The sequence below is a fragment of the Ochotona princeps genome, chromosome X (assembly GCF_030435755.1).
Source record: "Ochotona princeps isolate mOchPri1 chromosome X, mOchPri1.hap1, whole genome shotgun sequence".
NCBI classification, from domain to species: domain Eukaryota; kingdom Metazoa; phylum Chordata; class Mammalia; order Lagomorpha; family Ochotonidae; genus Ochotona; species Ochotona princeps.
Window position 1 is genome coordinate 97,594,355 of NC_080865.1, and position 144,179 is coordinate 97,738,533.

Consider the following 144,179-nt stretch of genomic DNA (forward strand, 5'->3'; position numbering starts at 1 on the left):
GCAGCATGGCCTAGTGGCTAAGGTCCTCGCCTTGATCCCATATGGTCGCTGGTTCTAATCCCAGCAGCTCCACTTCCTCTCTATCTCTCCTCCTCTCAGTATATCTGACTTTGTAATAAAAATAAAAATAAATCTTTGAAAAAAAAAAAACAGTAAGAGTGTGCATTTGGCCTAGTGATTAAGCCGCTAGTGATACCTGCATCCCCTGTCAGAGTGCCTCAGTTGGAGTCTCAGCTCTGCTCCTAATCCTGGCTTGCTAACATGCACCCTGGGAGACAGCAGGCCACCGCTCAAGTAGTTGGGACCCTGCCTCCCAGGTGGGAGACCCATACTGAGTGCCCAGCCCTGGCTGTGGCCTTCTCCTGGCCATTACAGGCATTTGGGAGAGAACCAGCAAAAGGGAGATCTCCGTCTCTGTGCATTTTAAATATTTTTTTTTTAAGTAAGAATGATCCTCTTGTGGGGTGCAATAGAGACCAATCTAGAATGTATTAAGGAGTCATTAGTAACCAAGCTTGGTGATAACAGGGCCCACTAGAAATTAGCAATCCATAGCAATCCAGTCTGTATTGAAACCCTGAGAGGAACAAATGGTCATGACCCTGAAGTCCATCCGTTGAACTCAAGACCTATGTCCCAGCTTCTTCAGCAATATAAATTCTCCTAAAAGACATGCAATGAGCAACCTGGACACAGTTACAAAGCTGCAGACATTCACCTTTCCCTGGCTTCTCAGTCCACATGCCATCACTGCTAGGCCTCACCTCTCCTGGAACTCTTGAAAGTGCATAAATTGGAAATATAAAGTATCTTAGCATTAACAGCTTCAGTATCCCACCCAAGCAGTGAACAGAGGATGAGGAATACAGACACACAGGGGCATGCTCAGGGGCTACATGACCTCGGAGTCTGAGAGCAAGCAGGTACTGGGCAGGCCAAGAGTCGGGGTGCGAGAGCGACGGAAGTACAGGACCAAGAGAGAGCCCCTCCCTATCATGGATATTTATGGGGGATCGCAGGGGGAGTGGTTAAGCAACAATGCCCCCACTCAGGTTCCAGGTGATGAATGGTAAGCCTCACAGGTGGACAGGATTGATCGCACAGGTGATGGCGGGAATGGCGTCCAAGCTAGTGACCCTGAACTAGCTGCCTAAGACCACAACAATCCCAAATCAACAACCTAACATTATACCTCAAGGATGTAGGAGAAAAAAGAGCAAGCTAAACCAAAGTTGGCAAAAAGAAGAAACCAATAAAGATTACAATGTAGATAATGATAGAGAGTATGAGACAATAATGATGTGCTTTTCTATTCATTTTGTTACTGTATTGTATTGATTGACTTACGTAAAATGAGCTTCCTTGCACCCCTAGAACAAATTCCACTTGCTCATTGTATATGATCCTTTAAATGTACTATTAAATTTGCCTTACTACTATCTTATTAGACATTTTTGCTTGTATGTTTTTCAGAGATATTAGTCTGTATTTTGCTTTCATAGTTTCTTGACCTAGTTTTGGTATCAGGTTGATGTTAGCCTTAGAAAATGAGTTTGGAATGGTTTCTATATATTAAAAGAATTTAAAAATGATTACCACTAGTTCTTTTTTAAATATCTCTAGCTGGACTGGCCGGGGGTGGGTGGTGGAAGGAATAAGATTCAAACTAATAAAAGAAAAAATAAAAGTGACATTATTATTGCACATATTAAAAAATAACAATAATTTTAAAAGAATATTGTGCTGATTCTTAATAGGCACACAAACTACACCAGCCGACGTAAGATTCAGTAGTAACTGACATCAGCATTTGGTGTAGCGGTTAAGATGCCAGTTGAGAGGGGGCATCACCCATCAGAGAGCCTGCAGTGAATACTAGCATGAGTCCTGGGATGAGTTCTGGGGTGAGTCTCAGGAGCTTGAGTCTCTGCAGTTCCAGTGGGAGACCTGGATTGAGTTATAGATTCCTGGCTTTGGCCTGGTGCAGCCAGGGGAGTGAATCTGTGGTTGGAAGAACTCTGGCTCTCTGTTTCACAGTCACTCTGCCTTTCAATGATGTGAAAAAGGAAGAAAGGTAGGAACGGAAGGCGTGAGGTAGGGACAAGGAGAGAAGGGAAGGAATCTACGCATAAATGGCCAATAAGTTGGTAGTGTAAAAAGGTACAACCACTTGATAAAACATTGTGGCAATTCCCACAAAAAAGTAAGCTACACAGTCACTATATGACATAGCAAAGCTAAATTATATGTCCCAAAGAATTAAAATCAGCTATTTAAACAAATAAGTATATGTGAATATTCTTAGAAGCACTCTTCACTTAAGCAGTAAAGCATAAGAAAACCAAATATTCCTCAAGTGCTGAATAAACAATATAGAATAAAACAGTGTTGTGTTCGGCAGCAATGCAAAACAATATGTACTGATACATGTTGCGCCATGAATGAACATCACATTATGCTAGGAAAATGAAACCAGACATGAAAGGTCACATAGTGTGTGATTCTGTTTACATAAATTATCTAAAATAGGCAAATCCATAGAGAAAAAAAGCAGATTAGTGGTTTTAAGGAGTAGACAGGAAGGGAGAGGTAAGATGATTATTTAACATACATGACATTTTCTTTTGGATTAATGAAAACATTTTGAAATTAGATAGAAGTGATAGTTTTACAACATCAGGAGTGTACTAAATGCCTTTGAAATACACATTGAAAATGCTTACGTGATTTTTACATCAATTAATAAAGAAATCAATCTAGCTGCCATGAGAAGAATGAGTTTGAAAATAGCATAAATGGAAATGAGTTCAATTAGAAGGCTATTGCAGTGGTCCAGATGAGAGATAATGGTGACCTGAATTAACGGACCAGCAGTGCGGATGGAAAGAAGTAAATGAATTTGTCATTTAAGAGCCAGTTTGTTTAAGACTTGATAATCATTGAAAGGAAGAGTTGGTCGTAGTCACTGATAACATTTCCTGGGTTTTGAGACTGGAACATTTCCAAATTTGGGACCTGGGCAAAAGTACCCCAATTAGGATTCAAACCCATTTTATAGTTGCAGAAAAGTAACACAGAGATCCAGGAAGGGAAACATGCCCAGTACCACACTTCTGTTTCCCTGATTTCTGGTTCAGGAAGGAGACTTTGAAAATAATATCAAAAATGAGTAATGACTTTCAAAATCCACTTGAATATTTTCAAACAACTGCATAATCGGCATCTGATTTGCAATTACTTGAATTCCTGTGTTTGGAATCATGAAGTTTAATCATGATCAAATTGCAATAGAAGCACACCTTGTGTGAGACCACCATCTCCATTGAGTCTGCCCTCCCTTTAATACTTTCTGTCTAGTACTGACAACCCTGAAAGACCCTTGTCTTACTGATTTCCCAACACTGCCCAGTGAACACCCATAACCCCCCCTCCCCTCTGAAGTGATCCCATAAAGAATTGAATTTCTATAACCTTGAGCTTTCCTGTACTAGAATAAGGATGAGCTGCTTGGAGTACCCTCAAGTATAGGGATGAGTAGAAGAGGGGGCTGGGCAAGAGCAAAGGCACAAAGCATATGACATAGTATGGGGGGGCCTCAGTGGGGGTGGGGGCGTGGCAAAACCTCAGCTGCTGCAGAGGAAGAGCCAGGACCTTTTGTCACATAATGTATGGAAGAGTGTGTGCATGTATGTGATGATGATGATTAAATGATACATCGTATCAGCAAAAATTATCGCGACTGATGCTGATTAGGGATGCTGAAGAACTAATAGTAAGGAAGGAAACTAGAAAAATTGGTGTGAATGTGGAGAAGTAATACTAATTACAATCATTTATGCGAACTGCTCACCATTTATGACTAATTACCACCCAACACAATAACCATTAGGTATATCATTAAATGTGTGTCAGATTAACTTTGTTGTCAGTTTTATTTGTGATTATAACAGTAAACTCTGCATGTATGCTTGGGCCTAATAGTTTGTTGCTCATGCAAGCACAGTTGTCAGCTCACAATTTGGGGGGAAAAAGCACATTATGTCAGGACTGGAGCGTGGCAAGCTTTGAATTCCAGGCTAAGCAGCCTAAAGTTAATTTAGGAGGCGATGGGGAGCCCTTACAGAATAATCAACGGGGAGTTACGTGATCAGTGCTGTACTTTAGGAATCACAGATTGGCAGCGCTAAAAGATTCCTTAGAGATTACTCACCCAGTGGTCAGCAGCCAGGGAGCTGTGGTACTGGAAGGATTGGAAGGATTGCGGAAAGAGGAAAGGGAATCATGTATCTCTCCATAAAAACAGTGTACAGATCAACTACAATGTCAATATTATTTGCTTTAGGCTAGAGTTGATCAAACTGAGACACTGGTGAGATGATGTAGTAAGATGATTTACTATGATGAGAGCCTGATTATTTCTAACTAGGAAAATAAGTTTGTTGTTCCTTAACTAAGGAATATTTTAACATTTAAAATATATGAGGAGCAAAAAAGGTATCTTGGATGATTTTTTAAAAAGTTGGAGGCTATTGGAATACATTCCATCTTTTTGTTTATAGGAGAAACAGATGCTACAAGATGATCAAGTTTGCCTTACAGGAAGATGAATAAATGGTTGGGACAGTGAAAATGGAAGATAGATGTGACTAATGACCAGCATACAATCCACTGGCAAACTGCAGTGCCTAGATTAAAGTGAAAGAAGTTGATTTGAAAAAAAAAAAAAGTAGATGAGAAAGAACGTAAAGAAAATACCAGACAAATTCAGTGATTGGACATGCACAGAGGAAAAAAATTGTGATGTAACTTGAAATCCCCAGTATGACTTAATGGAACAATGATAACATCAAAAGCAGAAATATGGGAAGATAAAGGAATAACTACTTGAAGATAGAGAGGATTATAGTTTTAGACATATTGACTTTTTTTTTAAATTTTTATTACAAAGTCAGATATACAGACAGGAGGAGAGACAGAGAGGAAGATCTTCCATCCGATGATTCACTCCCCAAGTGAGCCGTAACGGCAGGTGCTGTGCCGATCCGAAGCCGGGAACCTGGAACTTCTTCCAGGTCTCCCACACGGGTGCGGGGTCCCAAGGCCTTGGGCCGTCCTCAACTGCTTTCCCAGGCCACAAGCAGGGAGATGGGTGAGAAGTGTGGATGCTGGGATTAGAACCAGTGTCCATATGGTATCCCGGCGCATGCAAGACGATGACTTTAGCCACTAGGCTACCATACTAGGCCCCGTCAATAAAATGTTTTTAAATAAAGCCAAGCATTTACAATTTTTTATTGTCATACTCTCTGAATACATACTACTTCTTAAAGTCAATATGTCTAGGGCGTGGCCTAGCGGCTAAAGTCCTCACCTTGAACGTGCTGGAATCCCATATGGGCGCCGGTTCTAATCCCGGCGGCCCCACTTCCCATCCAGCTCCCTGCTTGTGGCCTGGGAAAGCAGTTGAGGACGGCCCAAAACCTTGAGACCCTGCACCTGCATGGGAGACCCAGAAGAAGATCCTGGCTCCTGGCTTTGGATCGGCACAGCTCCAGTTGTGGTGGCTGCTTGAGGAGTGAATCCTCGGACATAACATCTTCCTCTCTGTCTCTCCTCCTTTCTGTATATCTGCCTTTCCAATAAGAAAAAAATAAATTAAATCTCAAAAAAAAAATAAGCTCAGGAATCTTTAAAAAATAATAAAAAAAAGATCTTTGTGACACTGATCAATAGTGTGAGGTTATACATTTCCTCTAAATTCCTCAAGTTACACACATTAAATAGGCAACATATTTTACATGTCAACAATATCTCAATAAAGTGTTTTTTAAAAAGATTTATTTATTTTTATTACAAAGTCAGATATACAGAGAGGAGGAGAGACAGAGAGGAAGATCTTCCATCCGATGATTCACTCCCCAAAGACCTGCAACGGGTGGTGCTGCGCAGATCCAAAGCCAGGAGCCTCCTCCAGGTTCCCCATGTGGATGCAGGGTCCCAAGCCCTTGGGCCGTCCTCTCCTGCTTTCCCAGGCCACAAGCAGAGAGCTGATGGGAAGTGGAGCTGCCAGGATTAGAACCAGCCCCCATATGGGATCCTGGCACATACAAGGAAAGAACTTTTAGCTGCTAGGCTACCATGCCAGGCCCGTCAGAAAGATCTTAATCACTTCTGAACGTCTCCTCTTACTCATTTTGTTTACTACCATTTTCATTTCCTTTTACGTGTTTGGCTGTGAATTATTACTTCTTTACATGGAATGGCTTTGGGTAAAGGATATTTTCTTCTTAAAAAATTGTATTTCATTGGAAAGGCAGATTTACTGAGAGAAGAGACAGTGAGAAAGAGCTTCTGTCCACTGGTTCACTCCCCAAGTGGCCACAATGGCCAGAGCTGAGCTGACCTGAAGCCAGGAGCCAAGAACTTCCTCAGGGTTTCCACGCAAGTGCAGGGTCCCAAGGCTTTGGGTCGTCCTCCGCTACTTTCCCAGGCCACAGCAGGAATTATTTGAAATACCCTTGAGTGCCATTCATTTCTTTCTAAAATATCCATTGTTCGCCATCCCTCCTCACAATGAATTCAAGTTCCATGAAGACAGGGATTTCTATGTGTTTGATTCATTACTATTTTGCAAGCAGCTAGATGAATCTGCCAAGTAGCAGGGCAGAATGAGCGCATCCATATCACTGTCCCAAAGCATGTTCTTCTTAAATGCGTTCTGATTCTGGTTTAGACAACAAACTCATCCCAGATATATGACAAAGAGTTTGATTTGGGGTTGGGGGAAAAGTCAAAGAGAGAAAATATCAGATTATTTTGTACATACAATGTGATAAGATTAGTTTCAGTCAATGCATTCACTTCAGTGAGATCATTAAATTTGCCACTGTTGCTTTTTGGAGTAGACAAAAGAGCAGATCTCCTTTTTCTGCCTCTTCCAAGAGGTCCAGCCATTTCCTAAGTGTTTACATCTGTAATTTAAATCTGTTGGGCTTAAATAGATTGGGGAAGAGATGTAAACACTAAAACTTAAGTTTAAGTCAAAGGTTTACGGAATCAAACAAGAGCTGAGTGAGGGCATGGGAATGTTGATGTTGCCACCATCAAAGGGACACTAAAATGCTGCTACCAGCAGAACTTACAAAAGATGAATTTAAATGACATAAATGAGGGAGATTATGACCCCCAAAATGCTAGAGATATTCTAGAGGCCGTGAAAAAAGCAAAAAGTTTGTATTGAAGTAACTCTTAGATATTTCACAATATTGAAAGCATAAAGGATAAAATGCAGAAAGCTGATCCAAACTTTAAAAGAAGTGTGACAATTCATCCAGGTGTAGAAAGGATGCTACCTGGGTGTTGCCAGAGTGTAGGAAAGGAAGGTGAGCACCGTTCAACTACCCCCATAAGCTTTTAACAAATGAATAAAACACTTTATTTTTTAAGGTTTATTTCTTTTTATTGCAAACAGATTTACAGAGAGAAGGAGAGACAGAGAAAGATCTCCTGTCCACGGGTTCATTCCCCAAGTGGCTGCAATAGCCAGAGCTGAGCCAATCAAAAGCCAGAAGCCAGGAGCTTCTTCCGGGTCTCCCATGCAGGTGCAGGGTCCCAAGGCTTTGGGCCATCCTTGACTGCTTTCCCAGGCCACAAGCAGGGAGCTGGATGGGAAGTGAGGCAGCTGGCAAAAGACCCAGCGCCCACATAGGATCCTGGTGCATGCAAGGTGAGGCTTTCGCCCTTAGGCTACCTCCCCAGGCCCGAATAAAACACTTTCACTCTCAGTGTTTCTAATGTTTCAATTGCAATGTTCTAAATAAATGTTAGTTTTGCTAATTTAGCTTTATTTCTTTGCATCTGTATAATGGAATGGTCAGTAAGAGTTTTTAAATGTTTTGATAAAAATTGAAAGTCAAAGTACAATTCATAATTTTTTTCCCACCAATTAAGATTGTTTGCACTGTTTCAGCTTGGCGTCATTTCTAACATCTACATTGCCATACACTGTGAGAACTGCCGGTGCAGTAATATTTACTAGGTCTGAGTTGACCTTGAAAGTGGATAGTTGCAGTAAAGGTGACTTGGTGGTGCCCTTTGGTGGTTTTTTTCAGTGCAATGTCTAGAATCCACAACAGGTGTGAGGATTCTATATGTACACATACACACACACACACACACACATTTAATCAATGAGTAATAGATGTAGCCAACTCAACAACCTGATACTTAGTGCTGCGAGGAATAGTGTCAGGAATGTCCCGTAGTCCCAACCCTTCTCTTCCTTGTCACTGTTGTACCTTCATATTCTCTCATAATTCGAGATTTAGTCCTTAGTGTTAAGCATGGCTTGCAAAGACTAACACAGCACATATGGCACTAGGAAGTTTCAGGAAAAAGCATGGTTGTCTTTGAGAGTGGGCATGTTTACAAAATGCATCATTTGAGAAAAAGAATCAAAATTTGACAATATGTGGCATGGCCTAAAATAATTTATTCCCCTTGACTCAAGAACTCTATTTCTAAGAACCTAGCTGAAGAGAAGCAAACTAAAAATTATGCACAAAAGTGTTTATTATGTTATTTATAATAGTTATATGTTAGAATTTAAAATGAGGGAATGTTTAAATGGATGATACGTGAAAAGTGAGACAACATTATATATCCTTTAAAATTACACTTATAGATACTGGGGATTATATATGGGATATCTTGAAATTATGTGGGAAGTATTTGTAGAATAATATGAACTCAAAAAATAATGCAAAATTGTATGTACTGTCTGATCTCGTTAAATGTATATAGGGGCATGCGTTTGGCTTAGCAGTTCTGATGTCATCACTTTGGACTTGCACATCCCATTTCAGAGTGCCTGGTTCAAGCCCCTGTTCTTCTGCTTCCCATCCAGCTTCCTGCTGATGTGTACCCTGGGAGGCCTCAGACGATGGCTCAAGTGATGGGGCTCCTTTCACCTACATAGGAGACCTGGCTTCGTTTCTTGGCTCAACGTTTGAACTGGCTTTAGCCTGGCCATTGTGGGTATTGAGGAATGACCAGCAGGGCATGAACCTGTCTCTGTCTATTGGCCTTTCACATAGAGGAAATCAGTTTTTTTCTTGAAAGAAGTATATAGAAAAAAATCTCAATATGCCAAAATGATATGGCTATTTTTGGTTATGGAAAGTGCATGAGCTTCATGTGTACATAAAAAGTACATGTAAATTGCTTTTTAGAAAGCCACACTAATACAGACTAGGAGCCAACACTAATGAGGACTACATTGACCTTGGGTAAGTTTCCTGCCTATCCCCACTGTATCCTTGTTACCTTACCTAAAAACAAACTAACAGTGATATTGAATGCCTAGGATTTTTATGGAAATCAAATGAGTCCATACTTTAAAATATTTGAAGAATATGTGGTATGTAATAAGTGATCAGTAAAGGTTAGCTATTACTGTAATTATTACTGACATATATATGGTTTTGAAATGAATATTTAGTTTTCATTCATTCTCTAGTACTACTCTCTAGGGATAGTCACTGCTTGTTGTTTGGTAGGTCCATCTAAGACTGCTTTATACAAACACACCAGAAAGTACATTAGCAGGAACCTAGAATTGGAAGTGGAACCAGGACTTAAACTTAGACACTCTAATTTGGGATGCAGGTCTCAAGTGCTGCACCGAATGTTCATACCCATGCCACTGTTTTTAATGGCAGTATTAGTGTTCCAGAGGATTTTGTTTTAGTGAGTCATTTCCTTACAAATACTTACAAACTTTGCCAACATTACAAATAATGCTACAATGATTCTGATCATATATATATACTTTTACACACTTATTTGAACATGCTTTAATCATATACTTTCCAAGAAGTAAAACTGTAGAGTCAAAGGATGTATACATTTGTAATATATGCAATATAACACATATGTGTTACATAATGTGATGCATTATGTAACACATATGTAATATATGTGAAATGTGTAAGATTGTGGAGTCAAAGGATATGTACATTCGTAATATATTACATATGTGTTTCATAATATTTATGTAATATATTGTGTGACACATATGTCATGTATGTAAAATATGTGTTATATGAAGTTTTCTCTTCAAAGAAGTAACACCAAGTTATCAATATGTAAGAGTGGTGGGTTTTTTTTTTTTCCAGAGCTTCATCCACTCTAGATATTATCAAGTTTCAAATTTTTCCTTAGCTGTCAGGCAGCACGTCTCCTCGGGATTATCATTTGCATCTCTCTGATCACTGTTGTGGTTGAGCATCTTTTTATATCTATATCAGTCATTTGCATTTCCTCTTCTGTGAAATGCTTGCTCACAGCCGTTTTCATGAACGTTTATTTTTTTACTTATACTTTGCTGTTGAAAAAAACAAGTGTTTCATATTTAACCTTGATTTATTCTTGATCAATTACATAAGTAAAGTATTTGTGCCATTCATAAGAGGAAAATGAAATATATATGCTTATAGAATTAAATGTTTCTGCTGTGAGTTAGGGGACAGGAAATAATTTTAATTGTTTAATTCTGCTTTTCTCAACTTAATATGAAAATAATCCTGCTTTTATTCTCCTGGCACTCCCAATTGGAAGCCACTGTTGGGTCATTTCAAATTTACCATCAACTTTTAACACAGTTATCTAAATTGCTCAAGTCTAAACCTAGGAAATTTAGCTCAGTAGTTCTGTAGCTTTTTTCACAAAGCCATCTCAGATCAAGCCAGAAGGAAGTGGAGGGCTGCAGTTATTTGTTATATCCAAGTCCGTTCTAACAACTTGTTCTAACCATTCAGACAGAGGCAGATGTATTTTTTTTTCTTTCAGAATTCTTTCAGAATGACCTCATAATTGGGCCGTTTCTGTAGGCTCAGTGTTGAAGAATAATGAGTTTCTGAACCATGAGGACATGTTTTGAAACAGAAGCAAATCGTGCCAATGATTTGGAACGCTGCTGTCAAGGGAATCTAAGGGCGGATGATGGGACCTGCTTCTGGGACGAGCCGGGTGTGGGCACGGCAGAGTCCGGAGTGGTCCTGGTTGGCTCTCCCTAGCCATCCCCTATCTCCACTTTCACTTAAGTAATGTGCTAATTGTCTAACAGCAGAGAAGCCAGCCCAAGCTGATTAGCAGTCTGGCTTAGTGACTGTGTAGCTCAACTCCATTTCTCCTGAATGATATTTCAGCTGTTCAAGGAAAGAAAGGCGCAGGCTGGAGGGATTATATGCCCTTAGTATCAAGGGTAACATAAGCTTAGGGGCACTTTGTAGCCGAGCACGGTAAGTAGGGTGCCTCTAAGGCTCTTTTCACTGATACATTACACAAAAAGATTTTCAGATTCAGGATCTTGACTGTTAAATTCAACTTGAGAATTGTGTGTGACCACAATCCGCCAGTCAGCCAATGTTTTACCTTGAGCGTTAGTGTCACTGGAAAAGTGTTAGTCTAGGGCACACATTAAGGTTATGAAGTTTTTGGGCCTTAAAGGGCTTCTACTCCAGTCTCACATCAGCCTTAAATATCCCTTGTGCATCTCTCCCAACCTCCACCTCCGACCAAGCTGGAAAGTGTCTTCTGCTCCCCTCTGATCTCCAGTGATGTGGGGGTTCAGGGGTTCGTTTAATGAATTGAAACTCTTTCTCCCTGCCAGTTGATCCCACCAGTAGGAGTTCAGTGGTTCCTCCCAGAAGTCTTCAGTGCCTTATACATCACAGTCTCTTCTTCCTCAGCTGTGGTAAGCTGCCGGGACATTTTTCATCAGGAAACTCTGGCACTTCTCTAACTTCCTCACTCCGCTGCCTGTGCTCCACACGCATGGCTTCCTCATGTGCCTCAAAAATGCAAAGCACATCCCTTTGCATTTTCTGTTCCCACTGCCAGAAATATTCTTGCCTCAATGAGTAGCAAAGTTCCTTTCCACACTTAGTGGACTCAAAGAATGCCTTTCCTGACCACTAGATCTAAACTAAGTCACTGTCTCCATCATGATCACTTCACCAAGCTAGATCTTTCTGCATAGTGCTTTTTACTCTCTGGAATGTAGTTAGCATCTGTTTACATGTTTGCCTGCAAACATGTTTACACGTTTCCTAGAGCTAAACATAACTGTCATGAGGACAAGTGCTGTGTCTGTCTCATCTAGCATGCAGTGGTGTTCAGTAAGCATTTGTTGAATGAATCCATACAAGATGGTTTTTATTGCCTTCAGCAACCTATTATGACTTTGTCAATGTCACTCTCAAACTATAGTGACCAAATTGGTAATAGAAATCTAGCTATCAATTGAGTAAAGCAAACTAATAAAGTAGAACAACTACATTATCCAACCACTGAATATATACCAGGCAGCAGGCATGATGCTAGATCAACGGATCAATGATCGCAAATAGCATCATATTGGTCCTGCCTCCGAAGAACTCACTGCCTAGTGTCTGTCCGACATTCAAGTAGGATGAAGTGTTGTGGTTGTAGTGACTCTTCTGAGGGCCACATCATGTGTCACATCGTATACTTTATAGACATTTAAGACTTGTAGTTATTTTTAGGAATCCATGCAAAAGCATATATTCTATTACATTTCATTGGGTTAAATTTTGTCCATCTTTTCAAATTCAAATTATTATGAGATCCAAGTTCAGTTCATCAAGATTATCTTCTCGTCTTTCCAGATTTGTTTTATATCTGAATTTAATAAATGGATCTTCTATATATTTGTTCTATATGTTCAAGTCATCAATGAAAACATTCACCAGGACCAGACTCCGGACAGACCCCTGTGGCATACTGCCAGAAGACTCAGACCCAAGAGACAGCTTTTACAAATATGTGACTGTTGTCCAGCATTTCTGCTTACCAAGCTTCCATAGATATCAATTCAGAAACCCTGTCATCATGGACTTGAAGTTACTGGCTGTACCCTGCTCCTAATGAAACCACATTCATTGCAAACTAAAAACCACTGCTAGGCCCTGGAAGCCACTACAGGTTCTTAAATATTTCACTGGATACCCTTGTTTAAAGTCAATTTTTAGGTCTTCAATTGCTAGTATCCAGAATCTAAGTTTTTGCCATGTTCTGAAATCAAAATAAGTAAATCCATCTCCTTGATTCCAGAGCCTCTTCCATTCAGATTCCGCAAACTGTGTCAGGATAACACCTTCTCTTCCTTTTCTCTCTTGCTGTATCTTTTTTTCTAAACTGTCCGTTGGAGATACAGGTGCCTGGACAGGGATTTGAATCTCATTTATAGGATACCCAGCTCCCATCTCAATCCGAGCTTGTGCTGCCTCTAAATAAGGTTATTTTCTGACATTTCTAACCAGAAGTTCATTTTCTTTTTGCAGAGAATACAACTAATTTGTGGTTCTTGGGCTCTGTTCTTCCTCTCTTCCATCAGCATCACTGTAGCCTGTCTGTCCCCTGACTTGGCTCTTGATCCAAACATAACAAATGAAGCCCCATGCTTTCACTGTAGATACTGCCTCCTGGCCTCTGCTCATTGGTGGACTGTCCCCTTCCAAACATGATCTACACCAGCTAGTGAGCCATTTGGGGTTCATCTTTAATGACCTATCCCGTCATTCTTCCTTCACTCTGATTCAGCCACAAGTGGTTCTTTAAAGATGCTAGACATATCCCCCCAAATCAGGGCTTTTTCCCATACTTCAATTTCAGCTTGGAGCTCTGTTTATCTAGATATTTGTAGAGCTTGCACTCCACTTCATTCAGGTTTTTTCCAACCATCTCTTCATGGTTACCAAAACAGTACACAGGTAGACATCTGTCTGCGGGTCAGTCTCTATCCCTTAGTCGGTTGAAATCTTTTTAGCACTTATCACCACCTGACAGGTTTATTGGTTATTATTTTTCTTTCCACAACAAATTAAGTTGTATCATGACAATAGCCTTTGTTTTGTTTATTGCTACACCAGTGCTTCCATATATTAGGTATTTGATAAATGTGTTAAAAATTAGTGATGCCTCCCCAGACTTGGAGTGAGGGTCCTGCCAGCTCCACCACCCTTTCCCCCATCTTGACCAGAGTGTTAGCATTTTAAAGACTCCTTAGGAGGCCATGAAGCCTGGGCCTACTGATGAGACTCTAAGTAATAATGTTCAAACAACCAAGATTGTGGTTCATCATTTAAGGAGTGTGTGTTGACTATGTTTTAGGGAGAAAAACAGTGATGCCTAAGTACTTCCCCTATGACAGTGTTCCTTGAGACATGCATATTTCCACCATATGATGACTTTGAAGTGTCAAAGAATAAATACTACCATCATGAGAATATCAATTGAAAACTGGATGGAAATAAAACTTACATCCTGGAATTTCTGTGAGATGACCCAAGTACCATGTGCAGCCCACCTGACAGTATCACACAAGGCAGTACATGTCAGGTTGGAATTTGGTAGGACAAACCTAAAACCTGGAGGCAGAAGGGCTGCCCTACTAAAGGGAGCCTATCTGCTAGCAGAGAAGGTAAAGTCCTACTGTGTATTAAATTGCCATTAGCTACATCTGTTGGTGTTGACATGGAAAGAAGCCAAAAACTGTTTACAAGGCAGGAAGATGTACAATATATTTCATTGAACTGCACTTGAATTGACAGATAGCTATCTGGAGGGATATATTAAATAACATAGTTATCTGTGGATGGTATCATTTTATTTAGGTTTTTATAAAAACATTTTTGTTTATTTGAAGTAATTTAATTTTCTATTAAAACAATGATACTTTAAGCCATTTTCTAGTGTTATAACAATACCGCACGCTCAACGATTTATGAATAGCAGACATTCATTTGTCTTGTAGCTCTGGAGGCTCAGAAGTACAGGATCAAGGGATTGCATCTGGCAAGGGCCTTTTTCTGCGTTATTGTATGGTGAACAGCCTCATCTGATTAGAGTGCAAGAGAGAGGACAAGGATGAGGGCTGGTCTTAATCCTTGTCCTGGGATAAGTAAGCTGCCTTCTAGATAAGGGCCTTAATCCATTCCTGAGGATGACACCCTCATGAGTAAATCACTTTGAGATCCCATTTCTGAATACTGTCACAAGGACAATTAAAATTTCAACATGAGTTTTGGAAGGAATGTCCAAACCATGGCAGATGATGTGGATCATTGTAGCACCAAATGGAGTTCTGCTTGAAAGGATCTATAAGGAGCTGGTCAAAGTCATTTTTTCTGGAGAGTAACTGGAGAAATCCTAAGGAGGGCGACTCACTTCTCACTCACATAATAGTGCTTGGTTTCATACTATGTGCAGATACTAGTTTGTAAGTCTACACATGCTTAGAAATCTTTGAGAGTAGCTATTAGAAGTATTGTATGTGCTATGTCATAGGCCACTTGACCAGAAACTTTAAAAGGTATTAAAATTGAGATGACAATTTCCAAAACCTACGAAAGCTGGAGAATTTATATAGGAAGGTTGAACTGGAGTTCAAACTTTAAGCCATTTCTAAACTGTTTAATTTTTTTTAAAAAAATTTGAAAGGTAGAGTGACAAAGGAAAGACACACACAAAGAGCCAGAGAGAGAGAAACCTTTTATCCCCTGCTTTATTCCCCCAATGGCAGCACCTGCCGGAGCTGGGCCAGCCTCAAGGCAGAAGTACAGAGCTCCAGCAGGATCTTCAGCGAGTCCCAAAGGGATGGCAGGGCCAGAGGTACATGAGACATTGTCTGGAGCTTTCCAGGCCCAATAGGAGAGAGCTGGATCAAAAGTGGAGCAGCCAAGACCGGAATTGGCACTCCGCACTCCAATGTGGAATGTAGACCTAGTAAGACCTTTTCTGGTTTTGTTTGTTTCTTTGCTTGTTTGTTTTTAAGCTTTAATTACTTGTATTGGAAAGGCAGAGTTAACATAGAGAGAAGGACAGATAAAGGTCTTCCATCCATCACTTTACTCCCCAAGTGGCCACAATGGCCAGAGCTGAGCCTTTCTGAAGCCAGGAGCCAGGAGCCTCCTCAGGGTCTCCCACATGAGTACAGGGTCCCAAGACTTGGGATATCCCCCACTGCTTTCCTAGGCCCCAAGCAGGGAGCTGGATGGGAAGTGGAGCACTGGGACAGGAGCTGGTGCCCATATGGGATGCTGGCGACATATGCAGAGGATTAGTCTGTTGAACCATGGCACCAGCCCCCGCTTATTTTATCCTGGACAGACATAATCAAATAAATATGTCAGATAGCGATACTTAAACTGCATCCCAATCAAGAAAATTGCTCAAGACCTGCCTCTCCTTCTGATGCCAGCATTCCTGCTAATGTGTACCCAGAGAACCATCAGATGATAGCTCACATACTTAGGTCCCTGCCTCCCATGTGGGAGACCCAAATGGAGTTCCTGGCTCCAGCAGGGCCCAGCTACAGCTGGTATGTGCATTGGGGAAGCAAACCAGAGAATGGAAGATCTTTCTGTTTTTCTCTCTCTCTCTCTCTCTTTCTCTTTCTCTCTCTCTCTCTCTCACACACACACACCCCCTATCTCTCTTTGTAACTCTGTCTTTAATGCAAAGGTTCAGATGTGAGGATATGCTTAACATCTCCAAGCAGCAGCAAGGAAGTGGGTGGACCTATATCAAAGTGCTGGGAGAGTGGCTGGAGATGAGCTCAGCCAGGTACTGTGGAGCTGCCATGGCTAGGATATCATGAGCTATAACTTGAGCTTTGAACTGTAGTAAATGCTATGCCCCTCCCCCCCCACACACACATACACACGAAGCAGAAGATAAGTGGTGGAGGGATGGCACTGTATATGCATTAGTTGAATAATTAATCTTCACAAGTCTGTGAAGTAGCAAATCATTGAATTCCATTTGTAGATAAGGAAGGGGGGACTCAAAAAGCTTATATTACTCCTCTCAAATCACCTGCCTAGTTACAGGTGTGCAAGTAACCCATGTTGCCCCTGGACTTGTTGCCCGGACCAAGCCCACAGGCTTCCTGAGTCTAAGAGATGCCTGAGGAGACAGTGTTAATCAGAGGCCATGCCCTGGGCCTCTGGGAGTCACAGTATTTATTACCTGATACCCACCTCTTTGAAATGCTAATTAGCCATTGTTTCCAACTTGTCCAGTGCTTTCATCCTAAAACCTTTAAAGATTTTTTACTAAATGGGGCAACCACCGTTTTCCACCAAACTGCGAACTCTTGCTTGGACCTCAGCCCAAACAAGCAGAATCAGCTATTAAAGTCCAGCTGAGGGCCTTATCTGCACCCCCCTGTCCAATGGTAAAGCTTGGGATTCCTGTGAAAATGCAAATGACCCTGGAAGGAATACCAAGGGCCCTGTCAGGTCTCAGCAGTCCTAGGGGATCTGACCTGTTTCCAAGGCCAGATGTAGAAGAGGCTGCAGTGGGTTTTACACCAGGAAGCACAAGGACCTTGGGAAACAGGTTGGCCCCAGGCTGCAGAGTATGCTCCTGCACCCGTACGCATCCTCCCAACCCTGACAAGGCGGGGAGGGGTTTTCAATTTAGCAGCAAGGGCACAGTGCCACGTCGTACAGCTTGTGTGACTATTTGCCTGATGATTGGGCATTAGGGAGTCAGAGCAGAATCTGTGTCCTGATGAGTGAAGCAGAACTGTTCATTCTTAGGTTTCTCGCGGCCCCAAGGAGTTCCCTTCTGTGTTCCTTGAATAGAACCAATTAATTGCACTTAAGGTGGAACCTGGGCTCCCAAGACAATTCAGTGGCCCATCTATATTCAGCCAAACTATTCTAAGGTCTAAAAGACATTTTTTCGACTGGTTGTTAGCATAAAGCAGTGTATCATATTTGTCCCTCCCTCTGCCAGGAAAGCTCTCCCGATGTTCCAGTTGAAATTATTTCCTCCCTCCCCTCACTGCCATGCCCTTTGCTTGTGCTTCTCCTCCAGTGTTTCCCAGTGTCGTCCTTATTAACGTTATTTATGTGTGTGTCTGTCTCCTCTTCCAGATCATGAGCTCCTGGAGGGCAGACACTGCTGTTTATTCATCTCTGGCCACCACGGACTGCGTGCAGGCCCTGCACATCGTAAGTACTCAATAACTGCTTGTTGAATTGAATTATTACTCCCTGCTACTGTTGTTGTGATTGGCATTCATTCATTTAGTTCATTTGCCCCTTAAGAATCTCCTGCCAAGACTCAAAAGTAAAGATGCACAAGTACAAAGAGACAGGCGTAGAACACTTGATGGTTTTTGGTTGTTTTATTTAAAATAGGCCTGAATGAAAAGAAATGTTTTCTTAGGCCTTGCCAGACAGACAGAAAAGGCTCTCGGCAGATTAAGAGGAGTGTTGTTCTCAAACCGCATCCAGTGTCTGTCGGAGTCCCCAATGGGTGGAGAGGTCTGTGTGGCTGTAAACACCGGCTCAAAGGCTACTTGGATCCATTCTGACATATGTCATATTTTCAAGAGAGGTGTTGAAAGCAGAGTCAAGCTAACAGCCAGTCAAAGTGCCGCTCAGTGCACTGGAGTTGGCTTTACATGAAAGCAGCTAGTGAGCACCTCGGGGAACAGCATTGCCCCCAGGTCTTCCCCGGGGAGCTACTTGAAAAGTTGAGAAGTATTGTCACATAGCCACATTCCCTCCATTCCACGCCATGGGGCTGGCCTCACAGACACTTTGTAAGGACTACATGCTAGCTGTCAGGTTGCATTTCTCTTCACCCTGTTGATGCTATCAGTTGAAAACAGCACATCTGCATAGACTGACACATTTAGGAAACTTCAGGGCATACAATGTCCAAACTCCCACTGTTGGACTGAGTCAATTGAGCATGGAAAAAAAGATCTAATATCTGTAGTGACAAGGCAACAGGGTCAGGCAGACAGGCAAGGTGTGAATATCTACTATGCACCCACTCTGCGCCTGGGCCTGGACTGGTGATAACCAAAATAGACATAGTATCAGTCCCTATGGAGCCCTGAAGGATGGAGGTGGAGACAGAAAAGGAGTAGGGCAGAGAGTGGCTTTAAACAAATGCTTTTATAACCATCGAACTATTTCCACCTATACCATGAGCTCTTACAGACTAAGGAGTATGCAAGAGCAAAGTTGGACTCAATTGAAAGGATCATGGAAGCCTTTTCTATAGAAATACATTGTAAACAGAGATCTGAAAGATGAATAGGAATTAACGAAGTAAGACATAGATGTGTGTGTTGGAGAGGGTATAACGCAGGGAAGGAGGACAAGACTTTGAGCAGATCATGACTCATTGCTGTTGGAAGATACAAGATAAGACCAGTATGTTTGGAGTATGGCAAATGTGCTTGGGTGTTGGAGATGTAAGGGGTAGACTTGGGGAAGTGAACAAGCAGCTGGATTGTGTATGGCCTCACATCATCTGGTACTTTGTTATTGTGAAGAGTTGGGTGAGGAGGAACTAATAAAGACAAGCTTATGGCTTTCAAATTCAGCAGGAATGGCAAAGGAGGAGGAATAACCTACTAACACATACTCTAAAATGCATGAACCTCCAAAATACCATACTATGTGAAGGATCACCAAAGACCACATATCGTCTGATTCCATTCATGTGAAATGTCCAGAAATGGCAAAGACAGCTAGTAGTTGCCTGGGTTTCAGAATGGAACATGACAGAAAATGAGCTATAAGAAATATCTTAGTGGTGAGAAATTCAATTCTAAAAGTGAAGTGTGCTAGTGATTGTACAGTGTTGTGAATTTCTTAAAAAAAGAAAACATTTAAACATTGAAATGATCTTTTTGAGGCATGTCAAACAGAGAAAGACCTTTTCCTGCCATACAGCCTCACTAACCCTGAGTTCCGTGCAGGTCGCAGGCTCCATGCCTAGTCTCTACAGGCAGGCATCCTGGGAGGACATTTGTTGACTTCCTCGGTGCATCTAGCTCTATGCGGACAGTGGGCACAAGCAGACCCTGTCTTCAGAACTCTGAATTGGACACATGATGGAAGTGTCTAGTCGCCCTAGGGATGGCCATCGTTTTTATAGATAGGAGGACAAAAGTGTACCTGCCCATTCATTGAGAGACAGTTATTAGTGAACACCTTTGCTTTCCAGAAGGCACATTCTAACCATAGACCTGTCCAGAGAACCAAAAGAAGTGGGGCCTTGAAAAAAGTTAGGAGCTAACTGGTCATCAAGGTGTTAAAGGAGCAGGCCTATCGTTTATGAGCTTTGGTGGTCCACCAGTCTTCTGTGGGTAGCCTGCATCTGTTAAGTTTCAACAACCTTCATGGTAATAGTCACCTAAGCAGGGAATGGAATTGGGAGGAAAACCTGTGGCTCATTGGGTAGAACAGTGACTCTCTTATACCCCAGACGGGAGATGAAAGGTCACAACTGATCTCTGTCTCTTCCAAAGGGAACAGTTTGGTCTAAATCCATCCAGCAACAAAATGAATTGGCTTCCCCATCCAGTAGTGTTTGGGGAGAGCAGTGGGAAAGATCACTAAATTGTTATATTTATATAATTAAAATCTGTCACTGTGATCATTTGTTAAGCATAATGTTCTCTGTTACCACTGAGATAATATAACCCAACTCTTCTCTGGCTAAGGATTTCCCCATCTTGTTTTCATCCCAATTAAGATTGCCTCATCTGTGAGATGGACATCATTCTAGAACTTTCCTTATTAGGTATCTGGAAGGATACAATAAAATAGGATAGGGACTGCACATCACCTTCTGTGACTCCCATTTGTAGGTATTCAATAAATGACAGCTTCTATAGACATACAACAAAGAAAACAAGAATAAAATAGTTCATACCTTTTCAAGCTATTCGTCACTATCCACTGTTTTAAAAAGATTGTTTAATCATGTGTTTGAATGGCAGAGTTACAGAGAAAGATGGGGACAGAGATCTTTCATCCTGTTTCACTCCCTGAATGACTACCCAGGCCAGAGCTGGGCCAGTCCAAAGCCAGGAGCCAAGAACCTTCCCCCCACACACTCACACAGGGGTAGGGACCCAAGCACTCATCCACTGATTCCTTGATTTAAAGTGGAACAGCTGGCTCCCCTATGCAATGCCAGCACTGTAGGGGTGGCTTTATTAAAAATGAAAACGAAGCTATTAAGAATGAAGACTAGGCCTATTACTAATTTTTGGATTTGACACAGGAAGAGGGCATACCTGTAGTCATTTGTACCTTCCAATTGTACCTTCAAAGACAAAGTCAGAGCTTCCTGGGCTTGTAATCATGATTTCCCTCTCTGACTTTTAAAAATCTCTTGCACCCCAGTTCACAGATGGAAACACTGAGGCAGGGGAATATTACTGAGAAAATGGCAAGTAAAAATTTGAAACTGTTCCTGCCCCCGCCAGTCTTGCCTTTTTGTATCCAGTGAACCCAAGGTAAAAAAAAAAAAAAAAAAAAAAAAAAAAAAGTGGATTCTTTTTACATCACAAAACTCCCATGATGTAAGATTTCTGTTCTGTAGCATATCTGAAGTACTCAAGTTTGTGTAAATGTTTTTATTTTTTATAATCTACCTTCTTTATAGCCCATAGCTCATCAGAAGCCTTAGGGAATTCCTGGTTCCTGCTTTTGATGAGGGACTTGTGTAATGAGCCCCTGGAAGGTGCCTGTCAGCTCTACATTTTGCATATGTAGAGATGTCCCTGGGGTTTGGAAGAATGCATGAAACGGTGTTTCCTTAGTAAAGGTCGTTGTAAAAGAAGGCTATGTCTACCTTTTCTCGGATAATCCGGTCGGATACTTTGGGAAATCACCAGGAATAATTAACGTGTTCTGGATGACGCGTGCTTAACTAATTGGGCTGAAAACCAGGGTTGGTTAGCAAGTTGGCTAAATGCCAGGTAGCAGGTGTTTGCATAGAGTCAGCCTTGATTCCTTTTTCAAAGAAGGGAGGAAGGCCTATGCATGTTTTGCTTTTGAAAAAGTTTGCCTAGATTTTACCCCACTCCCAACCTCATTTGAAAATGCTGAAGGCAAAAAAAAAAGTTTATTAGCATCAAAATAAAGATTATTTCTTTTTACCATGGTTTTGTTTCTTCAGCTCCCCCCCCCCCCCCCCCGGATTTTAAGAGGTCATTGCACATTTCTATTTGTCTTTATTTACCTCTTATTTTGATCAGAGGCACACAGCCAGGACTATTTTATGAAATTTTGCTTCGAGGACAGTAGGACAGGAACTTTTTGCAAGAAAAGCACCATTTCTCTCCATAGTTTAATTGCCAAATGCTTGGCATTTCCCAGTGAGCACTATCATGTTCACCTTTGGGTTAGCTTGTAGTTTAACTCTTCAAAGAACAAATTTATATTGCTGTCACTTTCCTCCACTGAAACGTTGAAACTGTTCATCAGCAGTCCTTTGAGGGAAGGCGAAGGACTGCCACTGATGGGCACAGGGACATTTCGGCAGGATTTCTGGATCTCTTTAAGTGGGGAACAACATTCCCTACATACCACTGATAAACAAGCATCTCTGAATATGCATCTGAATCCCAGCCCCCAGGGGTCATTTGGATAAACACGTGCTTGAGTCTAAGGAGGGAGGGATTCCCTCCTTCCAGAGAACTAACTGGGCTAGAGAAACTTTCCCAAGGCTTCCCAGAAGGTAGCTGCAAAGAATAGAATCCCTCTTGAGCTAGCAGTAAAAGCTTTGGAGGAGTCTCACAGAACTCCAGGGCAGGAGGAGGCAGGACACCCGTCAGCCAGGCAGCCTCTCTTTGTCCCGCTAGCCTCTGCCTCACAGCACATCTTCTTCAGGCTTTACTTACAGAAGGAGTGCCTTGGCATTCTCCCTGGCCTCCTGACTGTGCTTCTCAGGAGTCGGAAGTCTCCGGGCTAGTTTGTGAAAATACGTGACACCGTTACAGCAAGCCCTTTGGTCACGCTGATTGCTGTATTTATTTTTTAGCGAAAAACTCCAGAGGTACAGGGGTCAAATCAGGCCATCTTTCCTCCCTTTTTGCTCTGACTTCCCAGGATCCTGCCCAGCTAGAAATGAGTCAGAGAAACTAGAAAGTTACCATTTTTTTTTTTCTCAACACTACCAATTTGTTAGACATCTCGGATGCCACTGGGCAGTACTTGTCAATGAAGCTCTCCTCTGTTGCTCACATGGAAAATGCCTGGCACGTGGGAAGCACTACAGCTCTCTCACATGCACCCTGGCACAGGTCCACTGCTGTGCAGCTCTCCTGCTGCTGTTCCCGGCTTTGGCCTCCAAATCCTTCTTGGGGCTAATGGCTAGATAAAACAAGTTGTGATATTTCTAGATAATGAGATAAACAGAAATGATTCGTGCTACAATGTGGATGAATTTTGAAAACATTACAAAGCAAGACAGTTACAAAAGTGCAGGTATTGAATAATTCCACCTCACTGAAATATCCAGACACCAAGTACTGGTGGATACCAGGGCTAGGAGGAGTTATTGCTTAATGGATAAAGAGTTTCTTTGAAGGGGGTGATGCAAATGTCCTGGAGTTCGATTATGGTAACATATCTGTAACTTTGGGAATACAACTAAACCCATTCAATCATATAAATTAGTAGTGTGAGTTTTACAGTATGTTAATTATATCTCAATAAAAATTTTAAAAAAGCAAAGAAACCTCTTTTCCCTAGCAGTCCAGGAAGCCACACTGGTGGAATCAGTATGTGTCATGAACTCTGAGGTTTGGTTCTTTAGCTTTTAAAGTCTATTTGTGTATGAGCTGAGATCCTGCAAGTTATACTTTATATAATCCCAGACCTTTTGGCTTCATTTCTTCCAGAATGTTATTCCATTTCCCCCTTCATACCTACTGAAATCTTATGCATCCAATACAAATGAAACACCTGCTATGAATCCTTCCCTTATTCCTTCCACATCTCTCTTCACCCTAGAGCAACAAAATTCCCCGTTTTCTCCATTCTGATAGCACCTTGGGTATGCCTCGAGCCCAGTCCATGTCACACTATTGTAGTTGTCTCCTTATTGCATAGTATTTTTCTCTTAACTGCTTTCCTAAGGTTAGCATCTGCAGCCCCTTCATAGAGCTGAGTCCAGATTAACAAAATGTGGTCTCAGTTCTCCCACTTCCTCAGAAGTATCAGGAGGAGACAGATAATTAACTACACATGCATGTGCCTGGCATGAGACAGCTACATGGGACCTGGAGAAGACAAATGTTGAAGAGGCATCACAGAGGACGTGACATCGGAGCCTAGACTGAACATATGAACAGGATGTGCACAGATGGAAAGGTTATGTGTAGCATGAAAGAGTGGGCAGGTGCCTTCCAGCATTACAGATGGAGTAGATGGCGTGCACTGTAACACACATGTCAAAGGGCATGACACAGGCAAGGACTTTCAAAAACCGGTTAGTCATCACAGGCAACTTTGATAGAGCCCAGGAACAGAACATGAAGTTCTGTCACCCTAAAAAAAAACAAATGTGAATTTTTTCTGGATCAGAAGTGGAGCAGGCAGGACTCAAATCAGCAACCCTATGGGATGCTGGCACGTAAGTGTCAGTTTTATCCGCTGTGCCACAGTGCTGCACTGCTCCCATGCCAGAATTCTAACTCATGGGACTGTGTATGAAGAGATGCATGTTTGCTTAATTTTTTAAAAAGAGTTATTTATTTTTATTACAAAGTCAGATGTACAGAGAGGAGAGACAGAGAGGAAGATCTTCTGTCTGATGATTCACTCCCCAAGTGAGTGCAACGGCCGGTGCTATGCCGATCATAAGCCGGGAACCAGGAACCTCTTCCGGGTCTCCCATGCGGGTGCAGTGTCCCAAGGCTTTGGGCCGTCCTCGACTGCTTTCCCAGGCCACAGGCAGGGAGCTGGTTGGGAAGTGGAGCTGCCGGGACTAGAACCGGCGCCCATATGGGATCCCGGGGCTTTCAAGGCGAGGACTTTCACCTGCTAGGCCACGCCACCGGGCCCATGTTTGCTTATTTTTAAAAACGATTTATTGTATTTATGTCAGAAACAGAGTTACAGAGAGAGAGGAGAGGCAGATCTTCCCTCTGCTGATTCACTCTCTAAATGCTTACAGCAGTGGGGGCTGGGCCAAGCTGAAACTAAGAACCTGGCACTCCATTGAGATCCGGGCATATGGGTGTCAGGGACACAAGTACTTGGGCCAACATTCCCTGATTTCTCGGATGCATTAGCAGGCAGGTGAATTGGAAACAGGGTAGGTGGGATTCATACCTGCACACTGATATGCAGGTGTTCTAAATAACAAGTTAACATTGCAATGCCCATACCTGTATGTCATTTTAAGCCAAGAGGAGATGATATTTTGTTACGTAACACTAGAAAACTAATATAGGATCATTCACAATTAACCTTTAGCATTTGTGATAAATTATTTCAGTAAACTTAGAGTATAAGGAAACTGCCTAAATTGGATAAAAGGCTCTTACATAAAAACTTGCAGCATATATATTTCCATCTGATAAGCAACTGAATGTTACTTCCTTTACAAGGAAAGAAAAAAATCAAGGATGTCTATTCCTCTCTGTCAATATTATGCTTGAACTTATAGCCTGTGAAATAAGGCAAGAATAACAAAGATAACACATCCAAATTGGCAATGAAAAAAAAATCAAACTATCTTTATTTGTAGATGCCATGTTTATAAGTACAAAACATACCAAATAACCATAGAAATAAAGAAAGAAATTTGGTAAGGTTGCAGCATGCAAGATCAATATGCAAAAATCTATTGTATTTCCATTTAAAGGAAGAAACTATTTGAAAAACATACTTTTAAAAACTTATGCTATTTGCCTACCGGCCAAAATAGGTCCGTGTGGCACCCAGACCTAACGTCCAACAGGTTCCAGCAAGATCAGTGCCACCACCAACCTAATTATATAAGACACCTGGTGTCTCTCTAATCCTGGGACCTGCTCCAACCGGAAGTGGGAGAAAGGTTGCAGAGACAACAGTGCAACCTCAGCACGGTATCACAGGAGGTGGAGAGTGGTGAGACAAGAGCTGGGGCTGTGGAGACCATGGTGGAAATCTGACGTAAGAACCCAGCCCTGGAACTCGCTGGAGGTTGTGGCACAAGTGGCTGCAAGGAAAACATGCTATTCAATAGAGTACCAAAACCTTAAAATAGTCCAAATAATAATTTCATCAAAGTATAAGTAAAAATCCAAAGGCAAAATACATAATATTACTGAAGGAAAAAATTAAATCTAAATAAATGCAAGCCCTTGTTAAGAAAAAAAAAGACCCGGGCCCTGCACAGTAGCCTAGCAGCTAAAGTCCTCGCCTTGCCACGGTTCTAATCCTGGAAGCCCTGTTTCCCATCTAGCTGCCTGCTTGTGGCCTGGGAAAGCAGTCGAGGACGGCCCAAAACCTTGGGACCCTGTACCCATGTGGGAGACCTGGAAGAGGCTCTTGGCTCCTGGCTTCTGATTGGCGCAGCTGCAGCCATGGTGGCCACTTGGGGAGTAAATCGATGGACAGAGGATCTTTCTCTCTGTCTCTCCTTCTCTCTATATATCTGACTTTGCAATAAAAATAAAATAAATCTTTTAAAAAATAAAACACTCAAGTGAGACCCTTATACTCTTCCACCACCACAACAACAAAAAAAAAGTGCATGTGAAAACTAGTTCATGGGCACTCACCAGACACCACATCTACCAGATTGGCTGTTAGATTTCATAGACTAGAAACCACTTTGCTGCTCCCTCAGCAGAAGTTTGTGTCCTGAGAAAGTGATATTAACAAGATGAATGAACAAGAGATAACAGACTTTGTGCCCTCAGGGGGAAAAACAACAACAGTTAGGTATCCATGAACAAAAATAGCCTTGGAAGGGCTCAACAGTCCAGCCAATAACCTACAAGAACACAGTGGAGAAACGGGTGGAGAATAACTACAGACAGGATCAAACAAGTGTGAGGCTACCAGTATCAGCTGTGTGGCAGGTGCCAACATGATCGCCAGTGACCTGCACTGCAGAGAACCCCAGCAATCTTTGTCACTGTGGAACTCAGGCGCCCCTGTGGCAGCATGGGCTCCCCGGCTTTCATAGAAGACCTCCTAGTGCCCGCAAGTGTGTAAGCCTACTCTACAGAGAACTTTGACAGTTTTTGCCAGTGAAGTAACTAGCAAGTGTGGCTACTGCAGTCTGCCAGAGAGGGAAATACTGTAACTTGACCCAGGACCAAGGCTGCCACTCCCCCAAGCCCACACTTGACCCCTAGAGTCAGAAAGCTAGAGTCACTATAGGCTGGCCTGTTGCCCAGCATCCTTGAGCCACCATTGCTCCATCAGTGCCCACACTCCAGACAAGAGAACCACCGATGCACCAGACACATCGTGACTTGGGCCCCAGAGCAGCTGTCACTCTGCACACACCTGTGCTCCTGGTTTGGCTCTCTGATTGCTCCTCAAGCATGGCCTGGGACACTGGAGCCAGGACCACACACCAAGAGTGCCTGTGCCCAAGGGCCTAGAGCCACCCAAGCTGTGTACTCTCCTGTACTTCCCTGGGTACCTCCAAGTCAGACACCAATACTGCGGCAGAGTCTCCTGTGCCCCAACAGTTGTGCCAGCTCCACCCCAGATCCTGAACCTGCACTTACTGCCTGTTAATGGACATACTGCAGACTCTAGTTTGGTGACTGACCCATAGATTTTCCCCAAACAAACAATGGTGGAACCTTTACAAACATCCTTGGGAGTCTGACCTTGTACCATTAGGGTTCCCCTTGGCTGTGACTTCTCCTGATCAGGGAATAATCCCTCGGAGGTTTCACTGCTGAAGCATAAAAGATTTTTAAAATCCTAACTTATATGTGTGTGTGTGTGTGTGTGTGTGTGAGAGAGAGAGAGAGAGAGAGAGACAGAGAGAGAGAGAGATTTATTTTAATTTGAAAGGCAGAGTTAGAGAGAGAAGGAGAGAGAGAGGTCTTCCATTCACTGGTTCATTCCCCATATGGCCCCAACAGCCAGAGCTGGTCACAAACCAGGAGCCAGGAACTTCTTCCATGTCTGCCAGGTGAATAGCAGGGGCCCAAGCATCTGAACCATCTTCTCCTGATTTCCCAAACACGTCAGAGGGAGCTGGATCAGAGGTGGAGCAACCAGGACTAGAACCAACGCCCATGGGGGATCCTAGAGCATAGATGGTGGCTTTACCCGCTCCATCACAGCACTGGCTTCAAGAACTTTATAGAGTGAGCTTTTGCCCCAGTAACTCCAGTTACCAACTAAACCAAGCCCCTGAAATGATTCAGAAATCTTTTAATCAGGAAACACCAGCACTATGTCAGACACTGGGGAAGAAGTGGGGAACAAGTCAAAAATGGTTTCTGCTTGAAGGAAGACATGCTTGGCACATGAGACAAACATTAAGTAAATACTATACAACTCATCTGGTTATTTGATTATATTCTGAGCTTTTGAATATTGTAGGACAAGGCATTGGAGTCTTTTGAACAACCATTTTGGGGGCTTCCTGTAGGTATGACTGCTATGTAGCAGTCAGCTCTGTTGCATGTGGACAGCCAAGGAAGCTGCCTGGCCTGGCTGGCCCATGCTTGTGGGATTGGACAATTGTAGTAAAATTGCAGAGGGCTTTCAGGTCACTTGACAGAGGAGGAGACCCCAGTGGACCAGGAACCTAGGACCAGGGACCAATACGGATTATTAAGCAGAAAGAACCAAAAGCAGCATGTCGTCATGACTTTACAGGAACCATTCAATTCCTGCTGCAGTAATCTTGAATGACAGTACTACGTTCCCCTTGTCCTAGGGCCCTGGGTTTCCACAAAACTCTAGATAAAAAATCAGGACTCTCTCCTTTTCTGTTATAGGATTGGCCACTCCTCATTCCCTTGTGTGGACTTCTTTTCCTCTGCTTAGTGTCTTAATGTTGGAAAACCCTAGGATTCAGTTGTTTCCATCTTCTTTTTACTGTGTGCACAGTCGCCCATGTTGATCTCAAGTTCATGATTATAGTGGGGAAAATGTAATGACTCCCAAATGTATATTTTCAGCCCATAATGACAACTTCACTACCTAACAGGTGTCTTCATGCACATGTTTAAAAGGCTTTCCTACTTTAGCAAGTCCAAAACCAAACTATTTTTTTTCCACCCAAAATGCTATTACTTTTTTTTAGCATAAGACCAACACATAGATTTATTGAGAATAGAGACTGCAGAAATTATTTCATGGACATACTGCTACGTTTTCTGAGTAAGATTACAGTAATATGCCTTAGAGAAAGGACAGTCTCTGTTTTTATTTTAACTCTTTTTTAATTATTATTTTTTGATACAGTTTAGTTGGCACTGGGGTCTCCCTTCCCCCTCCCCCATGTTCCCTTCCCTCCCTTCTATTCTCCCCTCTAGTCTCACAATGGGTGCCTTTCCTGTATTTCCACAGTCCATCATGCTGCCACTAGAGTGTCTCCCAGCCATGTAGGAGACTGTCATTTCATGGTGAGTTCATTCTTGTATCCCAGAGCCCTAATGAAGGTACAATGAGGACTAGATCTTTGTTATTTATGGGCAATACCAATAACATTGATAAAAGGGACACTGATCATCTCAGGTAATTATAAACAATCAGTCTCTTATGGATGGTTGAGAAGTGAATTACATCACAAGTTCTTATTACAAAAGGTACAGGTAGGGTAGGAAGTGACATAAGGCAAGATTCACATGTAATATCCCTAGATTTGACATCGTATTATCTTATGTTAGAGCAAACATATGACCTTTTGGGATTGGCTCATTTCCCTTAACATTATGGTCTCTAATTTGGCCCATTTGGCCACAAAGACTTGTATTTCATTTTTTGTTAATAGCAGATTAATATTCCATAGTGTAGATGAACCACCGTTTCTTTATCCAATCCTCTGGTAATGGGCATTCAGGTTGTTTCCATGTTCTTGCGACTGTTGATTGTGCTGCAATGAACACTGATGTGCATGTTGCTTTCTTGTATAACAAGTCTTTTGGATATATCCCTAGAAGTGATATTGTTGGGTCATATGGTTGGGGATTGCCTAAGTGTTCTCCATACTGACTTCCATAGTGGCTGCACTAGCCTGTATTCCCACCAACAGTTGAGTAGGGTTCCCTTCTCTCCACAACCTCGCCAGCAGGTATTGTTGGTAGTTTTCTGTATATGGGCAATTCTCTCTGGAGTTAAGTGCAACCTCAGTGTCGTTTTTATTTGAACTTCCCTTATTGCCAGGGAGCTTGAACATTTTTTTTAATGGTTCAGAGCATTATAGAGTAAGCTTTTGCTCCAATAACCCCAGTTACCAACTCACTCCAAGTCCCTGGAATGCTTTATAAGTCTGTGAGCATTTGTTGGGCTCAGTGAATGACATCACCATTCACAAATCATTCAAGCCTGAGATGTATGATGCTTCCTAGAGTCCTATTTCTTAGTCACCACATACATTTCATTGTCTCTATCCCTACATAGGTCCTAAACCCATCCACCCCTTCCAATCTCTAACATCATAGTCATGTAGTTCAAGTCAGAAATATTGCTTTCCTTTATGCCTGCAATGAAGGTCTTCCCCTTCATCTCTTACTTCCCTTCAAACCAGTGTGCACAATTGCAACCAACGCTCCACACTCAGCGACTGCAACATTATGTCATATTTCTGCCTAAAACTTTCCAGTTTCACTTCCTGTTTATTTCATGTGGAATGAAAGCCACAGGCTTTCCTGCCACGTAGCAAACTCTGCTTGATGATCTGGGTTATGGCTTCCCCTACTTGAGCCTATTCCCATGGCATGAGCCTTTTCTGTTTCTTGAACATACCAGGCCCTCTGCCATTTCAGAACCTTTGCACACACACTGTCTGAAATACTCTTGTATCCATGCTTCATGTGACTTGTCACTGCCTTGGGGAGGCACAAAGTAAATGCCTCTGCCATTTTGAATCTCAGCCTGTTACCTGTTTTCTTCACAGACCTTACCACAATTTGTAATTATCTGTTTACTTGTTTCTTGTGTTTGTTATTTGCGGGGAAGGCCTGTCTTCCCATGTAGAATGTCAACTCTCTGGGGACCACCACTACTGCATATTATACTTGGAAATTAAAATATATACAAATTCATTAGGGGAATAAATAATATTCAGCAGTTATTTATTAGATAATTCCATGAATTTCTTTACACAACAGGTTATTCTAAAATGGTTTGATGTATGTATGTCCAGTGTATCCCTAACTTCCCTGGAACTCTTTCGTCTCAAAACCAATAACTTATTGGGTATTTCTATTTTATTTGGTATGAAAGCAAGAAATTTTGTCAATATGGCAAGGTTGAAGAGCTACTGCTTTTTTTCCCACTTGAAAGATTTTCACAGAAGGCAGTGTGATATAACAGAGAGTGCTCACCTGCTCTCCAGGCAAATAGAAGAAATGGCAGTCAATCTCAGCTCTTCTTCCATGTTGACCTGTGTGACCTTAGAAAAGTTGCTCAACTCCTCTGAGCCCCACTTGCCACGTGAAGGTAATACTATCCACATTAACGCAGTTATTTTAACTATGAACTGAAATAAGGGTCATGTCACACTAAGGAAACTTGTGTGTTTAAGGTGCTCAATAGACATTTATTTGTTTCCCTTCAGTGTTAGCCACTGAGAAAAGCATTATTTCTCCATTACCTTATTATCAATTTGTGTTTCCTGGTGTTAACTGGTATTTGATTTTTGTCTGTAGGTAATGAATAGCTCCTTTCCTAAACTCAAATTCAGCCTCCAAAGGTACAGTTTTGGTCACCATTGGAATAAATTACGAAGAATATAGTGCAAACTTCAAAGATAGTGCCCCCCTAAAGAGTCTCAAAGTATTTTGGACACTGACAGACTCACTGAAAGAACTGGCCAGACCCCTGTGTGTTGTTGAAGCTAACCTTTACTGATCGAAACTGAGACAGCAACATCCCAGCTTGTATGTTCCAGGCGTATGTTTACCTAGTAGACCGACCTGTGGCATGCACTCCTAGAAGCTCATGGAACATGACTACCTTTGTGGGAATATTGTCTGCGCCAAGAACCTGAGCTGGCTAATCCTTGACAAGGTCCTGCGCCTGTAGGACTCATGCGCACATTAAAACCTTCTTGAGCTAGGGAGTCGCCTGGGTGTTAAAAGCCAAAAGCAGACTTTTAAAGGAGTTAGGGAAGGAATTCGTCCAGGGAACTGTTTCCCTGAGAGCAGAACTGCCACTGATTCCTTTCACATTCCTGGTCCCTGATTCCCAGAGACCTGCAGTTACATATGACAAATTGCTGATCAGCCAAGCGAAGTGACCTGCCATTCAATAAACCGTATCTCAGCCAGCATAGGAGGCAGCTCATTTTTCTCCTTAGGGATCTATTCTCCCTTCTCCCATACGAAGATTCTAAACCAAGCTCATTGAGGCCACTATTATTGCTGGGGGTGGGGCCAGGAGGAGACAAGTTCCCTTGACCTGCCTGCAGGATCGGGCTTCCCTGTAGAAAGATCTTAGAAGGGCTCTAAAGATTTTATGGCTTCAAGTTAGGCTTGGTCAAATTATTCCCAAGTGCTGAGTCCTCTTCGGGGTGTCAGGCAGAGAGGAGACCTATTCAGAGCAGGGGGCCCTGCATTGAGGCTGACGACAAAGACCAATTAGTCCTGATTGTGCTGGCTGCAGTTAGGACCACCGTCAGACCACCAACTCGTGCCTGCAGAGCCTTCATCCCACCCAGGAGACAGCGCCTCTCCGTCTCAGCTAACTCTGCCTTCACATGACCTCTGGGTCAAATGCCTCTCCCCTGCCCTTACTTTTGCCCCTGCCAGGTTGGGGATCGGAAGCTGTCTCCCCACGCTTGCTCCTCCTCTGTGCATGATTGCTGTGCACCATGAAACAATCTACCCTTCCCTGAACAAAATTCCTGGCGACTTCTGTTTTGATGTGTTGTGTCTCTCTGTGAACTAGTCTGTAAGTTTCACATTGAGGAATTCAGGTCCCATTTTTTAATTGCAAGCATTGAAGACGGTCTCCATTTTCTTGACTGGCAATGCATTTAAGCAGTTTGATGATGTTTCTTACTCAGCGAAAGGTCGTTTATTCAGCAAGTACAAAGTATATTGTAATGTGAGGAATTGGCTGTTTAAGATTCTCTGTGCCTGTCCAAGAGCACACTGCCAATGAGGGGTTAATGGCAAGTCCATAAATGGCTTGGATAACAATGACCTTCTTTCATTAAGCATTTATTCTTGTCCATACTGTCTTAAGCACTATGCATATTCCATTTACACCGGTCCACATCCTTTACCGCCAATATTTAAAAAATGTTTTTTTAAAAGACTTTTGAGCTCTAGAGTTGATTTGTATTATGGTTTCCAAAACAAATTTGATCAGAAACGTGGGCCTGAGCTGACATATGCCCTTGTGTCATTGTATCACGCTTTATATGATCATTCATTCGCTTCACTATAGAGATACCAAGGGATTTGTTTTCACTGTACTATACCAGACTAGATGTCCAGGGAATGCTTCATAGCTGATAATGGGCACTCTGCTTCAAAATCTAAGAACATCTCAATTCCAAATGCTCATCAGGATATGAGGAGGGGTGTGGAATTATCATTACTGTGTTCATTTTATGAATGAGGTAGAGGGTTAGAGAAGAGTCACAGCTTTCTAATAATCACACAACTGGGAACCGGAAGCCAGGGGTCGAGACCCGGTTTCATCATGGTGCAGAAGCCAGGCGCTTTCATGAGAAGGGGCTTAGGCTGGGCCCAGTGCAGTGACCTAGCTGCTTAAGTCCTCGCCTTGTACATGCTGGGATTCCGTATGGGCGCAGGTTCTAATCCCAGCATCCCCACTTCCCATCCAGCTCCCTGCTTGTGGCCTGGGAAGGCAGTTGAGGACAGCCCAACGTGGGAGACCCGGAAGAAGATCCTGGCTCCTGGCTTTAGATTGGCTCAGCTCCATCCATTGTGGTCGCTTGGGGAGGGAATCATCAGATGGAAGATCTTACTCTCTGTCTCTCCTCTCTGTATATCTGACTTTTCAATTTAAAAAAAAAAATCTTTAAGAATGGAGGGGGGAGTGGAGAGCACTTAGGCTGAGGGTTCCAGGGCTTTGGAGAAGGAAAGGTGGAATGGGATTTTGTCAGAGCAGCAGGAAGGGGTGGGTGGGAATGGGATATGTATGGAACTAGAGCTTGGAGGAAGGAGAGGGCTGTGAAAGGGGGAAGGTAGTGTGGCCAAGGCATATTTAACTAACAGCAGGGAGCCTTTGTCATGGAGGGGCAAAGCTGCAAAGGCTGAGAAGATCAGTCAGGAGGCAGAGAGCAGGACCAGAAGTGCTGCGGTGTGGAGTTGGGAACGAGAAACTCAGGGTCCCCTGTGGCTCCCAAGGTGGTTCCTGAGCATCCTCTCCTGCTGCCTCTGTCTTGCCTCTCTGTCCCTGTGTGTTTGTGATTGGCTCTGTTATGTTTTGCTATTTAATTTTATTTGAGTCCAGCACATTAACGGGATATGTTGGAAAAGCAGCCAAGAAGGCGAGGTAGGGAAGGAGGGCAGCAGTCATAGACGTCGCCAGGAGGAGTGGCCGACCAGCTTTGTTGCTTCTTTGTAAGCAGAGTTAAAATTTAACCAGGCCCGCACGCCTCAGTGCAGCTGGCAGGGATTCAGTGGGAAGCAGGCCGGCACCCACAGAACTCTCAGTCCTCCTCCTGCTCTGAAACCGCTGCTTCCTCTTCCTCAGCCTCCTGTTTAGAATCCCAGTAACCCTCTTAGGGGAGATACATCCATTACGAGAAATTTAAAGCTAGCATCTAAATATGTTCTTTTTGTCATGAATAATCAAACTTCTAAATTGATATTTTATAAATCAGGTCCAGTTCACTAGTAGTGAATTGAGTGTGTCTAATTACATTTTATAGTCGTTTAACAGCTGTTAATAATGTAATTTTCTGTTATGCCCAATTTACACTGAACTACTTTAATGGCACACATTGTATTTATTTTCCTGTTGGTAAAACAATAATCAAACACCAGGGAATCAACTTGGACAGGGAAATAAATGATTTATTATCTTTGAGAGGTAGATGAAAAGGGACTTTTGGAAAAGAAAATAACAAATCATATCATAAAATAAAAGCACGTTTAGCACACATGAATGCATGTGTTTCTTCCAGAATTTCTTTTTGTAGAAAAATAATTAAACAAACATATGATACATTTGTGTCTCATCCAAGTCTGCATTGTTTGATGTGAACCAAGTGTTTCCAAATACATATTTGATTGACAAATCCCATTCCCACCCTCTACCCCAGGGGGAAAAAAATCCTTCAGGAGTAAAAACGCCAGGTTTCTAAATTTCTGGTATGTAAGTTTAAGAGATGTTGTATGCATTTAAATAGACTCCCCGAAGCGAGATGTATATCCAAGAAGAGCTTAGAAGAGACTTAAAGCAGTGTAAAGAGAGGAGGCAGTATAACCTTTAAACAAGAAAGATGCAAAGAAGGTGGACAGTGGGCAAGTTTTGCTCCCACAGATTCAAAGACACTCTTTTCACAACAAACTTCTGTGAGTGTTCTTTAATTAGGATGAAAAGCAGGGTCAACTTTAGGCTAAAACAAAAGTGGTGAGATAAGTGCAATGGTGCATTATGGAAAGCCTACCCCGTGTTTTTCCATTCACCTTAACCACTTGAGTCCAGCAGCTGGCGGTGGACCCACAAGTGCTTTCTCAAGTCCGCATGGGTCAGCGCCCTTGTATTTGACGGGAGCTCCAAGAGTAGAGCAGAAAGAGGGGTTCTGGCTGCCATCATTCCAGCCCAGCGCTCCACTTAGCATGTTCCACTTTTGTCCAACTTGCCTGCTAGAACCTACGTGGGTGGAACTGCAAACGAATGGGCCTTCTTCCCTTCAGGAGAATCACAGTTAATCTGCAGTTTGCAATGAGTAGGAAGCTAATTTCATCCCGCTATTTCTCAGGCCCCAATGACTGGGGCCATGTAGTGCCCAGTGGGGGAGGGGGAGTGGGCGAGGTGTACCCCAGGTGCAGGCAATAAGGAGAAGAGGAAGGACATTGCCTGTGGAGAATCCAAAAACAATAATAAACCCCAGTAGAAGTCGGTCTGCTTTTCATACCCACGGTGTGCCAACCCTCCCAAACAATGTCAGTGATAAAGCACTCCTTCCCGCAGGCTGCCTGCTCTGCTGCTGCCTGCGCCCCTAGGGTCCTCCCTTGGATGGAAAGTGGAGGTGGGGCTCTGGGCCGCTGCAGAATGGGAAAGCTGGGGGGGGGGGGGGGGGCGGACATTCTGTGTGCACCCTTTCCTCGTAACAGTGGGGATGATTTCATTATTCAGCCGCTAGCGCCCAAGTGATTCTTCTCCCAGCCTCTTGCTGGCCCTGGTTATCAGCTGCCCCTTCTGTACTCGTTCTTCAGCTTTTGTAGGGCTCTTGTCACCACCGCTGCTGCCCCTGCCGATGTGCGCGATGTGTGCGTGGGTTCTCTCCCTGCCAATGCTTGCAGCTCTTTATTAACTTCCTAAGGGGTGTTGTGGCTACTTGCCTTGAGAAAGCCTTCTGTTGAGGCATCTGGGACAAGTTGCCTAGGGCTGGTTTGAGGGCATTTGAAGTGACACCACCCCATATTTTACTTCTGCCAACAATCAGCCACTGTCCCCAGCCAAAGCCATGGTTTTGGGAGCTTTCATGCTTCAGGGTAAATTCTCTTCTTACCCAGAGCAATATCCTCAGAAATTGGTGGATAAAGAGAGGCTCAACTCTGGCCATTGCGGCCATTTGGAGAGGGAACTAGCAGATGGAAGATCTTTCTCTTTTTTCTCTCCTCCATAAATCTGATCTGCCTTTCCAATAAATATTAACAAAATCTTTTTAAAAAATGTAATCATACATGAAGTAAAAGCTTCCTACTGACAAAGCTATTGCTTTCCAGTTCATGTAGGCCCACAGACCATTTCTTTGGTGGCTGTATAGTCTTGAAGATCTACTAACTACTTTGGAGACTGGGAAACTGGCAGGGTTGCAGTGGCAGCAACCACTGACAGTATGAATTATAATCATGACCAGGTTTTAAATCTGATGATCCTGGACTCCTACAGTTAGATTTTTTTGGCTGCACAAAATCAACAACCTCTGGCTTAATTATCTGGTTTACTTTCTCTATATGTTGCATGAAAAGCTGTAATTTTTGAATGCTACCCAACCAATCACAGGTACATCTCCCATCAGCCTGTTCTCAGTAGCACAGCTCCAGCTATGGAGATTACATCATGGCACTTTGGGCATCAGTTATATCATCTCTTGTCCTAGAAATAACAAAATTTTCTTTAAATTTTAAGGCAATTCAACCTGAAAACTATTGCTTCTGTGCAACCCATGTGATCTCAGGGACTTACAGACTGCATACCAACAACCTTACCAGTGCTGGAGTCAGGAGTGCCCTGTCAAGCTGACAGCATCTACTTTGGCATTTTGGCCCTGCTGTCACCTCTACTGCTCAGAATGTAGCAAGCACAGGGTTCTCGTTCATCAATGGCAATGTGTCTCAAACTTGCAGCACACGTTGCTGTATTGTCCATTGTGGAAGCGGTGCAACTACCAGCATTTGCAGGATTATACTTCATTTGTGCTACCCAAGCACAGTCTCTGCCCATGGCAGAACTAAATTAGAAAGCAATCACAAAATGATACTAAATATGCATGGATTTCCAGATAGTTGAGATTAAGACATTTGAAATAGCTAAAATTTCAGAGGAAGCACAAAGTAAATGGTAAGATTTTTAACTGAATGATAATTTCAGTGTTTCAAAATGTATGAAATTCATTTAAAGAGGGAGTTTAGAAGGTAATTAACAGCTCTAAATACCTACAATAGAAGAGGAAGATTTCAGCAATCTCTAAGGTTCATCCATAGATATAGATATAATATTCCTCAAAAAAATGATTTACCACGCCCCTTATTTGCATGATGTGGTTTCAGATGACTTTCAGTTGCTGGTAAAAAAAAAAAAAAAATTCAATCCATTTGGAAATCAGTCAATCAATCAGGCACTGAGCTGCCTGTTCCGTGGCCCTTGGAAGCTTTCTTCAGTGCTCAGGAGCAAGCTGGAAACATGGCTCCGGACCAACCCCAGCTGCTGCTCCTGCAGCCCTTGCTGCTGCACTGGCCCACGCCCACCTGGCCGGCCTGCCCAGCGCTCCCAGCTGCTTTCCTTGTTTGTGCTAAGCAGCTTTTCCTAGAAGCAGCCCCGCTCCCTGTGGCTGTGAATTGGGATTTGGGGGCAGGAGTGTCCACATCTCAGTTGGCTCAGAGAGAAAATAGAACTGGGACTAGTCTTTTTGACACTAAATGGGCCAAGAGGCTCACTGAATTAGCATTTCCAAGTATGCTCCTAGTTTCTGGATTATAGCAATTAGTTTCTTTTTTTTCAATTTTAATTCTTTTTATTATCATCATTTTATGATACAGTTTAATAGGTTTTGGGATTTCCCTAACCCCCTCCCCAAGTCCCTCCCCACTCACTGAGTTCCTCCACATCATCACTACAGTATAGTTCTTCATACACAGTCATACGTCCATCACTGTGGGTATGGACAATGGCAGAGAGTCCAGTATCCTATTGTCAAGATATAGTAAACAGTTTCATTGGGAGTCCATCTTTGGTCTGGAAGTAGAGATGCATACAGCATTGTATCCCCACATCTGGATATGATGGTCTCCATTACACAGTTACTATACATCCCTTTAAATGAAAAAGCCACAATACAAAATCAACAAAGGAAGATAAATAGATTTACAATACCATGAAGTTAAATTACATGGTGCTAGATACGATAGACTCCATTACACAGTCATTATACATCCCCTTAAATGAAAAGCCACAAAACAAGATCAACAACAGGAAGAAAAAAATTATAAACACCATGAAGTCAAACAACATGCCACTGAATGACTAATGTGTCTCTGAAGAAATGAAAAATTAGAAACCTTCTTGAAGAAAATGATGCTACCCTATAATCAATGAGTCATTGAAGAATTTAATCAGAATAAAGTGTTTTGAAAAGGTGAAATCAACAAAAAAAAATCAAAATCCATGAGATACAGTTTCCGCTGATCTTTGTTGGTAAAATGTGTCTCCTGTAGGCAACAAATAGATGGGTTTTGTTTTCTAATCCAGTCTACTGATCTATGATGTTTGACTGATGAGTTTAAGCTGTTTACTTTCATGGTTAATACAAATAGGTGATACTTCGGTTCTGTCATTTATGCAATGGGTTGTTCATTGATTTAGTCTTCTGTTATTTTACTGAGATGTTCTTAGCATTTGTCTTTGGTTATGGTGGGCGCTATTCCTTTTCTCTGTCAAGGGAATATCTTTGAGTATCATTTGTAGGGCAAGTTTAGAAGAGGCAAATTCTTTTAACTTTTCTTTACTGTGGAAGAATTTTATTTCATTTTCAAAGACAAAGGAAAGTTTTACTGGGTACACTATCCTGGGATGACAATTTTTTGCTTTTAGAATCTGGAGTATGTCACCTCACTCTTTTCTGGCCTGTAGAGTTTCCAGTGAGAGGTCTCCTGTGAGTTTAATTGGCATTCCTTTATATGTTAGCTGGTTTTTTTTATGCGAACATTTAAGGATCTTTTCCTTTTGTTTGATTATCATGTGTCTTGGTGATTGTCTCTCATCTTGGTTATTCCATTGACACATCAGATTTGATGTTTGTCTAGCTTTCCTAAGCTTTGAAATTTTATGCTAGTAAGTGAGGTATAGTCACCTTCTGTCCCTGACTTTTATGAGTAGAGTATTCTGCAGTTTAGGGAGTTAAATTTTTTTGAAAATAAATATTTTTTATGTGAATGCTAAAGTTACAGATATATATGTATATATGTTTGTGTGTGTGTGTGTATGGAGAGAGAGAGAGACATTGAGTATCTTCTGTCTGTTGATTCATTTCCCAAATGAATCATGGTCTGGGCTGAGCCGAGACAAAGCCAGGAACCAGGAACTTCATCCAGGTCTCCACATGAATGCAGGGACCTACGCACCTCTACAATCCTCTGCTTGTTTCTCAGGTGCCTATCAGGAAGCTGGATCAGAAGAGCATGAACCATCCCTCATATAGAATGCCAGTGCTGTAGACATCAAATTAATCTACTGAACCACAGCACTGGCCCCAGGAATTAAAAAAATTAGCATTAAGACTGAAGCTGGTCCTAGTCCACCTGTTTTATATCCTGCAATGTATCTGGTCATGTTAATATATCCAAAATCTTGTGGTCTTCCAGAAAATATTTCCACCTTGCTGTTTCTGCTATACATGAGTGTCCGAACAATTAAATCCTGATCAATGAACATAGTTGTGGTTGAGGAGAATATTGAGAAGGGATAGAAGGCACCAGAATCTGATATTCTCAGAACATTAGAGATTTTTTACTTCTCTTGCCCTTCAAACATCCTTCTTCATGCTGACGTTGCACTAGTAATGGGGTATTATAGGTGGAAGCCAATATCACAAGATCTGTATTATTGACAAATGGCCACTGGTTGAAAAGATCGAGATGGTTCAGGATGCTAATTTCCATGATGGGAAATTTATTCAAATCCTCATCCCCGAAAGGAAGCTCAGAGGTTCATTCCCATATCACTGCCTTTCTCTGAATACACTTAATTATGACTCCAGATTTGCTCTTCACCAAGCAGATTCCCAAAGCAAAGACTTTCTCACACAAATCTCAAAGCTGCCCAAATTGTCATGCTGCAAATTTCCCCTTTGGGATCTTGGCCATATAAGAGGCTTCCAACTTACTATGAAGAAAGGAGGAAACTCTAGTACCATAAAATATCACAACCTGAGACAATGATAGTTGTTGTATCTAAAATGTGGTCACACGGGAGTTGTCCAGGCCCGGATTCAGCATGGCTGTGCTGAGTGAAACCAGACTTCCTGTTGAAGGGTAGCCCCTGAGAAGGATTCCAGCTGCAATTTTCCTTGTAGAAGTCTACACCCTCTAGTATAAAGGCTATCAGGTGTTGGCTTTACAATTGGACAATCACTTGTCTCAAAGCTGCCCTACTTGCTGAGAGGTATTAGTGACCTTTGGGTGACCCCACACCTACCCTTCAAGCTTGGGCTCACTGCTTTTGCCCTTGCATAATGACTGGGAATATGAGAAAGAGAAATTGGGTCTAGATGAAAGTAATGTCAACGGAAAGAGAAAGCTGACTGTCATGAAGGAAGTTGGCCCGAGAAGGAAAATCACCTGGTCTCCATGGAATGCACTTTTCCTCCTTACCGACTGTTCCAGGAAGCAGCTCATGATCATTAACTCCATCTTCTGCTGACTACTTACAGTGACTGGCACTTGGTTACGCATAAGTTTCTAATAATATCACCAGTCTGTCATATTTTTTGATTGGACTAGCAGAGCACTAAAGGTCACCAAAGCCATTTAAAGTGCTCAGTATTATCCTGATAAACACCTCATTTTCTATGACCTTAAAGTATAGAAAATAGTCACTGCTTTGGTAAAGGAGGAGCAGAAAAGAGAGTTTTCCAACCCAAACATGCTCAAGATGTAAGTTGTAGAACTGTTTAATGATAATGAAGAGTATTTGTACTTGGATGAAAGGAGAAAGAAACAAAGATGTTTTCTGGGATTGTCTGCAAAACTAAGACTGTGACCCCTGGATCCTGAGATCCTCCATCGTCATACTGAATTTATCACTATCTAGCTATGTGATCTTTGACTACCAACTTGCAGGCTAATCACCAAAACTCAAAGACAGAGTTCTCTGTACTTTACATTCAATATTACTGTAAATCTATGTATTCATAGTATTTACTGGAGAATCAGAACCTGTACGAGATCAACACATAGATTATAAATAATTGGCTTACACAATTATGGAGAATGAAAAATTTCACAATCTGCACCCCAAAGGACGCAGCAGTGCAAAGATCTAAGTTTGGGGCCCGGCGGCGTGGCCTAGCGGCTAAAGTCCTCACCTTGAACGCCCCGGGATCCCATATGGGCGCCGGTTCTAATCCCGGCTGCTCCACTTCCCATCCAGCTCCCTGCTTGTGGCCTGGGAAAGCAGTCGAGGACGGCCCAAAGCTTTGGGACCCTGCACCTGCGTGGGAGACCTGGAAGAGGTTCCTAGTTCCCGGCTTTGGATGGGCGCACCGGTCGTTGAGGTCACTTGGGGAGTGAATCATCAGACAGAAGATCTTCCTCTCTGTCTCTCCTCCTCTCTGTATATCTGACTTTGTAATGAAAATAAATAAATCTTTAAAAAAAAAAAGATCTAAGTTTGGCTCAACCAGACCCCTGCTCTAAGCTTCTGAATTTCAATAATTCCAACACCTACTCTTCGTTCCCCCAAGGACAGTAACAGCATCTTACAGTGGCTCTTCTGTGGTACTTTTCTCTTTTACCTTTTCAATGATCTCAGTAATGCCATGCCTCCCTGCAATGCTGTGTATTAAATTCTATTCTTATTTGATAGCTTGTGTGGTTTATGCATCTCTCTGGACCCTGGTTAATATGTTATATAGCTAATATTGTATGCCTAGTATGTGCTAGGTTTATTGTAAACTTTATAAATGTTTTGACTACATCTCAATTTTAAAAACTATGCTAAGACCCATGAAGTGAATATCATAATGACTGGTCCATAATAACTACTTATTTAGCATAAGCAACTATTTTATTTTTTAATATTTATTTATTTTTATTAGAAAGGCAGATTTGCAGAGAGAGAGAGACAGAAATATCTTGCATTTACTGGTTCACTCCCCAAGTGGCTGCAGTAGCCACAACTGAGCAAATCTGAAGCCAGGAGCTAAGAATTTCTTCTGGGTCTCCATGCAGGTGCAGGGCCCCAAGACCCCAGCCATCCTCCACTGCCCTCCCAGGCCACAAAGAGGGAGCTGGATGGGAAGTGGAACAGCCGAGATACAAACTGAAGCCAGTATGATATCTAGGCATATGCAAGGCAAGGACTTTAGCTACTAGGCTACCTCGCCGGGCCCATAAGCCACTGTTTTTAGCATGTCTTCACCCCAAAACAGGCCCTGAAACAGACTACTAGGTTGCAACTAGATTACTTGAAAGTTAATCTAAGAGATAACATGAAAAAAGACACAGGAAGGTATTAAAAAACAATAGTATAGATTAGTGAACAGGTTACTGCTGGGGACAATGGTGTTCAGTCCTATCAGGAACTTTCTTGGAGAATCCCAATGTAGCATGCTTCAGGAATGTCCCTCTGAAACACAGGGAGTCTGGGACATGTATCTACCCATTCCCACCCTCCGGGGCCGCCAACCCCTACTTTTCAAGTTAGCCAAGTAGTAATAGTATATGTTAAAGCAATTACTATGTTTGTGAGTGTAGAATACAGACTGGCCAGATGGGCATGAAAAGCAATGTTTTTCTAATACAGATGACAACACTGACACAGAGGTGAGAGAAAACCTATAACTGGTACATGGAGTGCAATAGACATTCTGCATTTGTTTGTTCAACTGAAATATTGATGACAGGAATCTTCCTGAAATATGATTGGTTAGCCATGAGATAATTGATAAAATTTGGTCTTGAGTAGAGTAGAATATTCCCGGAGAAGGTTTTAATTCTAATCAGGAAATGTAACAGAATATAGAAGGAAATGGAAAAGATCACAGCCATGTCACCCTGGAATTTTGTGAAGAAAAGGAGTCACGTTTCCAAGGTTACCTCTATTGCTTCCAAATGAGCAAACACAAACACACACACACGCACGCACTTTCCATTTTGTGAAAAAATAAAAACAAAAACAGTTTATTTTGTACAAAACATTTGAAATCCATGCATAGGTTTTTCCAAAACACACACTTATCTGAACTTTTTGAAGCCCCTTTATATATGTAAATTTGAAAATTTTTCACAAAATTGAACTTACCTTTTTTTAAAAAAGTTTTTTTTCTTATTGGAAAGTCAGATATACAGAGAGGAGGACAGACAGAGAGGAAGATCTTTCATCCAATGATTCACTCCCCAAGTGGCTGCAATGATTGGAGTTGCGCCGATTCCAGGTCAGGAGCCAAGGGGCCCAAGGACTTGAGCCATCCCTCCAGTGCTTCCCGAGGCCATAGAGAGCTGAACTGGATGAGTAGCAGCTGGACATGAACCGGTGCATACCTGGGATGCTGGCGCTACAGGCTGTGGGTTAGCCTGGTAAGCTATCACGCCAGCCCAGGACACAGAGATTTTACAAGCCTAAGATTTCTGGAACCTACAATAATCATTGTTACAGAGGTAAAAAGAGTAGTTGGCTGTCTAGACAGTGATATAAACTTTTTTGATATGAAAGAAAATTAAAATATTTATAGTAATGCAAGGAAAGTTTGAAAGCACAACAAAGAAACAGAATAATATTATGGGGCTTCAGGAGTAATAGGATGTACTCGTTCCAAAGACAGGAAGAAGCAGTGTAGCTGGACACAAATGCTGTGTGTAGTGGAGAAAGGGAGGGCTGGAAGCTGAGGAAGCACTGCCTGCTGGATCCGAATGTCTCGGTGATGTAAAAGGAATAGAGGAAGAGGTAATGGAATAGCGATCTTATGAAATTGCTGATAGGGTGAACTGTCTTTGGGGGAAATGGAATGGATTTAGAGAAGCACAGAAGGGTTGTTAGGCAAAACTGAGGACTCATTTAAAGTTGGAAAATATGAAGTTATAAGTACGAACCTGCATGTGGCTGTATGATTTTCTCCAAGAGTATAGTTGAAAAACTTGAGAGTTGGATTGATGCAGTCAAGTTTCACCAAAAGAGAGTCAATAAGAGCATACGGAAGTTAAAGGTTTAAGTAAGCGGTAATCAGAAACCTAATTGCAAGGAGAAAAAAAGGATAACAAGACCAAGAAAATGGAAGGGTAAAGGGGGCTGAGAGTTTGGATGACGTTAGTGCTGGCAATAATGGAGTGAGCATTGGAAGGAGAAGAAACTATGGTCAACAAATAGCTAATGAGCTTCAGAATTCATGGATAGTATAAGTTTCCAAAACGATGAGGTCTAGGGTGTAGCCATGAGTACACGGCTCAGGTGGAGGGGAGAGGCCACTGAAGATGAAATCAGGAGAATGAGAAACGGGGTGTGTTGTGACCAGCAAAAAGGCAGTCCTCTGTCAACAGCAGAGAGTGTGAGGTGGCCAGGAAGCCACGAGGAACACAGCCCTCAGTGAGTGCTAGGGAATGACCCCAAGGGTTATCAATGATCGCAAAACATGGCAGAGTAGGAGATCAATGATTTGGAGACAGCAATTAACAGCTGGAAGAAAGACCCTGCCTCCTGGCCCTCTGCTGAAGAGGCTGGGAAGATGAGCACAGAGGGAACAGAACCCTTGGGGTTTCCATTGCAAGCTCCTAGGCCTGGAGAGGGAAGTGCAAGCTCCTGAGTATGTGTCAACAGCACTCGTCAGTCTAGTGCTAAAGTCACCTTTTCAGCCCATTGCTTCGACATACTCCATAGGTACTTCAGAGCATCTTTTTCATTTGAACATAATTAGTACATAATCCAACCCACTAGTGACAAGAATTTATTTACTGCAACATATATACATCAACTGATATTTCAGGGATCTTAACAATACTCATCAGGACAGTGCTGGTTATGGAAGGTGACTCAAAACCATGCATGTAGATAGGTCGTAAAAATTCTGTCCCTTATGGTTACATGAAAGCTTCACCATCCTTGAATCCTTAGTGAAGTTGCAATCCCTCAGCTTCATTCCGTCAATTGACAAGCGATAACTGAACACCTATTACAGGCATAACATTGTGTTTAGGTTGAAAGACTTATAGCATCAGACAAGATATAATCCATGCTTTCCCAGAGCTTCCAGTCTCTTTGGACAGAGAGGATTGCACACCTGAAACAACCCAGAGGCAATATCATGGTCAGCATAGGAAGAAGAGAAAAATCATTGAATTGGAGATGTGCTGGAAAAGCTTCAAGGAGAACGCAGAAATTGACCTAACTGGACGTAAGCCTATGGAGTCACACTACATGTGACAACGACAGCAAAAAGGACAGTAATAGTTATCACTTATTGAGTGCTTTTAAAATGCTTGAAAATTACTGTGCTAAGTAATAATTTTACCTTCTTCTTCTCATGCATTTTTCATAATGCTCTGAGGGTTACTGTACTTATTTCCATATGGTAGCCAAGACACCTGAAGTTTCAGTGATTAGAATGACCTGCCCAGTGCTCGCTTCAGCAGCACATACACTAACATTGGAATGATACAGAGAATGACCTGCCCAAAGTGACAACATTAGTAAGTGGTGGATACAGGCTTCTGTCAGATCTCAGTGCCTGGGCTCCTCCTACCACACTGTCCTGTTTCTTGGGTGCTTCCAAAAAATACTAAGTTACTGCGACAAAGTGTAGTAGTATAATGGTCACTGTCTCCTGAGTACTTAGATGATTCCTAACCCTCCATGAAAGCAGGTGTATTCCTTTCTCAGGGCTTCCATAGCAAGGTACCAACAATGGGGTGACAAACAACAGAAATGTGTCATCCCACAGTTTTGGAGGCTAAAAATCCAAGATCTGGGTGTTGGAAAAGTTGGTTTCCCGTAAGCACTGTGGAAGAGAATCGTTGCCCTGCTCAACGCTGGGTCCTCAGGGTGTGCTCCAATCTTTGATGTCCCTGACTGGCACAGCAGTAGGCTTTGTTTCATCTTCACATGGCAATGTCTCTCGGTGTGCTTGTCTGTCAATTTTGCTCTTTTGTAAGAACATCATTTGTATTAGAGTCCTCTGGAGAGAATGAACCAGTAGGAGACATGGATATAAATACCAATGTAGATATTGATAGATAAGAGATATTCAAAAGTTCATGGAAATTTACAGGACAAAAAAAATGGATTTCAAAATGTTTTGCAGTAAAACACGCATCTCGTTATATTTTCCCAGGAATGTTTTGAACTACCATTTAAGAGAGGCAATTTAGTGGAAGGATTGATTCGCTTGATCGTAAAGGCTGAGTCATCACATGCCAGCCTGTCAGCAAGCTGGAGAGTCAGGCAAGGTAGTGCTGTGCTTCAGTGAAAGCCTGAAGACCAAGATGGGCGTTTGACCCAGCAGTTAAGATGACGTTTGGGATGCTCACATCCCATATGGGAGTGCCTGATTGTAATCCCACACCCTCTGCTTCTGATGCAGCTCCCTGCTAATGTACTTTGGCCCCTATTGCCCACATGGGAGACACAGACTGAGTTCGGGATCTCTAACTTTGACCTTGACCCAACCCTTGCTGTCGCGGGCACGTAGAGATGGACACAATGAGCAGAACCTGGAAGCCTGCTAGTGCGAAGTCCTGGAACCCAAAGGCTGGAGAACCAGGAACCATGTGGTCCAAGAGCAGAAAAGGGGCTCAGCTCTAAAGAGAGAGGGCAAATTCGCATTGCCTCAGCCTTGTCAGGTTTAGGTAGGCTCTGGATCAATTGGCTGGTGCTGATGCATATTGTTGAGGTTGGATCTTCCTCACTTGGTCCACCCATTCTCTTCCACACCCTCAATGACACACCCACAAATAGTGCTCTTCCTGCTACCTTGTATCCCTTGATCCAGTCACGCTGACACCCAGAAATAACAACCATACCAGTCATGTTATATTAGGGTCCACATTAATAGTATCATTTTAAATTGATCATCTGCAAAGATGTTAATTTCCAAATGAAGTCATATTCACAAGCACTAAGGCTTAAGATTGAACACATGGATTTGGGGGAGATACAATCCAATCCATTATAACAGGCATGGTTATCCCTTTTTGAAAGATGCCCAAACAGTTAAATGACTTGTTCAAGGTCATGCAGCAGCTAAGTGCTAGAGTAGGGATTCAGACCAGTCAGTGTAGCTGCCAAAGCCGGATTCTCCCCACAGGCAATCTAACTGGGATTGAGTGCCTTCTCTGATTAAAAAGATTTTCTTTCTGCTCAAGGCCAAGCCTGACCTATTAGTTGGTTCTGGTAAGAGCTCTGGGATTGGCTTGCATGTTCTCTGGCAGAGAATTCATTCCTACCCAGCCTGTGGTGGTAACTGGCTTCTTGTCTCCTTCCAAAAGAGTTTTCACTTGCCTATTGGATTCAAGTCGTAGTCGTACCAGTCAGTCTCTTAAGTTCTTTCACAAGCACAGACCCTGTTAATTCCCATAACCTGACCCTGTGAGAACATGCAGACACATTTCCTTTTGCCAAATCAAAAACCAAGGCTCGCGGTGGTTCAGTCCGGGGCTAGTGCTGTGGCACAATGGATTAAGCCACCGTTCAGGATGCCTGCTCTCGTGCCCTGAATTCGTGACCTGGTTCCTGAGTGCTGGGTCCTGTCCTGGCTACTCCTCACTCTTCCAAGTGCCTGCCAATGTGCCTGGGAAGCAGCAGGCGATGGCCCAGCTGCATCATCCCGGCCGCCTGTGCAGTAGGCCTGGGTGAAGTTTCTGGCTCCTGGGTGCACCCTGGCCCAAGCCAGGCTATCGTGAACCAGCAGGTAGAAAACACCTTTCCCTTCCCTGCCCCCCTCCCTGTCACCTTGCTTTTCAAATAAATCTTTTCAAAAACTTTAAGTCTTTTTAAAAGGTGGTTAAATCACTTGTCTGCCTTATCCTGATTTTTAAAAAAAATTTTTTATTGGAAAGTCAGATTTACAGAGAGGAGGAGAGACGGAGTACAATATCCTCCATCCACTTGTTCACGCCTGAAGTGGCCTTAATGGCCAGAGCTGAGCCAATCCAAAGCCAGGAGCCAGGAGCTTCTTCCAGGGCGCAGGGTCCCAAGGCTTTGGGCCATCCTCCACTGCTTTCCCAGGCCACAAGCAGGTTGCTGGAAAGGAAGTGGAACAGCCGGGATATAAGCTAGCACCCACATGGAATCCCAGTGCTTACAAGGTGAGGACTTTAGGCACTAGGCTATCGCACTGGGTCCCTTAGCCAAATCTTAAATGTGTTGTTGGGATTTGAACTCAAGCTTGTCACACTCCAAGAAAAGTCAATGCTCTCTCTACCACACTACCCTGAACCCTATCTCAGCAGCCTGGTACTCTTGGCCTTTGAAGAGTAGGGGCATATTGTCTAGGATGTGCCCTTAGGTTCCAGTCCAGAGGTTTGGGATTTGCTGCCTTATTGTCAGCCTACCCTGGTGGCCCGTGTTCTGCCCATTGAAGTGTTCTCAACTCACAATGAACCAGTTCCCTTTCCCTTACTGCTCCCAGACAACACAGCACTTCCATATCCTAGTTCTGCTTACATAGTTTCATTTCATTGCTATGAGCATGCTATATCCCGGCAGACTATATCCCAGCTGCAACAATACCTTGTCTGTGACTCTGTCAAGTGAATAGAGCTGGTGTCGCTGCTGGCTGCTACTCCTGGACACCTACACCTAGGTAGGAAGCATAGGAACTTGGACAGCGGTTGCCAAAGACACCCTCCTCTGGCCTCAGAGCTGCCTAATGCCAGATCCAAGCCAATGAGGTTCTTTTCTGGAACTTCACTCTGAAGCCAGCACAGTGCCAGCAGGAAGGGCACATACCTAGGGAACCAGTGTAGGTAAGAGCTACCTATCAATGAGGAGGCGAAAGATAAGAAGAATGAAGGGTTAAAGAAAAAGCCTTAGTGATTAAGGGGGTAGAAAAGAGCCTGTAAGTTCTGCTTGGGGTGTAACTTCAGGAACGGAAGTGCTCCAGGAGATCTTCGAGGCATCTCACCGAAGGAGGCAGATCTTTCAGAGCAATGGGACCATCTGGCTCCCCAAAACTCCCCAAAGCTCCAAGTCTGCTTCTCATTCACAGACCATGGGTTCTCCACGCTCTTTGCTAGCTGCGGCCTGTAGGTGCCAGCTTTTACCACCTGGCCTTAGTAGCAGATATGAGGGCCCTTTCCAACAGGCACAGGGTTTTTCCTGTGAACACATCATGGGCTTAAAGAGCTTGGGATGCTGGGATATTGCACTGGACATTCCCCTGGCATGCATTCTGGCAGGAAGGACTCTGACTGGGCAGTGGTCCAGGGCAGACTGCGCTGGCTGGAGTCCCAGTTCCCTGACCTGGCCCACTGCCCTCCTTGGCTATCAGACAACATTCGCAGAGCCTGCAGACATCTGTGTGCCCAACGGAACAGTTAAGGAGCTGCAAGATCTGGAGACACAAGAGGGTCCCCTTTGTCTCCTTCTGTTCTCACTAATGGCCTGAGTCCCTTCCCAGTACAGCAGCTGTGTGTTTGGGACAGAGGGGGCAGGGACCACAGGAATACAAAGCTGCCCTTAAAGAGGTGGCTCAGCTCCTGTGACTGAACCCACAGGTGCACGGCGGTGGCTTTGGGCCTCACCAGTAGCCCTGCTCCTCTGGCTGAAGTGAGGGCTCTAAGCCAGGCCAAGGTAGCTCTGCCCACATTTTTTGGAATATGCCAATTTGTCTCTAAGCTTTTGCCACTGCTAGGAGCCCCAGCCAGGGCAGCCTTTCCACCACTTGCCCCGACCCCTTGGCATGATCCAGTGCAGCTTACACATGGCATCCACTTGTCAGTGTTGTCACATGTTGTGCCCACAACTATGGACGATTCTCACATATTCTTGGACTCTTCCCCTTGTACTCATTTCCTCTGCTTGGCCGTTGGGCAGCTGTCCTGGTCACCCTACCCCTCTCCTCCCCAACTCCCCACCCTCCTTGTGTTCTGTACTGTCTGCATCCCTCTCTGCCACTCTGTTTCTCATTCACTCGTAGACACACACACTTTTTCACAAAACCAGTGCAGATGGATGATTTTATGCCATTCATTTTGGAAGTTACCGTTCTTTCTCAGTTCTCCTCGGTCATTGAGCATGGCTGTTCCTGTAGTTTTGTGATTCCCCATTCCAAGTTCTGGGTTCAGATTCAGGAACAGGATACCCTCTTTCCAAGTCAATAGTAGATTCAGGCCTACAGCAATGGGTTTCACAGAGTAGGATGCTTCTGCACCCAGGTTCCTGCCAATGCCTCAGAGTGGTTGGCAGGGCTGAGTGAGTCAGTACTGACAGAGGAGGAAATCGACCTAAGGAGTGGGGTTAAGTGCCCTGCCCACAGCTAGTGACAGAGGCAGAGCACGAGCCCCAGCCTTGTCTTCTGCACTGCGCAGCTACACTTCACCAAACATGAAGCAACCAAAGTGTGGCCCAAAGACTGGTGTTAGTCTGTTTCTTACTGGTCACTGAGAAGATAGAAGTTGGCTCCAGAATGTCCATCATCATACTATTTGCTACACCAAAACAGCCTTGCTACAAATATAAAATAGCAGCTGAACTCAGCAACATGCTTAGTGATGTAGCTGATTTATCTTGGCACAAGCTCTGTGAGTCAATGCCATCATTGCGTCCAGAGGCCCTGGTGCTGATGAGTGTCCAAATTGAGGCAGAATTGTATGTCACTTCCTTTGTAGAAGGAAAGGGTTGTAAGAAAGACGAGTTGCAGGACTCACAAACATGGACTAACCACGGACTTGGGCATAAATATGGCTCCGTGCAGACAAAACTAGTTCTTGAGCCCAACCCCACAGATCAGAGCTACCAAAGGGGCAGCTTGCAAATGCCTTGCTGCCTTCTGTATTCAGAAATTTCCTTGCTGAAATGTGGCATGTAAGCTGTGGGCCTGTTTAGCCTCAACTCTGTTGCTAGCTTTCTGCTGGCTTTGCTCTAAACAGCAAGGTCTGACCCTTGCAGGCTATGTCCCGGTGGCTTTTCCACTGGGTCCAGCTGCTGGGAGGCCCTCATTGGAGGCTGAGGACAAAGCAAGCGAGAGGCGCAAGAATTTCTTGCCTGTGTCGCTCCATGTCCAGCAAGATCAGCTTGTCCTCGTTCGCCCAGCGCTCTTCTGCTTTCACAGTCAGTCCCATGGCTCCAGTGACTCCGAAAGTGTGCAGTTTCCCTTCCAGGGCTAGATCCCTTCATGAACTCAGTGTCTACTGATATCCCCTCCATGCCCCGTCCTGGATCTCACCACCGTGGTTCCACCTCCCACTTGGTGAGCCCACCCCTGGGGTGTACACACTGTCCTCTCCTTTTGGTTCGGTGGCATACTGATGCTAACAGCTTCTGGCTGCCTCTAAGGTGCTGGTGGATTCATTCCTTTAGCTTCCCAGGTGCTCCGTCACCTGTGTTGCCACTTGCAGGCATTCAGTACTCCGTGTTGTTTACATTTAAAGTAGTTCCTGTTTTACTACTTAGACCCTAACTGATACGATAGGAACAATAGTACTTGCTTTGTAGTGTTATCATGAGGATTAAATTAGTTAAAGAAACCACTTACAGCAGCGCGTGGCACATGGTAATTGCTTGTTACGTGTGAGTTGTTGCTATTAGTGTAGTGTGAAATCACATTTATCGCACACTTGCCATGTGCCAGGCTAATCACTTTACACCCTCCATTGCACTTAAGCCTTTATGACCCTTCTACCTGGGCAAATGCATTCGGAAGCTAATTGCTTAGGAAACCTATTTGTACTTCACACCTAGAAATTCCCAGGTTCTTCTGAACCACGCCCCTTCATGACTCCAACCATGTTCATTCTCTCAGGTCCTTGGGACACAGACATGAATGACATAGTAACTTGCACAGTGACTTGTAGGATGCAACCTAACGCACGTGACTGGTATACCAGCCACTTGGCTTGTTCTAGTACCGAGCGGGCAATGCCACTTGATAGAGTGTAACAGAGTGGTACAAAGGGGAAGAATGGGCTCTGGGGCTGGAGTGCCTGGGTTTGGATCTAGGCTCTCATCTATAGCTTTCTACATGTTCAACTCTTCACCATGTGGTAGGAAAGTACTTTTAACTGCTCTGTTAAATCCGTTGCAGAGGCACCCAGAGGATGACGCTGCCAGTGAGGTGGCATTGCAGTGGGTTCTTGAAGCAACAGTAGGTTTTCATGGGGAAGAAAGACTTTAAATCATAGGAGAGGCATGTGCAAGGCACAAAGGCATGCAAAGGCTTGGTGTGTCCAGGGAGGAAGGAAAAGTGGTGCGAAGCTTTGGGGCAAGAGATAAAGCTCGGGATTTAGTTCTCAATGGCCTTGAATGTTACGTAAGAGAATTCAGATTTAATTCTGAATTAATGGAAGGCCAAGCCAACAAAAGACTTTATTTTGGAGAGCGTGAAATGATAAGCTTTATTTTTCTCACCTGAAATGGTAAGTTTAATTTTGGAATATTGAAAACTGAAATACTCTGCTCAGTTGTAGTAGAAAATGTAACAGAGCCAGAGCTCCAAATTGATTTTAGCTAAGTGTCTAGGAACAACAAAATGGATGAGCAAATTGTGCGGAATATTTGCACAGAGAAGTACTGAACAACAGCACTGATAATGAATGACTTACTGCTACAGCATAGGACATGGCTGATTGTCTCAGCACTAGTATTGAGGAAAAGAAACCACACAAAAGGGTAGATATTGTGGCACAGTGCACTAAGCCACCACTTGGCGCATCCACATTTTGCATCGGAATGCTTGTGTGAGTCCCAGGATACTGTGCTTGTGACCCATTTCCCCCTGAGTAAGCCTGAGAGGCAGCAGATGATGGCTGAAGCACCTGAGTGCCTGCCAACCGCATGGGAGACCAGGTGGAGTTTCTGGCTTCTGGCTTCAGGCTGGCTCAGCCTCAGTGTTGTGGGCATTCGGGGAGTGAACCAGTGGATGAAAGATCCTTTCTCTCTCACTCTCATTCTCGCTCTCCTTTTAAAATAAAGAAATATCTTTAAAAAATAAATTGCAAGCAAAAGATTAGATTGTGTGATTCTGTATATAAAGTTCAAGAACAGGCAGCACTCATTTATACCGTTAGAAGCCAGGACAGTGGCTATCCTTGGGCGGGAAGAGCCGCAGATGCAGAGAGGATCAAGTATGCTGTTTTGCACATTCTTTGTCCGGAGCCTAACTGGAGTACAAGCTGAACAGGCATGCTCACATTATGATCAAATCACTTTCAAACACGGAACACTTATACTTGCAGTGCTGGGGAACATCCGGTCAGCATGAAGTCATTTGGGCCGGGCTTGCCGAGACAACTGCATCAGGGCTTGAAATTCAATAAATCCATAGCAAGCTAATTTTTTAAAAAAGATTTATTTATTTTATTGCAAAGTCAGATATACAGAGAGGAGGAGAGACAGAGAGGAAGATCTTCCGTCCGATGATTCACTCCCCAAGTGAGCACAACGGCCGGTGCTGCGCCAATCCGATGCCAGGAACCAGGAACCTCTTCCGCGTCTCCCAGGCGGGTGCAGGGCCCCAATTCATTGGGCCATCCTTGACTGCTTTCCCAGGCCACAAGCAGGGAGCTGGATGGGAAGTGGAGCTGCCGGGATTAGAACCAGCGCCCATATGGGATCCCGGTGCGTTCAAGGCGAGGACTTTAGCAGCTAAGCCACGGCGCCAGGCCCCATAGCAAGCTAATTTTTAAGCTGGTCATTTTGTGGGGCCGCTGGATGGTGTTGTGCATATTCAAATGGTCTTTGGGAGAATGAAGGTTCCCCACCCCATGACAACCCTAGTCAGATTCTACACATGTGAGTACTTCAAAAAGTTAGGCAAGTGTCATTTAAACATAAATTAGCTTTGATGCAAAGAATTTTTGAAATTCATGCATATGAGGGGCCTTGAAAAAGGCCACAAAATTCATATTGTGAAAGAGCTATGCAAAATCATCCCTTGTTATTTTAAAATACAAGCGGGGAGTGGCGGGCACTTGATCCTACAGCTTTCTTTTTTTTAATATTTTATTATTATTATTATTTTTGTTGGAAAGGCGGATACACAGAGAGGAGGAGAGACAGAGAGGAAGATCTTCCGTCCGATGGTTCACTCCCCAAGATAGCCACAATGGCCAGAGCTGAGCCAATCCGAAGCCAGGAGCCAGGATCGTCTTCCAGGTCTCCCACATGGGTGCAGGGTCCCAATGCATTGGGCCGTCCTCGACTGCTTTCCCAGGCCACAGACAGGGAGCGGGATGGGAAGTGGAGCTGCCGGGATTAGAACTGGCGCCCATATGGGATCCCAGTGACTTCAAGGCAAGGACTTCAATGACTATGCTATCGCACCGGGCCCAATCCTACAGCTTTCTGACTGACCTTTGACTAAAATAGGTTGTAAGAAACCATGACCACAATTGTCCATTCTAAAGTGTGCACCCCAACAGAGACTGCTTCTATTTTTTTTCAGAATTTCCAGAGAAACCTAAGGTTATGTTTCTAGATCCATTCTGGTAAAAATGATTAGTTGGCATCCTCACTCTATTTCTAAAGTCCAAATTTTTGAGCACTTTATTTGTTAAGATTCGTTTTTTGTTTTTTTTTTAAGATTTATTTTATTTTTTTTATTGGTAAGGCAGATATACAGAGAGGAGGAGGAGAGACAGAGAGGAAGATCTTCCATCCGATGATTCATTCCCCAAGTGACTGCAACAACGGGTGCTGCGCCAATCCGAAGCCAGGAGCCAGGAACCTCTTCCGGGTCTCTCACATGGGTGCAGGGTCCCAAAGCTTTGGGCCGTCCTCAACTGCTTTCCCAGGCCAGAAGCAGGGAGCTGGATGGGAAGTGGAGCTGCCGGGACCAGAACCAGCACTCATATGGGATCCCGGGGCGTTCAAGGTGAGGACTTTAGCCACTAGGCCACTGTGCCAGGCCCAAGATTCGTTTTCTTGAAAGGTGGAGAGAGAGAGAGAGAGAGAGAGAGAGAGGATGAGATTGTCCGTCTGCTGGTTCACTCCTCAAACAGCTTCTTTCTTGATTCATATGAAGCAGACTGATGGTGTTGGGGACAGTGTGTGGGTGAGGAAGCTGGAGAGCCAAGAAGTGACATGCATGCCCTTCCGTCGAACAACCTGTCAGCAGCACGCCTCTGACATGACCCTGGCCCAAGTCAGCGGCTTCTGCCTGAGCAGCTCCACAGTTCACTAGCCATTTCCCTAGATTGCCTATGCTCCCCAAAATATTTTCTCCACCATAGCTGGAGTCATCAATTCAGAACGTCATGTCACCCCATGACTTAATAAGTCCTTCATTGGCTCTCCAGGCACATTTGGACAAGGGAGTCAAATTGTCAGCAAGGCTTACTGGACTCCCAGTCGGGACTCAGTGGGTACTTCTTGAGACTGAGCCCACGCTGCATTCTTCCTTACCATTTACGCCTCAACCACACTGAGCTGTCAGTCCATGAATCTTGTCTTAGCCCTTCTCCAGCAGTCTTGGCATGCAGTATTCCTCTGCCAGGGACGGTCTTCCTCACCCTGTTTGTCGTTTCCTACCCAGCCTTGAGATTCCAGTCCACGGTTGCTCTCTCAAGGCCGTTTGAGCTGGCCTCAAGGGCCAATTGAAAACATCTCCCAGGAAAGTGTCTTGCACTTTGTGCCTCTTGTCTTCGCAGGACTCCCCACATCTGTGATTTGTACTGATTTGTTTTCCCTTCTCTCTTCTTCTAGAACAAAATTCTGTGAAGGCAGAAATGTTGTCCTGTAGCACTTGCCCTACCTAGCTCAGTTCCTGGCACACAGTAAACACTGAGTTTGTAACCTGGTAAATCCATGTCAGTGCAGCTAGGTGCCAGTGGGTCTCAGTCCTCCTTGGTTTAAGCTTCACCAAGCCCAATCAGCTCCAGCTCTGAGACACAGTTCCCTCATCTCCGTAGCATTGAGTTGGGCTAGGTGATCTCTCAGGTCCCTTCCAAGGGGAGTGCTCTCATTATTCCCAAACTGAGAGGCAGGCAGCTGGCTTCACCGTTTTCTCTTTGATGCTGTCAAAATAGAATGGGGAATTCTAAAACTTTTTGCTTTAGTATCAGTCACTTTCTCTGCCTCCAACAGACACCTGTTGATGGATGAATCTACTGAAGCTATGGGTCCATTCTCCTTGTCTCCCTTCAATGTCTTTACAATTTGAAGATTTTTGGTCTTTTCAAGGAGTAAACAATCTCTTCTTCCCCCCCCCCCCCAAAAAAAAGGTTAAAATAACGAAGGAAGTAACTGCCAATGAAGTTGACTTGACAAGCAATTTTTGGAAAGCAAAAAAAAAAAATCCTTTAAAGAATTGTAGAATTAAAACAGGACTAATAATAAGGGCAATATTGTCTACTCTTTTAAAGATTTATTTATTTTTATTGGAAAGTCAGGTTTACAGAGAGGAAGAGACAAAGATCCCAAAGGTTTGGGCAGTCCTTGACTGCAAGGTGAGAACTTGAGCCACTAGGCTACCACAGCTACTGGTTTTGAGCACAGGCACCCCTCCGACAAGACTTGCCTCTGCCAGGTTTTTGTCGTCTCCCTCGTGGAGGGCAGAGGCCCAGGCACTTGATTCACCATGGCTGCATTCGCAGCCGCATTAGCAGGAAGCTGGAAAGGAAGCAGAGGAGCTGGGACTCAAAACTGCACTCCCAAGCAATGGCTTAACCCATTTTGCAACATCTGCACCATTAAAGAGAACATTAGAAACAATATGCTAGAGGTTAAGAGCCAGCTTCTTAGTCCTGGAAACTAAGCTTCCTGGTCAACACAAGAAGCCCTAATCCCCACCTCCCGAAGCTATAGGGAATTCAATTTCTATAGCGTCGTGTTTGTAAAGCGGTTCCCTGTGCCTGTGCAGACATATAGCAAGCACGTAATAAGGCTGGCTACGTTAACACTGATGTCGCTGCTTTCATGAGTGTTATCCTAGAGCCGGAGCCTTGGCAGTTCTTGCTTAGATCCTCGGATGCATCCACACTGTGTCTCAGTCTTCTAAATTCTGTGTCAAGTGAACTTCTGGGCCATTTAAAACACAAAGGCGAGGCCAAGGGGCCTCTAAGTGCTCCAGATTTTCAAAGGGGACGCCGCGCTTGGAAGTTGTGATGCCTGTGGCATCTGGGACTTCGCCGTGGGGAAGCCACTGGCGCAAAGCCCCAGGTGGGGTTGGCCGGTCGGGGGCTGGGGGGGGGTGTGCTAGAGAAGGGGAGGGGAGTTGCGGAGGGGAGGCGCTTAGCCCATTAGCATGCCCGGCAGGAGTACCAGGCACTCGGGGTACCTTTGGCCTGGCCCTGGAGGTGTTCCCAGGTACCCAAGCTTCGCGGGGTTTTCAAGTGCTGGCTGCCAAGCTTGAAAAGGGCCCGCCGCTGGGCCGGGCGTTTTGTGTTTGCCAAACAAAGCATGAAGGGAGAGTGAGCAAAGGGGGCGGGCCGGCCGCCGCACAAAGGCCGGGGGCGGGCCCGAGCTGGGGAAATACAGTTCAGTGGGCCTGAATTGATATGCTCAGCCCCCCAAGCCCGGGGCTGGGCGATCACAGGGATTGAAGGCCCTGGCAAAGAGCGCTCTCCGCTGCATTGATCCAATCCTGAAGCAGCTAGAGGCTGAGCGACGACTGGGGCGGGCGGAGGCGGGGGCACGCGGGGGACTGAAGTGGCCGCTGGTCTCAGGTTGGGCGCCTTGCTAAGAAATGAAGGAATCCTGGTCCGGGCAAGGAAGGGCTCTCCAGATGATGTGTGTCCTCAATCCCAAAGGACCAGGGTGAGAATGGCTCCCTTGTAAGTCTAGCACACCGCGGGGACAACCACGACAAAGATGTTTTCTCTCCCTGTTCTGGAGAGGATGAGCAGGGAGGGTGGGGAGGGTGGGGACGCGGCAGAGAGGGTGTGCTCTGTGCGTTCTCTAGGACCTTACCCAGTCCCAGCTTTCGTCTTGTGGGGCTGAAGTTGCACAGAAGACCGAGGGTCCAACACCAATCATCTGTCTTCAAAGAGCCAACACCAGCAGGGTGTCTGCCACTGTTGGGCTGCAAGGAGAGAGAAGCGAACCAGAGTCACCAGAACACCTTCATAGATGCGTGGTACTACAAAATGAGGTGTTGTGGGCCCAGCGCGGTAGCCTAGTGCCTAAAGTCCTCGCCTTGCATGCACCAGGATCCCATTGGGACCGTGGTTCTTAACCCTGCCGCCCCGCTTCCCATCCAGCTCCCTGCTTGTGGCCCGGGAAAGCAGCTGAGGACAGCCCAAAGCCTTGGGACCCTGAACCTGCGTGAGAGACCTGGAAGAAGCTACTGTCTCCTGGCTCCGGATTGGCTCAGCTCCAGCAGCTCCAGCGGTTGTGACCGCTTGGGGAGTGAATCATCAGAGGGCGGAAGATCTTCCTCTCTGTCTCCTCTCTGTGTATATCTGCCTTCCCAATAAAAATAAATAAATCTTTTTTTAAAACGGATGGGGTGTTTTTCCTTAGTTCATTTCTAACGACTTTATGACAGCGTTGCCCCATTACCTGATGCTGAAGTTGTTTCATTTTCCTCTTTTGTGTCTTGCATTTTCCAAATCTTTGAAACAGTGATAAATTATTTATATTATCAGAAAACAAATTGACATTTTTCCTCTAAAAACAAACGGGAGAGGCGTCAGAGAGATCATAATAATGTAATAATGGTGCTATCTTGCGTAGTGCCAGGAACCAACCATTTGCACATGCGTGTTCACACACATTGCTTACCACAATCATCCCCTACTCAACACAGGCCCCAGCTCGCTACTCATTACTGAAGCAGTCAATGGCCGGATTTGTTCCTGTTTGTGGCTGGCCGGTGGAATCCAAGGCCGTTAAACAAACCAAGTAGCTGAGGTTCGGAGAGGCTAAGTGTTGCCCGGCCAGGGCTGAAATCTGCCAAATGCAAATCCAGGGTTCCTTCCCCAACGCGCCCTCCCTCCCCCAATTCTGAAGGACTTCTTCAAATAAGGGCTATTTCATTTGTTCATTTCGAGACTATGAGGACCCAGATTTCCTTTCTGAAGACAAGGTTTTGTTTGTTTTTGTCGTAATGCCACACTCGGCATCATTAAGTGTCCGTGAAGAGGAATCTTTTAGTTGCATTAGAAAAGTGGTCTGTGGCCACCGAGAGCCTTGGGAAACGGCGCTCTCGTCGCAGGAAGAGGCGGGTTGCTAATGAAGCGGCTTTCTGGGGGCGGAGTTTGTGCATTCTCCGAAGAGCGGCGGGCTTCAGCCTTACGGCCAAAGAAAGCGTAGGGCGTGTCTGAGGCACACCGTGGGTTTTGAGTATAAACAGTTCAGATGTGAGCAAAGCGGTTCTTACTCGGAATTTCTCATCCCTAACTGCTTTCCTCGACTTTTAAATTGCAACTGATAGAAAATATTTTAAACTACCCTGATTTGAAGTTCATTGTGGGAATCAGGCCAAATAATTGAGCAAGAAGATACTTTTTGATGTTGTCAGTACTGTTTAAACCATTTTTATATGAAATATCTGAAACAGTTTTGCACCATAATTTATTGCAATTTCTTCTTTAAGATTTCTTTACATCGATGTCAACTTTCTTGCTTGAAAGTATTCTTTGCCAGTATTATATTTTCAATTGAAACATTCACCATAGTAATGAATATCAACCTACTATTTTATTTTTAAATTTGGTTCTTACATGTGGTTTTGCGAAATTCTCAAAATTCACATGAAATATTTTTCTTAGAAATGCACCGTGCAAATCCACTCTGATTTAGCCCATCTGTTTCGTTGAAAAAATTCCTTGGCTCTCATAGGAAAGAGGGCATGAATATTTCCTTCCAATATTTTCCCCTCACTTAAAAACCCATGAATGAAATAAGACCTCAGGATTGCATGAGATAATTTACATACTAATTAAGTGGCTCTCCGGAAGCCAACAGGGCTTCCCAGCGCTGTGATTGTGAGCAAGTGGCTTGTCTTCCCTAGGTCTCCTCTCACTCATCCCTCAGACGCTGGGGGCTCTTAAGGGCGTTAAAATGAGATATTTATTTTTTAAAGCATGGCACAATAGATGCTCAAGAAATGCTCATCCCTTTCTCCTATTCACAACAGCCTGCAAATTTCTCCTTCATATATATATATAAAAGAATCCCTTTCCTCACCTATGAAGTGGAAATAATGACACAATGATGATCGTCTGCAATATGGGTTCTGCGCTTAGACTGTCTGCCAAGGTTCGGCTCTCAGCCTGGGCACTAGCTGGGTGACCTTGGATGGTTAAGCTTCCTCCCCGTCGGCCTTTCAGGTGAGCAGGGAGTGACCAGGATCTTGTCTTTGCAGCCATCCTCAGGGTGGTTTTAGGTGCCAGGGCAAGTGGCACCCAGCATAAAGCATCCTGATCCTGAGCACAGCTTTGACAACCTGTTAAAGCCTGGAGACTCCTTCTCAGAATAATGATTTTAATACATAAACATAGTACTTCGAATTTCAAAGGGAAAGCTGCTTATAATGAAAATATTATTGACATGTTTTTAAAGTTTCTGACATACATGCTTCTATATTATAATATTAAATAAATGACAGAATTTAGCAGGTTAATATCTACCGACATTTCAAAGTAATAACAGGATGATATTGTGACATAACTATGACAGCTACAGTGTACTATAAAAGTGTTGAAGTCACAGGTACTGTAAAAATGATTGGCTTGTTACTTACATGCATAGACAAAGGAAAGTCTTACTTTCATTTAGAAGTTGGTGCAAATTAAGTTGTAATTCTTTCCTATCCAACTTTAGGCAAACCACATTAAGGAAAAAAAAAAAACTGAATAACACCCCCCAAAAACCCAAATACCATTATGTTAAAGAAGTCATAAGACTTTGTGAAGTAGTGAATATGATGGCCATGGCAAACAGCAGACACCTGACGCCAGGAGTTATTTCAGTTGTTTCATTTGTTTACTGCTAGTATTGCATGAAGGCAGTCATAAGCAAAATGTTAAAAAAAAATAGGCATGGATGTATTTTAGCAAAATTTCATTTAAAACCTTTACAGAAACAGGTAACTTGGCAGGCTTAATTTGACCATGAGCAATGAAATCTCAAAAACCCAGAAAAAGTTCTACAAATTACATTGGGCTTGGGGGGACCCAGCGCTATAGTCCAGTGGCTAAAGTCCTTACCTTGCATGCGCCCAGATCCCATATAGGCACCAGTTCCGCTTCCCATCCAGCTCCCTGCTTGTGGCCTGGGAAAGCAGTGGAGGACAGCCCAAAGCCTTGGGACCCTACATCCACACGGGAGACCTGGAAGAGATTCCTGGCTCCTGGCTTTGAATCAGCACAGCTGTGGCCGTTGCAGCCACTTGGGGAGTGAATCAACAGATCTTCCTCTCTGTCTCTCCTCCTCTCTGTATATCTGCCTTTCCAATAAAAACCAAATAAATCTTTTTAAAAAAATAGTCTCATTATAAAAAATTAAATTGATTCTGGGGCTATTATCTGCTGTAATGTCTAGTTTTGCCTTTTCTTATGAAGACATAAAGCAATATATAGCCAGAAACAGAATACACTGAGTAATCAGAACAAGTATAACTAACCCTTTATTATGTGAGAAACACAGATAACTTAGAAGCCGTTAATACAGCATTACCTCATACCAGGAGTTCTCCAAAGAGCCCCAGCTCCCTGTGCCTGTCCCTGCTTATAAAACTGTAGATGCCTAGTTGACTGATATGCTCAATATTAGCTTGTTAGTTGTTTGACTATCCCCAATTCTCCTGAAAAGTCTGCAAAGAAGAGAAAGAAGCACACATTCATTTGAAATCTTAATAATTTCATTGTGCAGTGTCCTAGTATTTTGGTGTTGATGTAAAAGTTAAAACAAGGGTTCATTAGGATGAAAATGAAGGTGCTAGAATGATTGCTCTTTAGGTAAAAACATCTCAAAGCAACAAACATTACTGAGCAACTACTATGTGCATGGAGAGGAAATAAAAGTGGAAAGAAAACAGTGACTATGTCTCTTCAAAAAATTATCTGTCTGTAACAAAGAAAGTGACTGTATTAGGGAAAGAAAGATGTTTGACATTCCAGCCAGCTGTGTCACTTGGCAGTCTAGAGTTAATATCTTGTGGTATCCTTTGTTTATGACCCTAAAGGTATTGACTTCCTTTGTTCCTTTCTTGGTGAATAACCATTTTCTTTTTTTTTCCTAATTTGATTTTTTATTATATTTTTGACAATCTTTACATAGTTAATTAGGGGAAAAAAGGTTCAAGGGCTATAGGGAAGGGGTAAGACTATTATTTCCATATTGTTTCCTTCATGTATCTGAGGTAAAGGGGGATATTGAGGGAGAAGCTCCACCCCAGAGCATGCCCCACATCTAGGACTTGGGGTGGGTGGGAAAATGAATAACCATTTTCAACCAGGAAGAATGACTTCTCGTGTAAAAGTCATTAAGAATTGAACTTGAGAACACGGCACAGTACCCTAGGAGCTAAAGTCCTTGGCTTACACACACCAGGTTCCCATATGGCCTCCAATTCTAATCCCGGCATCCCCGCTTCCCATCCAGCTCCCTGCTTGTGGCCCGGGAAAGCAGTCGAGGACAGCCCAAGCCTTAGGACCCTGTACCCACGTGGGAGACCCAGAAGTGGTTCCAGGCTCCTGGCTTTGGATTGGCGCAGCTCTGGCCATTGAATCTGCTTGGGGAGTGAATCAGCAGACAGAAGATATTCCTCTCTGTCTCTTCTCCTTTGTGTATATCTGCCTTTTCCATAAAAATAAATAAATCTTTAAAGAAAAAGAATTGAACATGGGAAGGTCAACATCCTTGGTATGTGTTGGACCCAAAACTGGCTTCGGTGCAAACATAATCCACTTGAGGCCGACTGCAGGACATGATTGTAGGCAGATCCTAATCACCAGGGCATGGAGTGAGGTGTGAGGGTAATTCTAAGACTTCAACCTGGGTCCCAACACTGCAAGTTACTCTTAGCCAGAGAAGTCACTACCAGTGGTCCCTGCTTCCGTGGTTGCTGGGGTGGGAGTATCCCTATTGTATCTGCCAAGGCAGCAGGGCAGAGCTGTACTCTTGGCAGGTGAAACTACAACGGGGCGGGGGGCAAGATGGTTATCGATATCATCTTATCAGGAGTCTTGGATTTCATAAGTGCCAGATCATACCTGGCTCTTATTAAGCTGCTGGGCCTCCCCCTACACTGTGCAGTTGGTATCACATAAAGAAGTTCATCTCCGTTAAGTGGACCCCATTCAGATCTTTGGCCCTGAGCCATTTCCCACTGTTCACTAGTCCCCAGTCCTCCCTTTTCATTGTGATTCTCACCTGTACCTTACATACATCATGTTCAGTATGGCTTCCCAGATTCAACTACTCTTATTGCTACTGTGTAAATCCCTTACCCTGTGGGGACAAACCTTAGTGACATTTCTATAGAACTAAGGATTGCTGGCAAGAGAATCATGCAAATAGCTTTAAAGGATGCCCAGATCGAGATAGTGTAGAGGGGAGAAGCAAATGGGAAACCAAGGTCAATGCACTAGGGGGGAACTTGGGAGTACGTCATGACGCCGAGTAACTAGTGACAAGCAGCTATTGGAAGCCAGTCTGTGCACTCGGGGAGTTTGGCACAGTGAAATGAGAGTAAGCATTAGCGGGAAAAAATGAGAAAAAGGCCTAGGTATATTATTCATGGTTAGTTTGATCACTCATCCAAATGTGACATGTTACATGGGAGAACATGTATTTAAAGGCCAAAAGACAGACAAGCACTGCATCATTGAATATAGGCTAGCTTACATTGCAGGAACTTCCTAGCGCACGTGACACATTTCTGTTTTATTTTGCTATATGTCTTACATCGTTAATGTGTAGAAAGAAGTCAGTTACAAGCAATTGAAAACACTCTAGCCTAGAATTGACTCATCACTTCTGCTCTAGTGGTCTATTGGCCTGAACTAATCACATGGTCCTTACCATCAGTACTCCGTGAAAACTACTTAACAGGCCAGAGTTGTGACACAGAGGGTTAAGCTGCCACTTGTGAGGCTGGCATGCCATATCAGAGTGCATGTTCAAGTCCCAGATTCTCTGCTTCCAATACAGCTTCTTGTTAAGGTGAAAGTAGCAGACGGACCCTGCCTTCTGTGTGGAAGGCCCAGGCTACATGAAGTTCCAGGCTGCTGACTTCAGCTTGGCTCAGTCTTAGCTGTTGCAGTCATTTGGAAAGTGAACCAGGGGATGAAGTTTCTGTCTCTCTCTCTCTCTCACTCTCTCTCTCCGTCTCTCTGTATGTGTGGTGTCTTTGAAATAAGCAAATAAAAATGTAAGAGAACTTGTTGAGCCACAGACAGCATTTATATGATGTCTGTGGCCACCCTAGGGCCTTGACATTGAAAGAGACCTTCCATGCATGGTAGATTGTTCAGGCTCACTCCAGCTCCATACTATGTCTTAAATAACAAAATTTACAATGCAACAACATGTTATTTAATGGGCAAATCAACTCTGTATTTTTAATAGTCATGTCAAAAACAGATCTTGAAGACTTGCTTAGTAATAAGTTGGTAATATCCTAAGTGACCTTAAGTCTGGCACGGTATTGTAGCCAAATTGTGAGGTTAAAATTGAGCTGCAGCATTTATAATGACCCCTCCCCCCGTGATCATATTCCGGTGAAGGGCACCATTACACATGCTCAGGTCCACAAGCCGCAAGCCCTGCTTCACTCTGCCCCATCACTCCTGCATACCCTGTGCTCTCAGCCCAGTAACCATTGTGTCTCTCACACACTCCAGGCTTGTTCTTGCCTCCAAGCCTTTGGTCACTCTGCTTGGAATACATTTTCAGCCAATCTCCAACTTTTTTCAAATATCTCCTACTTTAAAATAAAAGATTTATCTGAAAGACAGGGTTACAAAGAACAGGAAAGAGAGAGACAGAGATCTTTTCTTCAGTGGTTTACTGCCCAAGTGGCTGAGCCAGGCCAGAGACAGGACCCAGGAACTACTTCTGTATGGCTGAGTGAACCCTGACTCTTTGTTTCTAAACCATGTAATACACAAATGAGATATATGAAAAAAAATCTTTTTGCTTGCACTTGAGGCCGCATGCTTGTCTTACAGCTAAGCTCACAAAGGTGAACCCGTACTAGCCATCTGTAGTGTCAGTGGGATCTTAGAAAATGATCCCATGCAGCTTTAAATGTATTAAAAGTGAAATACTTTCCGTTATGATAATGCAATGACAGTAATATTTATAACAGTATCATTCACTGAGTGTTTATTGTACACCAAGTATCTTGCTAAATGCTTTGCCTGTGTCGCCTAATTTATTCTTAACAACAGCATGAGCTTTTTCTTTTCTAGGACTAAAATTTCTCCTGCAAGTGTGTGGGACACCACCCATGGATGGGCGCTGAGGGAGGCGAGGGAGCTGAGGCAGAAACAGCCAGGAGCTGCAGCAGGAAGGCTCCCTGCTCCCCCGGAGCTGCCAGCGCTTTCCTTTGTCTGCCTTCCAGGGCTGAAGGGGGGTTTTAAAAACACATCCTGCAGCCATTCAGTGAAGCCAAAAGGAAATATGTTCATTTTCCACTTAGTGTATTGGAATTACTTCAAATATAATTCCCATGAGATATTATTTTCCAGTGGGGAAGTATTAATGAAATATACCCCCCTGCCCCCCCCAAAAAAAAACTACCACTTGGGCTGGTTTTGCCTCCCTGGAAAGAGATGCTGAGATATTGACAGGGGGGTGATCTCCCAAGGCCCACAGGCCTGGATGTCAGATGCGAAGTGTGTGTCAGATTGGCCGTCCCTTGCTCGTCAGGCTCCTTCATGAGAAAGGTGCACTCACTTTCCTCTTGAATCTACCTCTGTTGGTCCACCTGAGCCTCGGAGCTGTTCCCCTTCCCATGAAGGCACCAAAGGAGCCCTCTTGTCCTCTACTTTCAGCGTCTGGTGAATTAGGCTTTTAGATGCTATCCTTCAGTACTTCTCATTGATTTGTCTTTTCCCCCTCAAAGCTTTCTTATAATCTTTCGAAGAACCAAGACAAAGTGTGCAATTTGGCAGCTAGGAAATTGGGGTTTAATAAGTCCCTTGCACAATCCAGCATGTCTACAAATAGCTTGTAGGATTATGCTCCTTAGCTTCATTTGGAACTGGGTGCAGCTGACCTGAATAATGAAACAGGGGGCCCAAAGTTATGAATCCCCTGTGGGTATTGCTTCATTAGAATCTCCTTACAAAAAAAAAAAAAGAAGAAATAGGACTCATCTTATCAGCTCAATTTTATGGCATCTGATTAGACCACTATTTTCTCAGCAGGTCCCTTTTCTTTAAACTGTTGACTATGGATGGCCTGCTGAATAGAATGAACTTTGGACCACTAAATTGCAGCATTATGGTTATTTAGTGTAATTTATGAAAAACGGGAGAAACCATGATCACTTACTTCTTGTTGCTAATGATATCTGCATTTATCTGAACAGGTATGGGTTTGGATCATCCCTCCTATTTCGTATACTCATCCTGGAACACTGCCCAGGTAGAGACCCCCAAAATAAAACTAGGAGGTACAAACTCTACATATCGTAAATTAAAAATTAACGGCACTTGCACATGTGTATGAACACTCATCAGCAACAGTATGTCAGGAAAGCTATGCTTTTTAACAATGTTACCCAATAAGTCCCTCCGTTCAGTGTTTGATTGATAATTCAATGAATTTGGTGAAAGTCGAAACAAGCTTTTAGTGTGGCATACTCCACAAGTGTTAGCACCATCTCCCTAACTTGAGATGTAAGGTAAACAGTTGAAACGATGTAGTATTTGTTTCAAACATTGTGATGACTGAAGTAGTATTATGTGCCGCTTTTGAGGTTAGGAGGAAACCCACACTTAAAGCTGCATTACACATTTTAAAAACAACCTGAAACTATTACTTCCTGGATTGAGAATCTTCCAGAATATAGACAAACAGACGCTGAAGATCATCTGTGGCTAGGTAGTTCTCTCCAGTTTCTAGTTGTCAAGAAATAGTGTGGTAGAGTGGTTAGCAAGGTTATGTGCTTTAGAGTGAGCCAGAGCGAGAGGTAGTTCTATCAGTTGCTAACCTTGGCTAACTTTTTACTCTTCTGAAGCCTTGATAGCCTTGTTTGGAAAACAAGATTCTGAAGGCCTGCCTCACCGGCTCATTTTAAAGGTTAAGTGTAAAATGCCTAACACAATGTCTAGTTTCCAGGGAATGCTCAACCAATGTTGGTACTTTTCTTCTAGGGGGGCAAAGCCCTGCTTTAGGTCTTAATCCCACTTAGTAGTTAGTGTCTCTTGTCATCCATGGGAGTCTCAAACTTCCCAAGCAAAATGTTGTATTCAGCTGTGATTTTAGAAATTTAATATTAGACTTAGAAGATCTAAGGTATGGATGATAGGGCATGTGTGTGACATCAAGTGCTTTGGAAAAGGTTGGCATAAAACTTTGTTCAGTGGCAGTCTATGTGAGACATCAGACCAGCTCTTTTTGTTCAAAGGGACAGGGACATGGACCTACACCAATAAACAACATTTTCCTTTGCCACTGGTTCATTTGAAAGGAATGACAAAGTTTGTTTGCCTTTGTGTGAGTTGACCTACATAACCCCATTACTGACGTATATTCAATATGTCTTTGTGTTTTCTCACTAGCAGCACTGAGAAATAGTCAACTATTTTTTCTTGGTTTTTATGAGGTCATCTGTAATTCTGTGGGACTCCTGTGCTCTCACCTCAAGAGCAGAGGAGAGAGGTGTCTGCAATAGTGAGCACAAAAGAAGAATCATTTTACAGTTTGTCAGTATCTGAACCCCGACACACTCCACCTGACCACAGACAGAAGTTAAAAATGTTATTCTTTACAATGGAGTCTGGTCCAGCAATTAATAATTCAATTCTCAACCCAGCTCTCTGGGACTATTTTGCTTTCTCTAACTAGGTCTTATGTATACTCCTAAAATCTCTCATGGTTGCCAAAGAATAAAATCCCTCCCAAATAATTTCTGCAGCAACAAGTGGGCCATATTGAAAGTTGAGGAGTATAACTTTAATATAGGTTAACAGGTAACAGAGGCTGATGGGAAGGCCTGTTTCCTAGGGTTTGTGACTATTGGCTTGGGGGGAAGTCTTTGTAGAGCAGGACTGCTGGGCCCTGTGCATTCCACCTGATTGTCCAGCACACTCCATCCTTCACGTGTGGCTCCCTTCTCTGAGAGTGTTTTCCTCTGTGCCTGCTAGCTAAGCTCTGCACCCAGAACTCTGGGAGAAAACCTGGGACCTTCTCTCTAGGCACTGATAGAATTTCAAAGTGAAGAGTCAGGTAAAACAAAAAAGAAAAGAAACAAAGGAAGAAAGAAAGAAAGAAAGAAAAGAAAAGCTGTAAAGCTACAGCGAGAATTCTAGCAGTAGAAAAATTAAGAAAAATTAAGAGGCATTCTGGGAACATAGCAGAGATGCATCTAACCAATTATAAATTACATCATCAAATATCAAGAGTCAGGAAATATAAATTCAATAAACATTGACCAAATGCCAACTTGAGGGTCACTGTGACAGCACATTTAGTTCTCCGTTTCTGTAAGTTTTGGCATCCATAGATTCAACCAACTACAAGTTAAAAATATGAAAAATATCACATCTGTGTTTTTTGTTATGTGCTCTGAAGACAATTTTCTTTTTTTCTCATTTGTTTTTTTATTTACTTACGTATTTATTTTTTTATTCATTAATTACATTGTAATATGTGACACAGTCTGAAGACAATTTTCAAAAACTAGAAATGGTTAATGCTCTGAAGAATAATTTGCACCAACTGCATTTGGTTCTTTCAAACACACACTGCTGCTCCTGAAGTGGAACACTTTATCACTTTTAAATACATTATTTGTTTGAATTTTATGTAAAAAATTTGTTGGTTTCTGAAATGCACATAGAGGATCAGTGGAGAAATAGGACCACTTAGTGTCTTACTCTGCAACTGGGAAAGAAAAGAAGAAGGAATCCTAGAGACAGGACCTGGACCTCCTGACTTCTTCACGGCTGCTGGAAGGCACAGTATGATATCACAGATGTCCAGATTTCAAACCCCATGAGCCCCTTTGTGCACAGAAGCATAAAGAATTAATCAATTCCGAAGTAAATTGACATAATTATTTTGCATGCAATATTTGCTGGAGATATGAGCATTGTCGCTTTTTAAAAAAGATTTACTATTTTTTTTTTTTTTTAGATTTATTCATTTTATTACAGCCAGATATATACAGAGGAGAGACAGAGAGGAAGATCTTCCGTCCGATGATTCACTCCCCAAGTGAGCCGCAACGGGCCGATGCGCGCCGATCCGAAGCCGGGAACCTGGAACCTCTTCCGGGTCTCCCACGCGGGTGCAGTGTCCCAATGCATTGGGCCGTCCTCAACTGCTTTCCCAGGCCACAAGCAGGGAGCTGGATGGGAAGTGGAGCTGCCGGGATTAGAACCGGCGCCCATATGGGATCCCGGGGCTTTCAAGGCGAGGACTTTAGCCGCTAGGCCACGCCGCCGGGCCCAGATTTACTATTTATTTTTATTGCAAAATCAGATATGCAGAGAGGAAGAGAGACAGAGAGGAAGATCTTTCATGCGATAATTCACTCCCCAAGTGACCACAACGACTGGTGCTGTGCCAATCCGAAGCCAGGAGCCTGGAACTTCCTCTGGATCTCCCACGCTGGTGCAGGGTCCCAAGGCTTTGGGCCGTCCTCGACTGCTTTCCCAGGCCAGAAGCAGGGAGCTGGATGGGAAGCGGAGCTGCTGGGATTAGAACCAGTGCCTATATGGAATCCTGGTGCGTTCAAGGCGAGGACTTTAACCACTAGGCTACCGTGCCGGGCCCCCAGCTTTGTCATTTTCACAATCATAAAGTTAGTCAAGTCTAATCACTTGAACAGAACATTTTTGGTCAACTCTTTTTAAAAACAATCTTTTTAAAGAGTGACAGAAAGAAAGGGGGCCAGAGTGAGGAAGAGACAGAGAGAGAGATAGAAACAGAGGAAGAGAGAGAGAGAGAGAACTTCCATGTACGGCTCTGCGAACCGCACTCCGGTTCTGTCACAAGCACAACTTGCTCTAGCAGAATCACACATGTGCAGCCAGTCACACATCTGATCTATTTGGAATGAGCTTGTGCCCAAAGACGCCAGCAGATCCACTAGAAAAAGTATGGTTTGTCTTTTTTACTAACATATGATCTTTTACTAATTTGTGGTCATGGTCAAATTATTTCATGACTTTGGACCTCAGTTACCTACATCAACAGAGATAAATTACATGAGAAATTCAGAGGATTATTATCCGAGAAACAAGACCTGGAAAGCTAGGACAAAGCACCAGATAGCTTGAAGTGGGCTTGTTTTATCAAGATTGAATATGTCCACTTCAGAGAACAGGAAGGAAAGATGCCTAATAAATTATTTTTTGCCTGATAAGCTGAGCTTAACTGTATGAAAAACTTCAAGACCTAGCAAGGAACTTAATACTGCTTTTAATAGAAGCATGGCTCATAAAACTAAGATAGACCCCCTGTAAAAGTCAACCAAAAGGCAAGTGTGCCTGACTGAGCAACCAAGAGCATGGACAGGAGACAGGAGCCTGGGTTCAGGTCTTGATACACTGCTTTCTAGATCGCGTGACTTCCCTATACCCAAGTAAATTGAAGCTAATACCTTATGAGTTGTTGTGAGACTTTAATAAACAAAACGTATCAAGAAGGTGCACACAGCAGTGCCTAGAGCAGCGCGAGCACCTTCGTCTGCAAGAGTGATAACGATGCTGTATCAGTTTAGAGATTGTCCCTACGGAAAGTTCCTATGTTACCCCAAACGATTTCTTTCAGATTTCCTAAAAATAGCCTTCCTTTCTTCAAAGAGGGCAGAAAGCACCAAAGATGTCTCCAGTGCAAAGTCATTGGTCATCAAGATGATCAGTGTGAGAAAAGGCAAATCCGTTGTTCTGGGCGTCAAGCCCCTGGAAATGTTGGAACTGACAGCATGTCTGATCAAGTGATGCCACTCAAGACATTTAGCCAAGGGTGATGCTCTAGGATGAAATTAAGAGGAAAATGACAAATAAACTATGGCAACTAATCAATACAAAGCCCAGTATGAAGCTAACGGTCTATTTTGAGAGCAGGAGCTGGCCTTTGCAGAGTCCACCTTTTTGTGGTCACAATTGAGTTTTATTATGACCATATATTGAGAATTACAAAGATTGGTGTCTTGAAATCATTGACATTGCACTATGAATGTTTCTTTCACTTTATGTTCCTCAGTAGTTAGAAATACACACATATGTAATATGCACTTGTTACTGGAGCGATCATACTTCAGTGGTGCAATGCAATTTGTTTGAAATTGCATTGAAACTTTAGGGACAGGAGGACAAAAAAACATCGCCTGTAATGGGGGCTTTCCTTCTTTAAAGAAATACAGCACTCTTCTTTGTCTCTCTGTGTCCCCTTAAACTTTCTTTACTTCTTCTGTGTACTTATTAATTCCTGGTGAATTTCTTTGTTTGTTACCTACTTCACCAGAATTCAAGCTCCAGCAGGATGTTCTGTCTCTATTCTTTCTCCAGTGTCTGCATTGGGGCTTTGAATCTAGTACATGCCGAATTAACATCTGTGCAATCCAAATAAACAGAAGTCTGCTGATTATGACACCAACGCTACATGAACATAATCTCAGTGTCATGATGGATGATGTAATTAATGTGGAAATTTGATAGTGAAGGCATGCATAGACAGATCTTGATTCAAATTCTGGATCTATGATGACTGTGGTGGAGTTTAACATCACAGGTGTTAATTTACTCTGGGTTAATAAAGAAATAATGACATCCATAGCACGGGGTTATTACAGAGAATAAATAAAGTAATATAGTATTACAAAAAATTTTAAAATATAAACCAGCGAATATTCCTGAATGATTTAATTCCATTTTTATAAGCAAGTATTTGTGTTTAAAAATGGGTGTGCAAGGATATATTCTAAAATGTTGACAGTGGTCATGGATTCGGGGTTTAGGAGTGATGGCTGTTTTCTATTGTGACTTAATGTGATTTCATGGGTCTCTCTCTCTCTCTTTAATTTGTAAAGTAGAGGGGCAGGTAATGAGAGATCTTCCATCAAGATGCTTGTTCAATCCTCAACTGCCCAAAGCAACCAGGCCTTGTGCAAGAACAAACCAGAAGTCAGAAGCTCAATTTAGTTCTCCCATGTGGGAAGCAGGGACCTGAGTCCTTGCGACGTCACTTGCTGCTTCCTAGAGTGTATATTAGCGAGAAACCGGATCAGAAGCAAGGCTGGCACTCAAAACAGGCATTCTGATACAGAATGCAGGGGCACCAAAAGGCAACCTAACCACTGCACCAAGTGCTAACTCTGCTTTCCATTTTTACAATAAACTACATTGCTTGAAAAGACTAAAAGGAAAATTAGATCATGCCCTCTCACCATACCATGTTCTCCATCTGCGTGGCAGGAAGGGACTCTTGATGAGTGAATCGCCAGGGCTAAGTGGGCAGGACAGGAAGACAGGTAATAACTGAGATAATAGAACCAATGTAAGACTAAGTTCATTGTCATCTGTAAACTATTCTTACTTAGAATTGGCAGCTAACAGAAACATTGAGCCTATTTCCTTGTCAGTGTCCATCCTTCAGAGTGCTGTTATAAAGAGTTTCAGATGAGAGCAAGCACCTGTAGCCAACCGGGCATACAGTGGTAAACAACACATCTCTGGAGCAGGTAGCTCAGGTCAGAGCTGCAGCCCTCCATTGCTAATTAATGGCCTCATACTTCTGAACCTCTGTGTCCTTGCCTCCAAGAGAGAGGACATAATCTGGAGCTGGCAAATATACTGTAAAGAGTCAAGGAGCTGTTGTCTGCTGAAATCCAGGGAGTAGTGGCCGCCCTTGTCCACCTTGTGTCCTACTTTGCACCCAGCCCCTGCACTGCGCTTTTTAAGATGCAGAATAAAGGAGGCAAGGGGAGACAGATCCTTTTTTAACTCTGGCCGCATTTTCCTAGGCCTTGATTCTAAGCAGTGGAAAGCCAGGAAGGAGGGTCAAGGAAGGTAGGGATGAGTCATAACTCATTCGCTTTGTGCTGCTGGAACAAGTGTGGGAGGCAAGCCACGTCCCTGCCTGCCCACTGCCACTTGAACAGTCACCGTGCAAAAAAGAAGTGCTTGGATGCCTCACAGAGAGTAGCAAATAAAGAAGATACCAAGGCCACGATGTCCACCAGGAGCCAGTTGGGCAGTGGTGGCAGGAGAGAGACGATGATTGCACAGCCTTGGCTGCATCTGCCCTCAGTTCCTAATGCGAGGAGGGGTCTGTCCCCACTGATGCCATCCCTCCGGCAGTATGGGAGCCTGGAACTGATCATTGAATGAAGTGCATTTTATGCTTGTGGATGTTGCTAACCCGAAACAGAAAGGGTACAGGAGTGGAAGAATTGCTGTGCTCCTCTTCTGCATTATTCAGCGGTTTGAATTATGATCAAGTAGTTGTCAAAGTGGGAGTGGGAATGTCTCACCTTTTCCCTTCTTTCTATAAGAGAATATTCAGTCCTTCTCCCTGTCCTGGATGACCAAGCATGTGGTGAAGCTCGTCAGATGCCAGGCGGTTCAGAGTGTACCCCTAAGGAAACACTGAGGGTACCCATCAGGATGTGTATGTCTCTACTTCCTGCTGGAAGCACAAGCTGGTTTCTAAAAGCTGAGAAGTTTGCTCACGGTAGAACTCTTGAAATAGGTGGCGAGCACTGACAGTGAGGCCCTGAGTAGCGGAATGTTGTCAGCTGTCAGGAGAGGCAGAGTCATTGCAAGACAGCAGGCCAACTGGATGCCGCCTTTGAGACCTAGACATTGAAGGTTAATTTTCCTAACATGGGGCATGCATGGCCCTACTGACACCCTCTTCCCCACCTGGCCCCATTCTCCCTTTCCAGCCCCATTGCCATTATTAGCCCCCATGCTCCAGCCCTGTTCTGCTTGTTACCCACTGTATTAACAGCATATTGTATCTCCCTGCCTCTGTGTGTTTCCAGGTACAGTACCATCACCCATAGTCCTCTTCTCCAGATTTTCCTTTAGCTTAGTTCCATCAATCAGTTAATCTCTAATCCATCCTCCAATAAACCCGATCCCTGAGGTTCACCATCTCCATCCATACACCAACCAGAAAGACTTTATCTCTGTCCTTTATGCCCTTTTAGTACCTGTGTTATGAACTTAATGCAACTTTTCTTGTGTAGCCAAATGATTAAGAATACAGACTTTGGTGCCAGGCAAACACACACAGAAATATTTAATACCTGTGTGACCATAGGTAGATCCACTAGCCCTTTTAGCCCTCAGCTTCAGGTGCACATAATGGGAATAATATAATATAGTAATCTAATTTTCTAAAGTTATCAATAATATGAAGTGTTCATGAACAAGTTTTAATGGAATGTTCCAAATAGCGAGAAGGGTTGGAAAAGGAAAAGAGTCACCGAGATCTGCTAGGAGCAGCTTTAGGAAACACTAGGCAGGGGCTACAAAAGAAGGGCCAGTCCCACCATCCCGCCAAGAATCCTGGCTGATCCTGGCTGATCCTGGTAAGGAGGGAGCTGGAGCTAGTGTTGGTGCTATTTTTTAAAAAGCCATTTGCGTCTCTCTGGGCCTGTTAAGCGGGAGGAGCAGAAAGAGAACCACTGCCATGTGTCTTGACTAGTGACATTATTTTTATTAGACTTGAACTCCTCTGGCCTAGGCTCTATGCATCGTTCGTAGCTCTGACTCCTGTTTACTTGCCCACCCTTATTTATCTCTGACAGAGCTCTTTCGTCTGTCTGCCTTTTGTTCTGTTGAACTTTGTATATCTCTGTGAGCCACAATAATCTTCTTTGGAATGAGGCAAGATAGACATGATCTTTCTGAAAGTCACACAATCTCATCTGATCCTCAAAATAATCCTGCAACTTAGGTCTTATGATCCTCTGAGAGAGTATGAGTTGGACAAACTGGAAGAACCTGTAACTATCTTCTGGCCCCAAGCTAGGGAATGACAAGCTAGCTGGGCCCTTACAATAAGCCACACACCAGGGAATGACAAGCTAGCTGGGCCCTTACAATAAGCCACACACTGGGCGAGGGGCTGGGGTGAGAAATGGCTGAATGACACTGCCATTGACATTGATGTCCAGGTGAGAAATCCAGGGTCCTGAAGGGCTAGGTAACTTGATTCTGTCTCAGTGGTAGTTTGGCACCCATGTGGCTCACTGATAACAATGATAGAAGTTAGATGCTGCCACCTGCTCAGTCTGGTGCTTGTCACTTCTGGTAGGTCTGCAATAACAATATTGATAAAAGCTAACATTTCTTGATCATCTGCCAGGCACCATGCTGGATCCTAGAGCTTCCCTATTCGGTTGAGTCCTCCCAGCAATCATCTGGGGCAGGTAGTGTCTCTTCTTGCTCACAGCATTCTCTCCGTTTGTGAGCTCATCCAGACCCACAGCTACTGTTAGTGCCGTTCCTCGCCTAGCCCATTTCAGACCAATAATCCCAGTTTTCCTCTTTTACACTTATTTAAACCTTTGATATATTTCTAGTATTTGACTATCTTGTTAAAACGTGATACTAAGCACCAAGGACTATGGCAGTAAAAAAAGGGGGGGGGGAGGGAGAGAGAGAGAGAACAAAGAAACAAAGAAGATAAAGGAAAAGAGAAGAAATAACTTCCTTGTGGCACTTACATTCTGGTAAAAAGAGAAAAAAATGAAAAAACTTAGATAATAATAAGAGCTAGATAGAGAAATTGGGCAGAGAAAAGATAGAAAATATTGGAGTGGTATTGAAAATTGTAGTAGGCTAGAGAGAGAAAGGCTCACTGTTCAAATAAGGGAGGTGAAGGAGGCCTTTGAAATACTTCAGACTCAACAGATCCAAACGTAATCCATGATTCTCCTCCTCAAATCCTAATTCCGGCATAATGATTAAGACGCTGCTTCAGACCTCTGTGTCCCATATCTGAGTCACTTGGGTTCCATTGCTCATTTCCACTGTTGATACCAGCATGCTACAAACCTGTACCTTGGCAGTAAGTGCTTCATCCCTGCCAACCACAAGAGATCCAGATGGAGTCCTCAGCTCCCAGCTTCAGCCTGGTCCAGCTCTGGCTGTTGCAGACATTGGCAAAGTGAACCAGCAAGTGGGAGGTCTCTGTCTCTCTGTTTCTCTGCCTTTCAAATAAGATGCTAGCTAGGTAGCTAGATAAATCCCCTACTCCTTTCACAGTTTACACAACCTCAAGAAGTGACCTTACCCCAGCTACTGAGTTAGCAAAGGCAGGAACAGGAGTCATCCTGACCCCATGTTCTTTTTCTCTTTTAACACCCCTACCACCACATCAAATCCAACACTCCATTCTGTGGATCCTACCTCATGAATGTTTTTCTTAAGGTGCTTGCTTTTCTCCTCACCTTCACTGTTGCCTTTGCTATCCACACCCTCGTCATTTCATAGCAGTGAGAACTATCTCTTTCAAAACACAAGTCTGGTGATAACAAGGTGATATTGTTATCACCTTGTCTAAAACTTAGAGTAACTCACTTTGGTATTATTGGGTGGGAAAAGCCCAGACTCTGTATCGTAATTATATGTACTCTGGCACCAACCTCCTTCTTGAACCTCACTTTACACTTGCATTGTCTCTCTCCCCACTCCCCTGCCACCACCAACACACATATATGCATCCTCCAGCACACATGCTTTCTTAGAAATAAACATGATCTTGTGGTGCTAAGACCTTTTCACATGCTGTTTCCCTCTTCATGCGATGTCCTGTCTCAAGCCAATCGATCAGCTGATTTTTCTCCCTTCCAAGGTTACTCTTCCCTGAGCTTGACTAGGTTACATTTCTTCTGTAACAAGGCTGTCATGCCCCATGGACTTGCCTTTATTAACACTTCCACAGACGTAATCTTTACATCAATATATTTGTGACTATTTGATTAATGTCTACCTGTCCTTGGAATTGTAACTGAGCAAAGACAGGGATTTATATGCTCATCATTGGCTCCCCAGTGCCTAAAGTACTACGTGCTCAACAAGTATTTATTGAGCGAGTGAGTGGCACAAAAAAGAGTGCATTCCCATTTCACAGATGAGCAACAGATTCAGAGAAGCATGCCAAGTCTAGATCTATTAGAGCCCATCATCTTTACTCTTCCTGCTGCCTTTATTGCCTTTTATGTCTTATGCATTCAATTTTCTGTGTTATATATGAACTTTTAAGTGCTGTGAAAATTCAAACTATGAACATTTTTTATTAATTATTTTGCATTATGTGACAGTTTCATAGGCTCTGGGAATCCCGCACCCCTCCCCCTCCCCCTCCCCTCCCCCACTGGTGGATTCCTCCACCTTGATGCAGTATTACAGTTCAAATTCAATCAAGATTCTTTACTTGCAAACATATACCAAGCATAGAGTCCAGCTACTTATTGTCCAGATAGGTTGAACAGTTTCTTGGGGAGACCATTTCTGGTCCATAGTTAGTGCTGGTAGAATATCATCCCAGTCAATTAAGAGTCCCAATATAACATCAACAGCAATTTGCAACATTATGGGATTGACATGGTTTTGAGTAGCCAGTATGTTAAAAAAAAAACAAAAAAAAAGCAAGTCCTAACCACAACCTATGATTAGCTCATTGACATTTCAATTTTAGTTTATATACAGGACCGGCTGCTATATACCTTAAAATGGCTATAAGGTACCATTCAGCTGTCTCGTGTCTATTTCATTTTAGTATTTAGCCATTTGTTGTGTTGAAGTATAATTTTGCTGATCTTGGCAGATTTTAGGATAATCTAGACTGGCCTGTAACTCTAACAAGACATTTGTCGACAATTAAGGTGCAGAACATTTTTTGGGGGGGGGTTGTGCAGGGAAATCCCCAACACCATGGTGAGGAGTGACTAATCTTTGTGTCCCACCCAGCGAGGCATGAGCCAATCCACGCCAGCTCTTTCCTGTCAGATTCCAAACTCTACTTTTTGTTGTTTGTCTATTTATTTTAGGTTTTTTTAGTTTGTATGATTGTTTGCTATGAGGGGTTTTCGGAGCGATCCCGATGGTCATTGCGAGGGAGGGTGGAGCCAGGCTCGGACCAGAGAAAGCTCTCCTCCCTGGTCCCGAAGGACGTTTATTGTAAACTATGAACATTTTTGTAGTGTAAAAGGTAAAGTTCCTCAGGCATTGTCCTTCCTGAGAATTATCAGTTTACATTTTGGTATCTGAATTTTGAAGACTCATTCTCTACTTTTACTAGCTATCTGAGCAGTCTTCAAAAAGTTAATGAAAATGACTATCATGAAAAAAAACTATGCATAGGTTTTGAAAATTTTTGCACCAAAATAAACTTATATTTTAATTCCTACATATATGTAATTTTTAAATTATGTGGTACAATTTCGCATAGACTTGAGATCCCCCCTAAACTCCCACCCCCTGACAGATTTTCCCCATTTTATTACAATGGTACAGTCCTTCATAAGGAATCATAATTCCATCAGTCTCTTTAAGTTTGTCACCCATGTGTTGGTTATTCAGTGGTGTGTTTTTCATGGTGCTGTAATTTGTTGTTGTGTCATTGTTATTGTTGAAACTGTTGTTCTAACTCATGCCAGTTATTGACCTTGTTTCATGGCTTCTCAATCATGAAAATGTATAATGTTGGGCCCGGCGGCGTGGCCTAGCGGCTAAAGTCCTTGCCCATATGGGCGCCGGTTCTGATCCCGGCAGCTCCACTTCCCATCCAGCTCCCTGCTTGTGGCCTGGGAAAGCAGTTGAGGACGGCCCAATGCATTGGGACACTGCACCCGCGTGGGAGACCCGGAAGAGGTTCCAGGTTCCCGGCTTCAGATCGGCGTGCATCGGCCTGTTGCGGCTCACTTGGGGAGTGAATCATCGGACGGAGGATCTTCCTCTCTGTCTCTCCTCCTCTGTGTATATCTGGCTGTAATAAAATGAATAAATCTTTAAAAAAAAGAAATGAAAATGTATAATGATGAGTACTGGAGTCTACCATATCCAGATGTGGGGGTATAATGCAACATGCATCCCTGATTCCAGATCAAAGATGGATTTCCAATGAGACTGTTGGACATGTGTAGACAATGGGATGCTGGACTGTCTGACATTGTCTGTACCGGCAATGTCAGGGTACACTTAAACATTTATATTTTAATTTCATTGTCACAGACTTTTAAAAGTACCATGGTACATGTCATGTTCTTATATGAAATCTGTTCATATACACTAATTATATCATGTACTTACGGATAAACATATACTTTTATTGGGTTTGTTTTTTACATTAATAGGATAATTGTAGGTGCATTCTTCTGAGATTCATTTGTTTTATTAGCTTAACATTATGCCACTAGAGATCTTTCAATGTCAGTACGTAAGCCTGGCATGCTGCTATGCATACATGAGGAGATGCCAAAATATTAAATAAATGGCGCATGAAATGTACAAGTGCCATTAAGTAATTAGTTTCTTAGCAGAAGAGCCAGGTAATAGCATTTCAGTGCAGTTTCTTTGTTACTTCACTGTGCTACACTTTAGGAATCCACAAATGAGGAACACAGTCCTTACCTGTATCCTGGCAGCAGAGACAAAGGCAGGAGGTAAGGGACTGCGCCATGTGCTTAGGGCCAAAGAAGCAGCTCTCTATTACTAGCAACTGTAACGCTAGGCTAAACGTGCGAAAAAACAAGGCTAGACACAGAGGCCAGGGCTAGATCATGTAGAGTTCATTAATTATGTGAGGGAGTATGGAATTTATCCTGGGGCACAAGGAACCATGTAAATTACTATTTAGGAATTCAATGGATGCAAGTTGTAGAAAATTTTCCAAAAATGTGTTCCTCAAATATAATAAGAAATCTAAAGACAGGCACTTACGCCTAGAAGAAGCTCAGCGACACTCTTGAAGCGTATGCTCTACATTCACTATTGCAAATGCATTGGCTTTGGTCCTCATGCTTGTTGCTTAATAGTTACGATATAACTGCCATGGCTCCAGAAATTTCCATGTTCAAAGAATATAAATTGGGAAAGAAAAATTGTCTGCTGTCAGGAAAGTAATCATTTCAAAAGGAACTCTAGTAGACTAAAGTGCATTTGTGTTAACTATGGGTGTGTTGTATGCATACGCCACCTTCAAGTAAAGCTGGAAATGATTGCGTTTTGTTCTAGCTTTCTACAACGAGGGCACGTAAACACTGGAAGTGGTGCTTTGCTTAGAGCCGGATTCCACTGAAGAAATTGGCAGGAGCTAACTTATGAGACACCTCTGCTTCTATGATGCCATTATCACTCTTTGTAAGGGATTTAAAAACGATTTACTTAATTTTATTTACTTAATTTTATTGGAAAGACAGATTAACAGAGAGAAGAATATACAGAGAGAAAGATATTCCATCCACTGGTTCATTCCTCAAATGGTTACAACGGCCAGAGCTGAGCTGATCCGAAGCCAGGAGCCAGGAACCTGTTTTGGGTCTCCCACGCGGGTGCAGGGTCCCAAGGCTTTGGACCATCCTTCACTGCTTTCCCAGGCTACAAGCAGGGAGCTGGATGGGAAGTGGAGCATCTGGGATTAGAACCGGCACCCACATGTGGTACTGGTGCTGCAAGGTGGAGGCAATTGAGCCATCACACTGGCCTCAGGGTTTTTTTGTTGTTGTTGTTTTAACAACTGTGAAATTTCAGGAAGTTTTTCATACTTAAAATATGGCATTGATGATCAGTTTTATATGTATCACTTGGTAGTACTTAGAAAATTATGCACAATTATTGCTTATATGGAGAGAATATATGATGGCTCTGTTAGAGGGTGATAGTTGATGTAAGGTTTTACTGGAAAGCCCATACTGTAGGAAACAGTGCAGAGACGTTCATTCAGAAAAGATCAACTTGGAACTGGTTGGACTCAAAGGAGTGCATGTACTGTTCAGGGTCAGGTTTGGAAACGCTTTTTAAGATCTATTTGTTTTTATTGCAAAGTCAGATATATAGAGAGAGGAGGAGAGACAGAAAGATCTTCTGTCCGATGGTTCACTCCCCAGTCGACTGCAACGGCAGGAGCTATGCCGATTCAAAGCCAGGAGCCAGGAACTTCTTTCCGAGTCTCCCACATGGGTGCAGGGTCCCAAGGCTTTGGGCCGTCCTCGACTGCTTTCCCACAAGCAGGGAGCTGGATGGGAAGTAGAGCAGCTGGGACATGAACCCATGCACATATGGGATCCTGATGGGTGCAAGGCAAGGATTTAGCCACTAGGCTACCACACCAGGCTCAACTTAGAGTAGTTTTAAAGATTATATTGTTAGATTCATAGTTGTCCCCCCAGTATTTCTTCACTCCTTCTTCCATAGCAGAATATTGACCTTGACACATGACTACTCAGAATAAAGACAGTATTTCCAGTCTGTAGTGCAAAATCAGTTTTCACCATGAAACTAAATTTGGGCCATTGAGGTGTGAGCACAAGTAATGCCTTCAGTTAGACTAGAAAACCATTTCTTACCTTTCCCTTTACATCCTTCCTCACTTCTGAATTATCTTTTTTCCGTACAGATATGGTAATATCTTAGGGATATCAGAATATCATGGTAAAAAAGGAACTTGAGTTCCCGGATAATTCATTGAGCAGTAATGCTATAGCAGCCCTACACTACTTGTTTCCGGCAGTTACATGAGAGATAAATCTCTATTCTGTTTAAGCCAATCTTACCTTGGGTTTTTAATAAGGCAACAGAATTTCTATTCTTTCTAATGCTACATTTAACATTAAACTCATTCTTACCTGAATGAAACTAAATTCAGTAAATAATGTATAAATGCACATGATAGAGTGTGTGGGTTCCAAGAATTTGGAACTAAGAATGTATACATAATGAGTGTAGACAACTCTTGCAACAAGGTCATTTATAAACAGACGTAAAATTTTATGGCTGTGATGGGTGTTGGCGCAAGATGAAGTTCTGGTTTTAGTGCTCTGATAAGAGATATTTGGTTGTGTTTCCAATATTTTTTGAAGATTGCAATAGAGAACATGAAATTGACATATGAAAAATATGCTGAGAATTGCTAGAAAGAAACAAAGCTCGGGTTAGGAAAAGGGAGCCAGGGGAATGAGAGGGGAATGCTAATGAAAACATAGCCGTGACGACGGATGAACAGGGCCAGGCCAGGAATATATGAGATTTCCTTTGTGACGAAGACATAGTCATCTTCTGAGAGTACAGTTCAAGGTGGGCAGTTGAGCAGTTTGTGTGAATGGTGAGATGTAGGGTAGTTGGGCAGGATGAGAAGTTGGCTAAAGACAAGGAAATATGGGGCGAGGATTGTGGGCCCAGCTGGCTCCTCAATCCATGAGTCCTCATAATTATAGGAGTTTTCTATTGGGAGAGTTTAATTATAGAAACGATGAAAAAAGCTGAAAGAATGTACAATGCACAGGAGGAAAAAAGGCCTAAAAGCCCTTTAGTATTAGACATCAATAAAAAAGAGAAAGAATTTTAAAAAGCTAAAGAAGTCCCCTGTAAAGATTACGAAAGCATTTATTCTCCCAGCCCAGGCACCGTGCTGGGCAGTAAACAATGCTGTCTCAACACCAGCCCCAAGGATCACTAACTGTTCCTTACATGTGAGATGGAGTCAGATCAGGTCACATCAGTGGTATGCTACAAATTGTGGAATAAAGCCCCATTTTTTTTCTGATTTTAAAGTTCATGCTCAAGTCTCCTCCACTATGCTGCCCTGAATGGACCTTTCCTGGATGCCAGAAAATGATGATCTATTTGAGAGGCTATTTTGCAGCAAAGAGAGTTACTATCTTTTATCTGCAATTTCTCATTAGTCTGGGTTTTGAAAGCCCACTTGAACATCTCTACTTGTTTGTGGGCTTTTTTCATTCGAATGCACTCTGACCTAAGTTGCAATGGATAAGTTGTTGCCAGGATATCTCTGTAATAGGCAGAATGGATAATAAACAATAGCAAAACACCACATTCATTTAGTTCTTTGTGATGCTGCATTTCTTTTTATTAAACCATTATTTCTTTTGGGTGGGCCCAAAGACAGGGAAGAGCTATTAACAACCGTTCTTTATTTGAAGCCTGTTTATATGATATTTATATTTAAACTATTGCTCCTCAGACATTTAACACCCAATCTACATCCTTTTTGGTTAAACCACTGGTGACTACATTTCCAGATAAATAATATATTAAAGAAACATGGGAATAGTAAATTGACACTTACAGCATTACTATATTCCCAAACACTAAGAAAATGAGAGGGCAGCAATTCTTACTGTCTGAAAGCACACAATGAGACGCCTCCAGCTCTCTGATAATCTCACATAATTCCACAAAGAATTTATGAGGCAGCTACTTTATTATTGCCATTTACAGATGAGGAAGCCGGAATCCATATAGGTAAAGTGACTAATCTAACATTGTACAAACTGATGCGGGTTTTAGCATCATGATTTGAATTTAAACCAGTACAGTCCTGACATGTGTATTCTTTTTGTCCCAGCTATAAAAATGAGTTGAATTTCAATTTGGATTTCAGTCTTGACGGAGCTAGGTAGAAAGCTGCAAGTATTTGGAAGGCTTGAATATCATTGTTAGTGAATTTGACCTGATGGCTTTCATAGTATGTTTCGCCCAACAATGGTATACACATTCTTTCCACATACTACCAAAACATGAGCCAGGATAGTCCATATTCTGAAACATAAGATAACTCTCAATACATTTGAAAGGATTCAATGCATACAAAATCTATTCTATGACCCTAAGGGAATTAAATTAGAAACCAATATGTGAAAAATCTCCTGAAAGTCTCTAAATAGTTGCTAATTTATTTATAATGGTTTTCTTGTTTATTTGAAAGGCAGAACGACACAGAGGGAGGTGCACACACGCGTATGCGCGCACACACAGCTCCTCTATCGATGTTCACTTGCCAGAGGCCCACAGCAGCTGGGACTAGGGCAGGGCAAACCTAGGAACTCCAGCCAGGTCTCCTACATCAGGAACAGAAACCCAACTATTTGGACCATCATCTAGTATGTTAGCAAGCTTGGACTCAAATCAGGCATTCCAATATGGAATGTGGGCATTTTGAGTGACGGTTTAACCTGCTGTGTGACACAATGCCCACTTGTTTCCAGCTGTCTAGACACTAAATTGTATACTTCTAAGAGAGTAAAAAAGAACTTAACAGTTAAATTTGAAAGTAATTTGAACTGAATGTAAATAAAAAGACAATATCGAAACTGTGGAAATCTGCCAAAACAGTATCAATTGTATAATTTGTAGCAGTAAATACCTATATTAGAAAAAAGGCCTCAGATCAGTGGCCTCAGCTTCTCCCTTCAGAAACTAGCCAAAAATAGCAAATATTCTCATAAAAATCAGTGAATTAGGAAACACAAAAACAATAGATAAAAATCAATGGGACCAAAACTCATTAAAAGGATCAATAAAACTAACAAACACTTAGCCAAACCGATTAGAAAAAATATGTATACAAATTATCAATGTCAGAAATGAGCAAAAAAATCACAAAAAAATCCTATAGACATTAAAATGTTGAGGGATATTAGGAACAATTTTTTTTGCCATTAATTCAACAAGTTAGATGAATAAAATAGTTTCTTAGAAGACACAAATTATCGAAGTTCCCACAGGAAGAATTGATACCTTGAATAACTCTATTATAGCTCTGTATGTATTAAGTAAATTGACTTTTTTTAAATAAAAACTACCTACAACGACTATTCTTGGCAAAGATGTCATCACAGGTGAAATGTACCAAACACTGAAGGACGAAAGGATTCCAATTATATATAAAGTCTTGTGAAAAAAAGTTAAAAGGATAAGAGATTTCCCAAACCAATCTGAGAAAACAATATGCAGTACTAAATGTTATGTTACAAACAAGGAAAAATATCGAATCAGTGTTCTAATGTCCTGTCTCAAGAAACAAGAGGCAGAGGAGCAAAAGTAAACACAAAGCAACCAGAAAAAAAAATAATTAAGGTAGAAGCTGAAATCGGTCAAATTTTGAAAATAGAATTAGTGAAATGAAAAGATGTTTCTTTGAAAAATTAATACAACTTACAAACATATAGGAGAACTGTAACAGTTCCTTCAAAACCACAAGCTGCCCAAACCCAACCAAGATGGAATAGTTATTATGGCATTGGCGTTGGGATAGTAGATATGTTAACAAGACAAAAATAGGAGTTCACAAATTCTCTCTTAAAGGATCAGATAGTAAATATTTTAGAATGTGTGGTCATACATTGACTATTTTGAGTACTCTGCTATTTCAGCACAGAAACAGTTATAGACCATACTTGAATGAACATATGTATGTCCCAATAAAACTTTGTCAATATTTATATCTAAATTTTGTGTCCCATGTGTCATAAATTTTTTTTCTTTTCACTTTTTTTCAACAATTAAAAAGTACAACAAACATTTTTTGCTTATGAATCATATAAAGTATGCACATAAACAAATTGCAGAATGATTGAGATTACTATAGAGACTCAAATGTGGCCACCATTTGCAGGAATTTTAGATGACACATCCAAACTAACTAAGTGATGGTGAGGCTGAGAGATAACAGAAAGAACCACTTTATAGTGATGGCCATGGCAAAGACCTTAAAGATGTCACCCTCTACTTGCCAGATACACCATGAAAATCAGACCTAGGGGCACGGCATGGTAGCCTAGTGGCTGAAGTCCTCAGCTTGACGCCCGGGATCCTACATGGGTGCCGATTTGTATTCCAGTTGCTCCGCTTCCCTTCCAGCTTCCTGCTTGTAGCTGGAAAAGCAGAAGAGGATGGGCCAAAGCCTTGGGACCCTGCACCCACGCAGGAGACACAAAAGAAGCTCCTGGCTCTTGGCTTCAGCTTGGCTCAGCTCTGACCATTGCGGCTACTTGGGGAGTAAACCAGCAGATGGAAGATCTTTATCTCTCCTTCACTCTGTAAATCTGACTTTTCAATAAAAATAAATAAATCTTAAAAAAAAAAAAAAAAGAAAAAGGAAAATTGGACCTAGGAAAAAGTGGAGAGGTAGTAGGTCACTCTGGGATCCATCTTTAAGGGGTCAAGAAATCATATAATTCATGGGCTTCTCCTGCACGTGTTCCCGCCCACCTCCCGCTCTTGGAAATATCAAGTGCCATGCTTTGTGATGACTCTGCCACTCCAGGGCTCCTGTTAACTGGGGCAATGTCTGCAGGATCAAAGCTGGAAGATGGTGCTCCTTAATGCCCACAGAAGGGTGCATATAAGAAGGCAGGATCCCTGGGATAGAACACTGGCCAATTCCAGCAGCAAAGTGCAAGAGTTCAGCAACCACTGCTAGAAAACAACCAGCCCCAAGCGTGCAACAGTCACCCACACATGTGCGACTACTGTCCACAAGCACTCAAGAAAGAAGAGGACGACCCCTTGTCAGTACAAGTGCAGGGACAGAAACCAGAGCAAATGACCCTACCAGTACTGTTCTTCCGTATGGATGCTCCACTCAAGACCCCTACCCTTGCCTAACATAAGCCCATTTCTCAGACCACATACCTCTCATGAAATCCCTCTTCCCGTCCAGTCCCCATTCTCTTCTTACGAATGAATACCCTTCTCTGCTCATCCTTCCGGGTCATACTACAGCAAAGAAGTTAAATTGCCCCATTCACATGCATTCAGGCTAGAGTATCTATCACTGCCTCAAGAAAGCAGGCCAACCATGTCTGTTACCACGCCTTGAATAAGAAACAAGATGGCCTGCAGAGACCCCAGAGCACTGCGCAAATCCAAGTAAGCCCCACGCATAGCAAGTCTGACCCCTGCCTCTCTGCTGCTTTCCACATGGCCTCTGTGGGCACCGCTCAGCCACATAGACACCAAAGCCTTCCACACACAGTGTGCAGCAATGATGGTGGTTATAACCAGATCAGCAAGTTTTGGATATTTGTGTGTGTTTGCAATTTCTGTGGTGGAGAGGAGCAAGGAAAGTGGCTGTGTGAGAAGGGAGGGAAGTTGGGGGGTGATCCCACAGACCTGGGTTACAGCTTGATGATCAGGGCCACAGTTAGCCACACACCAGAGAAAAGGATGTGATGAGGCCTTGATATGGAAGATACATTTTTCTCTTTAGTACTTCATTGCACAGGCAAATAAGAAAGTGGATTTCATGTTTTGGCATGGAGTTCAGGAGGTAGAGTGCCCAGATGAGTTGCGGTCTGATGAGTGTGATGTGACAAATGCCTCCAAAAGATACACAACAAAATCACTTCCAAAGCACCACTGCCTCTTGGTATATGCTGTAGCTCCACTTGCTGCTCTAAGAAAATAAATCAGATCAGAAAACTCATTCCAGCACCTCCACACAATGAAAGAATTGTATTTGGAAGTTACGGATTCAACATTCTATTAGGCAATTTCTTCTTAAGAACCTTGAAGTGCAGGGAACCAAGAGCAGTATAGTAAGCCTAGTCTACCCTAGTGCAAGCAATAGTAGGGGGATGGTCTGTATAGCTCTACTCAATTTTATTTTTGAAGCATGTTAATAGCAGAGTAAGTTTTTTTAATTAGTATTTTTATTTTTATTAGTAGATAAATTTATACTTTTATAAGATTTATTTTATTTTTATCGGAAAGGTAGATTTACAGAGAGAAGGAGAGACTGAAAGATCTTTCTCTGCTGGTTCACTCCCCAAGCAGCCACTATGGAAAGAGCTAAGCCAATCTGAAGCCAGGAGCCAAGAGCTTCTTCTGAGTCCCAGGGATTTGTGTCATTCTTTTCTGCTTTCCCAGGCCACAAGCAGGGAACTGGATGGGGGAAGTGGAGCAGCTGAGACACAAATTGGCCCCCATGTGGGATCCTGGCACTTTCAGGTGGAGGATCAGCCAGTGGAGTCATCATGCCAGCTCCAAAAAACACTTTCTTGACTAGACATTTGCTTAACTCAAATAAGAAAACCTACTGGCTGCCTTAAGCTTTTCCCGGTCACCTGTGTTTCATTAGGCCAACAAATGAAATGTGCAAACACTCCCCAAAGTAGGAGAAAGCATTAAAAACAAAACTGCAGAATGCAGTACCAACTCTCATTCCCTTAGACTCCCTTAGACTAAAACCTGAACAAAGGACTTTTATTATTTGGTTTGACACTAGGAAACATAATATTGTTGTATGAATTGCATTCATCTCAATATAAATTTATATAAAGAGTGAGCACAGTTTTGAACCAGGGATTAGAACATACTGTTTTCCAAATGCAGGTGTACTCATAGGCACAGGGAGCCTTGGAACCAAGGGCCCCGGGCACTTAGGTCAATTTCTAAAATCTCTCTATATATACTTACCTTGAAGTTTTGGATACATTCTTAAATGCATCTAGAAGTTCATTTTCTTCAAGGAAAGTGCTTATCACTCTTAAAAAAACTAGTGATATTCCTTTTAAAGTTCTCTGAGTCAAGAAGTTAATTGACTAACATCAAACTAAATTTTAAAGTAGTTTTCACACTGTCTGGAGGCAAGAACATGAAGCTGACAGATAAAATCTGTCCTTGTCCCAGCTCCATTGGTAATGCCTAGTGTGGCCTTCCTGAAACCCTCTCTTCTTCCCATCTGTAAGATAAGGGATATGGACTAAAGTATGGAAATTCTGGTCCCATATATAGAATTCTGTGTGTGTGTGTGTGTGTGTGTGTGTGTGTGTGAGAGAGAGAGAGAGAGAGAGAGAGAGAGAGAGAGAGAGAGAGAGAATCTTTCATTTGCTAGTTCACTCCCCAAATAGCCAAAACGACCTTGGTCTGGGCTAGGCGAAAACGAGGACCCAGGAACTTTTTCTAGGTCTCCTATGTGGGTGCAGGGGCCCAAGCACTGGGATCATCTTTCATTGCTTTCCCAGGCACATTGGCAGGGAGCTAGTTTGGAAGTGGAGCAGCTGGACCTAGAATCAACACCCATGTGGGATAACATGTCATCGCAGGTGACAGCTTAGTCCTCTATGTCATAGCAATGACCCTGACTCTTTTTATAAATTATTCTCTGAAAAGAACTAAAAAAAAGGTATGTATTTATTTATTTGAAAGGTAGAGAAACAGAGGGAGAGGCACACATCTTCCTTCTGCTGGTCACTCCGCAAATACCCACAACTAGCACGGCTGGGCCCGGCTCCAGCTAGAAGCCCAGAATTCCATGCAGGTCTCCCACATGGGTGACAAGGGCCAAAAATGCTTAGGCCCTTATTTACTTTCTTTCCAGGTGCATTAGCAGGGAGATAGATTGGAAACAGAGCAGGCAGGACACAAATCAGCCCTCTAATTCGGGGTGCCAGCATTGCAAGCTGCACTTTAACCCACAGTGTCACGATGCCAGCCCCTAATGAGAACTTTCAGGAGTGTCTTCAGAGATCCTTCTGACGAGGGAGTCGTGCTTCTGAGGAGCGTGCTGCCGTGTTGTGCAGCCATCACTACCCACGTCTTATCTCTTTTGACTTGACACAATTTCTCTGAGTTAAGTTTCAAGACGAATTTTGGATCCTGGAGCAAGGAACTTGAGAGTTCAGTGGGCTCGTGATGTAGATTCAGTGTGGCTAGCGAATTCAGTATAGATGTGAGAGGAATGAGAACCTGATGATAGCCAAGGAGTCAAATGGGTATCATTTCAGAGGTAGGTTATACAAATGCATAGGATTGGGAAGTGCATGTGACTGGAAATCAGTATCTCCTTCACTCCCAGTTTCCCAATGAGAGACAGATAAGAGACCGCAATAAGTATCTCAAAGTTACAAGAAGCAATAAATTTGATTATATGTCATGTGTGGGTATGTGAAAATGCTACAGAAATTTGTGAAAAATAAAATTGAAAATAAGTGAGTTTTTCAGTACAAAACATTTTAAATCCATGCATAGTTTTTTTTTTAAAGATTTATTTTTATTACGAAGTCAGATATACAGAGAGGAGGAGAGACAGAGAGGAAGATCTTCCATCCGATGATTCACTCCCCAAGTGAGCCGCAACCGGCCAGTGCGCACTGATCCGAAGCCAGGAACCAGGAACCTCCTCCAGGTCTCGCACACGGGTGCAGGGTCCCAAATCTTTGGGCCGTCCTCGACTGCTTTCCCAGGCCACAAGCAGGGAGCTGGATGGGAAGTGGAGCTGCCGGGATCAGAACCGGCGCCCATATGGGATCCCAGGGCTTTCAAGGCGAGGACTTTAGCCGCTAGGCCACGGTGCCGGGCCCCATGCATAGTTTTTTACCTATTTTACATGAACTTTCTGAAGACCCCTCACATAGGAGCTAGGAAGGACATGGTAGATGACAGACCCATCAAGGAGCTGAACTGAAGAATTCAATTAAAACATGAAATTTCGTGAGTCAGCAATGCCATTAAGAGGCCTACCCATGAACTCCCAGGCTGCTGAAGCATGCTCTCCAGTGAGTCACCCTTGCTCTGTGCTAGTCAAGCTGCACCGAGTTCACTGCCACCTGCTACACTGGGCTAGTGGATGAAGACAAGACTGCTTCCAGACAGACCAAAGTTCTGAAGGATGCTTATACCCATCCAAGTGAGCAAAGGTGGAAGAAGATAATGATTGTTCAGGGTACTAACAATCCTAGAGCCCTGGGTTGCCCCGGAACAAATAGGAAAGAAGTTCACTAAAGCTTCCAATGCGGAGGGATGGGCTAAGGGTGTGGTACAAAATAGGAAGAGCTTTCCAAGGAGAAGACAGCCTGCCATACATAGTAATAATTTGTTCATCCCTGGAGGCCCACAAGCTAACCATCAATGTAAAAAAGACACGGAAGAGTTGGTTCAAATGTTCCGTGGATGAGCTCTATAGCACACAACACTGTACAGCATGTGGAAACAGAGTAGCTCCTTTTCTCCCTCTCTCTTTCTCCTCTCTCCCAGATATAGATAAAGAGGCGTCTTGTGACATTCTCAAAGCCAGAAAAGGCCAAGACTTTAGAGGAGCGGTCATTGGTAAGGTCAACAGGACTTTTTTTGTTTGCAAGCTCGATCCTGCCCGCCGCCCTCTTGGGGGTGGCTTACCTCCTGGTCTGCGGTGCTCTTTCATAGCACAGCCCTTCCACCATCCCCAAGTGGAATGCAATGGAAGTGCTGACAAGCTTGAAGAAAGTGATCAAAAGTAGATTGAAACTCATTGTCGGCAAGAATGTTCTTATGCGTGGCTGAGTTTAGGGACATCTGAGAGTTTAAACATCAGGAATTGCTCTGAGCAAACAAGTTACAATCCCTTGGGAAATTGCCTTTCAACCTCACTTGTCCCTGAGAAATGGTCATCAAAGTCTAGCTGTAGTTCTATGTCTGGTGCTGCAAACTGGTACCAGACACGTTGGTGCTAGCATACTTACCAGTGCAAATATTTTTAGGTGGAAATAGTCATTTATGCAGGTGACATATAATATTCCAATTTTTGGAGATTAGTTTCTTGAGTTGTCTGTACCTCTAGAATTTTCTTTCTCTTCTGTCTCTTCTTCTTTCATCCCAAATGAATATTTTTCCACAGTATATGTCCTTACAATAAAGACAAAACAAAAAAGGATGTTTTGCAAGAGTGGGGAAATCAGGATTCTTCGAGTCCAGGGTGATGTGTAGCATTGTTTTTCAGACTGTGGGAAAGTCATGGAACAGTGGTTGATCTATTGGGACTTAAGCTAAAGCTCTTTGTAGTCTTTATGTTCTGTTTGTTTCGTTACTCATTCAGAAATGTCTTAAACACATCAGTGCATGGGGTATAGTAGCAACATTTGGAACACGGTGATAGTGGATTGAAAAGGAAAACCAGTGTTTCTCCAGTCTACACCAATGTCAGTTAATGAGAGCCAGCCAGGTGGCTTTCAGATCCTGTTAGACTGGCAGAGAGCATGACATATAACTAGCCCCGAGCTAAGTTACTGCTATTTGGGACATCCCATATTGGAACGCTGGAGTTCAGGTACCGCCTCTACTTCCAAACCTGCTCTGTGCTAATTCACTTGGGAAGCAGCAATGATGGCAATGGAGTTCCTGCCTCCTAGCTTCACCTGGGGCAGACATTTGAGGAGTAAACTAGAATTGTGTCCTGGGCTCCTGGCTTCAGCCTGGCCCAGCACCAGCTTATGAAGCCATCTAGGGAGTGAATCAGTGAGTAGAAGATTTCTCTCTCTCTCTCTCTCTCTCCCCCCCTTCTTCTTTCCCTCCCTCCCTCCCTCCCATCTTCTTTCCCTCCATTCCTGCCTCTCTCTCTCTTTCTCTTATGTGTGTGTATATATATATATATATATATATATATATATATATATATATATATATCCTTCTCTGTAACTCTCCCAAATAAGTCTTTGTTTTTATTTTTTAAGATTTTTTTTTAATTAGAAAGGCAGATATACAGAAAAGAAGAGAAACAGAGGGGAAGATCCTCCATCTGATGATTCACCCCCCAAGTGGCCACAATGGCCAAAGCTGAGCCAATCCAAAGCCAGGAACCAGGAGCTTCTTCCAGGTCTCCCATGCAGGTGCAAGGTCCCAAGGCTTTGAGCCATTCTCCACTGCCCTCCCAGGCCACAGGTAGGGAGCTGGATGGGAAGCGGGGCTGCTAAGACTAGAGCTGGCACCTGTATGGGATTCTGGTGCGTGCAAGGCAAGGACACTAGCTGCTAAGCTACCACACAGGGCCCATAAATAATTAAAAAAAATAAAGAAAAAAAATTGGGCAGCTTGGTGGCTCAACAGGTTAATCCTTCACCCATTGGGTGCTAGCATCCCATATGAATGCTGGTTCATATCCTGACTGCTCCATCTCCCATCCAGATCCCTACTTGTGGCCTTTGAAAGCAGCAGAGGATGGTCCAAAGCTTTGGACCTGTACACCCACATGGAGACCTGGAAGAAGCTCCTGGCTCTTGCCTTTAGATCAGCTCAGCTCCAGCCACTACAGTCATTTGGGGAGTGAACCAGTGGATGGGAGATCTTTGTCTCTGTCTCGCCTACTCTTTGTAATCTGCTTTTCCAATAAAAACAAAAGAAATGTTAAAAATAAAAAAAGAAGAAGAAAGAAAAAGTTCCACATGCTGGCATAATTCAGACCATACACATAGGTGGCCACATTTGGGGGTTCACAGCCTGACCCATTCCCTAGCCACACTAAAAAGTCCTTTGGAGTCTCCTTGTCTCCTTTTCTTGCTTTCTCAGATCATGTTTTTTGTTGTTGTTGTTTGTTTGTTTGTTTGTTTTTAACCAATGTGGAAAGCCTATCCTGTTCTCTTCAGAAGAGCCCAAATATGTAATTAATAAAACTTTTCATACTCTATTTTTTTTATTTGAAACACAGGTTTATAGAGAGGATAGATGGAGAGAGAGAGAGAATTTTCCATTCACTGCTTCACTCCCCAAATGGCCACAAGGATCAGAACTGAGCGGATCCATAGGCAGGAGCCAGGAACTTCAGCCAGGGGCTCCCATATGGGTAGAGGGGCCCAACAACTCGGGCCATTGTCCACTGCTTTCCCAGTTGGATTTGCAGGGAGCTGAATGGGAAGTGGAGCAGCTGAACCTAGAACAGGTGTCCATATGGGACACCAGTGCCTGCAAGTGGAGGATTAGCATGTTGAGCCACACAGTTGCCCCCCCCCATACTCTTTTAGTATGTGTTTGGCATCAATTTTATTGGAACCAAATTTTGTGTAGACTGTTCCAATGTAACTCTGAGATATGTCTTATTATGACCCATCTTGCTCTGCTTTTCCCAGATGTATTAGCAGGGAGTTGGATCAGAAGTGGAGCAACCAAGACAGCACTCATATGGGATGCCAACGTCCCAGGCAGCAGCTTTCCCAGCAGGGACTGTGCTATTTTAATTTTAATATTTATTACAAATAGGAAAGTCAAGGCCATGATGACCCTCACTTTACAGGTCAGGAAACTGGAGTCTGAGAGAGGTTTAAAAAGGTGATATCCAAGATCACACAGCAAGTAGGCAGAGGAAGAGTTTTAAGAAGCAGCATAGGTGGGCCCGGCGGCGTGGTCTAGCGGCTAAAGTCCTCGCCTTGAAAGCCCCGGGATCCCATATGGGCGCCGGTTCTAATCCCTGCAGCTCCACTTCCCATCCAGCTCCCTGCTTGTGGCCTGGGAAAGCAGTTGAGGACGGCCCAATGCTTTGGGACCCTGCACCCGCGTGGGAGACCCGGAAGAGGTTCCAAGTTCCCGGCTTCGGATCGGCGCGCATCGGCCCGTTGCGGCTCACTTGGGGAGTGAATCATCGGATGGAAGATCTTCCTCTCTGTCTCTCCTCCTCTGTGTATATCTGGCTGTAATAAAAATGAATAAATCTTAAAAAAAAAAAAAGAAGCAGCATAGGTTATTAGAGCTCATAGTGTAATGATTGTGTAGAGTATGGAAATGTGAGATTCCCCCAAGTCTGCAACAACAAAGGTAACATTGTCCATGTGTGGAGCGATAACCCCCCTCACACGCATCCCATTTAAACTCAGAGCAACTCTGCAAGTTGCAGCCACTGCTATCCCCACCTTCCTAGGAGAAGCAATGGAGCCTCAGAGTGGTTAACAGAACAGTTCAAGAAAAGCAAACATGTGGCTCTTGGGAGGAGCTGCAACCTGAAGTCTGTCTGGCCATGCTCAAGTTTGAGCCCCAAGGCTCTCCTCTCCCCACTGCAAGTACACAATACCCTAACAAGAACCCAGTTGTATGTTTAGGATTTTAGAGGGCAACCAGCTGCCCTGCCGCAGCCCTCCCCCACATCAGCACCTCTTGAGCTGTTGCAGCCCACTCCTCCTCAGCACCTCCTGTCAGATTCCTCCCTCTGGCTGATGTCAGGGACTGGACTGTCGCTGCTGTAGCTCCTCAAACAGCACATGCAGCAAAGCCCCCGTTATCTTTGGGACAGCTCTTTTTGGTATGTTAAGGATTTATTCAGAAGAAAAGAAGAAGGAGGAGAGAAGAGCCTTCTGCTGAACATGCATGCCTCCTTGTGAATCTCCTGGGGTTTCTAAGTCCAGAAATGGACAGCCACAGACAGGGGAAGGAGAGTGTTGGGTGTACCTACAGGAAATAGGAGAAAGCGGCTATCCCTGGAGGCACGAGAGGCCTCTGGGACCATAAACTCCTGCTAACCCAGTAAGCCCTCTAATAAAAACCCAAAAGCAGACACAGTTTCTTTAGATTTCTTTGCCAAGTTGAAACTGTGATTCTCAGCATCATATCTCAGCATCATATGTTTACACGAGCTGGAGGCAATGGTAAGGCCCAAAGAGGAGCGGAGGCGCATCGCCAGCAGCCGCATGTTTGCCTTCTGGTTTTTCCCACCTTCAGCGAACTGCACATTGGAGGGAGGGGACAGATAGCCTAGAGGCAGTGAGGGTGTGTGGGTAGTCAGAAAACAGCCCTGAAGTTGTGGGCATTTGCTCTGTGTCCTTGGGGCTCTGGCGTTATTTTGTTTCGTTGAAGAAAGTGATAGACCTGCATCACGGACCTCGCAGTGAGTGCCGGGCAGGGCTGTGCTCAGAGCTTGTGGGTCACCGAGTTGGGAAACAAGAGGCACCACGGAGCTGCACCTTAGTGAGAAGCAGAAAACCGCATCAGGAGGTGAAATATGTTGGAAAGGCCTAGAAGAACCCAGCTTCTTTTGAGGGAACTTGGGAACCATGAAGTTACTATAGTAGAGGTATGTGATTGTAGAAAATCAGGTCAGAGAGCTAAGAAGCTGGGACTAAATCAAAGAGGGTACCTGGAGAACATGCCAAGGAGTTGGTACTTTGCCCTATGGGAGACACAAGTTGCCAATATTGGAGCCACATAATCAGAATGCTTTTTTGTTTTGTTTTGGTTTGGTTTGGTTTTCCTCTTTTATTTTCTATTCTATTTTTAATTCCATATGCTCTGGGATTTCTCCCTTCCCCCAACTTATTTCCCCCATATTATTACAGTAGTATAGTACTTCATAAGCAGGATTAAGTCCATCATTCTGTTATTTAAGTGTGTCCTGAAATTGAGAGTATAAATAGTGGCAGACAGACCAGCATCCTATTATCAAGATATATCCAACAGTCTCATTGGGCATCCGTCTTTGATTTAAAATAGAGATGCATACTGCATTGTAGCTTCACAACTGGATATAACAGTTTCCATTACACTTAAATGAGAAGCTACAAAGATGAGCTAAAAATGAGAAGCTATAAAAAATCAACAACAGGAATAAACAAAAGATTTACAGCACCGTGGAGTTAAGTAGCATGCTACTGAATAACCAGTGTGTCAATGAAGAAATGAAAAAGAAAACACAGAAGTTTCTTGGAGAAAATGATGCTACTGTGTGATCTATGAGTCAGTGAAGAATTTAATAAGAGAAAAGAAACTGTTTTGAGGAAATGAAAATAAACACAATATCAAAACCCATGGGTTGTGGCAAAAAGAGTATTGAAAGGGTTATTGATCTTATAATTTGCATTAAGGTTGCCTTATAACAGAGAAAACATATGATATTTGTCCTTTTGGGATTGACTTATTTCACTGAACATAATGATCTCTAGTTGGATCCATTTGGTTGCAAATTGAATAATTTCATTTTTTAATGGCTCAGCTTCTGAGGCTTCACTGTCTCAGTATGAAAAATGAAAGGCCATGTCTAGGTAGGCTTTGTTGGCATTTCATTGAGATGAAAAATAAAATAAGACGTGATGTTTTTAGAAGGAATGTGATGAGGTAGTTTGCCGGCCAAAGTTCGAGGATCCATGGGACACCCTTAGTAAATTCAAAGATACTTCAAAAGGTCTGGGGAAAGAAGAAATAAGAATTTAAGTTTATTTTGATGCAAAATTTTCAGAAATTCATGTGTAATTGTATATCTTCTCCCAAGGAGCCAATAGCTGTCTTGCATTCTAAATGGCCAAATTCGGGGTCCAGTTTTGCCTCACTAAAGACCTCAAATGTTAGTGAGCCTCCTTACCTTTCAAATGAACCCTAGTGCTTTCCAAATCAGGCACATTCCCATTGAAAGACTTCTAGGTAGGTCTGTCATAAGTATTGACAACATCGCAAGAGTTCCTAAGTTGTTTATACACTCTGTCTCATTAATTCTTGCTAAAGAATCATATTATGACATAGCAGGAGTACTTGTTAGCTGAAGAACAGTGCATGGGAAGTCTAGAAGATGTCACCTTCGACTCAGAGATCTTTTTCAGGGGTGGATAGTGGAGAGCATGTTTCTAGCTAACCTGCAGAATGTAAACAGAGCCTGCAGACAGACTGGAAGACAGCTCTATCAGTTCTGCTGGAGGTGTTGACACCACTATCCTGCCCAGGGTGTGAGCACAGAAGCTTGTTACCATTCCAATTTTGCTGAGCTGCTTGGGGCTTTTGACATTACAGATATCCTGTTCCTGCACATACAGACATGTAGAAGACTCTTAAGTTGGAAGGCTCCTTAGAGGTCTTTTCAGAGTAGGGTGTACAGGCTAATTCTTAACGTTTCAAACCACATACTGTATTAGCAAATTATCAATGATGTGTAATTGAGCAACTAATAAAACAATGGATTGGATCACTTTCAATTGAGCAATGCTAATAGAATTGTTATTTATTATCTTCAAAATTGTATTAAATTTTACGGTACAAGATTTAATTTGAATAAACATGCTAAGTGTGTGCATGTGGTGATGCCCAGAATCCTATAATACCAAGCTAAAAACACATATCAGCATTTGTTCTTTTCAATTTAAGAATTTAAGAACTTAGACTTAAACTTTTATCTCTGTTAATTCTACTCCCCCCCCCCCTTTTGTTGTTGTTGTTGCTGTTGTTGCTTGCTTTTGCCTGAAGAAAAGGTCAAACTGTGTCTTGGCCAGTCTCCCTGTCTCTAGTCTCTTCCTTTGCCATTTGCCCTTTGCAGAGCAGCCAGCTTGATTTTTGTAAGCCTTGACTAAAATTCTTCTAAGTCACCCTGCTCAGCTAACATCCAAGGCTCCACAAGCAGGTCCTCTTGTACTTTGTTTCCCACATCCCTCTACTTCCTGCCTCTACAATCATGTTATTTGAGCACCGGAAGTTTCCTGACTCCAAGATATGACTCTCTTTTTGCAGGGTGTTCATCAGCATGGCATGTGTGCCACCCCTTCTTTTCCTATGAAAATCCTGCACACGCTACCACGAGAGGCAGCCTACATACTCAGCTCTAGGAAACTGTTTTCACTCTTCCATGGTCCCTGGCTTTACTGTGCTATGTGCCTTCCATTTCCTTCTGTTACAAGCCCAAGGTCCCTGGTGACCTCTCGCCACACCTTCATTGTGAGCTTCCTGCTGTCTGCAGATCCCTGCATACTTCCTGACTCCTACTTCCGGTAGTTCAACCATCATCCTGTGCCTATAGGAACCTGGATAGAAATAGGGGAACCAGGATTTGAAGCTAGCACTCAGATGTGTTTTTTTTTTTAAAGATCTATTTATTTTTATTGCAAAGTCAGATAGATAGAGACAGGAGAAGAGAGAGAGGAAGATCTTCTGTCCACTGATTCACTCCCCAAGTGACTGAACTGGCTGGAGCTGAGCCAATCCGAAGCCAGGAGCCAGGAGCGTGTTTGGGTCTCCCATGCCGGTACAGGGTCCCAAGGCTTTGGGCCGTCCTCGATTGCTTTCCCAGGCCACAAGCAGGGAGCTGGATGGGAAGTGGAGCTGCAGGGATTAGAACCACCGCCCATATGGGATCTTGGTGTGTTCAAGGTGAGGACTTTAGCCACTAGGCCATCATGCTGGGACCTCCAAGTAGTGTCTTAACCACTGTGTAAAACACAAACCAGAGCAATGCCCAGTTAAATTTTTAAAAATTTGTTCCAGTTGAGAGGCAGAAAGGCGGGGTTGCGGGAGCGGGGGTGACGGGAGAGCCCAGGAGGAGAGGGTTGGGGAGAGGGAGAATGAATGCTCACCACTGTCATGTCATTCACAAATCTGGGAGCTAGGAACTCTGTCCAGGTTTTCCACATGGGAGGTAGCTGAGCCAGCACCTGCTGCCTGCCAGGCTATGCATGAACAGGAAGGTGGAATCAGACGTGGAACTGGGACCTGAATCCGGGTACTTATATCACATATGAGATACAGGTGTCCGAAGCAGCGTCTTACCCACTGTGTTAAATGCCTATCCCTAAAAAATACGTTTTAAGTGAGCTTTAGGCAGATTTGCAACAAGAACCCAACTGGAGATTTAATGCAAGATTCTTAATAAATTAAAAGCTTGTTTTATTTATTTATTTTTTTTTGGAGGGGAATGGGTTTCCTTTTTCCGTTTATCCTCAAATTGAGACAATGCTTATGGTGAAGGGAGAAAGAAACATAGTAGGCCTTACTAAATGCGAGGTAAGCATAAGTATCAAAATCACGATGTCCCAGTTCTGGCTTATTGACTGTAGCAGTATAATCTGTATGACATTCATATGTCTGTGTCCCCCAGGGCCTCAGTTTCCCTGCATGTAAAAGAAAAGTGCTGATCTGGAAAATTTATGGAGACCTTTTCTGCTACAGTAGCCTAGGTTAGCTGAATATGGTTGGGTTTGTGCTCGCCACGATTGAGTGCAGGAGCCTTAGCAATGAACTGATCCCTCCTAAGTTCCTCTCCTACCACCAGCCACCAGTGACCAAGTATAACCTTTTTTTATATATATTGAGATACACAGTTCAATATTATATAATTCATCCAGCTAAAGCACTCCAATGCTTTTTAGCAAATTCAGCTGTGTAACCATCATCACAACCAAGTTTTTTTCTTCTTTTAAAGATTTATTTTGTTATTTTTTTTGTTTGAAAGGCAGATATACAGAGAGAATGAGCAACAGAAAGAAAGATCTTCTGCCTGCTGATTCACTCCCCAAGTGACCACAACAGCAGGAGCTGAGCCAATCCGAAGCCAGGAGCCAGGACCTTCTTCTGGGTCTCCCACACAGGTGCAGGGTCCCAAGGCTTTGGGCCATCCTTGACTGCTTTCCCAGGTCACAAGCAGGGACCTGGATGGGAAGTGGGGCAGCTGGAATAGGAACAAGGGTCCATTATGGATTTTGATGGCTGCAAGGCAAGGATTTAGCCACTAGACTATTATACCGGGCCCTCAAATTTTCAGTATTTTCATCATTGAATGTGCAGAATGCGCCTATTTTGGCCATTCTTATAAATGGAATCATTGGGTATATAGTCTTCTGACTGGCCTCTCTCCTTAGCATCATGTTTCCAAGTTCATCTATGTTGTAACATATATCAGTACTTCATTTCTTTTTTCCAAAATAAGCTGTACTTTATAGAGCGGTTTTGGACTTGCAGAAAAATTGGGATAATTGTATGGGGAATGCTGATGTGCTACCATTACCAATTCCTCTTATAATTAACATCTTACATTAGGATGAGATATGTATTATAATTAATAAGGAAATATTGATATATAGTTACTAAATAGTACTAGTTGTTCTCGGTTTTTCCCTAAAGTCCCTTTTCTGTTCTAATATTCCCATCAAGGTGCATAATCTTTATATTAAATTTGATGGTTATATCCCCTTAGGTTGCTCTTGCCTGTGACAGTTTTCAGTCTTGTTTTTGATGATCCTGACAGTTTTGAAAACCTGATGTTTAGGTGTTTGTTGTTAAAATATTCCTGTATTTGACTTTGTCTAATGTTTTACCTCATGATTAGATTTGAACTATGTGCTTTGGGAAAGATGACCAGAAAGGGGGGTCTTTCCAGTTAAATCAGTCAAGGGTACATACCATCAGCATGACATCAGTGTTAATGTTGACCTTGAACCACTGGCTGAGATAGTGTTTCCAAAATTTTCCCCCCCATTGCCATATTCTAGTCACACTTAAATAGCCCACACTTGAGGGGTGGGGAGGTACACTCTACCTCTTTGAGGCCACCAGGGTCTCTACAAATGGTTTAGAACGCTGCCTCGCTAGACCCGGCGGCATGGCCTAGCAGCTAAAGTCCTTGCCTTGAAAGCACCAGGATCCCACATGGTCACTGGTTCTAATCCTGGCTGCCTGCTTCCTATCCAGCTCCCTGCTTGTGGCCTGGGAAAGCAGTCAAGGACGGCCCAAAGCCCTGGGACTCTGCACCCACGTGGGAGACACAGAAGAGGCTCCAGGCTCCTGGCTTCGGATTGGCTCAGCTCCGGCCATTGCAAGCATTTTGGGGGTGAATCAGTGGACAGAGGATCTTCTTCTCTGTCTCTCCTCCTCTCTGTATATCTGACTTTCCAAAAAAATAAAATAAATCTTTAACAAAATGCTTCCTCACAGGAGAGTTCTCTTTCCCTTTCCTCTAACTGTTTATTTGTCTAAGTATGGATCTATGGATATTTATTTCATAGCTTGGCTAATAAACTAATTCTACTGTATTCCTTTTATTACTTAAATTATTCTATGTCTGGTCCTTGGGAGTTATTTTAGTTAGTCCCCACGTTTTTCTGTGGTTTGGCTGTCCTTTCTCTTTCACCTTTTCTTACATTCTGGCTCTATAAGATATTTTAGGATGATTCTGTGTATCTCTGGCCCCAGTCCCAGAATCAGCCATTTTCCCCAAAAGCCCTTACTCCTTTAATTGAAGAATGATGTTAGAAACTAAGATGTGGGCAAAAGGCATGCCTGTTACTCCTGGAATGTCTTCAGTTCAAGGTCCTCTCAACTGACAGTGCAAGGAAATAAATCTGAGTAGGCTCACACTGATACATACTAGTATTTGGTTAATTTTATTTCAGAATAATATTCCATTGTATTATATACACTAATTTTTCACATTTATTCACTCATACATTAATAGACATTTAAGTTATTTCCAATGTTTGGCTAATGTCTAATGCTGCTAGAGCATTAGTGTACAAATTTTTGTGTAGGTGTATGCCCTAATTTTGTTTGTTTTATTGTATTTTACTTTTTCCATCCCACAGGGGTTGTATGCTTGGTTTTGATTAATGATGCAATAATTGTACATATCCATGGAGTACAATGAATGTGCTATTTCTCTTTTTTAAAGGTTTGTTTATTCTTATTTGAAAGGCAGAGTTATAGAGAGAGAAGGAGAAACAGAGAGATCTTCCAATCTCTGGTTCACTTCCCAAATGGCCACAGTGCCAGAGCTGAGCTGATCCAAAGCTAGGAGCTTCATCCAGATCCCTCACATGAGTGGAGGCTTCAACACTTAAGTCATATTCCCCCTAGCACATTAGCAGAAAGCTAGATTGGAAGTGAGCAGCTAGGGCTCAAACCCATGCCCATATGGAATGCCAGTGCCCCAGGCGGAGGCCCAGTCTACTATGCCACAGCACCTGGCACACAGTGTGCTGCTGTGTGCTATTTCAAAACAGTTATATTGAACAAATAATGGTAATTAGTGTTGACCAAATCATGGTAACTAATATTTTCCTCTTCTGTCATTTCCTTTATGTTTGGAGCCCTCAAGCTCCTTTCTTTTAGTCTCCGAAACATATAATGTGCGGTTGTGAACTCTGGTCTACCCTCTGTGCTGTAGAGCACAAGCGCTTACTCCTTCTACATAATTGTATTTTGGTGCCCATTGTCTGGTAACCTTTTATTCCATGTCCACACACCTGTTCTCATTTTCTTTGGTTATTCCTAGAAGTGGAATTGCTGGGTCACAGGATAAGTCAACATTTAACCATTGGAGAAACTGCCAAGACTTTTTCAGACTATTATATATGTTGTCATCAGCACCGTATAGGGTTTCTCCACATCTTCAGCAACACTTGGCTGTTGTTTTGTTTAGCGATACTTGTTATTGTTTACTTACAGACTGTCCTAGTCAGGCTGGCTTGGGGAGGGACTGTCTGCTTGTGCTTTGGGTTTCCTGCTCTCCGATGACTAATCATAGTGACTAGCCCTTCGAGTACTTGTTACCCGTGTACTGTCTCCGGGAAAGAGCCTGTTGAAGACCTTTGCACATTTCAGCTGACTTGCTTGTCTTTTTAGCACGCTTTAGAAGTCTTTATAGAGTCTAAATAGAAACCCTTCCGCACAGGTTGTGTTTTCACATTGTCGATAATGTCCTTAGCAAAAATGTTGTAAATATTGTAAAAAGTTTAATGTTTCTTCTTTCGTGTTTACATTTTTGCTATGCGTGGCTTGTTCATTTTTAGTGGTGACGTCTTACTTTGCCTTCTTTTTGTATCAGGAACTGGCTTCTGTAACAGACAGCATCTCTTATGATGGTAGGAAGTTCCAAATCTGACTTGTGGGAACTAGCAGCTCCCTAGAAGGTCAGCCGATGCCACTGACAATGGTGGCGGTACCAGCTGACACATACTGCGACCATAACTGTGAGCCAGGTGCTGGGCTCAGCCCAGGACGCATAGTTTCACTGAATCCTCACATCAAACCGGAGATCTTGCTATTCCCTCTTGACATCTGAGCAAGCAATGAGCATGGCAGTGTCCCCAAGAGCTCTCAGCTGATAAGGGACGGCGCTCAAGTTGTAATCCCAGTCTTTATTTTTAAGCACTGGCACTGTCCCCATTGACTTCAGGCCCCTAGGATACCAATTCCTTAAAAACGGAGTAAAAACTTCTTAATAATCTTGAGACCCCGCTCTGAGAGGGGCATTGTACTAGGTATCTGCAAACAAACTAATACAGTCTCGAGGTATTTACACACTAGGAGACAGACACTAAGCAGAGTTACACAAAAATTGAAAGTATCTGCTGGCACGGGCACTTGAAGCGTCTCCAAGCTATGGAAGTTTGTGAGCAGGAGTGCCCTTTTATGGAGGAGGCCCCCAGAGGAGTGATGCTTGAACTGAGATGTCCAGGAGGGCATTGGGGTGTCTAAGAGTTGGGAAGGAACAGTCTAGTTTAAAAGCCTGGAGATACAAAGAAGCCGTGTCTTTTTTTTTTTCTAGAAGGTTTTACTAACTGTTAGGAAAGTTGTGCATGACTTAGGGGAAATCCTGAAGATTCAAAATAAAGTGTGTACTGTACATAACAATTTTCACTTAAAATCCCTGGGCTTCCAGAGTTGTTTAGCTCTGAAACTACAGTAACTATGCTTAATTTAATCAACAGATGTTTGTCAAAGGAATGCTGGCTGGGCTCTAGGGAGGGAATGGTAGAGGTTAAAGGAATCCAGCCCAGAGGGGTGGTCAGGAGCTAGATGAGGCCGTGGGGCTCTGGTAGGTTGGGGTAATTTAATTAGGAAGCCACCAGAATGTTATATAAGAAGAGAAATGAATTTGACAAGAGAAAAGAAAATATTTAGAATAAATAAAACTGAAATAACAAACATCAAAACACATGGGATACAGCCAAAAAAAAGTATGGATCAGATTTTTTTTTTTAAAGATTTATTATTATTGGAAAGCTGGATATACAGAGAGGAGGAGAGACAGAGAGGAAGATCTTCCATCCGATGTTACACTCCCCAAGTGAGCCGCAACAGGCCGGTGCGCGCTGATCCGAAGCCGGGAACCTGGAACCTCTTCCAGGTCTCGCACACGGGTGCAGGTTCCCAAATCTTTGGGCCGTCCTCAACTGCTTTCCCAGGCCACAAGCAGGGAGCTGGATGGGAAGTGGAGCTGCCGGGATTAGAACCGGCGCCCATATGGGATCCTGGGGCGTTCAAGGAGAGGACTTTTAGCTGCTAGGCCATGCCGCCGGGCCCCTGGATCAGATTATTGAAGTTACACTTTCCATGCTGGTTTCCTTATATAAGAGAGAATATATGGGATTTGTTCTTTTGTAATTGACTTATTTCACTGAGCATAATGGTCTTTAGTTGGGACCACCTAGTTGTAAATAGTATAATTTCAATCTTCTTAATAGCTGAATGATATTCCATGGGGTAGATGTAACACAGTTTCTTTAACCACTCTTCTTTGGACGCACATCTGGATTGTTCCCATATCTTTGGTATTGTGTATTGTGCTGCTGCAAATATAGGATTACAAAATTCATTGCTGGCTCATGGATTACACAGTGGCATCATTTTTCTCAAGAGACTTTTGTATATCCTTTTTGTCACCCACGTATTGGTTACTCCGTGGCATATTTTTTCATGGCGCTATAAATTGTTCTTGTTGTGTGGTTATTGTTGTTGTTGTTGTGGCTGTTGTTCTATTGTTCTAACTCATACCAGTTGTTGACCTTGTTTCATGGCTCTCAATTATGGAAATGTACAGTGATAGAGTACTGGGGTCTATCATATACAAATGTGGGGGTATAATGCAGCAGGCATCCCTGTTTCCAGACGAAAGATGGACTCCCAATGAAACTGTTGGACATGTGTAGACAATGGGATGCAGGACTGTCTGACATTCTTTGTACCAACAATGTTGGGGTACACTTAAATAAGAGACTAATGGAATTATGATTCCTTATGAAGAACTACACCACTGTAGCAAAATGGGGAAAATCTGTCCGGGGTGGGAGTTAGGGGAGAAATCCCAGTCTATACAAAATTTTACCACATAATTTGAAAATTCAAAATAAATTTTATATATATATATATATATATATATATATATATATATATATATATATAAAGAAGAGAAATGGCACGACTGGATTTACGGTTAAAAATTGGGATGAGGGCCCTTTGTGATAGCCTAGTAGCTAAATCCTTGCCTTGCATCCACTGAGATCCCATATGAGCACCAGTTCGTGTCCCGGCTGCTCCACTTCCTATCCAGCTCCCTGCTTGTGGCCTGGGAAAAGAGGATGGCCCAAAGCCTTGGGACCCTGTACCCGCGTGGGAGACCTGGAAGAAGTTCCTGGATCCTGGCTTAGGATTGGCTCAGCTCCTGCTGTTTCGGCTACTTGAGGAGTGAACCAGTGGACAGAAGATCTTTCTCTCCTTTTTTCTGTAAATCTGTCTTTCAATAAAAAATAATAATAAGCGTAAACAGAAAAAAGCTTTGGATGACTATTCTAGGGACAATAAATTGGTAGGGACAGAGAAGCACAGAGAGCAAGGAAGAGGCCATGAAATGACAGTGGAGTGGATGAGGATGTGGCAACGGGTTCAAGTCAGCCCTCAGGCGCCTGCCCAGCCCCTCCGGCCAGCCTGGGAGCCAGCCCTGGGCTTCCTCTCCGCTGCTTTCCTCAAGAAGGCAGGGAAGGTTGCTGGGGCCCTGAATTTCGGTGTGGCTTCTGGTTCCTCCACTTACCCCTTCTTCCCCACAGTCCCGGCTCTTCAGCTGGGCCCCCAAGGAGGTCCTTTTCTCCGGTGAGTGTGTCTGAAGAATGACGAAGCTGCTAACTAATCGGCTCCTGCTTGCCCAGGAGGGGGGACTTGGCAGGGGCTTGCTCTGCAGTGCGAGGAGTGCTGGTGTTAACTGCAGCCCCAAATCCTGGGCAAAGCTGGGGGATTCCTGCTCCTGGGGTTGCCCACCCCCTGCTCAGCCCCCAAACAGCTGATGCAAAGGCTTCAACTTTCCGCTTGTGCCGGGAGACACATCTCTGTATTCGTAACAGGGAAATAATGCATTTTAAAGCTGCCTGTTCTGGTGATAACCAGAATATGATCCTATTAGAGAAAATTACACAGTACAAAGAGGAAGACGAACCAGTTTTCCTAACACCGCCCTTTATTTTTGCATTTTCTCCAATCATATATGCTTGTTTTCAAATAGTCAAGGTCATACATACGGAAGCATGTAGTTCTGTGCATCTTGGTTTTTTTTTCCATTTTGTGTCTTATACTTTTCCTTGTTAGCATCTCTTCAAAAGCGATTGCAATATCTGAAAAGTAGTCTACATTTCTTAAACTTAACTTTCCCCCATTTGCTGCACACCCAGTTGTTTGTAATTTTTCAGCATGGGGGGGGGGGGAAGTCTGTGATGCACAAAGCTGCTTGTAAGTCTTCCCGGGCCTGTGCTCAGCTCCCCCACTCACCCAGTGAGTTTCCTCAAGGACGATTAGTGAAAGAAGTTGTATCGCACAGGAAAGCAAATCTTCAAGGCAAGTTCTTACAAAAACGTAACTGAGCTCCTGTCCCAGAGGCTAAAGGGTGGCTTAGACTTTAGCCCTCTGCAGGGACCGTGTGCTCTCCTACCCGCCCTCCCCCCCCGCCCCTTGGTGATGGCTGCCCAAGCTGCAAAAATCGCCCGCTGCACTGCGCGCTTGGGAGGGCACCTAGGGCTGTGAGAACTCATTTCTCCCTCGGGTTTGTGGCGAAGTTGGCAGAGGAAGCCTCCCGTCCAGGCCTGACTGTCTAATTTGGCTAGGGCAGCCTGAACAGCACCATTTCCCTTTTGGGAGCCAGTTTCCTCATGAGTGAAACAGGCAAGGGGAGGGAGGAGGTGGGAGTCCTGCAGCAGAGTTCTGCTGTTGTCAGTTAAGGACAGGGAGAGAGGGCTCTTTGAAAAACTGGGACCAGTGGAGTTCAGCTTAGTTCTAATTGCAGAAGTTTATTTAAACCTATGTCGATGTCTTTTTCATCCGTATATCTTTGGCATCCGCATTTAAATTCTCCAAATGTGCTGCTGCTTGAGGAAATCTGCTAGGACGCCTGGAAGCTGAACCGTAGCACAAAGCCGTGGCTATTCAGAGAGGGCCGGAGCAACATGGGAGACCCTGAAAGGGTGACCCTGATGCTTCTGAGGGGACAGCACAATGCTCTCAGCGAAAGAAGCAGTGTCAGGGTTTATTCCCTGGTTGGCACCGCCCCCCTAGGGGGGCGCAAATTGCTTGTTTGACCCTCTTTCCTGGAATCATTTCAATACCAAGCTTGAGTCCCCTATTGCCAGCAATTGGGAAGTCAGAGTAACCCAAGGACAGGTTATTTTACTGAAGGCCTAAGACTGAAAGGTGCAAGTAAGGAAGGGAGTACAGGACAAGTTTGCTCCGGCTGCTGAGACTTTGCAGCAGCAGCGGGAGGAGGCCCACGGCCCAGGCAGCTGGTGGACTAGCCACAGTCACACTTGCTGGTGCTCCAGCGGTGAGCTGCCAGCAGGGGCCTGAGGGCTGCGGCCCTGAGACCCGGAGAGGAGGAAGTGGTATGGAGGCCGAGTCTGCCAGAGCCCAAACACAGCAGGCCCAGAGGGTAATGCATGCATGGTGGGGGTGGGGCAGAGTGATGGAGTGCAGGTGGCAGTGCCAACGTCTTGTGGAAGAGATGGCTCTGCCTCTCCAGGTGGCAGGGGGAGGGGGAGAGGAGGAGAGCCGACCTTTCATAGAGTGGGTTTAGTCTCCAGGATCTGCAGTGATGTGTGAAAAGTGGCTTGACCCCCGAAGCTTCTGTAAACCCTCTCCCTCGCCCCCACCCCAGGCAGGGCCTGCAGGTGAATAGCTGGCCCGCACAAAGTAAGTCGGCTGGAAATGTGGAATTTGGACTAATTTAGGGGAGATTCTGTCGCCTAGAGTCCTAGCGGACCTCATGCAAAGAAGCCTATGGTCAAGAGTGGATGAGGATGAAAACAGTGCGCCAGGCCAAGCTTATTGGAAAGGCCGAGTTTAGTTATTCTGGGATAGCGAGGTAACAGGATTAAAGGGATTAAGGAAATCACCTCAAACAGCTGAAGAAGGGGTAAAAAAGCACTGGTTCTATTTGTTTTCTTCCTAGGCCACAAACATACACAGAAACCTTCGTTCGGCCCGAAACTAAAGGCCCTTTGGGTGGCACACTCCAAAGGCCTAACTAGGGTCAGAGACGGGACGAGCGTGGCAAACACAAAAGAGCAGAAAGTGCGCTCAAGGCTCAGAATGCCGAGCCTCTGCAAGGAAACTAGTAAGTGTACCCTGTAGGCAAGTTAGCAACAAAAAGGCTCCTAGTGAGTTTGAGAGGGCTTCTCAATAAATCGTACTTTTAAAATCCCTAACCTGTTGAAGTTTCACGCCGACTCCTCGGGGTCACCTACCACAAGTGAAATATTACTTGTTTTCTACTCCAGATTTCCTGGAACCATTTAGTCTTAGAATCATGGACATTTCCGAAGGGTTTCGTTTTGTAAATATTTCAGCCCGGCTCAAGTGTCGTCCCGCCCCAGTGCACAAAGGTAAAAATGTTCCTTTCCGGGTCGCTTTTCACGGCCGTTGGCGTCCCCTCCCCGCAAGGCGAGGCCGTCGCGGCAAGCACTCCTTCAGCCCGCACTCACCGCAATCAACAAGTGTGCTGCCCCAAGGCTCGCGCCTCCAAGAAACGCTCCCGGGAAAACAAACCGCTTTCCCCTCGGGCTTGCAGCTGCGGATGTCGGGAGCTAATGGATATTACTGAATGAACCAGTAAAAACAAAACTAAAGAAATAAAAGCCTGTTCAGATTTTGCCCGCCACCCTCCGGGTCCCACCCCGCCGTCCAGCACGGGACCTCGATTATAAACCCTCATGTTGGCTCCCTCCCTAGCCCGCAGGGGAAGTTCCATGCCCGCAAAATTATCAGGACTCCACCATATTGGTTATAAAATTTATTGATCTCTTATTTAGCAATTACGAGTAAAACCTTGAAAAAACCTGAAACAAAATAGCCCCTTCCCCACTACCCAAACGAAATCCGAACACATTAGCGCGACAAAATATCAAACAGATCACGGCAGAAATCACCAACTGAAACAGGCTAAAGGCGAACCGGACAGAAGCTGTCCCGCGGCCAGGGGCGGCGAGGCGGGAGACACACGCGCACCTGACTATAAATTAACATTGGTTTTAGCTGACGCGCCCTTGGGCGCGGTCAGCACCCCCCCACCCCCACCCCCCCAAAAAAGCCACGAGGAAAAGAGATGCAACGCGACTGGGGGCGGGAGCGTCGCAGTTCTCACGCCAGCCTTACTCAAAAGTAAGCTTCTCCCATTCCCTCAACTCCTCGGCTAACTGCAAACTAAGGAGACAATTTCAAATGCAACAGAACTCAGGAACCCGGGAAGAGGGGGCTGCTTTTTCTTTGCAAACATCACTGCGATTCCCAGCCTACGAAGGGGGAACGAGAGGTAGCAGCGAGGGGCAAGCGACCTCTGGGAAAAGTCCCATTTCCGTTGCTACCGACTTCTTTTGCTTCTGTACAAAACCCGACAGCTACAGCAAAACTTTCTGTTCTCCCCACCATCCGGACAAGGCAACAGTCCCAGGCAAGCAAAGCTAAACAAGGCGTCCCAACATGGGGGTGCGGGGCGGGATGGGGGCAAGGGGCGACGGACACAGGCCAGCGCTCAGATGTGGGTTAGCGGCACCGTTCCGTTGACGGCAGTCCCGGCGCCCTGGTAGTGCTGGTGCACGCCGTGCAGGCGGCCGCCGGGCAGCGGAGAGGCGGCGTCGGCGGCGTCCCCACCCGGTGGCAGGTACATGCTGATCATGTCGCGCAGGTCGCCGAGACACGCGCGCTGTGAGTGCGATGCGATGGCGGGTGGCGGCGAGCTGGGTTCCGACTTCACCACCGAGCTCATGGGGCCCAGGCTCATGGCGGCGGCGGCGGCAGCGGCGGCCGCGGCGGTGGCGGGCTGTTGCCCGTAGGCGGCGGCCGCGGCGGCCGCGGCGGAGGGCGCCATGCCCCCGTAGCCCGAGGCGGCGGCGGCCGCGGCGGCGGCGTTCATGTAGCTCTGGGCTCCGGGGGGCATCATGGGGCTGTACTGCAGGCCGGCCATGTCGTAGCGGTGCATCTGCGGCAGCGCGGGCGGCGGCGGCGGGCTGCTCATGCTCGGGGGCTGCGCGTAGCCCAGCTGCTCCTGCACCAGCGAGTAAGCGCCGTTGGCCCAGCCGTTCACGTGTGTGTACGTGTCCAGGCGCTGGCCCACGCCCACCGGGCTGTTGGCCGCGGCCGCGGCGGCCGCTGCAGCAGCTGCGGCCGCGGCTCCGGGGGGCAGCAGGCCGCCAGGTAGCGAGTACTTATCCTTCTTGAGCAGCGTCTTGGTCTTGCGGCGCGGCCGGTACTTGTAGTCCGGGTATTCCTTCATGTGCACGGCGCGCAGTCGCTTGGCTTCGTCGATGAATGGTCTCTTCTCGGCGTCGGTCAGCAGTTTCCAGTCGGCGCCCAAACGTTTGCTGATCTCAGAGTTGTGCATCTTTGGGTTCTCCAGGGCCATCTTGCGCCGCTGCCCGCGGGACCACACCATGAAGGCGTTCATGGGCCGCTTCACGCGGTCCTGGTCGCTGCCACCGCCACCACCGCTCGCACCCCCGTGGCCTCCGCCGCCCGCGTTCGCAGCTCCGCCTGCGTTCGCGCTACTTTTGCCCGCGCCGCCCGTGGCTGCAGGACCGCCCGTCCCCGCCGCCGGGGTGGGTGGCCCCACTGGGCTCTTGAGCTCAGTCTCCAGCAGGCTGTACATTGCTGGGGCGGGAAGAAGGTGCGCCAGTGTGGCGGGAGGGGAAGGCGCTCCCGGGGCTGGAGCGGCCACGGTGAAAAGGCCCGGCGACTCCGTCGGAAGGGCGCTTGGGGGCCGCAGGGCCAGCGGGTCGGGCGGGAAGGGCAGAATTGCCGAAGTGCTCCGCGGCAAGTCAGCAGGAACCCTCGGGCTACTCGCACCTGCCGCGTGATCTTGAGCTGGTTGCATTCGCAGTCTGGCCGAGCCCTGGCCGGGCCCCTTATATACCTGCTCGGATCCCCCGGGATTGGGGCTCGGTCCGCCCCCTCGCCACCCAGAGGCCCCGTGATTGACAGGCTCGCTGTGATGAGTCCTGGCCAATCATCACCTACCCCCGTTCGGCCCGGCTGGAAAAAAAAAAAGTTCGGGGAGCCCTCACCTTCACCCCCACGCCTCTCTTGGGGCGAGTGCTGTGATGGGAGTTATTCAAGAGGCCGGGGTCCCGAAGAACCACTTAGAAACCATCAATTAGGGTCTCAAAAAGTTTCAAAGACCGAAACCCGAGGAGAGGATGGAGGTGGGGGAAGGAGGCACCCGAGCAAGATGGGGGGAGGGAACGAAGGGGCGTCCTCCGGGTGGAGGAAAAACTTTGCAACCTTATCGAAGCGGATCGGCACGGTGTCCTGCGGTCAGTCCGCAAAGCTTCCGGTGGCGTGCACCGTTGTCCGCGGCCGCTTCTGCTGCTAGCGCTAGGGGCACTGGGAATCCCTAGCTAGCTACCACGGAGGATTTGCCCCGGGCTGCTCCTCCGAGAAACTCTTTGGAATCTGTGGCTGGCTTCCTGGACCTCCCCCGCACCCCCCCCCCCAGGCCAGTGCGTGCGGGAGCGAGCGGGAGCCCGGGGCAAGACGCGAGCAAAACGCTTCGGAACTGCTGAGTGCCCCGGGCACTGTGGCTGGCTGTGGCTTTGCTGGAGGGCGCGCAATCGCGCTCCGACCGCCTGACTCTTGGCGGAGGCGTTTGCATGCTCTCACGCGGTGGTGTGGGAGTTGGTGTGGGACCTAGTGGGTGAGCCGGACTCCACTCTCTTTGCCGGCCCCTGTTTAGCGGCCCCTTTTTGTCTGCTCCCTGGCCATTTCGGTTTTTCCAGTCCGATGCCCCTGAGGGGGAGGGTCGGGCCCCTTGGAAAATCCGTTTTCATGGCAACACGGAGCCTCTCCGAATGAAAGAAAAGTTTCGGGGAGGGGGGAGCGGTGGCCAGAGCCGAGCCGAGGCTGTTGGCCCGGTGGACGGCCGGGCCCCCTGCGCTGGCAGCGCACACCTGCCAGGACCTCTGAGCGCGGCTCTCGGCGCGCAGCCCCGCCGCCTCCCCCGGGAGCTGGCTTTGCTAACGGATTTCGTGCTTCTCCTTTCTTGTTTTACAGCCTCCCTGATCGCAGTCCCAGGACACGGGAGTAGAACATTCACTGACACATCGGGTTGTCTGCCAAACACTAGCAGCGAGGGGACCCTGGCTGCGGGGAGAGAGAACCCCGACAATCGCTGCAGCCAGATCAAGCAAGTGACACAGCGTTTGAAAGTCCCCGCGCCGCCCTGGGCAGCGAGTGGGAATGAAAAGCCATTCAAGCAATGCTGGCACAAATCAGTACAAGGTGTTCGCGACACATGGACTCTCGCCCCATCCCCAGGCCAGTAGAAGGTGGGAAAACAGAAAGGAAGGCATACATTTTAACTATGGAAAACATGGAAAACAAGAACCTTTTTTTTTTTAAAGCTTTTAAAAAAATATATAGCGTTAATGCAAAACCGTAAAATCCCGGGACGCTAGAGCTCCGAGCTGGTTCCCCTTTCTCTGCACTACAATTGAAAACCACGCCTCCGTGGCCTGGGGGGTGGAGCAGATGGGACAGAGCTTTGCAGGTCATCCGCCGGCACCGCTGGCTTCAGAATCCTGACTCCTAGGCGACTTCCCCAACCGAATGGGGTCCTGAAGCCTGGAGTGTCTGATCCGCTTAATCTGACTTGTCCTCAGCCTAGAATTCCAGTCACTTGGGTGGGTTAGCGGCTTGGGGTTTAGGGTAACCAATCTGGAAGGGTTGCGTGTGTGTATGTGTGTGTGTGTGTGTGTGTTCGTGTGTGTGCGTGCGCACGCGCACGTGCATCAGTGTGCACAGCACAGAGCTAACGCGAGCGGGAAGGCGTGCCTCAGACAGCAGCATGATTCCGCAGTCCCCACCTCGCGGGAGTTTTCTTAGACAAACCTGCCCTGTTCTGAAGCAGCCTCTGGGCAGCAACCCACGTGCAGCACTAGCTCTTTCCCTTCCGTCGCTTTCCGCACACGCCCTCGTGGCTTTTCTGGGCCCCCAAGGCTGTTGCTAAGAGAAGCGCGTTTTAGGAAACTACCCAACCGACGCGCGGCCTGGCGCCCAGCAGCTTGACAGATGTCAGGATTCTTTCCAAATTTTCGTACCCAAGTAAGCCGTTGTGGTGACAGCGCCTGGGCGGCATGTTTCTCAAGGCACGGGCTGCACGGCTGGGCCCGCTTTTGCGCACGGAACTTCCTATGGGGAACCTGCTCACTGCCTCCAGCTGTTTGTCATTTGATCACACCTAGTCTTCAGCTTAGGTGAGCTCATTTGCACATTACACCCTCCCGCCAGGTTTCCAGAAATCTTGTACCTGGGACTGGCTACCTCCCTCCACCCCCTCCCGGCTTCCCGCGATGGACGTTATTAAACCGATCTCTGTGGCTTGTGGCTCTCAGATGGTTTGCGCCGCGGCAAGTAAGAGCCAGCCAAATTGCGATCGAAACTTGAAACTTAAGAGGAAAGTTCCTGAGCTCAAGCTACCCCTGCAAGAGATCGACAAGGTTACTCTTGCGGGCGTGGGGTGGGGGAAGGAAAACTGGCACGACGCCAGTTTTTTGGGTCCACCTGCCGTGCAGAAGCAGGCACCACCAGCTCAGCCGTTCGACCTTCTTTGAGGGTAGGGAGAAGTGTCGCAGCAGGTGCCCAGCCCGAGGGGCCTCGGTTCCGGTGGGGCTGGCAGGACTTGAACTGCACTGTTTTCCTTGGTGCACCACGCTTGTAGCGAGGAAAGCAGAGTACAGCCAGAGGCTGGCAGGAGACGGAGTGCTCCGAGCACTCGCACCCCGGGAGCCCCTGGCGGCGCGCAGAGCACTGGATGTGGCGCTGGGAACTCAGCCAAGCGTCCCCTCCCCATTCGTCTCCCCGCCCTCTGAAGAGAGCTCGAGCTCCCTTCGCCCGGGGCTGGGCACGGGGCTCCCAGGACCCAGGGCGCTACAATAGCGCCGTTTGTTGGTTTCCGTTGGAAACTTCACCCAGAGTCGCTCCTTCTCGCCCTGCAAGGCTTCGAGGTCTTTCCCCTGTAGAGGCAGTCCACTTCGAGGCCGGGCAGAGGTTCCCTTCTTGGGGCCGGTTACATCAGGAAACTCCAGGGCCCCTGACTGTAGAGTAACAGGGCCAGCGGTCGCTGAGCACAAAGGGCACCCTTACTGCCTGCTTTCCTCCGCCTGGAGCGTTGGCCCAAATCAGGGCCTCCACGGGCCGCAGATCTGCGAAGTGAGCTGCGGGTAGAGCCGGCCAGGGCGCTGCACCGCCTCTCGTCACGGGTACCCGCCCCTCCACTTTTCCCGTGCCTTTGAGGCGACCATTTTCAATATTCCGCGTCCGATTAGGATCCGACCTTTTAGAAGAAGCGCTCTTTGCAGGGTCGGAGAAGGGAGGGGAACAGCCGGTATTTGGGCTCGCCCAGGTCAGCTGAGGCCGATCTACAGGTCAGCACCGGTGGCCCTCCAACCCACCGAGGCTCAGCACAGCCCTTTCAGGACTCAAGTGCGGCCGAGCCCAGCGTGGGGCCTGACTTTGATGAAGCGAGAACAACTTATCCTCGGAACCCTCTGAGGTGCTCTGGCTTCCAGCAAACAAAAAGCTGCTGCTCTGAAGGCGTTGGGCGGCCGATCCTACTTCTTCCTTGACACCGCCCCGTGGCTGTTTATCGGCTTCTAGCCAGGACTGTGTATTTAGGCCACATATTGAGTGCCTTGATCAAGAAATGAAAAGCTTTGGTCTATTGTAAGACCATCCCGGGTAGAAAGGTCGGAAAGGTCACCAGCACTGCGATGAAGGGAGAGCGGCAGGCACAGCACCCTCCAGTTCCCCATGCACTCATCATTCAGTGCCGCCAACGCGCAGCGCCAACCTCAGATTCCGATGAAATCGCCCTTGCTCGCAAAGGAGCTGAAGGAATGAAAAGACCCTGGGCTGTTAGGTGCAGGCCTTCAATAGGCTGTTGGATGCTCTCTGAGTTCGCTAGGAGTGGTGTGGTGTGTGATGACAAGGTTCTCCAGGCGACATAAAATCTCCCACGAGGGTTCAATTGAATTGTTGCATTTTGGTCTTAACTCTTGTTGGAGGAGGGAGCAGGGGTATTTTCAAAAGCCAGTTTCCTAATTCGATTTACTTGGTTGGCTGGAGTGTACTTGGCCCTGGCGTTGAGGCTTAGTTGTAAAGATCTCGTTCACCCATAGGGTATTATCATATTAATCACCAGATCCTTTACCTGGAGAGTGCAACAATTAGGAGGAATTTGACCACCTTTGCCTGCAGCGACTCCTCCCCAAACTCCCCAACCTAAATACCAGCCTCCCCAGAGGGAGAGGCTCAGCCATGAATCTGGGTCCCCTAGCTGGAGGCCTTTCCGAGCCTCCCACAGCTAGCCAGTCCACCGCCGTCTCTGCCCAGACCCACAACGGAGGGCTGGCGTCAGCCCTTCCAAAAAAGACTGACGCCCGCCCTTGGAAACACCTCTGCAGAGCGAACTCCGGGTCGCTGGCTCGGGTCGGCTTCCCACGCTTGCTGCTGGCCTGTACCGAAGCTAGGTAACTTGGAAGCAGCCTGGGCCAAGAAAACAATCTTAAGGTCGTTATTAGTGCCTATGTGGGTTATTCCACCTCCCTACCATTACACACCTGTACTCACGCAGTGGGAGCACAGGCCAACCCCATTTCAGTGTTTTCTGGGAGAAGGCTACCTGGAAAATCGAGCACCTGGCAAGAATTTCTAAGTGCGACGGGCAAGTCCGTCGTCGCCAAGTCTGAATGGCCCACCGCAGAGGGGCTCGGCAGTTCCGGTGGGGTCCTGGGTACAGCTTTGTGGAGGAAACTTTAAATCTCAAGGCAGCATTCCGCTGCTTCCTGTCATCCCTATCCATCCTCCCCCCCCCCCCTTTCATTATACCTTTTTGTTTTGTTTTAGAAAAACTTTCTTTTGGGAGTCTGGAGAGTTACGAAATTCGATCGGTAGAATTTCTGCTCTTTCCTCTGGGTCCTCAGTTCAGTTCACTAAATCTTTGTCGTGCACTTACTACGTGTGTGCAGGTACCGGACGGACGGACGGAGACCCTTCCCTTTCCCAGCTTGCTAATGGGGACGGCCTGGCAAAAAAAAAAAAAAAAGTTCAAGGTGACTCCAGTTCGGGAGCAGAAGAAATTTCCATCTGGCGCTCCCCCTTGCCTTCCAACAGATCGTCGGAGAAACCGGGCTCCGTAGGGGCCCACCCGGATAGGATTGCTAGGTCCTTGCCCGCGGGGGCCACGCTCGGTCCCCTGTGTCCCAGCGCGCTTTCCAGCCTGGCTTGTGGAGTGGCAGGCGGCGGTGGTGCCTGCAGCTGGGGGCCTGGACAGCCATCTGAGGGGCCGGGAGGCGCAAGCTCTGGCTGAGGCCGCCACTGCCGGCTGCGAGCTGGATCGAGGACGGGTTCCCGGAGACACCCAGCGTGCAGCCGTTCGCCTGGTGTGGGCGCTGCCTGTCCGCAGGCAGAACCGCTTCCCGGCGGGGCGGCGGCTTAGACCGCACCACAAAGCCGGGGCGGTCCGGAGGCCTGGCGGTGCGGTGGTTTGGGCATCTTGGTCGTCTACACTGCCGATTCTGTTTCTCAGGAAAGCGTCGCTGCGTTAGAACCCTGGGGCCTTTGCTAATGTGATGTTTGTGTAATTAACACCGTCGCCTCTTGTTTCTGAACATATTTCCTCCCCCAGCACGGCCCAGCTTTCATTTGAAAAAGCCACGGGAAGAACGTCCCAATAACCCTTTCTAATGGGAAAAAACTGCCCCTTTTGTGGAATGGTTTCTTTACAAAGCCAACAACCAACCTTATTTTCTAGTTCCAATGGCTATCCCTTTATGAGTTATATTATTAAAGAAATCCGACACTAATTGTGCCGATTTAACTTGTTAATTAGTTGCAAATAAACTATTCATTAGTGGTAAAATAAAATAAAACCCATGTGCCTAGATATCATTCCACATTCATATATTGTAGTGTCTGCATAGCATAGGCATACTAAATTAAGTTCCTAAAAGGTTTCTCCTCAGGATAAATAATTAAAATATATTCTACTTTAATTGACATTATAGAGGACATAAATGAGCTTTTCCTTTTAGAAAGAAATAGCCATTTCTAAATAAAGCTTGCAGTCTGGAGAATGGAGGCTTCAGCCAAATGAATAGTCATTACTACCTTTTCAACGACGTGGGCCTTTTGATCAGAAAAGAAATTAGCTCTAAAAAACAGACAATGGAAGCCTGCCCTGCAATAGGAAGAAAATTAGACGGCCAAGGCTCTTCACAACACCTATTTCTATAAACCATAGAGCTCCTTGCTTTTCAATTACAGCTGTTCATTTCATATAAGGAAAGGGGAAAAACAGGCCTCTAATGTAAACTCGCTTTCACCATAAAGCCTTGCTTCTGGCTCCCAGCCAGGCTGCCTCCTTGCCATTGTTTTTAGTCCTCTCATCAATTAGCTAATACTATATATTTTAAATGACTCTGGGGGTATTCACAGACTCCCTCCCCACTTCCCCACCCAGACAAAACCCAAGCTGGACTTGCGTGAAAAGACTACCATTCGGTGCACAGACACTTCAATGTATAAAGTTTAATGTTTTTATTGTTCCCCAAAGAAAAACCATATTGAAAACCTTGCTTTGTTGGTTTTTTTTTCCCTATATTTCTTAGTTCATCATTGAAAGACCCAGATGAGGTGATGACAGGGGTGGGACAGAGAGGAGCCGCGTTCAGTGTTGTTTCTAATTGTTCACAAGGATGAATCCATCTACAGCCAATTTTTCTGTGGCCCTTCAGACTGCAATTTGGCTTACACATCTTTGTATTCCAAAAAATAGGAATTCTGAAATTTGCTGATCCTGTGGGTTTGATGTCCCTAGACATAATTTCATTTTAAAACGTCACCTTCGCTGTTTGGGTGAAATGATGCAGATTGTAAGGAAAAAAATCCTGTTTGTGTTGGTTCTGTGCTGTAAAAAGAAAACCTTTCAATGCTTATAATATGATAGCAGGAGGAAAATATGCCAGCATAGTACTTGTTGAGTCATGTTAAGCCTTTAGATGTATGTTCTAGAAACATTAAAAAAAAAAACAGTGATAGGTAGTGAAGGTAAGATATGAAAGAAAAATACTTATTTAATTAATCTTTATAAATCACCATGTAAATTCCTTAAAGAAGAAAAGAATAGGGCAAGCCAGTAGGGTTGATCTGAGATCTTAGTGTTTAGTGCTGTGCTGGTAAGATGACTCAAAACAGCTTTTTCAAATACAATGAAGAGTAATTGGTTTACTGACAAAATAAGAAAAATGGAAAGTCACTTAAATACAAAACTGCTAAGTCATTTAAGTAAAATAAAGTGGACTTGTTCCTGGGCAATCTTACTGGCTTCTTTTATACCAGCCAGTTTTGAAAGGATGGCCACAACTAGAATGGCTCTGCTCTACAAAGCCTTTCTAAAGGACAGTTGCATTGAAAGAAAGAAAGAAAGAAAGAAAGAAAGAAAGAAAGAAAGAAAGGCTACTGAAATGCTTCAGATGTACCTGTTTTCTGCACACATTGTTGGGAGTGCTTCCATTTGATGGCTTTCCATCAGATTTTTGATATCAAGTAACTTGGTATGTTTGCTTTCTGGCTTTTGATCATTAACTTGTTTATTGTTTTCTTCAAATGAACGTCAGAATAGAGTTCCTGAACGTATCTTGCCAACCAATACCAAGTTTCTATAACTGATTTCCCTGGCAGCTAGAGGGGATTCTTCCTTTCCCTTAGATACCTATAGTAGATGACCAGATCTCAGCAGTATGCAGGGGTGAGTGAGACGGTGCCTCTTGTTTCCAGAGAGAATGTTGCTGCACGAGCTGGCAGGGCATGTCCCGTTCCCTAGGTCAGGTTCAGTGCCAGAGGTCAGTCATGTGCACTTGTCAGTTGTAGTCAGGCAGTGGTCCGCGCTGAGAGTTACACCACCATGATCCCGTGTGCTGTGGCACTTGGTTTGACTTGGGAGTCAGCATTTGGCTTTATTTGATGCTCATAGCACTGACAGGTTATATAAACATAATTGAATGAATGGATGTCTGGACTTACTACTAGGATGACAAACCAAAAATGAGGCTAGAGCATGATGGGAGTTTATGTTTAAATAGGGTGGTTGGTAAAGTCCTCTTTGGGAGGCAGAAAGCTGAAGTGAGTCAACACTCAAATGATGGCGTCCTCAGCCTGCAGATGGGCATCGGTACTGCCTGGCAGTGGTTTACGCCCTCCAGCCCAGCTCTCCTCCTCTGTGCTCCGGGCAAAAGGAGAGTGATCCTCCAGGCCTGGCTGCAACAAGCTAGGGAGCAAGCTAAGGTCAAGCAAGTGCAACCTGTATTAAGCAGAGTATCTTTATCAACATGCTGAAGTGTGCTGTACTTTACTCGTTAGGAGACAATAGGACTTAAGATTTGAATGTGTCAAGACATTCTCTGCCTATCGCTCAGGGCTCTGGCCAGATATTGGCTTCAGTTTTCTTTAGAATGATTTAGCAGAAGTCTTTGCATGACACTGGGAGTGTGCCTCCTTCAGTTTTATGTTCTAGGTCCACGTCTTGTTTCCCCCTCGTCCATTATAGACCGGCTTTACTGGCTGCCACCGAATCCCTAAGGGTGAAGATTTAGATCCTAGTCAGTCTCCCCTTACTACCAGTCACTTGCCAGTGTCTTAAAAAATGTATTTTCTTTTCAGGGTAGTGTGGTGGGCCATGCAAAGTAAATATAATGGGGTTAGTCTGGGAAACCTGTGTTTTCTTTTTTTTTTTTTAAACATATTTTTATTGCATTTCATTTTTAAAAATTAATTACATGGCATTATGTGATACATTTTTATGCACTGGGATTCCCCCCGCCCCTCCCCAAACCCTCCCCCATGGCGGATTGCTCCACCTTGTTGCATTTCCATAGTTCAAATTCAGTTGAGATTCTTTCATTGGAGGTAGTTACCAAGCATAAAGTCCAGCATCTTATTGTCCTGGTAAGTTCAATGGTTTGTTGGTGAGACCATCTCTGGTCTGAAGGTAGAGCTGGCAGAGTATCATCCCAATCAATTAAAAGCCCCAACATAATATTTCCAACCATTTACAACATTGTGGCATTAATTGACATGGTATTGATTAACCAATATGTTAGTAGGAAAATGCAGGTTCTCAACTACAACCTGTGACTTCTTCATAGACATTTCAATTTTGGTTTATATTCAACCATGTTCTATACACCTTAAAATGGCTATAAATTGCTATTCAGCTGTCTCATGCCTATTTTAATTTTAGCATTTAGCAGTTTATAGCATTGAAGCATGTTTTCGCTGAACCTGGCTGTTTTTCAGGTGGTCTAACTCTATAATTCTAACAGGATATATGTCAACAGTTTAGGTGAGCATGTTTAGGAGGGGTGTGCAGAGAAATCTTCCATACCCCAGTGAGGAGTAACTAATCTTTGTGTCCCACCCACTGAGTTATAAGTGCATCCCCGCTGACCGTTTCCTGTCTGTTTCTAAGCTTTCCTTGTTGTTCTATCCTAGTTTTGTTTGTTTGTTTGTTTTGAGGGGTTTCTGGAGCGCTCCTGATGGTTATTACGAGAGGGGGTGGGGACCCAAAATTGGAAGCAGACAAGGACCAGAGAAAGCTCCTCTCCCTAGTCCTGAAGGAAGTTTACTGTTCTTCTGTTTCTGCGGACCGCTCAGGGATCCTGGTTGTTGTTCCAATGACTTTGGATCCTGCAAGGCAGGATTTGGGCTTCTTCCATCCCATGTGGGAGATCCAATTGGGGGTGGGTGACCTCAGAGTTCTTGGTCTCCGAAGGCACTCCATTTCCCCGTGAAACCTGTGTTTTCGAAGTTTAGATATTTTAGAGTGGAAGGAAGAAAGAAGAGAGAAGAGAGAAGAGAGAAGAGAAAAGGAAAGGAAAGGAAAGGAAAGGAAAGAAAAGAAAAGAAAAAAGAAAAGAAAAGAAAAGAAAAGAAAAGAAAAGAATAGAAAAGAAAAAGAAAAGAAAGATGACTATGAATCAAGATCTCCAGGGCTGGGCCAGAACAAAGCAAGTGCTTTGGAATTCAGTTCAGGTCTCCCAGGTGGGTGGCCCCGACTTAGCAGCTTGAGCCATTATCTTTGCCCTTCCTGCTGTCGGGAGGCGGAGCTGGGCGTTAGGATGGACACTCCTGGATGCAGGCATCCCAGACAGTGGCTTCACTGCTGGGCCACGTACAACAAGCCCCCAAACCTGTGATTGAACTTGGGCGTGAGTTTTTCTGTCTGTATTGCTTCAAGCAAATGTATTCTGCCCTGGGTTGGGGTGGGAATTTGATGAGAAGATAGGGCCCAAGGTCCCTGACACTCCGCTTGGTGCAGTGCAAGCTCAGGGGGGAGCTGCCTCCTTTTTCCAGCAGCCTTTCTTGTATCCCAAACCAGGACTGAACCTTCCTGGTTTCACTTTTCTTTTCCCCTACAGGGCTTTGCACAGGTATTTGCGGAATGAATCATAGTATTTGAGGAAGCCCTATTGGAATGAAAGAAAGCAAAGTGAATTATTCCACAGAGCTGATGCCGCATCACAGCCACTCCCAAGGGGCACAGTCACCTGAGACGGTTTCTGACAGGGCTGTCTGAGGAGCACTCACTACCATTATGGGGATTTGAGTTTGTGACAGGGAGACTTCCTGTGCTTAATTCTGAGAAAAGGTAAAATGTCTGTTATAATATGCCCACTATTAAAAACATTTATGTATTTGAGGCCATACAGATCTTAAATCCTTTATTTTTGCTTGAGGTCTAATTTTTTTTTTGTCTCAGAGCTCAGTAAAAAATGTATTGTTTCTATAGATTGCATTAGGAGCCCTGGCGAAGTAAGGAAGAAGTCGTCTTCGAACTTCATAGCTTTTATATATATATATTTTTCTGAGAACTCAGAAATAGGCACAATTGACCAAGTTGAGTTTTAAAATGTAGTCCATACTACTACTAATAGAGATTAACGGCTTATTACTCCTCACAGGGGCTTCAAAAAAGCCTCGGGGGGGCCTCACTGAAATCACCCTTAAACAAATTAGTTAAGAATAATTCTGCATTTGTGCCAGTGCATTTGAAGACAAAGATCTAACAGCAAACTTTGATTGATTCCTGGTTAGAATTTGCTGGAAAAGTCACTCTGATGGCTGGAAATGAGCCAGAGACCCTGGAAGAGCCCAGACCTGGGTGTGCGTCCTGCCCCTGTCTGTAAATAGATGTTGCCCACCTTCACAAAGATTCTGCCTCATCTGTAGAGAAAGCGATTTGTGATACTCCCCCTTAAGATGTTGGGAAATAAATGAGATTATGTAAGTAAGGTATTGAATTCAGTGCTGAATACACAGGACAACTGGTATCATCATCAGTTTCACAGCAACCTTTTGAGGTGTATACATATAGCACAGGTGGGGCAAACTCGTTTATATTTTGGATGAAAAATAGGTTAGAAGGAATTAAGTGTCTCGTCTAAAATGGTAGAGCTTGTTGACAAAAGCAGGCATGGTAAGGATCCTGACTTGGCCAGCTAGCATTCTTTTTTTAATGGAAAGTCTGATACACAGGAGAGACAGAGAAGAAGATCCTCCGTCCCATGATTCACTCCCCAAGCAGCTGCAATGGCCAGAGCTGCGCCGATCAGGAGCCAGGAGCCTCTTCCAGGTCTCCCAGGCGGGTGCAGGGTCCCAAGGCTTTGGTTCGTCCTCCACTGCTTTCCCAGGCCACAAACGGGAGCTGGTTGGGAAGCCGGGCTGCCGGGGTTAGAACTGACACCCATATGAGATGCTGGCGCATGCAAGGCGAGGACTTTTAGCCACTAGGCTACCATGCCAGGCCCTCCAGCTATCATTCTACCAAACTATTGTCTGCTTGCATGTTGGCAATGAGTGTGTTTAGTAGATTGCATATCATGCAATGTTCTTGCTAGTACATTATATTGAGAAGCATACCTTATTTATTCCTATATTTAAGTAACTCCAGATGTCTTAAAGAGCAAGAACAAATGCCATAGGAGACATGAAAAAGGCTCTCACCGCTCCCCCAACCCCGCCATCCCTAGGTTGTTTCTGTAGAGGTGGACTGAAGAGAGACCCTGCCAGGTCCCAAGGTACGCTAATTATGACAGTATGAAATTGGTAAGCCTCTATGCTAATGTGAACTTCCCGGGTAGTGCATACTAACATACAAGGGCAATGTTGATTTCTTTTTATTCTTACGAATCCTGTGTTCTGTTCATCAGGCCTGCCAGGTGTCTCATGCTGAAGGTCACAGCAAAGCAGTCTGATGACCTAGTGTTCAATTCACTGGCAGTGACCTCTCCTCCCATATGCCGCAGTTTCTAGCAGCAGGAAAGCTGAAGTGGTCCTTTATGTCCTTCACACGTGGCCAATCTCCTGGTTAAAGCCACTGACCTCTAGCATCTCTGGCAGCAGATCTTTGTAGATGCGGGAGCAAGCTAAGAGAGCTAGATTCTAGTTCTTTTCCACCAGAGAAGGGGTCCTAGACTGCTGCGGCTTGTGACAGGAGGACAGTCTCTGGGTTGGAATGGAGGAGTCAAATGGTGACCTGGAGCCAGGAAGCATCCCTAGCTGTGCTGCATCCCTGGGAAGCTTTTCCACAGGAGGAGGAAATCAGGAATGACATGCCTACACTTTTCTCATCTCCGCAGTCTGATCTTTCTCAGCTTGCTTCACGTGGCCTCTACACCTGCCTCTACACCTCTACCTCCTGGCGCTCTTGATTAGGCTCTGCTCTTGTTTCTGTCTTTTCCCGTCGGCTTTGTCTACTTAGAACTCCTTCCCTACCCTTTCTCCCTTCCTCCTGCTACCTAATGCTAATTGGTCTTCAAAATGCAATTCAGGTCTCCCATTTTCTGTCTCTCCCCCAGGCTACACTCTAGGCTCCGCAGGTGCCTTTCCACAGTATTTCCACCTCACAAGCTTATTCTCTCAGAGCACTTACTGTGATGTTTAATTGCTCACACTTGAAGGGAGCAACTTGTGGCCTGGGACTTCTTCCCTGCTGGCTTAGTCAGCACCTAGCCCAGAGCCTTGTATATGGGAGGCACTTTGTCAGTGCATGATCAATAAATGTGATGAGGATCATTATGGTTGTTGACGTGGATGTCATTAAGGAAAATTGTTCCTGACCTCAAGGCTTTTTCAACTTAGCAGAAAGTAGCTGGTGCTCCAGGAAGCAGGTCTGGCATTAACCTGTGAGGCTAGGAAGTCTTATGCAAACAGGTATACTTTGGCTGTGGAGGCCTAGACTTGATTAGTCACAGGCATTGTGCTCATATTTCCTGAGCCACCTTTTGGTGGAGTCCCTGGCCATTCTCCCTGTCTGATCTGGCGAACTGGCGGGCAGAAGATATCCATGCTCCCTTGGCTGAGCGTTGTGCTTTGGTGCGAGCCTGATTCCTGACTTCCTTTCTTTTATTAATAGGCACTCTCCACACTCCAAGCTGTCTACCCGTGGGGCTTCGTGTTTCCAAGAGGTTTCCATGTCCTGATTTACATAGAACCCTATGATTTAATTGGTGACTCCAGGGTTTTGGGTCCCAGAATAAGCAGAGAAACAGTTACTCATGTGCATTAGCTCTTCGTAAGCGCCCTGCTGTCAGCTCTCTCCTGGCACTTCTGGTGCTCATTAGATAGGAGGAGTCTTGGAGACTGTGGAGGAAAGGCGCTCATTTGGTCCTGATAAGGGGCAGCAAGTCCTCGCTGGGAAGAGTTCCCACAGGAACTGCCAGAGCCAGAGCCGTTACTCCTCTGATCTGTGAGTCAGAAGCAAGCCCCTGGGCTCAAAGTTTTGCTTCATAGTTCATTGAAGTCGTGTGAACCTCTGCTTTCTGTCCTGTCAAGTGCAGCTGTTCCAGGTGGAGGCGTGCAGCTCTGAGCTGGGTGCCTCCTCCTCGCACCACGGAGGAACGCGCTCCAGCAACAGAGCTGCTGTGTGTTTTGTTGAAGAACTCCCTCTCAGTTCTTTGTAAGCCTTTTGATCGGTCTGTAGAATCTTTAAATTGTCTTTGATTTCCACTGGCTTGAAGGATGCCTTCCTCAAGCCATTCCTGAACTCACTACATCTCTCAGAAAGCTGCTAAAGCGGAGGAGCCTCGTGGCTGGATTTGTGAATTGGAATGCTCATTTTGTCTGTTCAGTGTATTTCCCAGGGTGATTTGTGAGTATTAGAGAAGACAGTGTATGTGAAAACCCGGCACATGATTGGTACTCAGTGTCATTGTTTGCATTGCTTATTTGATATTTTTTAAAGTTTTACTTATTTTCTATTAAAATAGAGAGTTACAGAGAGGGAAAGACAGAGAGAGCTCTTACATCCACTGGTTCACACCCTAAATGACTGTAGTGGCCAGAGTTGGACTGGTTGAAAGCTGACAGCCAGGAGTTTCTCCAAGTATCCCACATGGGTTTAGGGCCCAAGGACCTGGGTCAAGCTCCACTAATTTTTTCAGGCCATTAGCAGAGAGCTGGATCAGAAGTGGAGCAGCCATGACTTGAAACAGCTCCCATATTGGATGCCAGAACTGCAGATGGAAGATTAGCCTACTATGCCACTGCACCAGCCCTTGACATTTTTAAAGATTCATTACTTATTTCAAGGACAAAGTTACAGAGAGAGAGGTAGTGGGGGGGGAAATAGATTGATTAATTGATCTTTCACCTGCTGGTTCATTCAATCCAATTTTCCCACATGAGTGACAGGGGCAGAACTGCTTGGACCATCAGCTCCTGCTATATTGGAAGTGGAGCAGCCAAGATTTCAACCAGCACTCTGGTATGGGATGCCTGTATTGCAAACAGTGGCTTAATGTGCTATGCCACAACAACAGCCCTGAAATTATTTTTCTTATCAGCTCAACTATGGCAATTTAAAAAGATGTATTTATTTACTTTGTTGTTTATGAAGAGAAGGAGAGACAAAGAGGAAGATCTCCCATCCCCTGGTTCACTCCCGAAATGGTTGCAATGGTTGGAGCTGAGCCAATCCAAAGCCAGGAGTCAGGAGCCAGGAACTTCTTCCAGGTCTCCCACGTGGGTGCAGGGTCCCAAGGCCCTGGGCTATCTTGTGCTGCTTTCACAGTCCCTCAGCAAGGAGCTGGATGGGAAGTGGAGCAGCCAGGATACGAATTGGCACCCATATGGAATCCTGGCACTGGCAAGGTAAGGATTTAGCCATTGAGCCCTTGCACTGGGCCCCAGTGTGGCAGTTAACAGAGGGATCAGCTTCTGTTCCTGGGTCTCAGTTTCTCCAGCTGTAAAACACAGATGCCCTTCTGCTTTGCTTGCTAATTCATTAATTTTTTCATTAGGTTGGTTTACCTTTTGTTTTCGCTCAGGGATTTTCTGTGCAGATAGCAGAGGTCTCCTCCAATCTGCTATTATTGCATTATACATTTATTATGTTTCACCTTACATAATTTCCATTTGACTTGGGGATTCAATACAGTTTTTAAAAGATATAGTGTTCTTTTTTTTGATGGGCCGACCCCAGAAAGAGCTCTGTAAATTGGAAAGGAGACTCCATCCGAACATGTGGTTGCCTTTTGTTCTCACTTGGGAGGTTGCACGTTATGTTTGCAGTGCCTTTGATGAAGGACTAAATCAAGGTTCAGGCAGAGATTAGACGTGTATCAAAAATGTTGGGTTCTGCTGGGAGGAGGATAATTGATTGCTCTGCCACTTATAGTCGTATTGAACCAAGGAACTAGACTTGTTTTAGTCTTGTTAACTGCTCTTTTTTTTTTTTTTTATCGGTTCATCTGCCCTGGGCAGTTAGGAGCCACAGATGGTGTTCCTTGCAAGTTGGGTCTGTTAGAGGACACACGTTGGTGACGGTAACAAAAGCCAGCCTCTCCTCAGGGCGTTTATAGAGGTGTCTGGCGCTGTGCAGGCAAAGGCAGTCATTTTGTCCTGGATGAGTTAGAAAGGCTTCTTGGACAAGGTAGCCTCTGAATTGTAAGCCATGCCTTGAAAGACTCAACAAAGATTGCACACGAAGAGGCCACCGGCACCAGGCGTGTTTGCGAAAGCATGAGGAGATGAGAGCGGCTAAGGGCTAGAATGTGCTGTGGAGCATGGTGGGCTTTGGGGCGACAAGGTGGAGATGCTGAGAGCCAAATTGAGGATCCTGGTGTTATTGTTGTGCAATACAGCACCAGCAAAACCTTCCCCACTAACAAATAGAATTTGCTTATAATGTGGAAATTATGTTTGAAGAGAAAATGGATAATTGTTATTATGTTTAATATCAGTTGTTCATTATAGTAGAGAAATTTGAGCCTTTTCAATTAATCTGAGGTATCAGGCCAGAAAAGAATACGCAACGTGGAGGAGCTGCGAGCTGCTGTACCACGAAGGCAAGGTATGCACTTCCAGTTGCCTGGGCACCACTAGGGGCAGGCCGCTTCCTTTCTGGGAACCTCTATAGGCCCATCTGGATTTTTATTTTTAATTTTAAAGATGTATTTATTTATTTGGAGAGAGTAATTGACTGATGGTCTCCCCTCTGGTTCACTCCCCGGATAGCGGCAGTGGCCAGAGGGTTGGGCCGAGCTGAAGCCAGGAGGAGCCTTAAGCTTTTTCCAGGTTGCCCACATGGGTGCAGGTGCCCAGGTATGTGGGCCATCTTCCACTGCTTTCCCAGGCACATTAGCAGGGAGCTGGATTGGCAGTGGAGCAGCCAGCACGCAGCACTTATGTGGGTCACTGACATTGCGGGTGGTGGCTTCTAAGATGTTCATCAAGTAATACGATTGAATGTTTTGTAGTAAAAGGCAAGAGATTTATTCGCTGTGAAGAGAAACCAGAGTATGATTGAATGTTTTTATAGGCTATAAGGTACGACCTATAAGGGAAGAAACGTTTTGTTAATATAGACCAGGAAGCTTAAATGAAGTTGCATTCGAAAGGAAAGATTCCTATAGGCACTTAAGCCCATTTAATCTAAGGCTTGTTGGGGCAACTTACCTCCCCCTTTCTCTTGGCATCGCAGGTTCTCTTTCTTTCTTCCCAAAATGCATTATCTGCATTTTATTTGAATGGCAGCGAGAGGAAGAAAAAGACTGCTCCTCCATCCTCTGAGTCACTGCCCAACTGCCCACGAGAGCCAAGCATGAAGCAGTCAGAAGCCAGGAAGCTGGCAATCCATCCGAGTCTCCTCTGTGGGTGTTATGGCCCCTAGTCCTTGCATCGTCACTGCTGCCTTCCAGGTGTGCCCTTGCAAGAGGATGGTTCTCACGTTGAGTCGGGAGCCAGGGTGGACGGGGAGTGGGAGGGGTATCCGGGCTCTGTGGTTGGTGGGTTCAGGTTGTTCCTTGTGATGCCCACCTCCTTCATTGGAGGACCTGGGAGAACCTGCTGGTGGCTGGGATTCTTGGCTTCAGCTCATCCCGTCCCCAGCTGTTGTGGGTATTTGGGGAATAAGCCACTGCATGAAAGCCGTGTGTGTGTTTGTGTTTCTGTGTGTGTATATGTGTGTGTGTGCACATGTATGACTTTGCCTTTCAAATAAATGATCAGTAATGAATCTTCAAAAGCAAAAGAACTAGAGCTGACATTTCAATGTAGACAATCCAGCATGGGGCTACCCGAGTGGTTGCCTTAACTGCTGTGCCAAACACCCACTTCTCATTACAATTTTTTAAAAGATTTATTTATTATTTCTTATTGCAAAGTCAGATATACAGAGAGGAGGAGAGACAGAGAGGAAGGTCTTCCACCTGTTAATTCACTCCCCAAGTGGCCACAATGGCCAAAGCTGAACTGATCCAAAGCCAGGAGTCTGGAGCTTCCTCCAGGTCGCCCACACAGGTGCAGGGTCCCAAGGCTTTGGGCCGTCCTCGACTGCTTTCCCAGGCCACAAGCAGAGAGCTGGATGAGAAGCAGGTTGACCGGGATTAGAACTGGCACCCATATGGGATCCTGGTGTGTTCAAGTTGATGACTTTAGCCACTAGGCCACCACTCAGGGCCCCTCATTACAATTTTTGTTTTCTTTCTTTCTTTTTTTTTTTTTTTAATTTTGTTTTGCCCCACCACACAATCAACTCTGTTGGAACATTTTTCTCCAGAGCTTCTGCTTGGTGGGCCAAACTTTTTCTCCAGACAATGGATTATAGAGCTCTCTTTCTTTGCTTCATTCCACATGTATTTGTTCAGTACCTACCATGTTCCAGACACTCTCGTAGACATCTGGAATGCATCCAGAAGCAAAGATGCCCACTCTGGGGGTGCTCACACTTGGTTGTTGCTTGTTTACCTAGCAGCAAGAGGAAAATATAACACAGCTAAAATTATAGCGTGTGTTGGGCCCGGCACCGTGGCCTAGCGGCTAAAGTCCTCGCCTTGGAAGCCCCGGGATCCCATATGGGCGCCGGTTCTAATCCCGGCAGCTCCACTTCCCATCTAGCTCCCTGCTTGTGGCCTGGGAAAGCAGTCGAGGACGGCCCAATGCATTGGGACCCTGCACCCGCATGGGAGACACAGAAGAGGTTCCAGGTTCCTGGCTTTGGATCGGCGCGCACTGACCGTTGCGGCTCACTTGGGGAGTGAATCATGGGACGGAGGATCTTCCTCTCTGTCTCTCCTCCTCTCTGTATATCTGGCTGTAATAAAAAATGAATAAATATTTTTAAAAAATTATAGTGTGTGAGGCAATGATAGATGCTGTAGAATAAACAAGGCAAGGTATGGGTTGGTTGGGTGTGGAGGGTGTGGTAGCACTTTGCAATTTAAATGAAAACTACAAACTTTAATTGCAAGGCCTTTGTAAATGGAAAAGCCCACTTAGAGGTGAATACTTTCAGGTAAGTTTGAAAACTGCCAAAATTGTCTGCCTTCTTTTGTACAGTTAGCTTACCTTAAGGAGCTTAGTTAGTTCATTTATTCTTCCAATCAAATCAATATTTACTGAGTGTCTGCTTGGTTGAATGAGTAAATGCTGGTGATTATGATAACTCATACTCTGGAGAACCTACAAACGCATTGTTTATATAAGCGATATAAGAGATCCCGTTCAATCCGCGTGTCTCCAACGGAGTAGCACTACTTGAGTGTGGGACCGAATTTGATTAAGGAAACCTTTTTTTTTTTTTTAAGGTTTATTTTATTTTTATTGCAAAGTCAGATATACAGAGAGGAGGAGAGACAGAGAGGAAGATCTTCCATCCCATGATTCATTCCCCAAGCGTAAACAATGGCTGGAGCTGAGCCAATCCGAAGCCAGGAACCTGGAGTCTCCTCCAGGTCTCCCATGCGGGTGCAGGGTCCCAAGGCTTTGGGCCATCCTCCACTGCTTTCCCAGGCCACAAGCAGGGAGCTGGATGGGAAATGGAGCAGCCGGGACATGAACCAGCGCCCATACGGGATCCCTGTGCTTGAAGGCGGAGGATTAGCCAATTGAGCCATTATACAGCGGCCCAGGAACTCTCTTTCTTCTGCAATGCACACATGGGAGGAAAATGACTTGGAGAGGAATGGCTGCTGTCTGTCAGACTGGCGGGATGCGTTCTGACACGGACCCTTCCCCTTTCTGCTCCCTGTGCTTGCCTGGCAGAATCCCCACTAGACGCCGGCTGTGACTGTTTTGAGAAGTTCCCTTCCTGCATGCTGTGGCGACTGTGTTGGTGTAGTTGACGCTCGAGTTTTCTCATACATAACTGAGGACCCCATGTATTGAAAGACTCAATTTTGTAAGGTAACTTACTCCTTCACTAGAGAGGGACAATATGAAGGAAATTCTGAGAAATGGGTAAATGCGAATGGCAAGTATAGTATGTGTCTAGATTGGTTGCACTAAGGCAGGAGATGTGCAGTGTTCACACTGGGCAGCAGCTTGACTGGTCAGCTCAGATGAGTTGAGGTGGAAACCCAGCAGAGGCCAGAGCGGCGGGGCTCAGTCAGAGGACCTCGCTCTTCCCTGCCACCCCTCCTGCCTGCCCTCTCTGCATCAAGCCTTCTTCTCTCCGCTCTCCCCCTCCCCCTCCCCTCCCCCCTCCCCCCTCCCCCTCCCATGACTCTTCCCTTCTCCTTCTTCTAGTGCTGTAGCTCCCTGGCTCACTCGGCATCTCACTGTTGCTAAGGAGCAGATCTAGTCAGAATGAACACTGCTTTCTACTGGAAAAACCAAACACATCCAGTCAATTGCTACCAGTTCGTTTCAGTTCATGGTTTCCTTCTCCTTATCCAAAGCCACTGCCTCACCATTTCTTTACTGATTTATTAACATAGCTTCTTAAATTATTTAAAAAAAATATTTATATATTGGGCCTGACACAGTAGCCTAGTGGCTAAAGTCCTTGCCTTGCATGTGCCAGGATCCCATGTGGGTGCCAGTTCATATCCTGGCTGCTACATTTCCCATCCAGCTCCTTACCTGTGGCTTAGGAAAGCAGTAGAGGACTGCCCAAGGCCTTGGGACCTGTACTCATTTGGGAGATCCAGAAGAAGCTCCTGGCTCCTGGCTTTGGATCTGGCTCAGTTCCTGATGTTGCAGCCGCTTGCAGAGTGAACCAGTGGACGGAAGATCTTTCTCTCTGTCTCTCCTCCTCTCTATGAATCTGACTTTCCAATAAAAATAATTTTTTTCTAAGATTTATTCTTAACTTTTATTGCAAAAATCAGATATACAGAGAGGAAGACCTTCCATCCGATGATTCATTCCCCATGTGGCCTCAACAGCCCATGCTGCGCCGATCAGAAGCCAGGAGCGTCTTTGGGTCTCCCACACGGGTGCAGGGTCCCAAGGCTTTGGGCTGTCCTCAGCTGCTTTCCCAGGCCACAAGCAGGGGGTTGGATGGGAAGTGAGGCTGCCAGGATTAGAACCGGTGCCCATATGGGATGCTGGCGCATGCAAGGCGAGGACTTTAGCCGCTAGGCTACTGCGCCGGGCCAAAATAAATAAATCTTCAAAAAATAAAAATAATAATGAAAAAGAGATCTATGTGTTTTTATTTGAAAGAGAACATCCATGTAGCGAGAAGGAGACACAGAGAGAGAGGGGAGAAGGACTTTCCATCCATTGGTTCACTCGCCAGATGGCTGCAAATGCTGGAAATGAATTTATCTAAAGCCAGGGCCCAGGAGCTTCTTCCAGGTCTCCCATGTGGATGCAGGGCCCAGGACTTAAGCCTTCCTCTGCTGCTTTCCCAGGCCATAAACAGGGAACTGGATCAGAAGTGCAACAGCTGGGACATGAACCAGCATCCATAGGGATGCTGACGCCACAGGAGCTTCTGCATTGCTACGCCAGCCCCGAGCTTCTTACGTCCTCCGCTGTCTAATATCCAGGTTACCTTGCCGCTTTCCGGTTTGAGTTAGCCTGTGAGTGTCCATTTCCTTTAAAATAAAGCTAGACCTTTGAATGTAACAGGTAGGGAGCTTTTGTGATCTGGCTTCTGCCTCTTCTTTCTCTCCTGTGTATGTGACCTTCTTGTTTTCACCTCCTCCAAGCAGCCTCCCCTTATCCTATAACATATGTCCTTGTCTCCATGAGTTTCCTGTGCTGTTTTTTTTTTTGTTATAATTTATAATTGCTTGCTTTTCTGTGTACTAGATTTTGAGTTATTAGAGGCCGGTGTTACTCATTGTGTGGCCACCTATTTTATTCATTTAGTCACCACATGTAACTATGAGTAACTTATCTTTTTGTCTCCATCAACAAATCCAGCCTTTGACATGCATCCTTTTCTTTTTTTCTTTGCATTCATTTTCAATTTAATTCAGTTCAATTTATGCCATTTACCTGGTGCTGTGGTAGTTTCTGGATAAGGGACCAGATACAGCAGCTGTTTTGTGCGCAGCCTGTGCAGCCTGCAGATTCTGTAAAGGGCACAGAGCCTGCCTCTCCACGGGGTACTCAGCACAGACAGCCGGTTTGTCTCTTCTGTTTTTAGGATCTTTGTAGAAACTTTCTTTTGGGCAGGGAGTAGGTGAGCCAGGGGATTCCATTGCAGAAAACCACAAGTGTTTGGATACCACTGTTTCAAAGTAAGACATACTACGTTAAGCACTATAAAAACAGATGAAACAAAAGCAGCACCCTGCCTTCTTGTTTGGTGAGAGTTTCCTTGCTAAGCCTCAGAAATGCTGTTGACACTCTGAGACTGGAGGGAGCTCGGTGGCCGGGTGTCCCTCCAACTCTTTCCCACCAGTGTGTGCTTGGCCCTACCTTCCCTACTGGGTATGTATTTCCTATGCCAGCGCTCCCACCTCACTGTTAATTTTCAGTGGCCTTAAACACTAGTAGAAGAAAAAAAATATTTTTTTAAAGAAAAGATTGGCTTATTTATTTGAAAGGTAGTGTTATATACATATATATTTAGAGGGAGAGAGCGAGACAGAGAGACAGAGGGATCTCCCAGCCACTGAGTCATTGCCCAAATGGCCATGATAGCCAAGGCTGGCACAAGAGCCTGGAGCTCCCTCTCAATCTTCTGCATGAGTGGCAGGGGTCCAAGCACTTGGTCCATCATTACTGGGGAACTGGATTAGAAATGGGGCACACAGGACTTAAATCAGTGCTCATATGGAATGCTGGTGTTGTAGGTGGCGTCTTAGCCTACTGCACTTACTGCACTAGGCTTCTAAGAGACATGTTTTCTCTTTATTTGAAAGGTAGAGTTACAGAGAGGGGAGAGATGAAGAGAGAAAGATATTCCATCCACTGGTCCACTCCCCAAAAGGCTGTGACAACTTGAGCTAGGTAAGTCTGAAGCCAGGAGCCAAGAACCAGGAGCTTCTTTGGGGTCTGCCACATGGGTACAGGCACCCAAGGACTTGAGCCTTTCTCTGCTGCCTTCTAGGACATTAGCAGGGAGCTGGATGGAAAGTGGAGCCACTGGGATCCGATCCAGTGCCCGTATGGGACGCTGGTGCTGCAAGTAAAGGCCTAGCCTGCTTTACTACGGCACTGGGCCTTCCAGGGAGCATTAGCTCCCTCATATCATAAAGCTTCCTGAAGAAGGGTTGTACTGAGTCATCTCTTCCTGGGGCAGAGCTAGTGGCATCTCTCCTGTGCAGGGAGAGCATTTGTAATTGACTTCTCAGGAGCTTTAACCACAGTGTGATGCCGTGGCCCAACCTGGAGGAACGTGCACTCTTCATGAGATAGTCTCCCAGTGCCAAGTAAGAACATGTGCTTTGTCAGATTGGAGGAAAGGGAAGAAATGTGGGAGGAGGGGAAGGGGGTCAGTGTGAGGAGTGCATGTAGAGAAACGTCTAGATCCTCGAGGGCCATTCACTTCCCAGCTCCAGGCATACAAGGTCATCTGGACCTGAGAAGCTGGTGACTTTGCTTCACTGATTTGCTGAATCTGCAGCTCATAATGAGAAGGACAAATTTCAAATTTTTTCAGCTCTGAGCAGCAATGCTTTCGTGCCACAGGAGAGGAAAAGTTCTTACTATTTCTGATTTTGGCTATTCACGGTGACATCTTCAGTTACTGGTGCACTGCGTTCTGCACTGGTCACTTGGATTATAACTTAGGATCTTTTACTCAGGGAAGTTACTGTTTATCTCCTTCACCCCCCACCCCCATCCTGCTCCAGGAAAGTCAAGTTTTCTGCAAACTTAGGATGTGTGAATTATGCAAAAATGCACAGGCAGCATCAGGAAAATGTCTTCATTAGCACATGTTAATTCAGGCAAAAACAACTCTTTTGTGATGTAAATTCTACCTGGCACTCCTGGATTTCCACGCCTGCTCTGTGGAAACCCTCTGAAAATAGTTTCTGACTTTAACAGTCTGCAGTTTCCCCAAGTATTTCTCTGCAGGACGACTGCAGACCGGAGCCTTCTGACAAAGTGCGTTGTTTTCCTAGCCTATTTTCACAGTTGAGTTGTGTTAGCTATGTTTGTTCTGTGAGCATCCGAGAAGAATCATAAAGGATGGAATTTTAGAAATCCAAATAATCACAAACCTGCCTTAATAGTTGATGCAAAGCATGCATATTGAAAGCAAAAAATAGTTAGGCATCTCCATTACCTTCAGTCATTCGTATTTCACGTGCAATCAAAACTAGGCAAGGGCCCAGCTCAGACCAGCGCACATTCGGCTGTGTGTCAAGTTGGCCGCTGAATCTACTCACTGCCCTAGCTGTGAAACTGAGAAACTTCATTTGAGATTTGCTGTTACTTGATCAGAAATTGATTTGTCTGCATAAAACAACTTGTTTCCTCTTATTGTCCTCGAATTCAACTACTTTCCATCTGACTCTTCTACTTGTCTGAAAAGTTTAAACGCTGAGAGAATTGTCAATATTGCTCAACTTCTAAGTGATTAAACATCCGAATCTTTTACATTCCTGCAGCGGAGCTTTTTTCCGGGCAGTTTGGAGGGTAGTGTCAGATGCTAGGAGCGGTAGAGCCTTTGGCCTCACAGTCTGCGTGCTCATTCTCTGTCACTGAGAATGCACGAATGTCTTCATGAAAAATAAGCATGAGTTAATATAAGTTCGTCATGTGTTTGGAGGCAGTCTGCAACCTGTGTTTGTACCCCCATTTTGCCACAGTGCGCTCACACCTGCTTCTCTCAAAATATATAGGCACTAGGAGAACTTCCATGACCTTTAATGGAGATTCCAGTTGTTGGAATTGGTGAAATTAATGTATTCTCTTGAGCCCAAACACCTGTTCATCCCGTATCCCCTACCACGAATAATCAGTTCTTCCTATGATTATGATAGGCCTGTTGAGAAAATTGCCCATCTTAGTATAATTTTCATGCATACTCAATATGGATATTTAACTGTCATTTGTAAAGGGTTCTGTCCAGTTGTTAGGTTCGTGCGATGGTGTGTATGTGAAAATGTTTTTTTTTTTTTTTAAGATTTTTATTATTATTGGAAAGCCAGATATACAGAGAGGAGGAGAGACAGAGAGGAAGATCTTCCATCCTATGATTCACTCCCCAAGTGAGCCGCAACGGGCCAGTACGCGCCAATCCGAAGCCGGGAACCAGGAACCTCTTCCAGATCTCCCACACGGGTGCAGGGTCCCAATGCATTGGGCCGTCCTTGACTGCTTTCCCAGGCCACAAGCAGGGAGCTGGATGTGAAGTGGAGCTGCTGGGATTAGAACCGGCGCCCATATGGGATCCCGGGGCTTCCAAGGCGAGGACTTTAGCTGCTAGGCCACGCTGCCGGGCCCCGAAAATGGGTTTTAATATAAAAATAAGACGCTTGAGAATTTTCAGTCTCATTCTAATAAAACGCTAAGAACCATGTCTGCCCCTCCCCTTTTTCTACTATCCGTGATCAAAAACATGTACTCGGGAAGAAGATAATTACCATAAGGTCTCTATATGATTACCGATTACTCGATTGTGGATCCTCCTTCCGAGGCAAATGACTTGATTGATTTTAGAATTTGAGCCTCGTTGTGATGCACTGCTTAGAAGTGACCATGTCAGCGACTGCGAAGGGGGCCTTAGGCACACCAGAAAAGAGTACTGCATAAATAAGGAGGTCGCACTGAATTGTCAAAGATTATTTTAATGGCTTAAACCCCTTCCTGTTATAATTACGAGACTATCTTTAAACTCTTCTTCTGAAGAACTTGCAAATTGAAATAAAAATGTTTTAATTTAAATTCTTTAAAGTTTTGTATTAGAATTTTCGAGATGAATGATTTGTATAATCTCTTGTTTATAGCTTAATTTAGCCTGAGCAGTTGTCAGTACGTTTTCCTTTAGCAATGTGCATGTTTGTACAATTAGGCATACTATTATATTGAGTAAAATGATATCTTTTTAGGATGACGTTTGCTTCAAGAAAGATAAGTAAAGCAGCTTTTGAAAACCTGCATCATGGGCCTGGCGTCGTGGTCTAGCAGCTGAAAGTCCTGGCCTTGAACGTGCCAGGATCCCATATGGGCGCCGGTTCTAAACCCAGCAGCTCCATTTCCCATCCAGCTCCCTGCTTGTGGCCTGGGAAAGCAGGCAAGGACGGCCCAAAGCCTTGGGACCCTGTACCCGCGTGGGAGACCTGGAAGAGATTCCTGGTTTCCGGCTTCGGATTGGCGCAGCACCGGCCGTTGCACTCACTTGGGGAGTGAATTATGGGATGGAAGATTTCCTCTCTGTCTCTCCTCCTCTCTGTATATCTGACTTTGTAATAAAAGTAAATAAATCTTTTAAAAAAAAAGTAAATAAATCTTAAAAAAAAAAAAAAGAAAACCTGCATCATTTCAGAATAACAGCTCTTCTTACTCAAACTTCAAAGAAAAATAGATGTGGTTATAATCTCAGCTTCTAAGTTCAATGCAGTGACAAATATCAAACTGTTGTAGTGATCCATCAGTTTCTTCCTTCTGGATACCCGGTTACTCTTCACAGTGGAGATGAGGACTTCTGCTAAGCACCTGTCTGAAACAGAAGTCCTTCTGACAGACTGTGCTTGACCTCTCATTAAATCCGCGTGTGGAGGACCAGCCAGCGGATGCTGCTGACATGAATCCAGATGTAATCTCTTTAACCTTGTCCTATAAGGCGCACACAAGTCATGACCGGGGGATTCAAAGTAAATTAGGTTTTACATGAAAGTCTGTAATCTGAATTCAATTTGATTAAAATAATACCTGACTTGTATTTTTAAGAAATATTCTATTACAACTGTTACCAGTTTTCTTTAAAATTCATTAAACGGAGTCCATTTTTTCACATGCATGTACATATAATTTTATCAGTTTTCCATTATTTCTTAGTTTCCACTTTGTTTAAATAGAGACCTTTATTGGAGGACAAGGTGTGCTGCAGATGCTTTGCTTGCTACAAGAATTCACAGAGATGGCAAACATATTATCTGAGTTTAGGAATTTATGGGAAAGGGGCACTTTATGAGTCCAAGTGTGGTTATCCTCTGTATTGGGGATGTTTTAAAATATATTTTTATTTTGAATTTTGAATTATGTGGTACAATTTTGTATTGGCTGGGATTCACCCCAAACTCCCACCCCCGACAGATTTTCCCCATTTTACTACAATAGTGTAGTCCATAAGGAATCTTAATTCTATCAGCGTCTTAAGGAATGTTTCTCCATATTTAATATCAAAGAATTACAAATTCTTTGTTACCTATAAGTTTCATCTGGGTATTGTTAAAATCAGATTATTTATTCAACACAATTTTTAAATCGAAAGTCAATTATTTATAATTAAAAAGCTAAATAATTACCAGAATTCTTCTTGTGATGATTTTACATTTTTTGTTTGTTTGTTGGCAGAGAATCTTTCCTGCCTTGGCTTACTCCTGAAATGTTCCCACTGGGACTGGGCCAGGCCAAACTCAGGAGCCTGGGACAGGATCTAGAGCTCCCACTAGTCACATGGGGCCGCCACCTGCTACCTCTCGGCCGGTGTTTTAGCAGGAAGCTAGAATTGAAAACAGCTGAGCTGGGACTAGGAGCCCAGGAAATTTGACCTGGGATGATGGTGTCTCAGCTGCTCTCTCAAGGTCTGCCCCCGTGTTTGCATTTCTTGTTCATTAATCTAAGTTTCCTGATTATAAGTATGTAACTCTGGTTCTGAAAACAACCTCCAGTAAATTGAAAATGTCTTGACTTTGAGTAAGGAGCTAGTTGCGAGAGATTTTACAGTACATTTTTAGAGCTATTTTTTTAAAGATTCATTTATCTATTTGAATGTCAGAATTATGGAGAGAGAAGAGAAGAGAAGAGAAGAGAAGAGAAGAGAAGAGAAGAGAAGAGAAGAGAACAGAAGAGAAGAGAAGAGAACAGAACAGGAGGAGAGCATGCAAGAAGTGAGCACATGAGCCTCACCTGGGCCTCCCCCCGGGTGCAGAGGCCCAAGCACTTGGGCCATTCTCTACTGTCCTCCCAGGCACATTAGCAGGGAGCTTGGGTTACAACTGGAGCAGCTGAGAGTAGAACTGGTATCTTATGGGATGCCAGTGCCACAGATCGTGGCTCAGTGTGCTGTGCCACGCTGCTGCCCTGGGGAGGCGCTCCATGTTGTTAAACTCTAACATCTTTACACTCTCCATAACCCTCGGGGGTTTGAATGAACTAATACCCAAGCATTCCTTCCCAACCCTCTCCTTTAGTTAGATTTTCTGCTTGGCTCAATGTGTCCTGAGAAGCAACATGTGCGTGTGGGTAGAGATGTTTGGAATCAGGGAACATTAAGAGCAAGCACATCGAGGAGGGAGAAGCGGAGAGAAGGTTAATGGTGCTTATACGCATTGCAAGCTCAGTGCGTTTCTGAGAAGGTGAGTACTGCTAGCTATGACTTGATCCTGATATTGATTTACTAAAAAATAAGTTCTATAATTCGAGTTTGCTATTTGCTGTTTTCATCTGTAGCAGGGGTTGAAGTGTGCTGAAGAACTGCCTGTCATATACACTGGCTTGAGGGTTAGAAGACATGGATTCTAATGCTGCCTCTCACCTTCGCATAGCTAGTATCGTGATGTTGGGTTATTTTTTTGATGGTGATATTTATGCTACTCTGCAGATGTATGTCATGTTTTTAAAAATTTACTAAGTGACATTTAAAAATCAAAGCTTTGGGGCTGGTTTAGCCTCTGACTGGGGCACTGGCGTTCCACGTGGGCATTAGCTGCTCTGCTTCTGCTCGGCTCTGTGCTAATTGCTGGGGAAGCAGTGGGAGACAGCCCGAGGCCTTGGGCTCCTGCATTCCTGTGGGCGACCTGGAGGAGGCTCCTGCCTCCTGGCTTTGGACTGCTGGTTGCCGCCATTTGGAGAGTGAACCAATGGATGGAAGATCTCTCTCTGTCTGCTTCTCTCTCCAACTCTGCCTTTCAAATAAAAATAAGGGAATTTTTTAAAAAATCAAACTTCAGAGAACATTTACATTCAGTGAGTTGCCATATCTTTTGTGTAGAGAAGGATCAGTTTTAAAAAAATGAACATTACCATTTGCACATATCCAGGTCAAGGTAGGGAACAGTTTCAGTACCCTGGAAGGTTCATCCTTATGCTCTGCTAAGTCATACTCTTGACTTCTGCTCTTAGTTGCAATGGGAACCAGGCATTCATATGTAAACTTCTGGATTTCTTTTAGCTGAATCAAATGATTTGGACGCCATTCACTTAAATTATTTTGATCATTTTGGTGACACAGTGTTGTGCCCAGGTTTAGGGAGTCCGCCTTTCCTTCCTCCTTCTCCCTCTCCACCTTCCTCTCCCAACAGTAAATAGTGTTTTGCTGCCTGAGTCTTGGACTGCCGTGAAGTCAGAACTAGGAGCACCCCTGCCTGGCTTCAGTGCCAGTGAGGACAAAGCAAGCAGCAGCAGCGTGCTTACCTTCCCCCTTCCGGCTTTGAATCAGGGACACGGCCTGCGTGCTGGTGGGGAAGCGACTGTTCTCACAGGTGACCGGAAGGGGGTTCGCCTAACCAGCAGTGGACTCACCGTAGCGTAGTACTTCCGGATTTTCTCCAGCAGGACCTTCTACATGGGCCTCTCGGCTCTCCGGGGCCTCTCTGCAAAGCATGTGGTAGTCCTCTCTTCTAGAAGGGGGTTGGAAAGCTCAGTGAATGACTTGCTCTGAATCACACAGCCAGGAAGGGAAGGTGTTTGAATGTGGCTTTAGTGACTTCGCATACTATCAATTCTAGAATTAATTTGGGGCCGTATTTCAGACGGTGTACTTCATATATACACATATGTCATACATGGCGAGAGGACAGGAAAACATAGCCTGTAAAACATAGCGTTCTTATTCCTCTGCTTTCCTTTCTCTGCCTCACATGGCATAGTAGCTTTGCCGGCTGTCAGGCCAGTGAGAAATGTCACTGGCAACATGTGGGCAAGTTCTCCTGTTGGAGGGAAATGGGTGACTAGTTTGAATTGGAAATAGTGTCCAAGTGAAGCAATAGAGGCTGGGTTTGAGTTCAGAAGACGGCCGGGGTTTGTAGGCTGCTCTCCACTTGTAGTGCTTGGCAAAGGAGGTTACCCACCAAGATCTCTATCTCTGACCTTAACACTTTGCCCTTATGGGAGTGTTGCTAGGCTGGGATGGGGACCGGCTGGGCAGAAAGGGTGTCCACAGATAGCTTTTCCAATAAGGTAGCATTAGTCACATGAGATTATTAGATTTTAAATGTTGGCTGCTTTGAATTGAATACAGTTAGAAATTTAAGTTTCTCAACTGCATTGACCACATTTCAGGTGCTCCGTAGCCACATTTCGAACATATCCATGTGCAAAAAGTTGTGTTGGGCATTGCTGACCGGCGATAGTTTCCATCCTTAGTGTGGGGGCTTCCCACACAGCTTCTGGTTTTCCTTGCACCCCCTGCAAATCCCCCAGGTATTCATCCTTACTCTTTTCCTCACCGTCTTCTGTCTGCTAACTTGGAACTAGGGAGCCTATACCTCAGGGAAGAATAACCTTGTTTCTTTCTTTTCCAAACTTGGACTTTTCTTTGAAACGTAGAAACAGATTATGTGCTTAACTAAAATGAGACTGAACTTGGGGCCAGCATGGTGGCTCAACAAGCAAATCCTCTACCTGTTAGTGCTGGCATTCCATATGGGCACTGGTTCATGTCTGCTCAATTTCCATTTCCAGTTCCCTGCTTATAGTGGCCTAGGAAATCAGCAATGGATGGTCCAAGGCCTTGGTTCCCTGTGCCCACATGGGAGACCGGGAAAAAGTTCCTGGCTTCTGGTTTTGGATCAGCTCAGCTCTAGCTTTTGTGGCTATCTGCATAGTGAACCAGCCAATTGAAAGTCGTCCTCTGTCTCTCTCTGTAAATCTGCCTTTAAAGAATAAATTGGGCCTGGCACGGTAGCCTAGTGGTTAGAGTCCTTGCCTTGCACGTGCCAGAATCCCATATGGGCGCTGGTTCGTGTCCCGGCGGCCCCACTTCCCATCCAGCTCCCTGCTTGTGGCCTGGGAAAACAGTTGAGGATGGCTCAAAGCCTTGGGATCCTGCACCCCCATGGGAGAATCAGGAAGAAGTTCCTGGCTCCTGGCTTCAGATTGGCTCAGCACCGGCCGTTGCAGCCACTTGGGGAGTGAATCAACGCATGAAAGATCTTCCTCTCTGTCTTTCCTCCTCTTTGTATATCTCACTTTCCAATAAAAATAAATAAATCCCTAAAAAGTTTTAAGCAAAAGAATAAATAGATCTTCAGAAGATATTTAAAAAATTGAAGAAATGAGACTAAACCACTCTTCCCATCAAGTCTAACATCTTTTCAGCTTTTTTGGGAGGGGGAGGTTATGGGGATCTTTAGAATGTGGGATCATGAAGATTTCAATTTAACAATGGAAGGTCATGGACACTTTTTAAATTTAAAATTTAGAATGCAGCTTTGTTTATATATCGATGGGTTTTTTTATATTTAGAATGGCTTTTTAGTACTAGGAATTAAAGCCTTTTATTAACGGCAGAACATCTTAAAACAATCAGTAGTCATTGTTAAAGTAAGGACCAGCTCATTATTTTTCATATCTTAAAGATTGAACCCTTCACCATGATTAATAAAGGATAGTTGTTATCTACTTTGGTCATAAAAATTCATGTACAAAAGAAACACTTTGGCAAATTAAAAGTAAAATGGTAGCGCGAACACTTGTACCTGGGCTGCTAATTAAAAGACTTAAC

General features: G+C 44.5%; 1 protein-coding gene and 1 long non-coding RNA gene across 2 annotated transcripts; one reads left to right on the plus strand and one right to left on the minus strand.

Annotated features, from left to right (window-relative positions):
* Positions 1-11,103: 11,103 nt before the first annotated feature.
* Positions 11,104-113,875, plus strand: LOC131478603 (uncharacterized). Its single transcript, XR_009244573.1, has 3 exons — positions 11,104-11,300; positions 17,967-18,044; positions 113,597-113,875. It is a non-coding gene; the product is annotated as an uncharacterized LOC131478603 (long non-coding RNA).
* SOX3 (SRY-box transcription factor 3) lies at positions 110,333-112,471 on the minus strand. Its single transcript, XM_058658997.1, has one exon. The coding sequence runs from the start codon at positions 112,419-112,421 to the stop codon at positions 111,084-111,086; it is 1,338 nt and encodes a 445-aa protein (XP_058514980.1). The 5' UTR covers positions 112,422-112,471; the 3' UTR covers positions 110,333-111,083.
* Positions 113,876-144,179: the final 30,304 nt, after the last annotated feature.

Excerpts from the sequence above, each read along its gene's own strand:
- SOX3 (XM_058658997.1), bottom strand. The coding sequence starts at position 112,421 with ATGCAACCAGCTCAAGATCACGCGGCAGGTGCGAGTAGCCCGAGGGTT.